Source organism: Phoca vitulina, unplaced genomic scaffold (genome assembly GCF_004348235.1).
Source record: "Phoca vitulina isolate PV1807 unplaced genomic scaffold, GSC_HSeal_1.0 scaffold1, whole genome shotgun sequence".
NCBI classification, from domain to species: domain Eukaryota; kingdom Metazoa; phylum Chordata; class Mammalia; order Carnivora; family Phocidae; genus Phoca; species Phoca vitulina.
In genome coordinates this window covers 18,184,455-18,310,420 of record NW_022589704.1, presented here as the reverse complement: position 1 = coordinate 18,310,420, position 125,966 = coordinate 18,184,455, and the positions used below count along the sequence as shown (strand labels likewise).

The 125,966-nt window shown below is 55.8% G+C and overlaps 5 protein-coding genes across 20 annotated transcripts; 4 read left to right on the top strand and 1 right to left on the bottom strand.

Moving 5' to 3' along the window:
• Positions 1-8,161: 8,161 nt before the first annotated feature.
• Positions 8,162-18,163, bottom strand: DNPEP (aspartyl aminopeptidase). Of its 4 annotated transcripts, none has more exons than XM_032401561.1 (15): positions 18,090-18,163; positions 17,355-17,448; positions 17,181-17,269; positions 16,963-17,076; positions 16,585-16,710; positions 16,236-16,366; positions 15,878-15,953; positions 15,651-15,758; positions 14,824-14,901; positions 13,842-13,925; positions 12,970-13,130; positions 12,521-12,560; positions 12,295-12,396; positions 8,664-8,831; positions 8,162-8,300 (listed from the first exon to the last, which is right to left on the bottom strand). In XM_032401561.1, the coding sequence occupies exons 1-15, from the start codon at positions 18,093-18,095 to the stop codon at positions 8,250-8,252; spliced, it is 1,428 nt and encodes a 475-aa protein (XP_032257452.1). In that variant the 5' UTR covers positions 18,096-18,163; the 3' UTR covers positions 8,162-8,249. The 4 variants fall into 4 exon arrangements, with proteins under 4 accessions (XP_032257452.1, XP_032257459.1, XP_032257468.1 ...); XM_032401568.1 differs by having other exon boundaries at positions 8,163-8,300; positions 18,003-18,128; XM_032401577.1 differs by lacking the exon at positions 18,090-18,163 and adding an exon at positions 17,589-17,803 and having other exon boundaries at positions 8,163-8,300.
• Positions 18,164-41,702: 23,539 nt separating this feature from the next.
• Positions 41,703-48,846, top strand: DES (desmin). Its single transcript, XM_032401553.1, has 9 exons — positions 41,703-42,280; positions 43,313-43,373; positions 43,491-43,586; positions 43,739-43,900; positions 44,075-44,200; positions 44,617-44,837; positions 46,134-46,177; positions 47,880-47,962; positions 48,185-48,846. Exons 1-9 carry the CDS (start codon positions 41,703-41,705, stop codon positions 48,224-48,226), a joined length of 1,413 nt encoding a protein of 470 aa, XP_032257444.1. The 3' UTR covers positions 48,227-48,846.
• A 13,123-nt stretch (positions 48,847-61,969) lies between these two features.
• SPEG (striated muscle enriched protein kinase) lies at positions 61,970-110,974 on the top strand. 6 transcript variants are annotated; one of them, XM_032401500.1, is made up of 43 exons: positions 61,970-62,052; positions 63,099-63,141; positions 64,062-64,091; positions 64,670-64,759; positions 64,843-65,179; positions 67,960-69,263; positions 71,089-71,232; positions 71,548-71,730; positions 81,056-81,231; positions 81,473-81,561; positions 82,407-82,582; positions 85,090-85,350; positions 86,406-86,564; positions 86,665-86,854; positions 86,932-87,155; positions 89,570-89,689; positions 89,926-90,030; positions 90,633-90,839; positions 91,229-91,352; positions 91,469-91,644; positions 94,039-94,151; positions 94,596-94,764; positions 95,013-95,109; positions 95,228-95,428; positions 96,723-96,780; positions 97,278-97,355; positions 97,462-97,640; positions 98,174-98,200; positions 98,893-99,045; positions 99,207-99,249; positions 100,280-100,348; positions 100,615-102,604; positions 102,912-103,043; positions 105,610-105,726; positions 105,872-106,039; positions 106,138-106,260; positions 106,417-106,584; positions 106,691-107,312; positions 107,758-107,997; positions 108,101-108,324; positions 109,142-109,217; positions 109,399-109,548; positions 109,888-110,974. In XM_032401500.1, the coding sequence occupies exons 1-43, from the start codon at positions 62,020-62,022 to the stop codon at positions 110,078-110,080; spliced, it is 9,561 nt and encodes a 3,186-aa protein (XP_032257391.1). In that variant the 5' UTR covers positions 61,970-62,019; the 3' UTR covers positions 110,081-110,974. The 6 variants fall into 6 exon arrangements, with proteins under 6 accessions (XP_032257391.1, XP_032257409.1, XP_032257434.1 ...); XM_032401518.1 differs by having other exon boundaries at positions 64,843-65,002; positions 109,888-110,964; XM_032401536.1 differs by having other exon boundaries at positions 62,028-62,052; positions 64,057-64,091.
• A 2,435-nt stretch (positions 110,975-113,409) lies between these two features.
• On the top strand, positions 113,410-115,328 carry SPEGNB (SPEG neighbor). The gene is made up of 4 exons (XM_032411206.1): positions 113,410-113,537; positions 113,859-114,166; positions 114,782-114,923; positions 115,092-115,328. Exons 1-4 carry the CDS (start codon positions 113,410-113,412, stop codon positions 115,228-115,230), a joined length of 717 nt encoding a protein of 238 aa, XP_032267097.1. The 3' UTR covers positions 115,231-115,328.
• Positions 115,329-115,946: 618 nt separating this feature from the next.
• On the top strand, positions 115,947-123,116 carry GMPPA (GDP-mannose pyrophosphorylase A). Of its 8 annotated transcripts, none has more exons than XM_032401435.1 (14): positions 115,947-116,028; positions 116,916-116,976; positions 117,081-117,178; positions 118,099-118,202; positions 118,469-118,655; positions 119,007-119,066; positions 120,192-120,322; positions 121,006-121,020; positions 121,394-121,528; positions 121,633-121,730; positions 121,906-121,952; positions 122,148-122,240; positions 122,337-122,505; positions 122,813-123,116. In XM_032401435.1, the coding sequence occupies exons 2-14, from the start codon at positions 116,937-116,939 to the stop codon at positions 122,911-122,913; spliced, it is 1,278 nt and encodes a 425-aa protein (XP_032257326.1). In that variant the 5' UTR covers positions 115,947-116,028; positions 116,916-116,936; the 3' UTR covers positions 122,914-123,116. The 8 variants fall into 8 exon arrangements, with proteins under 8 accessions (XP_032257326.1, XP_032257360.1, XP_032257378.1 ...); XM_032401452.1 differs by having other exon boundaries at positions 115,961-116,034; XM_032401461.1 differs by lacking the exon at positions 115,947-116,028 and adding an exon at positions 116,035-116,337.
• Positions 123,117-125,966: the final 2,850 nt, after the last annotated feature.

Sequence of the window (125,966 nt, the reverse complement as noted above, 5' to 3'; positions counted from 1 at the left end):
TGGCTGCGATCAAACCCAAGCACCTGCAGGCAGCACTTTAACTTCTCTGGGCACCAGTTCACCTCTAAGATGAGGATGATAATAGTATCTAGCTCACAGTGTTCCTAGGAGGATTAATTAGTTGAATACCCTGTGAAACATTTAGAAGTAGACCGGACTGGCACATAGTAAGTGCTCAGTTAACATTGGCCATGACTGTCCCGCCTTTCTATCATTGCCCCACCCCCGCCCCCCAGGCCTTGATAAGCTTTATCTTTTCCAGACCCCATACCACCGCCCTGGTTCAAACCACCATCATCTCTTACCTGCTTCTGAGATTGCCTCTTGTCTGGTTGCCTGGAGTAACTGATAGATCGAGGTGTGTCCCAGGAGCCTAGAATTCGTGTTGTTCCACTCGCCTCCCAACAATCTCTTTTATAAGCACCAGGAGGAGCTTTCTAAAATAGAAATTGAAGCATGTTTCTCCACTGCTTACTCCTCTTCCACGGCTTTCCTTTACACTTCAGACTAATCGCTGACACCGTCCCCCCCATGCCTGTAAGGTGCAGCATGACCCAGCCTCCCCTCCCTCTCCGGTCTTTGCCTTCTCTCTCTCTCTCCGTGCTCCAGCCACACTGGCTTCCTCTGCATTCGTGAACCCCTGAGCTCTTGCAGACTCTTTCCTCCTCTCCCCGCCCTCACTGTTGTCCCTTTGTTTCAGCATCAATACCACCCTCTCAGAGGTGTGTTTCTTCTCCCTTCGCATCATTACCGCCTCACCTCTACCCCTCTTCTCCTCCACAACACACACCGCTAGTCATAATGACTTGTTCATTTCTGCCTCTTCACTGGAGTGTAGTTGCGAGAGCGAGGGGGACAGGTCAGTGTCTAGCTCCAGACCGATCTCAGAGTAGATGCTCAGTACATAGTTGTTGAACAAATAAAAGGCGCTCTGGGTCCAGAGACAGGTAGGAAACTTCTCTGCCTCAGTGTTCTCATCCGTTAGATGGGCACCCCGTGAGGGAGCCATGAGAATGGAATGGCAATGTTGGATGTGAGAACAACACATGCTATACAGACCTGGTGGGAGTGGAATTCTGCTCCACCTCAGCTTCAGCCTCCCTGGGATTCTCCGACCACAGTCCAAGCCCCACGTGGGTGGGAGACCTTGAAACCCAGAAGGGCAGGCCTGGTCTGCAGAGTATCAGGAGCAGAACTCAGGAGTCCTGCTTCACAGCTCATCGGGAGGATGGGAGAGACCCCAGCTAGTCCCAGAGCACAGAGGCTGCTCACCCTGATGGGGAGAGGGGGAGCCCTGAGGCAGCCTCACCGAAGCCGGACTCAGCCTTGGAGGCTCCGCAGGAGCTTCTTGTCTGCGGGTTATTTGGGAGGGGTGGGGAGGGGGCGCAATGAGCAAGGCATGGGCCTCCATTAACGTGCTTCCTTGTGGATATCCAAGGAAGGAGATAATATCATTGTGTTGAGGTCTGTAAGACCCTTTGTGAGGGAACAGGGTCTCCCCTCGAGGATGTGATCATCCCTGGTGGAAATCTGGAAAAGAGGCTGTGTACAAGGGAGCAAAGGAAGCGTGGTCTCCAGTCCCCAGCAGCTGAGTTCAGTGGAGAGCGGCACCCCCTGGGGAAGCAAGGGTAGCCTGGCCAAGGGAAGGGGATTTTTCCAGGAGACCCCCACTGACCCTCTCATCTACTCTCTCCCCAGGGCCTATCCTGAGCTTCGCGGGTGTACTGGGCAAGAAGGGGGCATTTCTTTACATCTAATAACCCAATCATCTTAGAGGAACTCCTCTCCTCTTTCAATTTAGAATGTGTCTAATGCCAACTTTTGTGTTTGAAGGATTTTATGGTCCCCCCCGCCCCCGTTATAAGTAGGCTCCATGCGCAGCGTAGGGCCCAACACAGGGCTTGAACTTATAATCCTGAGATCAAGACTTGAGCTGAGATCAAGAGTCAGACACTTAACTGACCTAGCCACCCAGGTGCCCCATTCCCCCCCCCTTTTATGAGTATTTTTACCTGATGGTTGTGAAAAGTGATACAAATAAACTAAAGTGGATAAGACATAAGGGTGCAGCTCAACAGATTATTAGAGTGTGAACAGCCATGTCGTGCTCTCCAGGAGACCGAATGCTGCCAATACGCGCAGAAACACCTCCTTGTTCTTGCCAGGTTACATCTCCCCTTCTTCCCCCCAAAGTTAATCACTCTCTTGACTTTGGGGGCATAACTCCCTTCCTTATCTTTGTCCTTGTGCAACAATGGATGTGCGTTGTGTTACTTAAGCACACATTTCTGAAGAGTGGTGTTTAGAAATGTAATTACATGGTGGGCTAGCTTCCTAGGGCTCCTGCAACAAATTCCAAGCTTGGTGACTTCAAACAAATGTCATGAGTGCACTAGGAAGGTGCACACATGCGTTGTGTCTCTCCACAATGTCAGCTTTATTCAGTCATAAAGCAAAGTTAAATTGCAATTATAAAGCGGGTTCAGGATTCCAAACTTGGTGACATCTCACCATGTGATTAAACTCGGCTTCTTACACAATGCACAGAGCAGGGTAGAAGACAAACCACACAACAAACAAGATAACAGAGGGGGTGCAGGAAGTGAACGAACCAAACGCGAAGTCAGTCTGTGGGGCGCACAGTTGAGATAAGGCGTTGGTCCTGTCTGGTCCGGGTCCGTTCTCGGCACTGACTGCTTCTGATGTGCAAGCAGGGAAGGATCTCGGTTCTGTTCGGAGATCGATTGGGCAGAGGCTTCAGTGGCCATTGCATTTTTTAAGCGGTCAGACATAGAGGGGTCAGGTCTGAAGAGTCTGCTGCCAGTTTGCTGCCAAAATGCTCCCCTTTTTAAAGGGATTTCATTGGTTTGGGGTCTCTGCAGACCTGTTCTGGTTCCGCTCATTATCAGTTCTGGGGTGTCGGCTGATGCCGGTCCCAGAGATAGCTCCTGGTATCAGCACCTTATCTGCCGTGTCATTGTTTGACACGGGCACCTGCTTGACGTGAGGGACTCCATTTTGCCCTCTACAACAAAAATGTATTCTCTCACACTTCTGGGGCCAGAAGTCCAAAATCAAGGTGTTGGCAGAGGAATGCTCCCTCCAAAGGCTCAACGGAGTATCCTTGTTTGCCTCTGCCAGCTTCTGGGGACTCCTGGCACTCCTTGGCCTGTGACAGCATCTCTGCTATGTCTCTGTGTGTCCACATCTCCCTCTCCTTTCTCTTTTAAAGACACTAATCAATGGATTTAGAGCCCACCTAACCCAGGTGGGTTTCTTCTCGAGAACTTTAACCAATTACATCTGCAAGACCCAATTTCCAAATTGGGACACATTCCAATTTGGTTCCAGGGAGACAGCAGTTTTGGGGAGACACTATTCAACTCACTAAATTACAATATGTATTATTTTGTGCTGACTGCTTTTGTTCAACATACTGTATTTTTTAAAAGATTTTATTTATTTATTTGAGAGGGAGTGAGCATGAGCAGGGGAAGGGGCAGAGGGAAAGGAACAAGCAGACTCCCTGCTGAGCAGGGACCCCCCTCCCCCCAACATGGGGCTTGATCCCAGGACCCTGGGATCATGACCTGAGCCAAAGGCAGATGCTTAACCGACTGAGCCACCCAGGCGCCATATATTTGATTTTTTTAAAGTAATCTCTAAGCCCACTGTGGGGCTCAAACTCATGACTCCGAGATCAAGAGTCACATACTCTACTGGCTGAGCCAGCCAGGCATCCCAAAATTATATTTTGTTTATTTTATTTTATTTGAGAGAAAGCACTCATGTGCATGAGTGGGGGGAAGGGCAGAGGAAGACGGAGAAGCAGACTCCCCACTGAACGGGGACCCCAACACGGGGCTCAATCCCAGGACCCCGGGATCATGACCTGAGCCAAAGTCAAATGTTTAACCAACTGAACCATTCAGGCATCCCCCCCCAACATTATACTTTAAAGACTTACCCGTATCATTGAATGAAACAGTACCGTATTCATTTTCATTGCTTTACAGTCTTCCATTGTGTGATAACTTTACACTATGATTCAGAGGCTGAGGAACCTCCAGTTTTGGGGGTCCTCATCTTCACAGATCCCTTCCAAGGCTCTGGGAGGAGCCCTAGCAATGTGTTCACATGATCAAATATTTTTATATGATTTGCAAAAGTAATTTGTTATACTATATTTTTCATTCTAGCTACACCTTTTTCTTGCCTGATTGCCCTGGATAGAAGCTCCAGTCTAATGTTGACTAAAATTGGTGAGAACAGACATCGTTGTCTTGTTTCTGATCCTTAGGGCAATAGCCTTCATTCTTTCATCACTGAGTATGATGTTTATCTGTGGGTTTTTCATGGATACCCTTTATCAGATTAAGGAAGTTCCCTTCTATTTCTGGGTGTTAAATGTTTGTTGTTTTTTTATCATGAAAGGATGGTGGATTTGTCAAATGCTTTCTCTGCATCTATTGAGATGATCATGTGGCTTTTGCATATAATTCTTCCTTAAATGTCCTCATTCTTATATTTGCTTTCATACTAAATTTTTATTTGTAATTTTGTATTATTTTACCTAAAGAGGGTCCCCAAATTGTATGTTTCAGCCCCCACAAAACTGGGATCTCTCCCAGTATCTACTGTATTGTGTATGGACCCTTGGGTTGTTTCCAGTTTGGGACTCTTAGGAACAGTTGCTATGAATATTCTTGGTGCACATGCAAATGCTTTTGATGTCAGCAGGCGGGGGCCAGGGACCCAGGAAGGGTCCCACAGGACCAGCCAAGAGGGTTTCTGGCTGCATGCAAGATAGAAATCAAATGCAAGCCAGCAGGAGATGAAAGCAGAGTTTGTTGAAGGTAGAGAGAGAGTGTAGGTACAGAGGCAGTGTCTGAGTGACTCAGAAAGGAAAGGAAGAGAGATTCTCATCTTTGCTTGGTATCTGGGGTATTTACTGAGGATTGTGGCCCTGTGTACGTGTCCTCTCAAGCATCCAGGAACCAGTTAGAAAAAAGACAAGGACCCAGGTATTATTCCTTGGAGCCAAGCGGGCTTGGCGTTGAGATGTCTAGCATGGGTTGTCTGGAATATGCATAGGAAGGCTTCGTCCGGTCATTCTCATCTGGTCCTTCCTTAGATGTTAGCTATTCTAAAGAGATCATTAACTCTTTGTCCCTCACAGGGAGGACATATGTTGTTTGCGTTATGTGGCATGTGCAAAGTGGGTGTATAGTCTTAGCAAGAAGAGAAGCAGGAAAAGGAGCAAAAAGCAGTTTATGGAGTCCTTCCATTTCCTTACCTCACTTTTACTGAGGTCGTCTAAGGGAGTAGAGTAGCTGTGTCAATGAGGCTAATGCCAAACTGATGTCTTAAACTGTTGTCACTTCACATTCTCACGGACATTGTATGAGAGTTACTGTTGTTCCACATCCTTACCAACACTTCGTATTGTCAGATTTTAAAAATTTCATGTATCATAATGGGTGTACAGTGGTGACATATCATGGTTTTAATTTATATTAGATTAAACCCTATGAAATTGCCATTTTGTAGGTCAAAATGGTCAAACATAAACAATTTCACAGTTCAACCCAATATTTCTAAGATGACTAATGAAGTAGAGCAAGAAGTTTTCATATATTTAATGGCTTTTTATTATGGAGTGCCCATTTAAGTATTTTGCCCATTCTTTTAGATATCTGACTTTTCTTACTGATCGTAGGTCTTATGTACTCTGAATATGAGCCCTATGTCAATTGCATGTGTTGCAAATAAGCCTTCTAATCCTCTTAATGATGTCTTAATTTCAATGAGGTCAAATATGTCAATTTTTTCCTCTATGCGTAGTGTTCTTTGTATCCTATTTAAATCTTCCCCTAACCAAGATCATAAAGATACTCTCCTTTAATATTTTCTAAAAGCTTTATTATTTTGCCATCTATATTTAGATCTAAAATCCATTTGCAACTGATTTTGCATATTGTGGGAGGGAGGGTTCCAACTTAATTTTTCCATATGGATATTCAATTTTCATAGCACAATTTATTGAAAAGATCATCTGAGTTGCCACTCTCATCATAAATCAAGTATCAGATATTCACTTGTCACTGGTCAGTCAACCCTTGAACCAATTCATATACTGTCTTAATCAGTTTTGTAATAAGCTTTGATAACTGGTAAGGTGATTGTCTTCTTCAAATTGTTTTAGCTATTTCCATATATATTATAGAATCCACGTGTCAACTTCCACTATTTATAAGCAGAGAGGAGCAAACCCATTACATTATTAGGATGGCAATGAATCTATATATCAATTTGGAGGATAACCAGTATTTTTACAATATTGATTTTCACATCCACAAATAACACCTATCTTCCAAATTATTTGGATCTCCTTTCATATAATTTTTCCTATAGAAATCTTTTAATGCTTATTCGTAGGTACTTAATTATTATGCTCTGTGGAAGTTGTCCTTTTAAAAATTTCATTTTCTAGCTATTATTCATTGCTGGTCTAAAGAAATACAATTAATTTTGGTATATTGATTTTTCAGCCAGCTATCTTGATATTAATTCAAGTAATATAGCCTTCGGATTTTCTATGTAACAAATCACATCAAAAGGAAGTTTACTCCTCCCCTTTCAGTGTTCCTTTTATCCTCTGTCTCACCTTATCCCCAAGCTGGGGACCAACAGGACGATGTTGACTGCAAATAGAAAACCAGGCATCCTTGTCTTATTCCCACTCTCAAAGGAACACTAGTTTAGTTTAGGCTCCCCCAGCAGCAGACCTGAGACAAGGATCCAAGTGCAAGGAGTTTGTTTGGGAGGTGGAGGGAAACGCCGGTAGGGGCGTGGGGATGCGAGACAAAGAAGGGAGGGCGGGCAGTACAGGGGCCTGTTACCGGGCTTAATTCTGCTGGGGTCAGGGGGCCAGTGTCAACTACCCATGTCAGAGTGATCTCCCAGATGTGAGGGAGCTGGAGTCTTCTTAGAGTCTTGACAGTCTCTGGTTGGAGTCTCTGGGGTGGGGAGCATGTTTCCTAGCACTTCCAAATGCCTCCAGTGGGAAACTAGTCACGCAGCAAACCATGTCCCCCGGGGAAAGAAGTGCTACTATTGGCAGGTGGAAGTTGGGCCAAGTCCACCCAAGTGATCAAAGTGAGGGACGGGGGTGGGTTACTAGCCACGTCTTCTACCAACACCGTCCACATTTTACTATTACAAACAGCACCAGCAGTCCCCATGGGATGGCAGTGGCTGCCTGAGTCCAGATATCACCATACGTCCTCCAAAAATCACCCAGTTCAACCAAAGGACAAGGAAGGAAATAAAAATACTCCTATCTCATGCTTACGGCATACTGAGAAAACCCTCCAGACTTAGGTGATCAGGTGCGGCCACCTGGTCTCTGCTCTGCGGGAATCCTAGGACATCAACACTAGGGGGCACTCGGTTCCAAAGCAGCGTGCCTTTGAAGGCCAGCCTCAGCCAGCCAGAGCCTTGTCACCCTCTGGTGTCCCATGGCAGCGTCTGTCAGCAGCACACTTAGCACTAACAGGTAAGACTGCTGGTGCTCTCGGGGGAAGCCACAAATTGGGCAAACTGTAAGGCAAAGAAGGGGGATGAACAAACACAAGAAGAAGAGCAGGAAGAGGAGGGAATGGAGGAGGAGGGAGAGGAAGAAAGGAAGGAAGAAAAAAGAAAGGAGAAGGGAGAAATGATGGGGTGGAAATTATTAACCAGAGGAAAAAAACACTGAATAATAAGAGACTGCTTATAAAAGTTAACGAGACTGAGTGGGGCAGGGAGGGGAACGCGCGGGCTGCCCAGGGCAACTCTGGGGGCCTCGTGCTGGGTGTGGAGACCTCACAGCACTGAGAAGGGCTCCTGGACTCTTCTGGTAATGCAAGTGCATTGAGGCCCCTTCCCAGAAAACAGGACTAGGGATGGGAGAAGGGACCTTCCAACTGTGGACCCACCTACCTGTCACCGACTTCAGGCATGGCCTTGAGGAAAAGAGATTCGAGATCAGGCCTCCATCAGCTCCCAGGAGCTGTGGTCTCCTCTACCTGCCCCCTCCCTACCCCCTCTGTTCTGGTTTCAGAGTCAAAGCCAGGTTCAACTCCCACCCCCTTGCGGTTCCCAAACAAGTACAACAGAATGAGTCTGAGTGAGAAATCCACTTTAATAATCCAGCTTCAGCTCAACTGACCACTTCTCAAGTGCAAGAGAAGTCTTTCCAAGAGGCCTCAATCCACTAAGAGGTTACGGCTCAGAGAAGGGAACAGCTCAAAGAAGCCCTAAAATGGAAAGCAACATGGGATCTGGAATCAGTGGAGGCCAGCTGGGGGTGCCCTGCGGCACACCTCCCGCCAACACAGGGCCCAGCCAGAGAGGCACGGTGCTCACCCACACTTGACAACTTTCCCAGTCTTGTCATCTCCCACCCCCTCTCCATCCTCTCATTATCCTCTGGGGGCTGATCAGGGCCCCTGGGCCTGGAGAAGAATGGGGACCTTTCCTCTCCTACATGGTAGCCCCAAGACAGCCAGCTCCCATCACCCAAGCCGGCCACCTAGCAATGATGTTGCCCCAGCAACCCATCCGGGCACTGGAGGAGGAACGAGCCCGGCTGCCGCGAGGATGGGTCAGGTAGGAGTCACCTTGAAGAGGGTGAGGGTCTGGAGTACTCCTGAGGTGCAGGCGGTCTCCCGGATGGAGTGCATGGCCAGTTGGGGGCTGCCTAAATCTAGAACACGCAGCCCCAGCCGAGAAGCCAAGATAGGTCCAATGGTGGTTCCACAGGGAGAGTCATTCCGGACCATGAGATCCTAGGGAAGGGTGGAGAGGCTTGGAACGGCATGCAGTGTCTGCTCATTAAGCCCAAAGAGGAAGGCGCCTAAGAACTGCAGGGCTGACAGGGGCCCGCTTCTGCCCCCTCAGGGAGTGGATGTGACCAGAATGAAAACAGGAAGCCCACATTAAATGGCAGGCCCAGAGGACAGTATATTCTGCATTGGTCCCATTTTCTCCGTCTGAACTACCACCACCCTCATTCCGGCTACCACCATCTTGCCTTCCATTAAGAATCCATAGCAGGCAAGGGAATTAAAAAAAAAAAATGTGCCGTTTATATCAACCTCTTGCTTAACATACACTCTCTCCCCGCCCCCATACACACACACAAAGAACAATCATTCAGCAGTTTTAGTGTTTTTAGAAATATTGCTATTGGCATTCCGAAACCACTTCCTCTATATTCTGGTAAAAAAATAAATAAGAAAGTCATAATATGATGTACAATGTTGAGATTTTCAGTGTGAGGGAAAACAGAATTATAAAATCAGATTAAGTAATAACTATTATTTTTTTTGAATAAGAATTGTAGTATTAACTCATGGTTTTCAAAACATAGATATTTTTTTCTAGCTATGTCAACAGAAGTGACCCCAAAGCACTGTCCCCCATGATAACAACAGACACTCAGGGTGTCAGACCACAGTCTCCAAAATCACCATCCTTCCAAAGCTGCCATGTCTGGGGAGAGAAATGAATGAGATGAGCCTGCAATTGCTTGTTGTACAGAAAGCAAGAAAACTTTTGAAGAGTCCTGTCAAAGGACACGTGTCCAAAGGCAAGACTCCCACTGGTCAGTTATGACTATCTGACGATGAAATAAACTGACCACAGGGGCGCCTGGGTGGCTCAGTCGGTTAAGCATCTGACTCTTGATTTCGGCTTGGGTCATGATCTCAGGGTCGTGGGATCGAGCCCCGTGTCAGGCTCTGTGCTCAGTGGGGAGTTTCCTTGAGATTCTCTTTCCCTCCCCCTCTGCCCCTCCCCCTGCGCTCTCTCTCTCTAATAAATAAAATCTTTAAAAAATAAAATAAAATTACTACAGTGCATTGGATCTACACTGAACCAATGAAAATCTGATTTAATGTCAGAAAAGGGAAAGGAAAAAAACCCCTATGTGTCACCTCTTGAAGTGGCTATTAACATACGTCACCTTGAAAACTGGTTATTAAAGGGAAAGAATGGGCATTTATCTGGTCTTTCCAGTAGAAACCGTATTTCATGATAACCAAATAGCCCTAGTTGATGGGGAGAAAGTTCCGCTTCTCAGAAGAATAGCAGCTAATATCTGCAGAAGGGATGACTCGTAGAGGGATGAATTGGAGGGATGGAATTACTGATTTCGGCAAGGACTGTCAATGGGTGTCAAAACCATTAGGTGTCTGGTTGATAGAGAACTCATCACTGACACAGTTACTGTCCAGCCAGAGGAGGAAAGCCCCCATATGGTGGAGGGTTTGAGGGCACCCCAATCAGGTGCTCAATCTTATCATCACTAAGGGCGGATCACCCAGATAATACATGTATGATGCAACATGAAAGACACACCAGTCATGATGTCTTCTGGCCAAAAATGTCTAACTTGAATCTATCAAGCCTTCGGGCATGAATTCCAATTTACAGGAAATACAGGGCCTAGAGGCACCAGCTAAGCACCACCACAAAGAAGCAACCAGACAAATCGAGAAAGTGAGACATCATGTGGGATGATGAGCCTCATTTCTTCAACAAGTCAATGTTATTTTATTTTACTTTTTTTGAAGATTTATCTATTTATTTAGAGAGAGAGAGAGCGAGCGAGCACACGAGCGGGAGGGGCAGAGGAAGAGGGAGAGAGAATCCCAAGCAGACTCTGCGCTGAGGGCAGAGCCCGACTCGGGGCTCGATCTCACAACCCTGAGATCATGACCTGAGCCAAAACCAAGAGTCTGATGCTTAACCGACTGCGCCACCCAGGCGCCCCAAATCAACGTTATTTTAAAAGGGGGTGGTGAGGGCTGCACTACACTATGAGATATTTAAGGAACATATGAACCAGATGTAACATGTGGTCCTGAACTATCTTAGATACTCAGGTGGGACAAGAGTCTGTAAAGAATATTTTGGGGATAACTAGGGAAAACTGAAAATGATCTGGGGGCACCTGGCTGGCTCAGTCGGTAGAACATGTGACTCTTGATCTCGGGGTTGTGAGTTCAAGCCCCATGCTGGGCATAGAGCTCACTTTAAAAAAAAAAAAAAAATCTGTGCATTAGGATTAGGTACAAATTTACCGAAACAGAAGTGTACTGAAATGAAAATGTAGAGAATACAGAGTGAAGAGGAAGCAAACAATATATTCAAAATGATTCCACTTTTTATAAAATATGTGTTAAGTATATGCATAGGAAGAAATCTGAAAGCATATACACAAATTTCTGTGGGTTCATGTTTTCTTATTTCTATTTGTGTTTCCTGGTTTTTTTTTAAAGTACACATGTCCTGCTTCTGCTGTGAGTTTAATTAAAGAAAATTCCCCCAATGTCTTCTCATTGCCTTAGAAGAACATGCAGACCCCCTTCCATGGCCTAGGAGGCCCTGCACGACTGGCCTGGGCAGGCTTCTCTTCCCGCTTCTCACCCCGCCTCTACCACTCTGGCTTTGTCCCCTCCTGACAGGCCGAGTGCACTCCTGTGCCCCTTGGGGTCTTTGCACTCATTCCCTCTGTGGGGATGCCCTCCCTGCAGACTCACCCACAGCTGCCTCTTTCTAAAGTCTCAGCTCCAAGGGTCACTTCCTCAGAGAGGCCTCCCCGAGAAGGGAACATTCAGGTCTACGTGGGGTGAGGCGGGGCTCCATTTGGCAGAGAGCGCCCTGAACCGGGAGGCAGGATGCCAGCCCCTGGTCCTGACCCACCAGGACCTGCTTGCTGTGTGTCACTGGATCCCCTGGGCCCCAGTCCCTTATAGCTCTACCTCCACCTATTTCTGACGACAGGGGCCATTGCCACAGCAAGAACGAAAACGAGCAGGCGGCAGTTCCAGTATCCCCAGCCCTGAACTTCACCTATGGAGGAGCCCAGGGTGTGGAGAGAAACACAGGGAGCTGGATGGGACAAAAGCAGGACTAAACCCACGTGTCACGAGCACACTGTATCTTCAGGTCTCACAGAAATCCAGCAGGGGAGGCCTCATCATCAGCCCCATTTAACAGGTGTGGAAACTGACCCAGGGAAACGGAGCACCTCGTCCACCGTCACGGGCCTACACAGCACACCCAGCACTGACTCCAGCTCTGCCCAGATCCAAAACCCATTCTTCTCGCTCTACTGGAAGCCCAGCCACCAAAGGTTGGCTCCCAGGTGTGCACCTCCCCACTTCACTGGGGACGCATCATCTGTTTATGCCCCCCCAGTCCCACTCCCTCTATCCTGTCTTCCCAGGCAGGGCCCAGCCTCACCTGCAGGGGCACCCCGACCTTATTGGCCACCTCTCGGATCAGGGCCTCTGAAACCGCATTCGAGGCATAGCGTTGCTTGCTGTTCACCTTAATCACAGGGCCCTGGGGAGAGGGAAACCAGGAAGCGAGGGTGAGGCACTCGTGGGTGATGGGCCCACAGGGAAGGAGACGGGGCCCAGAACCAGCCAGGCCTTCAAGTCCCTAAGGAGAAACAGGTGCATCTCACCTTGTGGAACAAGGGCCGGTGGTTCTCCTCATGCTTGTCCCTGTAAGAGACGGAGTCAAGGCTGTGGATGGCAAACAGGAGGTGGGTCTCCCAACACCCACCTCTAGCTATGCCCTGGAAACATCACTAATGCACCACAGCATTCTTTCCCACCCAGCGCGGGAGGACCTGAGGGGCATGCCGAACAGTGTCCCAGGCATCCTCTAGCAGTGGATGGAAAGAAGGCTGTAGAGAGAGTCTATTCGACATACCCGGCTTGGGCATTACATGACTTTGACCCATTTGCGTCTGGCGCAGTCAGAAGGAAGCCACCACTGACCTTCCGGACAGAGTGAGGAGGAAGGGGAAGGGGGGAGAGGCTGGGGCCCTGGGGCTGGGGCTGAGCCTGAAGGCAGGTTCCACTCGGGTCCCCAGCTGTGAGGACTGCACGCCTGGCCCGGCAGACTCACAGGTAGTTGGGGTGCACGGCGTGCGCCATGTCTGCGCTGATCATGTAGGACTTGGGGATGGCTTCCTCGAAGGCCGTCAGGTGCTGGTGTGAGGCTGAGAGTCGGCGCAGCACCAGCTCTGTCAGCAATGACTGTGCCCCCTGGGCGCTCTCGGAGCCCACCTGGTGACAGCAGACACTGCTCTGGGGTCTGGGCTCAGGGGCCAGAGCCGGAAGCCAGGGAGAGGGGCCCCACACCCAGGACCACCACTGGGGCCCAGGACTCTGCTGACTCAGTGGATGAGGAATGTGGGGTGTTGTCAGCAACTTCCCCAACGCTGTGCCCCTGAAAACCTGAGGGTGGGCTGGGGCCGAACTAGTCCTATGTCATCTCTGGGGCAGAAAGAGCACTCTCTGTGGGCTTCCTGCACCTTCCTCCCCTCCTCCTCCCCCAACCCTCACATCTGGGGCTTCGCACAGGTGCCCCACCACACTGGCCAATCGTCCTCAACCGCTCACTCTGACCCGTACAGTTCCAGGAGAGAAAAGGACCCATCTGCTCAGGCTCTGTGATGGTGTCTAAGAGCGCACCTCACGGGAGCGCGCAGAGCGACGCCCCACCATGCGCTGAGCCCTGGGGCTTACAGGATGAAGGGCAGAGTCCCTGTCCTCGAGGAGCTCACCATGTGGCACACGGGAGGTATGGTCACACCTCTAGAAGCTGACACATGCTCAGCCAGGGCGACCAAGTGCTAAGGGAGCATAGCCTTCCATCTCTGTGGTTTCCAGAACAGCCCTGGCTTACGGTGGGTGCCTGGCACAAGCTGGCTGCAGGAAGCTTCACAGACGGGACCCCATCCACAGAAGAGACCCTCCACAGGGCCCTCCACGTACCTCTTCGTTGTCATAGAGAGCGATCATGCGCACGTGGGGCTCCGCGGCCAAAGAGGCAGGGGCCGCACAGGAGTCGATCAAAGCCTGTTTGGGGGGGATCAAGAGCATCCTCCTCACTGCTCCTTCTTCCATAACCCTGCCCTCCAATACCTGGCAGGTTCACACTCCCAGCTGCCTGTTGTCATCACGGCCGGGATGAAGCGGGCTGGGCCTGTGACCGGCCTTTGTCCCTTAGGGCATTGGCTGGCTTGCGGGAGACCTTTCAGCTGGGCTGGGAGAACCACCCTTTGGGTGTGCTCCCCTACCTGCCTACGTGAAAGGCAGGAGGATGAATAAAATGGAGGAGAAGAGTGGAGAATCCTGGGAAGTCAAAAACAGCACACAGAGCACATAAACTAACAGGCCCCAGTGAAAAGATCGAGGTCCACAGAGGTGACTGGGACTCCATCAAGGGGACACAGGTCCCAGGTTCGGCCCTGGTCTCCATTAAGGCCCAAAGCCTGTCTCCGAGAATAGGATGGGGTGGGAGAGAGAGGGATGAAAAGAGAGAGAGCAAGAGGAAAGAAAGAAACAGAACTGACTAGGGTAGAAAGGTCACTCCAAGGTGACTGGAAGGAAGGGAGCCGGCCCCACGGACACCCCAAGGGCACAGACAGAAGGCTGGGTAGGCGTAAGCTTGGAGGGCAGGGGGGCAGAGGGAGGAGGGTGATGCTGCCTCATGAGACACGAGGGCCCCTCCCGGGAAGCAGAGGCTAATATAAAAGAGACGCAGTGGAGCCAGGTGAGGAGACCCCGTGGTGCCCGAGCTGGCCTCTCCGCCTTCCCCTATCTCAGCCCCGGCCCCCCCCCACAGTCCCCCGAGCGCCAGCAGACGGAGGAGGTGGCCAGTGGCCCTCCTAGGACCTGCTGGGCCTTGAGGCAGTGCCCCGACCACAGCTTCTCCCGGCGGTGTGCCCCGCCTGGGGGCACCCCCGCTGCTCACCTGCAGGGCACAGAAGCAGCTGTGCAGATTGTCCAGCCGAGGGGCAAAGATGAACTCCTCGTAGGCACCACCCAGGACCTAGAAAGACAGGACAGTCGGCCCAACCTTCAACCCTCCGCCCCAACTCACCTGCTTCTCCCTGCTCCCAAAGGCCCGGGTTTGAGCAAGCCTCCTTGGCTCTGTGTGCAACCCCGCCCTGTCCCCTGGCTTCGGGCGCTGGGATCCTGCTGGGTCGGGCTGAGTGGACAACGGGGCATGGAGCTGGGCAGGAGCTGAGGGATGGGAGGATGATGTGTACGGTTCCTACCAGTTCCTGTGGGACATGGAAAAGGGGGGAGCTGAACGGACACAAGAAAAGCTAAGGAAATAAACAGAAGAGGACATCAGCCCAGAAAGTGCACATTCAAAGAGGACCAAACATCCGAAGATTTCATAATCTCCTGCTGTGGGCAACCGGGAGGGACTTGAGGGCAGGCTCCAGAAAAAGGGGGGCCGTATCCGGGACTTCTGCCCTCAGGGGTGCAGGGCCAGGGTGGGTTCAAAGTACACAGCGACCACCTGCAGCAGAAACTCCTAGGAGGGGAGAAATCTGTGGAGGGGCCGATTCCCAGGGCCCACGCAGGCATCCAAGGAGGCAGGTCTGGAGCACGAAAGTGCCCTTTTGAGAACCACTGGCCTGGAGGCAGAGGGACATGGTGTCTACTGGGAAGAAGAGGGATGAGAGGAACTGGGGGACTGGCCGAGGTGGTGAGTGCTTCAGGGGATACGCTGGGGCAGGCCAGGATCCCCGCGATCCCCACCCATGAGTCCCTGCAACCATTCCCTACCGCAGGCTGCGTGTCAGCAAGACAAAGCTCCATCTCCAAGATATCCTCGGGGCTCAGTCCCAGATGGGCGCAGAGAAGGGACATGAGGACCGAGTGGTGCCGGTCATCCTGCAGGGCAGAAGCATGCTGGGAGGAAGAAGGTCTGCTCTTCCCCTCCTCCCCCTTCTCAGGGAATCAGTCCTTTCCCCCTCTCCTTCCCCCTTCCTGTGAGCACGGGACTCTCTTACTGTAGCATTGACAGGCCCAGGCTCAGGGGTCCCCTTCTCCAGCTCCTCCTGAACTGCTGTGGCAAGAATGGGGACTCTGTGGGGGGACACGTGAGAGAAGCGTGGGGCGAGCTGGAGGACATGGCACCCCTGAGCTCGGGCATCTCCCAATGGGAACTGCCCTTGCCCTTCGATTCCCAGTTTGCTTCCCAAATGGCAGAGCTATGAGGGCCCTCGGACATCATCAACTGGGTCCCGAGAGTAGAACCTGGCTGTGGCGACCGTGAGGTAGCGGGGTCCCAGGTCCCCCGCGGCCCCTTCCATCACTTGGTGCCACAGCCATCCCTCCCAGTCACCACGGCCCTTGCCCCAGGCTCACAAGTGCATCTCCATGTTGGGCCCAAAGTTCTCGTTGACATTGCGCTGCAGATGGATGGCCAGGTGTGGGATGCGGAGAATGGGCCGGTCCACGTGCACCAGCCGCTGTTCCAGCCGGCCTGAGGTAGGGCACTGTGGCCCAGCGGGCCAGGTCAAACCAGGGCGCCTCCCAACCACAGCAGGTTAAAACCCCCACTTCACCCAGACTAACCAACATGATGCTCGAACCCAGACTGCCCCACTCCCCCTTCCCTGGGGGGGGGCTCTCCACAGGTACCCTGAAGGAAGGTCACAGTCAATCTTCAGGCTGCTGAAGGTGAGAACCTCCCAGGTCCAACCCCAGTTCCCACCTTGACAATGACGCGTCCAGCCAAGGTCAGGTCCCGGTCAAACCAGGTGCTCCAGATCCCACCACCATAGGTCTCCACGCCAACCTGCTGGAAACCCACCTGGCTGCGGCGGGACCGCCGTTTCACCTAAGTGTGAAGATGGGGAATGAGAAGTCAGAGAAGGCCCAATGGTGTGATTTGGAGGTGAGACAGACGGGTGGAGGCCTAAGGAACACAGAAAGAATATCGCTGACAGAGAAGGGCCCAAGGTGTGGAGGAAGGGGGCGACAAGTCTCCCCCCGCTGCAGGAATAGAGCCCCCAGTTTGTACCTCTCCACTCCCTTCTGCCCTGTATTCCCCTGATGCCTCCCCTACCCCAGCGCAGCCCCAGTTCCTCACCCGGAGGCAGGGGCTGTCCGTGTGGGCCCCAATGAGGCTGAAACCATTGCCAGGAACATACTGGCCTCCCACAGCAAAAGCGATGATCGTGGAGGAGTTCCTGGTCAGGAAGTACTGGGGCGGGGGGAGATTGATTGGATTATCTAGCCGGCTGGCACAAAGGACTTTGAGTCCTGGCCTCGGGACCTGCTTCTCTGTCCCCACCCCACCCAACGTACCTTGCTTTCCGGCTTGATATCCCAGGTCTCCGTCTCTTTGAGTTCATGGAAGCCAGCCTGGAGAAGGCGGCTGCGGCACTCGGCCACGGCTGTAGCAAAAGCCCTCGCTTAGCGATGGAAGCCGGGTAGGAGGCACACCGGCCACCACCCTCCTCCCCTGTCCTGGTCACTTACCGTGGAAAGGAGAGGGGCTCCGGTTCACGAACTTGAGGAGTTCCCGGGCCGCGGCCTGCACCGCCTCTTTGCGGGCCCTACCGGTCATGGCCACCTAGTGGAGGCGGGGTAGGGGGGCTGCTCAGACTCCTACGAGATTTGGGACCCTTGACCTATATTATCCAGGCCCCGGAAACCACCTCCCCCATTCCCATAAGCCCCATTCCCGCGAAGTGATCGCTCCAAGGCTCAGACCTCTGCTTCCGCCCCTTTTCCCACCGACAGACGCAGATGCCGGGCCAAACCTCTTTCCGCTGAAAGCTCCAGCCCTCTAGCCAAAGTATCAGAACCCCAGCAGCGCTCCCCGCCCAGCTCGTCCAAGTCGGCCCGCCCCCTAATTCGAGCTTCAGCCCGGCCCCCTAAATCCCACCCCCACGTGCCCGCCCAGCCCAGAAATCCCGGTGGGTTCCGAGCTCCAAGCTCCCAAGAGGGCTCCTAACTCAGAGCCTGCCGGCCTGCACCAAGGAGCCAAAATCCTATTGGCCGGGGAATACCCCACCCGCCCTCCACGCCCCCAGTCTTTCGCAGGCCACCCTTTTCCAACCCCAGGAAGATCAGGTCACGGAGGCCGGACTTTCGGTTTCGCTTTGGGTCAGGCAAAGCCCTCACCTCAGCGCGCTGTTGAGCTTAGGCCTGAGCCGGCTCCGAGCCGGGTCTGGGATCGGAGTTAGAGCTGGGCGGGCCGTGGACACCTACCTGCATGGCCCCACGCGTGGGCCCGCGTCCGCTAGCCCTGCCCCCGTGCTCGGCCCGCCCCCTAAGCCCGCCCCGCCCCGCCCTACCCCGCCCCACCCCGCCCCCCGCCGCACCGTCTGCTCCGCCCCTCGCTAGGCCGCACAGCCCGTCCCGCCCCCGCCGCGCCGTCTGCTCCGCCCCTCGCTAGGCCGCACCGCCCGCCCCGCCCTCGCTGTCCGCGGCGGTAGCGGGGGCCCTCTGCTGCCCGGGAGGTGCTAGGACAGCCGCGAGCCGCGCGCCCCCACGCCTGCCAGGGTCGGAGAGTACGAGCTAAAACTCGCCCCTGCCAGCTCACCTGGTCCGACGAGTACTGTACAGAGTGCTCTCTCTCTCCACAGGCACCCTTGTGATAATAAAAGCAACAGGGCTAGTGTTCATGGAGCGCTCACGGTGAGCTTTAGCTTTATGATAAGGCTTCACGTGTTATCTGTTTAATCTTCCCAGCTGCTCTATCAACTTCGTACTTTCATGGTCCCCATTTTATTTATTTTTTTGTTTTGTTTTTTAAAGATTTTATTTATTTGACATACACAGAGAGAGAGCACAAGCAGGGGAAACGGCAGGCAGAGGGAGAGGGAGAAACAGGCTCCCGCAGAGCGGGGAGCCCGATGTGGGGCTGGATCCCAGGACCCTGGGATCTTGACCTGAGCGGAAGGCAGACGCTAAACCGACTGAGCCACCCAGGCGCCCCTTCACGGTCCCCGTTTTATACATGAACAAAACCAAGTACAGACACGAATCACTTGTCCAGGGCAGTAAATGGCAGAAGTGGGGTTTGGACTCAATTAATTTGACTCCAGGCACCTGGAACAAGCCATTCTCAGATCTTTTCTGGCCCTTTACATGCACCTTGGAAAGTGTTATGTTCCCGGGGAAGTCCCTGAGGGACAGAGAAGTAATGACTTGCCCAAGATCACACAGCCATTTGGATGCATCTAGAATTTGACTCCTGTCTGCACTCTATCCACTTCTTAAAGGACAAAATAAAACAAACTCCACAGGTTCTTGGAGACAATCCCAATATTCGTATGTCAAGAGTGGTGAGTAGCAATTTAAAAAACCAAGGTACCCACCTAGTCATAGATTCTGATCAGGACTCTTGGTGGCCCCTGGATCCAAAACAGGGCCCAGCAACCAGGGGTGTTAGCACTCCAAGGATTACAGGTCAATAGCACAATCTGTCCTTTATATACCGGGGTAGGAATGTTGGGAGGGGAGGGGGGTGGGGAGCCGTGGGAAAGGCCCAGCGGCCCTCAGTTCACAGGAGTAGGTGTTGCTGGTGTTCAAGAAGATGCAGGTGGTGGGGTAAATTCATGGCATTCCCTAACCATTCATTGAAATGTCACTAGGTATAAAGTTTCAGTGCTGAATGGGTCATGGAGAGAATATTCTTTTCCTCTCAGAGCCAGAGGCTGGCTAGTGGAGAAGGGACACATTCACGGACAGTGACAAGAGCTGAAACAGGGGTACGATGTATAAGGGAAGGAGACTTAACTTAAAAAAATTTTAATGCTCTTCAGAGTACAAAAAAAGAGTACATGCTAATGTGAGAGATTCAAATATCACCAAAATGGGTTACTTAGAAAGTGAAAGTAAACATTGGATAAATTGACCATCCATTCTTGATAAAAAACGAAACGAAATCCTCTTACGAAGCCAGAAAGAGAAAGGATAACGACGTAACTGCAGAAATGAGTGGGGAAACACAAAAGTGCTCCTTTCAAGTCAGAAGTAAGACACTGGTGAACTTTACTGCTCGTTGTCAATGTGGCAGTCAGAGCTGGTGTCACAAAGCAAAACAATTATATACATGGAAAAGTGAAATTTCTCATTACTTATAGATTATTTGATTACCTAGAACCTCTAAGAATATAAACCGACAAGCTATTTGAACTGGTTAGGAGGAGTGGCCTGATTTTAAAAGTCATCAGCTTTCCCATGCAATAATCAACTAGAAAATATACTAGTAAAAGGGTCCTATTTACAAGAACAAGAAATACTATTATATTCCTAGGAATGAGGGGCACCTGGGTGGCTCAGATGGCTAAGTGTCTGCCTTCGGCTCAAGTCATGATCCCAGGGTCCTGGGATCCAGCCCCACATCGGGTTCCCTGCTCAGCGGGGAGTCTGCTTGTCCCTCTCCTCCCCACTCATGCACTCTCAAATAGATAAAATCTTTAAAAATAAATAAATAAATTCCAAGGAATGAGTATAAGAGAGATTTGGTCTCACTGTAATCAGGGAAATGCAAGTTAAAAATGAGATGCCATTTTTGATTTGTCAGATTAGCAAAAATAAGAAAGATTGGTAATATGAAGTGTGGGAGAAGGCCTGGGGAAATGCATGCCTTTATACTGATTTCTGTGCTGTAAATACTCCCTGGGGCTGGTTCCAAGCTGCCAACATGAACAGAGTGTGGAGTTGGGAGGAGACACACAAAAGCATGCCATTGTATAGATTTGTATCCTACAGACATTATAGACATAAATAACCTAAAGAACATAGATTCATAGTAAAATAGCTAGGAAAGTGATGATTTTTGAGTATTTGTTATCTGTTTGCAATATAATTTATTGTAAGTTTACATAATTGAATTTTTTAATGATGGCTACGTTTAGCACCAGGATCACAAAATTCCTGGAAATTTGACAGTCATTTCTCATGGGCTGGTCTAAATGAGCTCTAACACACAACTTCACTCATACTCTACATCTTTGTTCCTCACAGTGTGATTTCTTGACCAGCAGCATCTACAACACCTGGCAACTTTCTAGAAATGCAGAAAGAAACCGAGGGCTTACCCCAAACCTATCAGATCATAATCTGCATGTTAGCAAGATCCCTAGATGATCTGAATGCAAGTTCAAGTTTGAGACACAGCGTTTCAGAGTGCCATGTGGCAGTAAAAAAACAATGAGGTTGATTTTTATGTATTATCGTAGGAAAAAAGTGCTGAAAAGATTGAGTGGGGAAAAAAAAAAAAGCAATTTCCAGAATAGTACTTACAGGGCAAGAGCATTGGTAAAACTCACATAATGAGCTAAATGTCTGGATTTTATGTATGTATATATGGAAATGCATGGAAACATGTTTGGAAAGAGAGTGGAATGGTATTGGTTATGAAATAGGAGGGCCAAGGGGGGACCTTAGCTATCCAAAAAATGTTTCTGAGAATTGTTCTTGTCCTCAGCCTGCTGAGAAAATCTTCCCCACCAGTCCTTAGCTGATGTTTACAAGCCTACCATCATTCATTTCTGTTTGGCTGAACAACTATTAAAGTGCAAATACCTGTAAGTTACCATAGCAATTGGTGACACATACTTCAGTGTGTGTTCATTTGATATATATGTCCCTTCTGATCCCTCGGTATGTGAGAGAAGCTTCCTAAGTAGTAATTTGTCACGTAATTGTTAAGAGTGATTTGAGGGGCGCCTGGGTAGCTCAGTCGTTAAGCGTCTGCCTTTGGCTCAGGTCATGATCCCGGGGCCCTGGGATTGAGCCCTGCATCAGGCTCCCTGCTCCGTGAGAAGCCTGCTTCTCCCTCTCCCACTCCCCTGCTTGTGTTCCCTCTCTCGCTGTGTCTCTCTCTGTCAAGTAAGTAAATCTTTAAAAAAAAAAACAGTGATTTGAGATACCAAAGACCAAAGCAATGGTGTAAGGAAGAGGAGGTGTGTGTGTGTGTGTGCGTGTGGGGGGTGTGTGTACTGGCCCTTTTGCTAAAATGACCTTGATTTCCTGATGGCAAGACAGCCCTGGGTATCTCATTGCTGGTAGATATCTTGGTTGTTTAAATGTATAAATAATTTGCCTCTGGGCATCATGATAGCAGCGTGCATGGATACAGTACAGGTCCTTCTACAGTGTTGTTGGAAGGGCACTTTTGTTTCTAACACATCTTCTGCTCAAGTTCTGTTTTCCATGCAAGACTCAACTGATTAAGAACTACAAATCCCAGGATGCATTGAGGTGAGCAGTTTCGGCAAGATTGTAATTTTCAATGTTATGTTCTAGGAGGGGAGGCTTTAGGGGCACCTGGGTGGCTCAGTCCCTTGAGCACCGGACTCCTGGTTAAGGCTCAAGTCATGATCTCGGGGTCCTGAAATAGAGCCCCGTGGGGGGCTCTGCACTCAGCGCAGAATCCGCTTGTCCCTCTCACTTTGCTCCTTCCCCTGGCTCGCTCTCTCTCATTCTCTCATAAATAAATAAAATCTTAAAAAAAAAAAATGTACTTTGTATGGGTAAAAAGAATGTGGCACTTTTATAGGTACTGATAGGGAACAATTTCCAAGATATACTAAATGAAAAAACAAGGTACAGAATAGCAGTTATGGTATGCTCCATTTGTATATAAACACACAGACACACATATATATTCTTATATGCTTAAAAGCGGTCACAAGGAAATAGTAACTGACTCTAGGAAGGAGAAATTTTGACTAAGGGTCTATGGTAAGACAAAAGCTTCTCTTTCCCTATAAATCCTTTTGCACTTTTTGAATTTTTTCCTATATCCATCCACATATTACCTACTTTTAAAACTAAATAGCAAATTTAAAAAGTAACAGGTGGAAAGATGATCTTTAGGTACTTTCTGTGACCAAAATTTTGTTTTCTTGTGTACCCTGATTGAGTTAGTAAGCAATTTGTTGGTTAACTTTTATCCCTAAAACTTTCAGTTTAAAAATGCCCGCATAAAGGGCGCCTGGGTGGCTCAGTCGGTTAAGTATCTGCCTTCGGCTCAGGTCATGATCTCAGGATTCTAGGACTGAGCCCCACTTCCGGCTCCTTGCTCAGCGGCGTGTCTGCTTCTCCCTCTGCCTGAAGCTCACCCTGCTTGTGCTCTCTCTCCCTTTCTCAAATAAATAAATAGATTAAAACTTAAAAAAAAATGCCCACGTAAAACTGTATTACTTCTGATTTGGAAATTGTGTCTAAGTGTGGAAGGGAAAGTAGATGGAATGTTTCTTTTGATGTTGATATTTAAACAAAAAATAAACTGAGGGTGAGATAGGAAACCCTTCTGAAAAAGGCACCCAACTCTATTAATTCTTCACCTGCACAGAACTATGAACTATTGATCCTGTCTCCCCCGCCCCCCCACCAGGCTCTGCTTCCTTCCCACCCAGCGTGTCATCCACTCAGTTGTCTTAATCATGCCCATGCCTTGCCACTCTGCATTTCCTTACTTGCCTGGCAAAAACCCAACCCTGATTGCAACCAGCTCCTCACCTGCTCCCTGTTTGCACCTGGCACATAGTAGCGATACAATAAATATTTATCCAATGAATGAGATTTAAAAAAAAAAATTCTTTGTGAAAATTTGCCCTCAGGAGAATACTCCCCAGCAATAAAAAGGACCACAGTATTGAAAAGTGCAACAACTTGGATGGATCTCATGGACATTACGCTAAGTGGGAAAAATGACAAAATTACAGAAATGGAGAGCAAATTCGTGGTTGCCACGGGCTAGGGAGGGTGGGGGGGATAGATGTGACTGTGAAGGAGTAGCATAAGGAACATGTTTGTGGTGGCAGAATAGTTCTCTATCTTGATTAGGGTAGTGGTTGCATGACTCCACCCATGTAATAAAATGAGGGTTGCCAGCCAACATGCAGGACACCTGATTAAATTTGCATTTCAGATAAAGAATAATTTCTTAGTATAAGTATGTCCCAAATATTGCATGGGATATACTTTCACTAAAACAAAACAAAAGTCAAAAAGACAAAATTTAACTGAGCATCCTGTATTCTTATTTGCTAAATCTGGCAATCCTAGATGACAAGGCATAGAAATACCCACACACCTTTTACCAATGTCCCTTGCCGGCTAGTGATATTGTACCGTAGTTATTTAAGATGGGACCATGGAGGGAAAGTGGGTGAAAGGTACACAGGACCTCTCCTTACTATTTTTGCAACCTCCTGTGAATGATAATTATTTCAAAATCAGAAGTTTTTTAAATGGCTCTCAAAAGAAAACCAACTGCCCTGTTGGTGATAAAAACAGAAGTAGAGGAAGCACAGGATATTAACCAGCCAAGAGGTTTTATGGACCATTGTAAACTTTTGGCACTTTACCGCGGTCTTAAGATGTATGTCTTAAGATGTACCTCTTTCCGATGTCAATGATCTCATGTAGGTTACTGATGGTGTAACAAAGTGGTTAGGCGCGGAGTTTGGGATCACACACACCTGGGTTCAAGTGCTGGCTTGAACTTGCTTAGCTGTGAGCCGTGCTTAGCTGTGAGCCGTGCTTAGCTGTGAGCCTTGTTTGCAATGGGGATGCTGGAGCCTGCCCACACCCCTGCGTCTTTCCAACTCCACATTCAGGGACAGCGGGCTGGTAGCTTGAAACCCGCCTGGGAGGATTTACACTCCCAAGATCAGCAAACACTACAAATCAGGGCTTTTTTTTTTTTTCTTCTTTCAGAGAGCTGATTGTTACACCACAGACTTTGAGCCTCAGTCGACATGTCTGTCAAATGGGGAAAGACTAGTAGTAACTGCATTGACGTTAGGAAGAGTCAATGAGATCCATAATGTTATGAGGATTAAAAAGTGCCTGGAGGGTGCTTGTCGTTAAGTTCCTCAAATCATAAGGGTGCTTGTCGTTAAGTTCCTCAAATCGTAAGAGAGCGATAAATGTTACCATTTATTATTGTTTCTTTCATAGTAAATGGTGTGCAACGTGAGGGCACCAGTTATGCTTTACTTATCAGGATATCTTTAGTGACTGGCTCAGGGCCTAAAACACAGCAAGTGCTAAATAAATGGTCGCTAAATTCAGAAATAAATGGCAGATAATAGTGACTTGAGGTTCTACACCTCCAGGAAATGTGCATTTTATCAGAGTCTTTTTAGGGCGCACCTCTTGATCTTTAAACCTGATTTTCAGACCCTGACCTGATTTTCAGGCTGGCAGGGAGGGCGAGGGAGCACCCATACCCCCCAGGATACTGTCTGCTCTTGCAGGCCTGGCCCTGAACCCCAGGGCAGCGATCCTGGCACATGCCCCCAGGTGATGGAGACAGGCCTCCCCTCTCCTTCCTCCCGGAGCCAGGATGGGGCATTTCTGGCTCTGAGCCTGTCTGACTAGAGGTCATTTAATCCTCGCTGGATTTGTCCTGTTTATTTTAGAGAACAGGGCTGTTTACTTTCAGTTTGTATTTCTAGGGGTGCTTGCTTATTTTGCTTCCTTTTTATTTACTTTTTGCAAGCACTTGGGTTTGAGTAAATATGTCTATAAAGTTCCAGGGACTGGGTTATTCTGTGTCTGGTATTTTAATGGCCTTTAAACAGTGTCTGCTCAGGTAGGCATTTTATAGATGGATCGAAAAGATAGAGAATTCTGTTCTTAGTGGCCTCTGATTCCTTCCAAACTGACAGCCAGGAGCCTATGAATCATGGCTTTTCATCAGTAATAAAAATATCAAAGCCAACACCCATCTCAGACCGAGAAACTGACCCACCCTGGTCAGCCGGACTTGGGAACCGTAGGAGGTATTTAAACACCAGGGCAAAAAACAAACAAACTAACAAACAAACAAACCCTCAAACCAAAAACCAAAAACTGAAAAACACCAGGGCAGTGCTTAGGGTAAGAGTTACCTAGAGTGTTTTTTTTAAAGGCAGATTCATGAGCCCCATACTTGACAATTCTGCTTTGGAAGGTTTGGGCTGAGGCTCAGGAATGTGCATTTTTAACCCATGCTGCAAATTCTGTCCTTAGATCACCCTGAGAAACACAGTCTAGAGTCTCAAAAACACTAGTGCCAATGGCTGAGCCGCCCTTGAGGACAGTGCCTTGTTGTGGGGCAACACAGAGAGAAGCTGGGGGACCAGACAGGGTTGTTTGGAATGAGTCCACCAACAATTAGCACACTGTTCCTCCAAAGTTAGCCGAGAAAGGACGAGGAGTATTGATCTGGTAAGCCTCTCGCGTAGGGTCTGATTAGTCAGCAACTTGAGGGCAGGGGCCAGATCTCCCTCATCTTATCATCCCCCCCAGTGCCTAGGACAAGGCTTGGCTTACAGGTTGGTGCCCTGCTCTGGCTGGGGCACTCCCACCCAAGACAGACCTAGAAGACAGGCCTGGTTACCTCAGGGTAGCCTGGGAGCCAGTTGTTGGGAATGGACGTGGCGGAGAGGCTGAGCGCCATGGTCACCTGCTCACCTCCTCCCGAGCCGGACCAGGTCTGCCAGAGGCTGAATAGACGCCTGGGGGGGCCCTACTGCCTTTTCTGCCCACTCCCCCCACCCCCCGCCTCTACCTCTCTGCTCCAAGGCCCAGGGTCTTCAGTCCCTGTCCCCATAGGGCCCATTGTGACATCATCAATACAGTTGGAAACAGCAATGCCCTCACAGCGCTGAGCCTCAGGCTGGCCTCTAGGGGTCAATGTCTACACGGTGACCCTGACCTGGGGGTGGGAGGGTCCTGTATCCCAGGAAGCCACAGACAGACTTTCTTCTTCACTTGAAGAATTCCACCCTTGTTCTCTATCTGGGCCCCTTTGTTTCCCTTCCTGGGTCAGGGTGCTCATCGGTTCATTGGCAACGGTTTACTTATTTATCCTGTTTCCTGCCCCCCACCCGCCCCCGAAGGTAAGCTCCGGGAGGGCCTGGCCCACATCTGCTTTTCACTGCTGAATCCCTAGTACCCAGCACAGGGCCTGATACATAGCCAATGCTCCACAAACATTTTTCGGGTGCATGAATATATGAACGAGAGGCTTCACTGGCTCTGGCCAGCCAGTCCTTTAGTCACTCGACAAGCGTGCTTTGTACATCTGCTGTGGGTCTGGCTCTTGTCGACCTGAATAACTCCTTTTCTGCCCCCGGGAGCTCCCGGCCCAGTGGTGGTGGGATGCTGGAGTCACATCCTTTGTGTCACCCACCCCGACCAGGGCTCTATCCCAGGTCTACGGAGATGGGGCTGCAGGCAGGATCGTGCTGTGCCCACGACAGGCTCTTAAGCCGGAGAAATGGGCTGTGGTCTGGCAGGATCTCCCCCGCCTGATTCAGGGAATCCTATCTGCCCCGAGGCCTCTGTCTCTGCCTCTGCTGACCAGTGTGGCTGCTTGTTTCTGCTAATATTGCAGCGGGGTGCATCTCCAGAAACAATCCATAAAACACCATTTACAGCCAGAGCTAAACCACAAAATCAATCCCCAACGCTCACTCCCATCAACAAACATGCTTGGAGGGCCTCCTGAGGGGGGCACACCGCTGTAAGGTGCCACGGGAGAGGCCGGGATGAATGAAATGGGGACTCAGGCCCGGGGAGGGGCTTCTAATCTCCTTTGGGAGCCAAGACGCGTGGGGATGAGACGATTAACCACACATAATAAAAGCGTGTAAGCCAAGTAGTAAACGAAGGCTCTAGAACTGCACTGCTCAGTATGGTAGCCATGGGCCGATGTGGCTACCGAGCACTCGGAGTGTGGCTAAGTCTGAATTGAGAGGTGCCACATGTATAAAATAATATACACATCATCTTGTGAAAAAATATACATCTCAATTTTAAAAAATATTGATTACACGTTGGAAATGATAAAATTTTGGATACTTTGGCTTAAAATACTCTATTTTTTAAATTAATCTCACCTCGGGGTGGCTGGGTGGTGCAGTTGGTTAAGCATCCGACTCTTGGTTTCGGCTCAGGTCCTGATCCGAGGGTCATGAGATCGAGCCCCACCACTCAGCCCAGAGTCTGCTTGTCCCTCTCCCTCTGCTCCTCCCCTCACTTGCATGTGCGCTCTCTCAAATAAATAATAAAATATTAAAAAATAAAAATTAACCTCACCTGTTTCTTTTACCTTTTAAAAATGTGGCTGCTTGGGGCACCTGGGTGGCTCAGATGGTTAAGCATCTGCCTTTAGCTTGGGTCATGATCTCCAGGTCCTGGGATCAAGCCCCGCATCGGGCTCTCTGCTCAGTGGGGAGCCTGCTTCTCTCTCTCCCTCTGCCTCTCCCCCTGCTTGTGCTCTCTCTCTATCTCTCTCAAATAAATAAATAAAACCTTTAAAAGTAAATAAAAACATAAAAATGTGGCTGCTAGAACATTTAAAGTGACATATATGTGGCTCTCATTACACTTCTGTTAGACGGGTCTAGGAGTGGAGGGGACCAACGATGCACCAGTAGCCTGTGCTAAGGCAGCTGGGAAGAATTCGAAGGAAATGGAACTATTAGGAACAAGCAACGGGGTGGGAAGGGATGGGAAGACACTTGAAAAGTTTGATCATGAAGGGAAGGGAGGAGGATGACAGCTCAGGGAGGCAACAGAGTCCCAGGAACAATGCACACACCACCCACCAGTTCTTCCTCCCCCTCCTGTCATCTTCCCAAAAGATGAACCTTGGGTGCCTCCAGTCGCCCCCTCCCCGCATGCAATGACTCTAGAGTCTAAAGGCTCCTTCCTCTCGATCCTGGACAATGGGGAGTTGGCCAGACGTGGCCAGCGATCTGGGTTTGGATGCTAAGTCTCAGGTAAGTAAAATCCCTATCCAGCCCTCCCTGACCCCCAGCACTAGGCCCTGGGCAAAGGGCAATGGTGGGGGAAGGGAGGGGAGATCAGGGACCCCGAGGCAGGTGGAGCTGGGGGGTTGGTCAATGTTTGAGATGGGGAGGATTTCTCAGAGGAGCAGTGTGGCCCAGGAGGGGGAAGTCAGCCCCCAAACCTGCCCAGACAAAGCTTCCACTCTGGACATATTTCATCAAGGGAAATCAGGCAGCCTGGATCTGATATTCCTGCCTCTGCCCTCCCACTCAGCCACACAGAGAAGCTGTAAACACTCAAATGCAAGGATTAACTCTGCATGTGGTGTCTGGGACATTGTGAACAACTCTTGGCAGCTGTGTGTGTGTCTGTATTGGATTGATCTTTTTAACCCCAGCACCTAGGACGTGAAGCTTGGTACACAGCCAGTGTTCAGTAAATACTGATGGAAAAGGAAGGAAGGAAGGAAGAAAGGAAGGAAGGAAGGAAGGAAGGAAGGAAGGAAGGAAGGAAGGAAGGAAGGAAGGAAGGGAGGGAGGGAGGGAAGGAGGGAGGGAGGGACAGAGGGAGGGAGGAGTGAGGAAAGGTAAATAAATGACAAATCTGTCAAAGCATAGAAGGAGATACTTGGAATGGGCTATACTTGGTCTGTGCTAGATTTCTGGATGTGGGCAGCAAGAAGGGTATCTCACAGGCCAGGTACCAGTGTCCAAGTCCCAGGAGAACTGATGCCCAGCGCACAGCAGTCCACCATCCTACCTCCCTGCCAGAGAGCTCTGGGCCCACAAGTTTTGAGAAATAGTGTATGTACAAGCTATAGACCTTCCTGGGCTAAAGCTCTGCCCCTGGTCTCTTATCCTATTAAACCCCTTAAGGCCTCTGTAAAAGGAAAGATAATGTGAGGAATTCCAGAAGGGTTGGATAAGCCCGGCTGGGCGGTGGTGGGTGGGGCTGAGTTCCTTCCTGGACAGGCAAAGGATGGGCCCCCGGGCTCCTCAGGAAGCCTGCAGTTTTCCCTTATGGCCACTGGAGGGCACTTCGACCCTGAAATACTAGCTCTCGCCCACCTCTCACGTCTCCGGAGAGAAACGTTTTTAAATCATCACAGTGATGGTTCTCCTGTGAGGAATATCCAATACAGTGCTAATGCCTTGAAATATATATCATTTCATTTAACATTCACTACACTTGTGAGTTATCTTGGCTGTTTAGGAAAAACAGTTTGCTCAGCTAAATACCATTTGGGAGTAAGAACTTGAATCCAAGCCCTGGTGTACCAACCATAATCAAGGAATGCAAGGGGCGCCTGGCTGGCTCAGTGGGTAGAGCATGCAACTCTTGATCTCAGGGTCTTGAGTTCAAGGCCCACTTTGGGCATAGAGGTTACTTGAAAAAAACAAAAACAAAAAACCAACAATGAATGCCCATGGAACTGAAAAGGGGGCTGGCTGAAATAGATGCCACAGATATCATTACTGAGCAATTCACACAGATATGAAGCTGGAAGACGGCTTACAATTTGTACATTTCACATGGTAACCTTTTTTTCCCCCTGAAATGATGTTATTAAATAAATGAAGTGTTTCATAGTTCATGGGTGTCTTAACTTGGAGGGAATGGTCATTGTAATATAAGGCAGGAAAAGATAATTTTCATTTAATACTTAAATAGCACTTGCAATCTACCCAGAACTGTTCTAAGCACTTTACTTACATAAAGTAATTCAATTAATCCTCACAGCCGCCCTCTGAGGCATGCACTGTTATGATCCCCATTTACAGATGAGGAAAGAAGAGTTTCAGAGAGGTCGCATGGCTAGTAAGAAACAGAGACAGGTTTAGGGACCCAGGCAGTCTGGTCCCAGAGTCTATAGTCTGGAATTTGGGAAATCGGGCTGGAGCTGGCCTTGAGAGGGGAGGGGTAAGAGTTCCTCGGGAAGAAATGCACTTTGGGGGAGAGGGTGTTCCAGGCACATGGCAGAGCATTAACGAAGGCCCAGAGGTGGGAAAGCGAGGTGAGGAGTCAGGCTAGCGTCCCCATGTGGCTACAGGGAGGCCAGATGGCAGAGGCCCACGCAGGAGGAGCTCCCTGGGGCCTCCTAGGGGTGTGAAGAAGAGAGGCACCACAGGGGTGCCGGGATAGGGTGGGGGTGCTCCAGGGCAGGGAATAGCTGAGGCCACCCTGCCCCAGCCCCTCTCCGGGGACTGGCGTTTGGGAAGTGCAGTGTGTGCTCAGGAAACGGTCAGATTGGATTACAGGGAAGATTAAAGGAGCTAAATTGGGCCTGGGGCTGGGGGAGGTTTCAGAGAAGGGGACTGCAAAGGGCCAGCAGCTGGCCAGCCCGGAGAGGCTGCCAGGAGCTAAGGGTGGGGGCAGGGATCCCACACCAGGCAGGAAGCCCTTCTGACCCCAGCAAGGCCGAAATGTGGGGTCAGCAAGCAAGGGCGTCCCTGCTCAGAGGGAGCTGGGGGAGGGGGAGGGGCGGAGACCATGGGGGAGGTGGAGACAGATTTGAAGGGAGAGGTGTGTGTGGTGGGGAGGGGGTTAGGAGGAATGGCCTGGAGAGGAAGGGAAGGGGGCAGAGACCAGAGAAGGGGAAGAAGTTGGGGATAGAGACAGTCTGAGCCCATCCTGAGAGGGTATTTGGCACCCCAAGCCTTATCCTGGCTGGGAAGTTGGGGGGGGGACATTGTTGCTTGTAGGGTGTTGGTGGAGAGCTCTTTGCACAAAACTGAGGAGCACAAAACTCCCACAGCCCCAGTGGCCCTTTCCTCTCCTCCCAACCCCCTCCCCCTGCCTGATTGGCAGCACCAGCTGGGGCCCTTCCCAGCTCCCAAGGCAGGTGGTCAGTGGGCTATTCTGGTGCCCAGGGTGGCTGGGGAGCCTGGGGAAGGGCAGAAGGAGATCCTGGCCTGTCTCTTTGAGGCTGGTTGGGGAGGGGGCATCAGGGAGGCTCTTTGGGACAGTTGGGGGATAGGGTTCTAACTGTTGTGGGTGGGGAGAAAAACTCCAGTGCTCTGTTTACGACAAATTGTTATCTCTCAGGATCTTTAAATTTGGGAAGGGGGGGGCATATCTGGAACATCTCTGGGTGGCTCTGGGGCCTGAGAGTTGGAGCAGCAGGAATCCCCAGCAGCTGACCCTGGACCCCAGGATCCAGCCCAGCCCCTAGTCCCAGTCCTCGAAGCAGCCTCTCTAGGACTGCATTGCGCATGGTGCTGTCTGAGGCCCGTGCCCAGGCCAGCTGGGGGCAGTCTGGGGCCAGGGTGCACTCAGGGGATCCTCTCTGGCTGGCAGGGAAGCCCCGGTGCCTGGCTGGCCTGCTGGTGGCACAAGGCAGAGTGGCCCCCACTGGCCTCTTTATTCCCTAGATGGGAAAACTTCAGCGCCCCCAGGTCCTGTGGGATGGATGCCAGACTCCCTAAAACCTGCCCCCCCTCCAAGCCCAATCAGATTTCTGAGGAGAGTGGGGTTGGGGAGAGGAGCAGGGTGGAAGGTTGGGCAGGACTTGCCCACTAGACGGGGGACTTTTCCGCAGAGATCCCTGGATAAGGCTGAGTTAAAAAAAGGAAGGACCTAGAACCGAGCCTGCCAAGTCAATCTGTGTCAAGGCTTTAGAGACACAGAGAAATGAGCTGGGTTTCTAGGAGCCATCAACTAGGGTTCAAATCCAGACTTTGTTTTTACTTTCTATACAACCTTAGAGAACTTCCCTAACCTCTCTGAGCCTAGTATCCATAACTGTAAAATGAGGATAGGGGTTATTTCCTAATATTGTGAGGATTAGAGAGACACAGCGATTGCATATGGCAGGTGTCCAGAATAGCACGCCCCACATGACTACCAGTTATGGAGCACCTACTGTATACTAGGCATGGTGTTCTGGACACCTGCCGTATACAATCACTGTGTCTCTCTAATCCTCACAACATGGGGAAGCCATTTTACAGATGAGTAAACTGAGGCTCAGAAAGGTGAAGTAACTCACCCACGAGTGATAGATCCAATTTGAATCCAGGCAGTGGTCCAGCAGCTGCTTCCCAAATCCCCACCCCCACCCCTTACCCATCCCTCTGCCGGGTCAAATGGAATTTTGGCCATTGGCTGGCTATCTGGACAGATGTGAGAAGATAGAAGGATGAAGGACTGGGGCTATAAAAACACTGAGGGTCCGAGAAGGGGTATCTTCTGGAACCCGAGACTCACTTTCATTGTGTACTTGGATGGTTTGAAGTATAAAGCATCCCACTCAGCAGCTAGAACGGCTCCCAGTGCTGTGGTGGGCTGTGGTCTAGACTGGCAGAGAGGGCCCTGGGGTCTGAGTGGACCCCAAGATGACTGTGACTCAGCTGGTTGGAGGAAGAGGAGGATGATCCTATAAGGCTATAGATAGCAACTGTGCATAGTGGCCATGTGAGGTCATTGCCGGCCTGCTCAGTCCCTGTTTAAAGCACTCCACAGCCTCAGAGTGATGTAGGAAACCTGGAAAGAGCCCAGGACATCAGAGATATGGCCAAACTGGAGGGGCTGAAACCAAAAAAGCCTATGAGGAAAGATGAAAGGAATGGGGATGAATCAGGGAAAGAGGCTGAGTGATGGCACCAGGAACCTGACAGACTTTCAGGGAAGAGGGGAAGCTACCTTTCTCTCTCTGGGTCAAGTTCTAAGAAAGAAAGAAGGGGCTTGCATTTCAGCAAAGGGATTAGAGTTAGGCCTTCAGAGGCTATCTAGGGTGTGAATCCATGGGCAGGTGAAGGAGCCTGTGACATCTCCCTGCATGGAGGTGGGAGCAGGGCTGAGTGCGCCCTCTGACCCCATCTCAGGGGCTCCCGGCTTGCCCTGACACCCTCCACCCCGGTTCTCAGACCCCTTCCCCTCTTCCACCCAGATACACCCCAGTCTGGTCAAAGAGCGTTTCTCCTGTTCTGCGAGGGGGTTTCGGCTGGGAGTGGGGGTGCACGTCTGTGTGGGGAAAGGGGGCTCCTCTGCCTTGGGTCTCCGTCTCTTCAGGACATGGGGAAGGGCAGAAGGAGAAGTTCAGAGGTAGCCCCTACAAACTGCTGGGAATTGTGCGGGGTGGCCGGTGTGCTGAGGAGAGGAATGTGCAGGGACAGCTGAGCCCCTGAGAGCTGATGCAGGGCAGGGGGACATCATTTGTTTTGTTGGGCAGGACACGGGGATGAGGGGAGGGGAGCCCAGGGAGATGGAAGACAGGAGCCCCTAGCAGTTGGGAGGAGCGGGTGGGTAGGGAGAACATATGTCTAAGGAGGAAGCCGATCCCATTTCTGCTGGCTAGTGTAGTCATGTCTCATCAAGGGATAGGGGCCATCCTGGGGCTGGGCCAGAGATCTGGGTCTCCCTTGATGGTGAGTCTGTGGTGAGCAGAGAGGCTCCCAGCGAGGCTGCCCAGGGAGGCACTGAAGCTTCGATTCAGAAGAAGAAGGCCTCTCTCTCTCCTCTCCTTGCGTCAGAGCAGGGAAGAATGTCCAGGATATTTCACTTTAAGTAAGGAGAAACTGAGCCCCAGAGAAGGGACATGCGCAGTCCCGTCCCACAGCTTATCCAGAGCTGGCCCCGGCCTCTGGCCTCCCAACTCCCAGCCGGATGCTGCTCTATCAGGATGCCTTCCCGGGGACTTCTCCTAATGCTACTGAAGCCCCTTCTCCTTCCCTCTTGACTTCAGTTCCCATCCCTCTGCTCCTCCATCTCCTACTGATGCGAGTAACACCTGAAGCATCCAGGAGGCTGAGAGCCCCCAAGGCACCTTCACCTCCGCCATCTCAGTAGCCCCTCCCCTTGAAGCTCAGCCCTACCCCCACACCCCCCCACACACACTCCCCCGCACCCCGTCCAGCCTTCAAGGCGTCCTATTTGGTAGAAGTTGGGGGCTGGGAGGAGGTGAGATTGGCCTCAGACTTCTCCTACTTTGGCAGAAAACCCGCAGCGTTCCATGTCTGTAAAAGGAGTGTGGGGCAAGCCGGGGTTGGAGCCAGGCTGTGGGCCTTCCCGGGGAAGAAGCTGGGTCAGGGGTGTGGGGACGATGAGGTGGAGGTGGAGGAGGGGTATATGAGAATGGAGTGGGGGCGCCGGTCAGGCTAGGGGCCCAGAAAGAGGTCTGGGGTCACATGGAGAGAGATGGTGGCCTGAAGGTCTTAAACCCATGAGAGGCAGAGGGTGACAGATGAGGGGTGGATGGCCCGCCCAGCCTGGGGAAGGGGGCGAGCAGTGCAGCAGGAGAGAGATGAGTTTCAGGGAGAATGCTGACGCCACTGTCCTGCTGGGCCCCCCAACCCAACCTCCCCCTGGTGATATCAGGAAGAAACAATTGCCTCTGGACATTCCTTCCCTTTTACAGTCACTCTGGGCTGCTCAGCAGCCTGTGGAGGTTATGCAGCCACTAGAGCCGAGAGGAATGGGGGGGCAGTGGGGAAGGGGGCTGTTGGGAGGAGGGCTCTGGGAGCACTGAGGCGCAGAGGCACCCAAGAGCAAAGGGCTCAGCTGAGGACCACTCACTGTTCCCACTCCCTTGGCCCAGAGACTCAGGATGTCAGAAGCTGAGGGGACCTCAGAGGCCACCTGGCCTGATCCCCTTTCACAGGGGATGACAGGGCCCCACAGATGATTTGTGGGTGAACCCCCAGGATGAGCATCCATATCTTAGCCTCACCCCTCACCCACAACCCCCTGCTTGAGCCTCCTACCTCCCTACCAAGTGCTAAAGCTGAGGCAAGAACCAGGGTTTGGGGTTCACACTTGCCACACTGTCCCCATTGCTCTCAGGCAACGGCTGCCTCCTGGCCCAACCCAGATCGGGATAGAAGCACAAGGTGCCTGGCTGGGAAACAGAAAGAGGAGGAGGATGGGCCCTGGAGAACAGGGCAGAGGCCACCCTCGAGGTGGGGGTCAGCGGGTGGAGAGAGGGTGCCCTGTGGGGAGGCATCAGGACTGCCTCACACCGGGGGGATCCTGGGGTTGGCCTGGGGTAGGTGAGGCGCTCCCAGACATGGCAAGGTGGGAGAGTTGCTCCTGGTCCTCTCCTTTGTGACCTCTTTCAGTTTTTCCTCAATCCAAATGCCCCATGCTGGCCAGGTCAGTGTCCCCACCCCAGCCATCCACCAATGCCAGTCACCTGCCCCCCTCCTTCCGAGCCATCTATGGGATCTGGGACGTCCTATGGGTAGCCAGGGCCCTTGTGTTCTAGAGAGCCCTCTGTGAGGTTCAGAGATCTGCCTAGGCATCCATAAGCCCCCCAGACACTGAGCGTAGGGGAAGCCAGGGGACAGCAAATGCAAAAGCCTGGAGGCTGGAAAGAGTTTGGCAGGGTCGTGCAATAGAAAAGAGGGCAGTGTGGCTGAAGTGGGGTGAGCCCAAAGGGGAAGTGAGTGAGCTGAGATTGATCAGGTGGGCAGGGCCGGTCCTATGGAGCCTTGGAGGTCATGATGACTTTGGGTTTTGCTGGTTCATTAGTTCAGGGAAGGGAGAGAGTGAAAATGGGGAAACAGGCAAAGTGTCCAAGAGGAACGAGTACTGCTCCCAAATATTTGGTCTGTGAAGGTGGGGTTCTCTTTGCTCTGCTTGGCTCCCAAGTTAGAATAAGTGGCTTAGCAGAGACACATCATCTGGGTTCAAATATAAGGAAATGTTTTCTTTTATATATATATATATATTTTTTTTTTAATTTTATTTTTTGAAGTAGGCTCCATGCCCAATATTGGGCTTGAACTCAAGACCCTGAGATCAAGAGCTTCATGCTCTACGGACTGAGCTACCCAGGCACCCTTAAGGAAATGTTTTCTAATACCAGAGCTGTCCACTGTCCCATGACAGAGATGTGCTAGGTACTCAATGACTCTTAGTGGAATGGAATGGGCTGCCTAGAGACACTGAGTTCCCACTGGACCCATGCTTGCTACAGTCACCAGAGAGATTTCAACCTTAACTGAGAAGTAAGGACATCGGACAGGCCGGCCTTGTGATCTTTGAAGTCACCTCTAACCACAAGTTCCCAAGGCTCTCCAAGGTCAGGGTAATCCAGGAAGATTTCAAGCAAAAGTAGGACTGACTTCCTTTTTTTTTTTTTTTTAGGATTTTATTTATTTATTTGAGAGAGAGAGGTAGTGAGAGAGAGCACAAGCAGGGAGGAGAGGGAGAAGCAGATTCTGCGCTGAGCAGGGAGACCAACCTGGGGCTTGATCCCAGGACCCTGAGATCATGACCTGAGCTGAAGGCAGACACTTAACCAATTGAGTCACCCAGGCACCCCCTGCACTGACTTTCTTCTTTAATTGATTTGACAGAATGTGTTGATAACATCCAGTGTACTGGACACCGTAATGCATACACAAGTTTATAAACTGTCCCCTTTCTTCTGAAAATGCTGAATGAAATGGTCTGTCTTAGTGGAACTTCCCATTTCCCATATCAGTTAGCTCAAGAAAGAGCGTGACCTTAAAATAATGTGACTATTTTTAAAAAATAGCTTGTCAAAATTTATAAATTCAAAACTGTGTCCCCAGGATGTTCATAGCAGCACTGTTTATCATAGCAAAAGAATGGAAACAGTATAAATGTCCATCAATTAACAATTGGCTAAATAAATTATGGCAAATCCATACAGTGAAATACAAATGAGGATATTAAGAAGAATGACTCAAAATCTCCCAACAAAGAGAAAAGCAGGACCAGATAGCTTCACTGGTGAGATCTACCAAACATTTCAGAATTAACACCAGTCCTTCTCAAACTCTTCCAAAAATTTGAAGAGGAGGGCATACTTCCTAACTCATTCTATGAGGCCAGCATTCCCCTGATACCAAAGCCAGACAAAACCCACAAGAAAATAAATCTACAGACCTATGTCCCTTATGAATATTGATGTAAAAATATTCTCAACAAAACATTAGCAAACCAAATTCAGCAGCATATTAAAAGGATTATACACCATGACCCAGTGGGATTTATTTCTGGAATGCAAGGATGTTCAACATATGAAAATCAATCAGTTTATGATACCATATTTACAGAATGAAGGGAAAACCCCACATGATCAATTTCATTTACAATAGCATCAAAACAAGAAAATACTTGGGAATAAACCTAACCAACGAGGCATAAGACTGGTTCATCGAAAACTATAAAACATTGCTGAGATAAATTTAAGAAGACACAAATAAATGGGAAGACATCCCATATTCATTGATTGTAAGACTTACTGTTGTTAAACTGTCAATACCGCCCAAAGTGACCTACAGAGTCAAAGCAATCTCTATCAAAATCCCACAATGATTTTTTGAAGAAATGGGAAAATCCATCCTAAAATTCACATGGAATCTCAAGGGACCCCGAATAGCCAAACCATACTGAAAAAGAAGAAAGTTGAAAGCTTCATGCTTCCTGATTTCAAAACTTATTACAAAGCTACAGTCATTAAAACAGCGTGGTACTGTCATAAGGACAGATATACAGGCCAATGGAATAGCCCAGAGAGCCCAGAAATAAATCCTCACACATTCGACTAAATGGTTCTCAGCAAGGGTGCTGAGACCATTCCCCAGGGAAAGGACAGTCTTCTATAAATGGTGCTGAGAAAACTGGATATTCACATGTAAAAAATGAAGTTGGACCCTTACCTTACACCACATACAAACATGAACTCAAAATGGATCAAGGACATGAAACTTTACTTTTACTCTTAGAAGAAAACATAGTGGGTAGAATTCATGACACTGAGTTTGGCTGTGATTTCTTGGATATGACACCAAAGTACAGGCAATAAAAGAAAAATATAGGTAAGTTGGACTCATCAAGATGAAAATGTGTTGTGCACCAAAGCATATGATCACCAGAGTGAAAAGCATACGATCCCACAGAATGGCGTCCCTTTGAAATATGTGCCAAGTCCATTATCCATCCAGATAAATTATTAATATTTTTTGTGTGTCCATTTCTAAGTAGTCCCCTGGGGAGGTGAAACCCTGACTCCAGAGATGCTGCCCAGTTCAGAACATGTTTTGGAGCACTCCTCTCTCACCTGCTGTGCGAGCCTTGGAGCGTTGTTTTGCTGCCCTCCATGGTAGCAGATTCTCAGGGTTGGAACTGAAGTTTGGAAATGGCCCCAAGTGGTTCAGAGCCAAGTCTGGTAGATGTTGATTTTGACTAGAGAATAAGTGACATAATTTATTTGTTTTCTGCTTCATCTCACCACGAACTGCGGCCTTGGGCTGGTCCGAAGGGCAATTTCCTTATGTGGTCTGGAGACGGTTCACAGAGAGGACTCCCGAAAGTGTTCTGTCCTCCCTAGTAGTGTGGAAATGGGTGCACCGTCTCCTACAAGAGATTGGTCAGGAATGTTTTGGCTACGAGTGACAGGAGCCAGCACCAAGTGGCTTAAGTGGAAAAAAAAAAAAAAAAGGAAAAGTTTATTGGCCCCAAAGTCAGGAAGGACACGGCGGGGTGGGGGTGAGGGGGTGCGGGGCTCACAAAGTCAAGGGTAGAGCTGCAGACCAGGGCTCCTGGGGAGCTGGAATTGAGGATTTCCTGCCTGGCATTCTCCTCTCCAGGTGTGTCTGCTTCTCATTGTGTGCTGACCTCCCATTCCTCCTAGTGCCGGAATGCCCCACGGGGCAGGAAACGTGGCTGCCACAGGCTTCCGCTGAGTAATCCCTGTTCCATCTATAAATTCCAGGGAAGGTCTCTGATTGGCTCTTCTCAGGTCCAGGTCACCCCTTGAGCCAATCACTGCAGTCCAAGGGATAGAGTTGATAAGACTGGCTGGGAACTGGGTCCTCTGTCCACCCATTGAGTGTTCTCTGTGTGTGAAGCCTTTGTTACCAAAATAAGGGAATGGGAAAGAAAGCTTGCAGGCTACTTGGAACTACAACAAGGACGGTTGTTGCCTGGGATATGCTAAGGATCCACATGGTCTCTAAAATTCTCCAGGAGCCTACACTCTAGATGGGGAGACGAGACACAAAAATAACCAGAACACAACAGCTTGCACTGACTGGAAGCCTGGATAAGAATATCTGGAACTCCCCACCCACCTCATATGCCTGTCTCTTGGATAAAAATTAGATACTTAGTGTGGAAAGGCTTTGAGAAGACAGCAGTAACAAAGTCCTTTACAGTTCACCTGGCATATTCACATCCGTTCTGGGGGGGGGGGGGGGGGGAGGGGGGAGCACAGCTCTGGAGTCAGACTGCCTCAGCTTCCTGAGCTATAAACTGGGAACGATATTAGTTCCTACTTCATAGCTTTGTTGGAGGATTGGGGGTGCTCAGCAGAGTGGCACATGGTGGGTGCTCAGCGTATGTAAGGTATTATTTGCATATTGTTATTATTTTTTTTAGAGTGGAGGGCAGGGAGGCAGAGGGAGAGAGAGAGAATCTTAAGCAAGCTCCATGCCCAGTATGGAGCCTGATGCGGGGCTCGATCTCACAACCCTGGGATCATAACCTGAGCCCAAGTCAAGAGTCAGATGCTTAATGGACTGAGCCACCCAGGTGCCCCTGCATATTGTTATTCGAGCCTCTTCAAAGCCTGTAGGGTAGATATGGCAAGGCTGACCACTTCCCCTTGATAGTGGAGGACACAGAAAGGTGAAGGACTTGCCTGCTAGTAACTAGGCCTGCTGCTGATGGCAGAGCTGGGGTAGGACCAGCACTCTACTTCAGAGGTTGGCATTCCGAAAGGGTCAGGTCTAAGAGAGGCCTGCAAAGCGCCAGGTGGAGGTGTAGGGAGGCAGCCAGTGCTCATGGAAAAGTGGGGATGTCCTCAGGGGTCAGCCAGGACCTTGTACCGGGGAGGAGGAAGGCTATGAAGGACTGGACAAGCCCTCTGTGGGACTCCATTCTGGCTGGGGGCTTGGGGCATTATGGGGGTGGGAAGTGATTGGGGCTTATCAGCCCAAACGTGCCTGGGCCATCCGACCCCCAGGCCTCCTCAGGTACCCGCCCCCACCCCCCAGAGCGCCTCTCCTGTGGGCCCGCTTCCCAGATTGATGCATTCTCCTCTATAAATACCAGCTCTGGTATGCCGGCTTGGCAGTTGTTGCTGCCAGAGAGATGGCTGGGTTGACACACGGCTCCTGACAAAATACAAACCCCTGGTGTGTGTGGGTGTGGGTGGTGTGAGTAGGGGGATGAATCAGAGAAGGGGCGGGGGTGGGTACAAGGGGGCAGAAGCCAGGAGAAGTTGGTGTGTGGGGGTGAGAGTACATAGTAACTGGAAACTGAGAGGGTGCCGGGCCCTTTCTGGAAATCACCCTGTTGTTTATAAACTCGAGGCTCTGCCCTACCCCGAAGAGGGGGAGGAAAAGGGCCTGCACTAGCCCAGAGGGAAACTGAGGCTCAGGGCTTGAGCCCTGGTACCAGGGAGCATATCTGAGCAGGCGGGCTCTGGCCAGGACTGCTCTCTGCCCCCCAGGGTACTCTCCCAGCCTCCCTGCCTGCCTAGAGACCCTTTTCCTCTCGCCTGGCTGGTGGATGCCTGTCTTTCCTGAGTCCTCCCAAACCTTGGCCAGTTCTAGAGAATCTTTGGGGGGGAGTGATTTTGAGTCTTTCTTGGGACTAGGCATTGTTCCTCCAGGAAATGACCCAAAGTCTCTCCTCAGAGCAAAACGGACACCCTCGAACGAAGTGGAAACCTCTCCCCCACTCTCTCCCCTGACTACCCCCCAGGACGAGGCCGGCACCCTAGGGCTGAAAGAGGCCTGCCTAGGGATTCCAGACATGCTCTGTGCCCCGGGTGAAGGGGTTGGCAGGCCTGCCCATCTTCTGCCCTCCTAGGTCCTCCAGCCTGTCCCACACCTCTTACGGGCCCCTTCCCACCGGCGGAGGGGCGCGGGCCTCTTGCGGGGGAACTGGCCTCCCCGCCCCCACGCCAGCGGCCGCCCTTCCTGGCAGGACAGCGGGATCCTGCAGCTGTCAGGGGAGGGGCGGCGGGGGCTGATGTCAGGAGGGATACAAATAGTGCAGACGGCTAAGGGGCCCTGTCTCCCCTCGACGCATCCACTCTCCAGCCGGCCGCCGCCCGCCGCCCCCTCCGTGCCGCCCAGCCTCGCTCGCGCCGCCACCATGAGCCAGGCCTACTCGTCCAGCCAGCGCGTGTCCTCCTACCGCCGCACCTTCGGCGGGGCCGGGGGCTTCCCACACGTCTCCCCGCTGAGCTCGCCCGTGTTCCCGCGCGCGGGCTTCGGCACCAAGGGCTCCTCGAGCTCGGTGACGTCCCGCGTGTACCAGATGTCGCGCACGTCGGGCGGGGCCGGGGGCCTGGGGGCGCTGCGGGCCAGCCGGCTGGGGTCGGCCCGCGCGCCCTCCTCCTACGGCGCGGGCGAGCTGCTGGACTTCTCGCTGGCCGACGCCGTGAACCAGGAGTTCCTGACCACGCGCACCAACGAGAAGGTGGAGCTGCAGGAGCTCAACGACCGCTTCGCCAACTACATCGAGAAGGTGCGCTTCCTGGAGCAGCAGAACGCGGCGCTCGCCGCCGAGGTGAACCGGCTCAAGGGCCGCGAACCGACGCGGGTCGCCGAGATCTACGAGGAGGAGCTGCGCGAGCTGCGGCGCCAGGTGGAGGTGCTCACCAACCAGCGCGCCCGCGTGGACGTCGAGCGTGACAACCTGCTGGACGACCTGCAGCGGCTCAAGGCCAAGTGAGGACCCAGCGCTCCCAGAACCCCCTTTCTGTGGGCTGGGCGCGGGAGGCGAGGCCACGGGGCTGGGGCGCAGCTGTCAGGGCCTGCCTTCCCCCAGGGCGCCAGCGACACTCTCTTACCCGCCGCGGGGAGAGAGTCATCTACCGGTGTCCCCTGAGGGGAGATGGACTCCGGGTCTCTCCCTCATGCTCTCACTCTGCAAGGGAGGAGTTTTCTTGGGGACATCACGGGGTGGAAATGGGAGACCTGGGCCCTGTGGAGAGCCCCCTTAAAAGCATCTTAAGATGCCAGGGTGGTGTCGATGGGGGACAGGCAGATGAGCGGAGGGAGGAGGCCCCGGTACAGTGGCGGGGTGGGAGGGAAGGGGGTTGATAGGAGACAAGGAAAATCTGGGGCAAGCTGTGAAGGGCAGGGGGTGGGGAGTCTAAGTGGTAGCTCTCGGCTCCTCTGTGGTCTGCCCTGGGGGAGGTGGGTAGAGAGCAGATCTTGGTCTCTAGGCCAGGCTGAGGCTGTGCCATTACACAAAGGGAATGGATAAGCTAGAGGAAAGAGGAGGGAGCTAGCCGCAGCCCCCAGAAAGCTTGGAGGGCCTGATGGTGGGCTTCACCAGGCTTCCAGTAGGAAAAGGCAACAAGAATAGAGCAAGTACTCGTGGGTCCTGCTTCTGACAGCCCAAGTGAGCAGAATCACTGTCCTACCACCCGGGTCGCAAACAATAATTGAGCACCTACGTGGGCCAGACTAGGGCTGCGAACCAGGAACATAGAGGTGGATAGAATAGACACAGTTCCTAATCCCAGGGAGGTCACAATCTGGTGGGGACATAGACTTCCGGGGTGTGGCTCTGGGGAAGAAATTGGGCCATTTCCTGTCCCCTCCCTGGGTGGGCAGGGCCTCTTGTCTCTACCCTGTAGGCAGGCCTCCTCCTGGTGTCCTGAGCCCTACTCCCTGGGCAGCCCCCACCTGGCCATCCCCACGGCCAGTTTTATCCCCACCAACTGTCTCTTTCCGTCTGTCCGTTCTGGCCAGGCTGCAAGAGGAGATTCAGTTGAAAGAAGAAGCAGAGAACAATTTGGCTGCCTTCCGAGCGGTGAGCCCTCTTTGGTCCCCCAGCACATTTACCCCTCTGACCCTGGGTGGCCCCTGGTCTCCCCCTGCCCTGCCTGGGTTATCAGTGACCCTCTCCCTCTTGCTTGACCACTCTTAGGACGTGGATGCGGCTACTCTAGCTCGAATTGACCTGGAGCGCAGGATTGAATCTCTCAACGAGGAAATTGCATTCCTTAAGAAAGTGCATGAAGAGGTATGCCTTCAGCCTTCCTCCTCAGGGTCCTTAGACCCTGGTGAGAACAGCTGGAAAGGGGGAGGAGCCATGCAAGGCTCTGGGAACCGGGGTGTGAGGGTGCCGTGTGGGTGGGGCCTGGTGGAGTACTGAGGCCCGGCTGTGCCCTGCAGGAGATCCGAGAGCTACAGGCCCAACTTCAGGAGCAGCAGGTCCAGGTGGAGATGGACATGTCCAAGCCGGACCTCACCGCAGCCCTCAGGGACATCCGGGCTCAGTATGAGACCATTGCGGCTAAGAACATCTCAGAAGCTGAGGAATGGTACAAGTCCAAGGTGGGCAACCTGGCCCAGGGGCCTGGCCCCCCTGTCCCCCTCCATCCCTGTTTGGAGGTGCTTCCTGTGGCTCTCTCCGTGGGGAGGAGGGTGAGCCAGGGTCTGCAGGCTCCCTTGCCATCCCTTACCTGCGTCCTGCAGCCTCCTCATCTCAGTACCCCTCCCTGCCCTCAGGTGTCCGACCTGACCCAGGCAGCCAACAAGAACAACGACGCATTGCGCCAGGCCAAGCAGGAGATGATGGAGTACCGACACCAGATCCAGTCCTACACCTGTGAGATCGACGCCCTCAAGGGCACTGTGAGTGCCTGCCCACTTCGCCCGGCCCACTCCTTCTGGCCCACAGCTCACACTCTCACTCCGTGACCTTGGTTCCCATCACACACCCTCTCTGGGCCTCTGGCTCTTCACATCTCTCACAGGGGTGAAAACAGACAGGTGGATTCTCAGTTGAACTCTCAGGAATCAGGGGTCTCCTAGATGGGGGTGGTGGAGAGAAAAGACATGGATGCTTCCTTTTATCGCTTCTATTCTCTGGGTTTCCAGAGAAGACTTCACTTGAGTTCAGGGTTCCCTAGCTCAGAAGAGCGTGCCCACTCCCGGAACTTACCATCTGGGGTTGCGCCCCAGCCCCAAGGCTGTGTCTCTCCCCACCCTGGGCCCCTCATGCCCACCCCTCCATGCCTCTCCTTGACCTGGGTGTCGCTGTCCTGCAGAACGATTCGCTGATGAGGCAGATGCGCGAGATGGAAGACCGCTTTGCTAGTGAGGCCAGCGGTTATCAGGACAACATTGCACGTCTGGAGGAAGAGATCCGGCACCTCAAGGATGAGATGGCCCGCCACCTGCGCGAGTACCAGGACCTGCTCAATGTCAAGATGGCCCTGGATGTGGAGATTGCCACCTACCGGAAGCTGCTGGAGGGCGAGGAAAGCCGGTGAGGGGCTGGTGGTGGGATTCTGGGGAGTGCCCAGGGGCCCATTCCTGCCCCCAGGGGCGGGAGGGGAGAGGGGTTCAGGATCACGTTAGCAAGATCTGGAAATAATTTTATACAAGAGGCCACCACACCATTAATTGCAGAGAATTAACCAAGGCCACCTGGGTAAAAAGTGATTTAATTAATAGCTTCTATAAAAAGAGAAAAAGAAGTATTCCCTCATCCACCTTCAGAATTAAGAGCAGCGGTATAAAACCATGTTCAGCAACCAGCCATAAAATATTCCTGCCAGTCAAGGGATAGATGAAAGCAGAGTGGGGAATGATGAGGAAGGAAAGGGAGGGGGCAGATAGGGACAAAGAGAGAGCCTTGGACACAGGCTAAGAAGGAGGGGGCAGAGACTCGTGCCCAAGGATGCACACACACCCACACACACACACAAGCTCACAGGAAAAGATAGCATGACATGCTCAGAACGACTCACTTCTAGATACTGAAAATGACATATGACTAAAAGACAATGCAAGGGAACTTTTCCGGGGTGTTGGAAATGTTCTGTATCTTGATTTAGACTGGTAGTTACGTTGTTGCAGACACTGATCAAAACTCACTGAATTGCATCCTGAAGATCTGTGCATTTCACTGTAGGTAAACCTAACCTCAGTTTAAAACAGGTCAATTACTCAAAAAAAAAAAAAAAAGATGCTTATTGATACTCATAAAAACAGTAATATCGAAAGTTTAAAATGATCAGCAGGCATGTTTAAATACAGACCTGCACATAAAGAGAGGTCAGATTTCATAGAATTACATGTACATATAATGACCTTTTAAGGCAGCTCGAGATGTGTTGTATTTTCCCTGCACTAGGCATAAATGGGGATGGCGTTTGCCCTGGAACTAGCCCTCCCATGGGTGGGCCAGAGGTTCCCAGCCTGGCTGGAGGGTGGGCATACGTGATGGATGTGGCCTACAGCTGTTATTGATATACCCTGCGGTGCCTGAAGAAGGAGATCCTGGTGAACTAGAGAGGGCAAGGGGGGTTGGGAGTACTGATGTCAGGCCAGCAGGTCAGAGATGGAAGGGGACAGTTCCCAGAAGGGACAGTTCCTGGGATAGCTGGAGTTGCCCTTTGACTCCGTGCCCTTAGCAGTGTGAAAGTGGGGGTGTTAGGGTCAGTGGGACAGGGACAGCTGACAGTGGCATTTAGTGAGGACCAGGGCAGGCTTTGATGGGTGGTCACAGGGAGAGATAGAGGGCCCTAACCTTTCGGGGGCTTGATCTCTCCCCTTTCAGGATCAACCTCCCCATCCAGACCTTCTCTGCTCTCAACTTCCGAGGTGAGTGTGTGTTGGCAGGTGGATGCTGGGGTGACAGGGGGCAGGAGTCCAGCATGGGCACTGCCCGAGGCCAGCCAGGGAGGGGGGATGGAACCGTGGGGACGGGGCTGGGAACTGGGAAAGAGGAGGTAGGTGGGGAAGTTTAGGTAGGGGCACCTTCTAACAGAGAGAGCTTTTTATTTTATTTCATGGTATTATATTCTATTGACCATGTCCCCTGCACCTTCTGGGATTATTGAACATCGGCAAACAGCTTTTATTCCCAATATACCCAAACTCTGAGGGTACCAGGGGTGTCCTTGGGGGTCTGGCAGCAGAAGCATCTAGAGCCACACATCCTGGGCTACAAGGCACCCACCAGCCATTGTCTGTTTGGCAAATTGCCAAGCACCCCCCACCACCCCCACCCCCCAGCTGCTTGTTGAACAAATCTAGTTTGCTGGAGCAAGATGTTGGATGCACGTTTAAAAAAAAAAAAATGAAGCCAAACCTTAGCAAAGCCAAACAATTAAAAGAACGAGCTCCTAGGGCATTCTGCCATTCTGACATTAATAATATGCAGATCGAGTGGCTTTCCAACCCCAGAGAGCAGAAAAACATGCTATAATGATACATTAGGAAAGCAAGTCGGAGTCCTTGGCAGGGTCGCCTTTCCTAGATCAAACCTTTTTTGTCTTCGATGTTCATTTCCATCGGGAAAAATACACGCTGTGCTCTGCCGAGTTACAACGTTCATCACAGGCTGGTTGCTCGCTGAGGTGATTCATGAACACCAAACTCATAATATTCAGGACCTAAATTTGACCCACCCTATAAAACTCAGAACGTCTTTTTTCAGTAGTTTATGCAGACACCCAAGTGTGAGCCTTGCAATTGAAACCGCTTAATGCTTTTTCAAATCAATGGCTCTGTGGCCCTGGTAGTCCGTTGTTGTTAGGGTTTCACGGTGAAGAAACTGAGGCATAGAGAGGCAAGGGACTGGCCACCAGCACAGTGAATCAGTAACTGACTCCTGTCTGTCTCTCATTAAGACATGGTTTACTCATCTGGACTCTTTTTTTTTTTTTTTTTTTAAGATTTATTTATTTATTTTAGAGAGAGAGAAAGGGCAGGGGGCAGGGGCGGAGGGAGAGAGTCTTAAGCAGGCTCTGCGTTGAGCATGGAGGCTGATGTGGGGCTCAAGCTCATGACCCTGAGATCACGACCTGAGCCGAAACCAAGAGTTGGATGCTTCACCGACTGTGCCACCCAGGCGCCCCTCATCTGGACTCTTAAAGGGGGCTGGGTACCATGAGGTCCTCCAAAACTGTATCTTGGGACTGGGTTTGGGGTTCTGTCAGGGTACAAATTCATGCAAGGCTGTGTTGGACCCCGGGGGTGGAGAGGGAGTGAAGAAGTGTGTGAGGAATGGGAACGTTGGGTGGCCTGGGGCCTCAGGGGTCCCCCACTCTCCTGAATCAGCTCATAGCTGGAGCACGTCTACTGGCTCCTGAGCCCATCTCAGCCATGGGACTGGCCCCAGTGTCTGTAGAGCCACCTGCTGGGTGCTGGGCTTAAGGGCAGGCTATAAAGTCTTGCTGAAAAAGTAATAGGCCCATCTTGAGGGAGTAGGAGTCTTCTGGGAGATCACCCCATGGGACCAGGGATGGACTCCCAGTCCCTGGAGTGGCCCAGGCTGAGTGTGTGGATGGATCTCTTACAGAAACAAGCCCGGAGCAAAGGGGTTCTGAGGTCCATACCAAGAAGACGGTGATGATCAAGACCATTGAGACCCGGGATGGGGAGGTGAGTCATCTGCCTGGTTCCCTTAGCCTGCTGGGGGCCCTGCAGTATGTCTGTGAGGCTGTCAGCCAGGTGCCTTCCGCCAGCTGTGCTGGTTCAAGGCCCTGCCTGGAGGGAGAGGGGGTCCTGCTACACCGGAGTGGGCGGGGCGGGGGGGACAACCCAGGGCTGGGGCTCCATTCTTCTGCCAGCACTGTTTTGGACTGGGCTTCTCTTCCTTCCCAGGTTGTTAGTGAGGCCACACAGCAGCAACACGAGGTGCTCTAAAGCCAGAGACCCCTCTGCCACCAGAGACCATCCTTGCCCCTGTCCTCACTGCCTCCTGAAGCCAGCCTCCTTCCATCCCAGGGCACCACACCCAGCCACAGTGCTCCCCTCACAGCCTCTGACCCCTGCTCACCGACCACCACGCGTGGCCCCCAGAGGGGCCATGGCCCACCCCTGCCCAGGCACAGGCAGCCCCTCCCATGTGAGTCCTGGATGTTGGAAATGAGTGAGCCTGGCTCCTAGCTGCAGAGCGAGCATGGAACCAGGAGAGAGCAGTCCCCTCCCACCTCGGTGACCTCAGGCCCTAGCCTCTGCCTTTGGAGAGGGCCCCAGAGCAGGGTGTTGGGACCCCACAGGATCAGGATGGAACCTATAGACCTCCCCACTCCCTACTCCCTAGCCTGGGTCAGAGAGACAGGGCAGCCTCCCCAGCAAGCAGGGCAGGTGACTGGAAGACTAGCCCCCGTGGGAATGGGGGCTTGAAATGGACCCCATGGCCCCTACCTTCCCCAGGGTGGGCTTAGAAAGCAGGGGCTGCAAGAGGGAACCCCAGAAGGTGCCAGATGTGGGAGCAGGAGATTCAGAAGGAGAGAGGGTGGGCGAGATGCTGGAGAGGAGAGGAGAGGAGAGAGGCAGAGAGTGGTCTCAGGCAGGGGGAGGGGTGCCCCCCTCCGTGCCTGCCCCTCCCCTGCAGCAGGGGCTCTGGACAGAAACAATAAAAAGAGAAGTACTAGCCTAGCACGTCCCTGGATGTGTTGATTGCCTGGTCGCCTCTGGGGGCCCCTTGTGATGGACTATGTGCTGGCTTCCTTCCCACTCAGACCATCCCCCGGGGCCTGTCACCCCTCCTGTTCCCAGAACCTCCCAGCCTCGCTGTGTGTATGTGGCCTATGGTGGGGATGGGTGGGCAGGGGGCTTTTGTTAGGGAGCTTTGAATATCTCCTGTTAGGCCCCAATTCCTGGAATGCCCCCCTGGGGCCCCCTACCCCAGCTTCAGACCATCAGGCCGCAGGGACAGCACCTGCTGTTCTTTCTGACAGACACAGACGGGCTCTGAAGTAGGGCTCTCCTATTCCCTTCCCCAAAGCAGCTCACAGCCCCCTCCCATTAAATCTGCCTGAGCACCTTCTATGGACAAGGGCCGATTCAGGAAAAATAACAATGTTAAGAAAAATAGAAAGTTCTATCTTGTTTTTGGAGAAGAAGACTCAAACACTCTAAAGATATCATTTCATCCTACATTAACCTAGAGTTTCAATGTGATGCAATCTCAAGGAAAATACCAAAGGGAAATTTGGGGAGAATTTGGTAAGTATAGGTGAATGTAGGACATATGAAAAAAAATGAGGAAATCCTGGAACAAAGTATTAACACAGGTATGTTAAAGGTTTCTGTGGGGAACGTTTAATGTATAAGTATAGGCTTGGGGGCCATTGGGTAGCCATGGGGGGGGGCAGGAGTGAAGCCTGTCTCTTTTCAGTCCTTCCAAAAAATAAATTCCAGTTGGGTCCAAGATATAAGAAGCTTGATGGATCCATATAGGCTTCGGCCTTCAAGTTAGTCCTCACAGATTTAAGAGATTACTCTTTAAAGGAGAGAAAAAGAAGGTAGGGATCACAAACATGGTAAATTCAGACAGTCTGTGGGGGAAAAAAAAAAGAATCCAAAACCTAATAGGGCTTTAGTCTTAAGTTCCCTAATCTGACATTCCTAACTGGCTTTTTCCAGAAACTTCCAAAGCCTTTCTGGTGTCTCTTTATCCCTCTCCTTGGATGCTACCCTTGCTCACAAATTGCCCCTTCCCTCTGGGTTAAGCAGCTCCTCCCTATAAGAAAGCCCCCTTCTCTGTGGTATTCTTCAGCTTTCCCTGGGGAGCATCATGGGCACACCCGGGGTCCCCATCGTCTGCCACTGGTGACCCGTGGTCGTTTCTTTCCCCCTAGCGCCCTAGTGGGATGAACGCTGCAAACCTCAGAACTACCCCCAATCAACCCGTAGTGGAATTCCAAGTGAAATTAGAAGTAGCATTTGCAGTGTCTTCACCCTGGGATATAGGAGGAGGGATGGGTGAGGGGCTTACTCCTGAGCCTGGTGGGGGCCCTGGAACCTGAGCTAGTCTCTCTGTGAGAGAAATGCTTGGGTGAGGCTGGGCTCGGGTGGATAAGAGGTGGTGTACATATCTGTGAGTAATTTCAGGAGCCTCTCAGCAATTTCTTCTTTCCCTTAAATGAGTACGCTCGCTCATCTATCCCATAAAGGATAAAGGGACGCATAGGTCAGGGAAGGTCTTAGAGACATCCCTACCCTCCAAAAAAGCTTAGGTGTAGACTAGTCACTAAAGTGGAAAGAATCTAGAAATCTTAGACTCTCAGAGTCAGATGGCAAGTCCCCCAGGGAGTGACGCCCACAACCCAGAAGTCGCCTCCCCAGGCTCGCCCTAACATTTTGATGAGCAGTCATCAAGCTCTGCTTGAATGTCTCTGGTGTCAGAGAATGCACTACCTCCTGACTCCTTGGAGCTGGGGACAGCTCTGTCAGTCAGAAAGCCCTCCTCCTCAGCACACTTCGGTCTCTTGTGACTACTACCCACTGGTTCGGAGAAGAGAGGAGGCTCAGACCCACCCTGTGTCCCCAGTGGGGAAGCATTCTCTGAGCAGAGCCTTCCTGGGACTAGAAATCCTCTGGTTCTCGGGGTGCCTGGCTGGCTCGGTTGGTAGAGCGTGTCTGCCTCTTGATCTTGGGGTTGTGAGTTCAAGCCTCACGTTGGGTATAGAGATTACTTAAAAATAAAATCTTTCAAAAAACAAAACCGGGGCACCTGGGTGGCTCAGTTGTTAAGCGTCTGCCTTCGGCTCAGGTCGTGATCCCAGGGTCCTGGGATCGAGCCCTGCATAGGGCTCCCTGCTCCGCGGGAAGCCTGTTTCTCCCTCTCCCACTCCCCCTGCTTGTGTTCCCTCTCTCGCTGTCTCTCTCTGTCAAATAAATAAATAAAATCTTTTAAAAAAATAAATAAAAAACAAAACAAAAAAAATCCCTAAGTAGAAGTCCTCTGGTTCTAAGTCCTCTGCTTTGCCTATCTCCTTGGGAGCTGGACAGTGAGGCAGGCACTCTAGGGCAGGGGACATGGTTATGGTGCTCCCAAAGAATGGACAAAATAAGCCAAAAAAGATCTGGGTTCCATGTGGTCGTACACATGCACCCCATCACCTCCCTGGCAAAATCTCTCCCTGTTCCTTGGGACACTCTGGTGTCTTCTCCTCTAAGACTCCGAACATCATGAAGAAAGAAGAGAGCTCACGGAGGGCTGACTCGCTTCTCACTGGACCCAGGGGACCCATTTCTAGACCAACTCAGACCCCACCTGAGGAGTGAGGTAGGAAGGATTGTGGAGGCACATGTGTCCCTAAGCCAGGAAATCAGTCCTGCCCTCTCTGTCCACTCTGACTTCCCTCCTCCCCCTACCCCTGAGACCTTACCACACATCCACTCACCCCTCCCTCTTCCTCCTCTCACCTGCTTGCCCAGGACACTTACGCAAATACGTCAATGACCTCTGGTTCAGGACCCGAATGCCAGCCAACAAAGGGGAAGGTTTTCCTCGTTTTACTCACACTGGTTCCCTGGTGCCCGGGAGAGTGCTTGCTCTGTAGAAGGTGCTCATTAAATATTTAACTACTTGTTGAATGAATACCCACTGAGCACTTTTATTTACTTTTCTCTAAATTAAATATTTACTGGGAAGGCTGATAGCCCCCACTTCATTCACTGATCCAACCAACATTTACTGACCTCTGACCATGTGCCAGGTGCATGGTGCATCATTATGACCCGCAGGAAACTCCCCACAGCCCAGAGAGGTGGGCTGAACTGCCAAGGTCACACAGCATTATCTGTGGTAGAAGAAGACCAGGCCCCAGGCTCCGTGGCCTCTGGAGTCCAGATCTCTTTCCATGACACCACAGGCTTGTGATCGCGAGGCAGGGCAGACTGGCAGCACAAAGCCAGCCCGGCGCCAGGCCGCAGGGCACTATGGGGCCCATTCTGAGGGACAGATGAACGCCTTGCAGCCAGCCAGCTGCTCTGGGTGGCGGGCCTGGCCAGAGCCGGATGGCTTCTGAGGGTCACAGCTAGTGCGGGCTCCTCCAGGAGAGGGCGCCAGCGACTCGCACGGCCAGCGCCCTCCCTACCCAGGCCCACACACCGCTGAGCACACACATCAATGGATGTCCCCATTCCGGACACTCGGCCAGGAGATACACAAGCCATGTTCCAGGCCCTGTGCCAGGCCTTTTAAATAGTTAATATTCATTTTAATATTTAATATAATAATTTAAAGCCATCACAACAACCTAAGTCAGATCATGTAATTCCTCTGCTCAAAATCCTCCAAGATGACTTCCCGTTTTCACTAGGAATAAAAGTGCCATGGCCTACACGATGCTAGGCTATCTGGCCTGTGCGACCCATCTGACCTCATGTCTCTACCCTCCCCACCACTCCCGCCAGCCCCACTGGCCCCCTGGTTCTTCTCAGAGCCTACCGGGCACATTCCCCCCTCTGCCTGAAGCAGTCCTATCCAGACATCTGTACCATTTGCTTCCTCAGTCCTTTAAGATTGGCTCAGTCATTCCCAGTGAGGCTCCAAACCACCCTATTAGAAAGTACAAGCCCCACCACGCTCCCATTTCCCTTGCCCTGCTCCATTTTTCCCACAGGGAGGAATCCTTGTCTATTTTGTTCACTGATACATCCCTACTGCCTAGAACAGTGGCGGGCACAGAGGAGGAACTCAAAAATGTTTGTTGAATGAATGAAGAAACCCTGAGTTGAGCTACCCCATTTTATAGATGAAGAGACTGAAGCTTAATGATGTTAAGTGACTTGCTCAAGACCACACAGTTCATGTATTCAACCAACCAACCAACCAACCAACCAACCAACCAAGCTTTATAGACCACCTACTGCATGCATTCTGAGCAAATTGTTGAGGTCCAGTGCTGGATGGCTTTGGGTTATTGTTTTTCAAAATAGTCTCAGGGCACCTGGGTGGCTTAGCCGGTTGGGTGTCGGATTCTTGGTTTGGGCTCAGGTCATGATCTCAGGGTCCTGAGATCGAGCTCTGCCTCAGGTTCCATGCTCAGCAGGGAGTGTGCTTGAAGATTCTCACTTTTTGCCCTCCCCAACTCACGTATGCACATGCTCTCTCTTTTAAATAAATAAATAAATCTTAAAAAAATTAAAAAACAAAATAGTCTCTTCCTCTGTTCTTGATGTTCCATCTGCTTGCGAAGCCTTCCCCCATATTTTTACCTTTTAGAATTACATTCACGTGTAAAACTTCAATTTATCATCAGTGGTTGCCAGGGGTTGGTGGAGGGGGTGTGGTTGACCACAAAGGGGATGTTCAGGCAAATATTTGGGGTGATGTTCTGTATGGTCCTGAGGTAGAAGATACACGATTCTCTGCATTTGTCAAAACCCGAAGAACTGAACAGCACAAAGAGTAAGTTTGAATGCATGCAAACAACAAAGAAATTTCATTCCTCAAGGCTTTTAATCCCCGTGGACATAATTCAGTGCTTCAGGGGTCTTTTCTGTAGCCTCTGCATTCACACACACAAGCACACTTTGACTCTGGTCTCTGCGAGTGAGGGTGGGGGATGAGGTGACATTGAGAGTATCTTTCTCCATCTCGGGATGACTCAGGGCTCCTCCTTTGGCTCCTCTCTGCCTTCCCAGGCTTCACCCCTCGGGGCTCAAGGTCAGGCTTAGGTCTCTCACCTGAACTTTTGTTTAGCTTTTTATTTTGAGATAAATGTAGATTCACACGGGGTTATAAGAAACAATACAGCTTTCCCCAATGGTTCCATCTTGCATCACTACAGTACAATATCACAACCAGCAAATTGCCATTAGTCCATCCACCTTCTTGAGATTTTACCAGTTTTACACACACTCATTAGTGTGTGTGCGTGTGTGTGTAATTCTATCTGTGCAATTTTATCACATATGTAGATTTGTGTGACCACCACCAGTCAGCGTATGGAAATGCTCCCTCACAAGTCTCACTTGAACTTTTATTTTTATTTTTTTTAAGCAGGCTCCACGCCCAGTGTGGAGCCCAAAGTGGGGCTTTAACTCATGACCCCGGGATCAGAACTTGAGCTGAGATCAAACGTCGGACGCTTAACCGACTGAACCACCTAGGCGCCCCTCACTTGAACTTTTAAAAGCGGTAACGTCTTATCTTGATGTTTGTCAAAGTGCAACCCTTAGAAGCATCAGAGTCACCCGGGGCCACTTACTAAATGTGCAGATTCCTGGACCCTTCCAGCCCTCCCTACACACCTGGGTCTATGGGGGGTGGGGCCTGAGTGTCTGCACTTTGACCAGGCACCATCATTTGAGAACCACACTGTAACTGGCCTCCAAACTCCAGTTCACCCTCCGCACAGTGGCTGCCAAGAGGGATCCTTCTAAAACACAGCTCTGACCATGTTTGCCTGCTGCTTAACACCCTCCAGCGGTGCCCACTGCCATCAGACCTTAGCGAGCAAAACTACCACCTCCACTCACCCCGACCCCCTGCAGTTCAATCCATCCAAACTCCTCTGACTCTAGAACATGTCATCTACTTTCATCATGCTCTGATTTAGGTCATGCTGTTCCCTCTGCCTGGAATGTCCTTCCCACCTTTCTCTGCCTGTTGCAACCCTTGTTCCACTACCCATTTTTACAGATGAGAACCAGGAGGTTGAGAGAGGTTCGATATCACCCACCAAGTAAGGGCAGGGCTAGCTGGGAGCCCGAATCCACCCAACTCCCTGCTCCTAGGCTCCCAGTTCACCAGGCTGGCCTGGAGGCTGGGGGAGGTCACTGGTCTTTCTTCCTGGCTATCTGCTCGCCTCCACTTGGGCTTGCTTCTCCATCTGCCTCTCAGACATGTCCTCCAGGACCTCCTCTCCCTCTCCCCCAGCTGGGAATCAGAAGCCTGAGGAGAGGGTGGAAGGACAATGGGATTGAGCCCAGGGGTAACCCAACTCCAGACTCCTGAGTGGGCTGGGGGCCGGGGCACCCTAGGGGATGGGATCTGGAATAAGTCTTCAGGGACCCGTTGGAGCAGGGGGTTGGAGATAGGGGCTCCTGGAGAGTGGGAAGGAGCAGACTGGAGTCCAAGTCCCCTCCTCTGCTGCCCCCTCCCTCCACCGCTCACTCGCAACCCGAGCCGGGGGGCCTAAAAATAGCCCCCGAGGCGCAACCGCCGGCCGCCCTGGTGACCTTCTGGGTAACACAGGCCGAAGGCGGGCGGGCAGCAGGAAGGCAGGGCGCCGGGCCCCCCAGGACTCATCTCCCAGGGCATCCCCCCCACCCCCCGGGTGCCCCCGTGGCCGTCCGGTTCCAGAGACCCACCCCCTCCAGCCCAGTTCGCCGAGGCCATGCAGAAAGCCCGGGGCACGCGAGGCGGGGACGCGGGCACGAGGGCACCCCCCAGCCCGGGGGTGCCCCCCAAGCGAGCCAAGGTGGGGGCCGGCGGAGGGGCGCCCGCCTTCCTGCGGCCCCTGAAGGACACGGCGGTGTTGGCGGGCGGCGACGTGCAGCTGCGGGTGGTGGTGAGCGGGACGCCCCAACCCAGCCTCAGCTGGTTCCGGGACGGGCAGCCCCTGCCCCCGCCGGCCCCCGAGCCCAGCTGCCTGTGGCTGCGGAGCTGCGGGGCGCGGGACGCCGGCGTCTACAGCTGCAGGGCCCAGAACGAGCGGGGCCAGGCTTCCTGCGAGGCTGTTCTCACAGTGCTGGAGGTCGGAGGTAATGGGGAGGCGGGGGCGCGCCTGGTGGGGTGGGGTACTCAGAGCCGCAGTAGGGCTGCTGGGGGCGGGGGGCACATGGGGAGGTCCGGGTTCATGCAGCCCTCTTCCCAGGTGCTCTGGCTTCTCAGCCGCGCTGACCCAGAGGTGCCAATCAAGAGGGAAGTGTGTGTTTGGGGAGGGGGGGAGGGGTGTCAAAGGAGGGAGGCTCCCCACAGGCAGGTCAGAGGTCAAGGGTCAGCATTTGGTAAGCAAAACCTGAGCCCCACTCAGGCCTCTCTGGGAATTCCACAGTGAAAGGCCTCCTCGTTTCCCTGGAGAGAGAGAAAATCGTCTGGGGAAAATCGCCTTTATCAGCTCCAATAACTTAGACTTGAGACACCTCACAGGGTTGCACACGTCTGAAAGAGGGGCGAGCTCGCCTGGTCCCACTGCAATATTGAGGGGTGGGTCGGAGCTCCTTGCAGGCCATTGCTGGGCACGTTGGTGTGACCAGCACCAGGCTGGTTGGAGGAAGCCAGTGGGTAGACAAGTATGAATAGGGTACAGAGCATCAGGAGGTGGAGCTAGGGCTGGGGGCTCCCCAGTGTGTATGAGAATCCATATGCAAGCCTGTGTGTGTGTGTGTGTGTGTGTGTGTACCTTCGCGGGCTGGGGAGGGGCCTGATGGTACAAACAGTTGAGGGATGGGGGTTTGTGGAGTTGGTCTGGAAAGCCAATGGGCCATGTCTGCCTGAGATTCAGAAGGCATGGAAGGGGGATGCTCAGGCTGGTGCTTGGGCCCCTGCCCATGTCAGGGCACAGTGCCGGGCTCATGTGTGAAGAGACAAATGATGATCTGAGGTAGATGAGAGGGGACCAAGATTGGGCCTGGTACTCAGGGTCCTGCTGGGCCTGGTATGGGGAGTCGGGCCCAGGCAGACTCTCCTTGGGTCAGTGTATGGGTTTCCTTTTTAATTTTCTCAGCCCCTAAGCCAGCCAGTTGTTCTCTAGGCCTCAGACAGAGCCTTGGGCTCACTGAGTCTTGAGAACCAAAATTCTGGGGAAGTAGGCTGCAGTTGGGGAGGTGGCAAAGAGCTTGGGGATCACTGAGTGTGTCCCAGGCATTTTCAAGAGGGAATTCTCACTCCAGCTGGGTGGTGCTGTATCGGAGTACACCCTTGTGGGCTGAGGAGAAGGCACAAGGATGGAGGACCTCAGCAGCTGGAGGAGAAAGGGGGCGTGGAGGTGCAGCAGAGATGGGGCACGGGCTCAGCCTCCGTCTGTCAGCACCTCCCCTCTCTCCCTTGTCCCACCCTGCTCACCGTCCTACAGTCTTCAGCACTGGTTCCTTGGACTCCCTGTGGCCAAGCCTGGGGCAGAGTCAAGGCTGGCTTCTCTTGATTGGCTTTGTACTTGGCCAGGTACAGGCCATTGCAGCCTGGAGTCAGGGGAAGGGACCCATCCTGGCAGAGCTCTGAGCCGGGGAAGGATCAGACTCCTTGCAGACCTTAGCTCTGGTCCTCTCAGGGCAAAGGTAACTGAAAACAGAACATAAATCAAATCAAAGGGTATGATGGATTGGTAAGAATACAGTCTGGGGGAGAGAGATTTTATTTTATTTAAAAACAAATTTTATTCTTTTGAAGATTTTATTTATTTATTTGAGAGAGTACGAGCAGTGAGGGGAGGGGCAGAGGGACAAGCAAGGCTCCTCGCTGATCAGGAAGCCCAATGTGGGACTTGATCCCAGGACCCTGGAAATCACGACCTGAGCTGAAGGCAGACACTTAACCACTTCACCAACTGAGCCCTGAGCCGACTGAGCCACCCAGGGGCCCCAGGGAGAGAGATTTTAGGGAAGGATAAGGAAGCCCCGAGGAGTGCCATGTTTGTTTTGAGTTGACATGACCACAGAGAACCGCAGCTCCAAACGCATCCTTTTGCAGGCGAGGACACTGTGGTCCAGGACGGAGGAAGATCTGCCAGAAAACATGTTGCTAGTTATGGCCACCCCAGAATTAAGAACCCACCCCTCCTGGTTTCCACCCTACTCAAGGAATTCTGGAGGGAGGAGAGAGAAAAAGAAAGGGAGGGGAGCTGTCCATTGTATGGAGAGTAGCCCAGGCCTTCTTTCTGGGAGGAGCCCCCTAACCTGCTAGGTTCCCCCAAAGTGGGGAGAGTGACAGGAGACTAGGCCCCCTCCCCCCCAGCAGGGCTGTGTTTCCCCAGTCCCTCTATAAGCTGGTAGCACAGTCAGCAGGGCTGAATGCTGGCTGGGCATAGCTAGACAGAGGCCAGGAGGGCCGTCTCCAGGCTGCTCTGCTGGAACAGCATATTTGAGAGGTGTGGGCTAAGGAAAGGACCCTGGGTGTGGTGAGGACTGGATCTGGGGTCTTTTGACAGTCATGTTAACACAAGAAGAGGATTGCGCTGTGGCAAGTCACATTTGAGAACTTCCTACTGGTGAAATCTTTACCCCAAGACCAGTCTTGTAATTATTATTAATTGGTGACAATTCTTAGTAGTAATTTAAAATGTTATGAATGGCAGGTGATACACCATCACATCTTTTGATATATCATTTAAGTCCCATAGCAACCCTGGGGAAGCTGGTACAAAGGATTAAACGACATTTCTTGTTGTACAGATAGAAGGTGGCTGAGCAGGGATGGAAGGAGGTCTGTCCTGCTGCAGAGAACTATGTGCTTAACTACTACGCCCCTTCCACACGATTTGGGGGAGGGCAGGGCTTTGCTTTGGTGATGGTGGGGGACTGACTGCGTGAGCCTTGTTTCATCCTCCTCTTATTGCCCCTCCCCCCCAGTACTTGCCCAGTTCCGGGTCTTGGTCAGGGGCAGCTGGGCAAGCAGCTTAGCATTGCTCAGACTCACTCATGGAAAACTTTTTCAGTTGGGATCCACAGCAGGAGGGCTTCAGGGTTCTCGAGGAAGCCCAGCCGGGACCTGGCTGCAGAAGGAGGCAGCTTCCTGGCTGGGACTGCTGTCTGGCTCGGCAAGACAGGGTGATGCTAAGGTTCCTGGCACTCTCGAAGCCTCAGATGTTTGCTCAAGGATGGAGGGATATCGGCCTGGCTTGGGGAGGCCGGGGCCTTGAGAAGACAGGTGGGCAGCAGACTGGAGAGTCTGGAGGATGGGACATAGGAGGGTGGGATTTGGGGTACAGAAATGAAGAAAGCATAGGAATACTGAAGACAGCAGACATGCAGGCTCCTTGTAGAATCCTTAACATGGGTATAGCAGCCCATTTCATTATTTAATCTTCTAAGCCCAGATTACTGTAGTGATGGTTACACATAGGAGAAAACTGGTTCCAAGAGGGAATTTACCTGAGGTCACATGGCTAATGAGGTGACAGAGCCAGATCTGTAGGGGTTCAGGTCCACGTTGCCTGTCCTTAGAAAGAGAAGCACAAAAAGACTAAGGCCAGGATTTGTCATCATTAACCATCTTTCTCCCGACCACATCCCCAAAGCCATCTTCTGGCCCAGTCTCCTAAGATAGGCGGGCATTCCTCTCTTTCAAAACATCAGGCTCCCACCTGTGTGGGCTGAGGAGCTATGTGCAATTCAAGTGACCAGAACAAGTGCCATCCTCAACGCTTGGGACATGTGTGGCTGAGGGGGGGGTGGGGGCCTAAAGGGCAGGGAGTAAGGAGGAGAGGGCACAGCTGAGAGAAGGGGCAAGCTGATAGTGCTCGCCATGTTAGTTGGACGTTTCATAGCCAGAGTCCGGAAGACTCTGGTTTCAATCCGAAGGGCCAAAGGTCAACAGATAGGCGTGAACCATGCTAGGGACTTCAGGGCATGGAGAGGAGAGGTTAGAGACAGGGAGAGAGGGCTTCTTCAGGCAAGGAAAAGGTGGGGAATGCACCAGAGCCTGTGTTGAGGGATACTCTGCAGTTATTTTTTTCACCAGGAACTTGGAATATCTGGATGAAAAGCCAGGCGGAAACTAGTATGGAGTTGGGGATGGGTAGGGAAAGTGTTGCCGTCCATTCATGCCCAGTTCTCATCAGGGACTGCATGAGAGGGGGATCCCTCAAGTTCCTGTCCTCCTAGAGATCACATCCTAGTGAGGGGAGATAGACAACATGCAATAAACACAATAAGTAAGTAAAAATGTCACCATGTGTCAGAAATGCAGAGCAGGATAAGCAAAAGGGGGGGAAGGGAGAAATTGGACTTTCCAGGCAGGAAAGAGAGAAGGCAAAGAGGAGGGGAGTGGGTCCATCTGGCTCAGAGGAGGGTCTGTGTGAGAGATCAGGCATGGCATGATGAGATGGGTTTTCTCTGGAAGGGGGGGAAATAGCAGAGGGGCACAGCTGCCAGCCATGGAGGGGGAAAGAGGGCAATCTAGGGCCAGCTGGGGGTGGCCCACCCTGCTAGCATGCCCCAGGCCAGCCCTGTGGGGGTGAGCAGTGCAGACCCAGAGCAGGAACACAGAATCCCACAGGCCTGTCCTTGGCCCAGCTGTCCCGTCACTCACGCCCGCTGCCCATTGGTTATTTTTGCTATGGAATGTGCCAGCCCCTCGGATTCTCCTGGGGAACAGGTGCTCAAGTTACCCCCTCTCCTCACTCAGCTCCCCCATCTGTGAGTGGGTGTATTTGGGGGTGGGCAGGGAAAGGCCTGTGGGTGTCCAGGGTCCTCTGGCCAGGACCGATCTGGACACACACGTGTATGCTCTCAGTGCTCATCCCCATTCATGTGTCCGAATGTGCAACATTTGCCTTTGGGGGTCTGGGAAACAGGACCTCCTCCATGCACCCAGAATGTACAAGACACGACTTTAAACTTAAAAAAAAAAAAGGGTCCATAAACTCACATAACTTCAGAAGCCAGGTAAAAACTGATAGCAGTGAGTGGCACTACTTGTGTATGCTGGGATGGGGATTTGGATCTAGAGGACAGTAGAGACACAGAACCTGTGTGGCTTTGGCTAAGTGATAGGACTTCTCTGAGCCTCAGTCACTTGTCAGTTAAATGGAGCCAGTTCAGTGTTCATAAGAGGTTGTTGTGAATGAGGGAACATTTGTAAAGTGCCTGGCACTTAGTAAATGCTCAAGAAACTTAGTTATAATGATTGTTGGAGGGGAGGGAGGGGAGAATTGAGTTTCCCCGTGGCAATGCGTGCACGGTGCAGAATGGGAGGAGGACAAAGAGAGTTTGGTGAGTATGCTCACCTGTGAGTGAGAAGGTGAGTCGTATTTGTGACTAATAGGAGTACCTCTGGGCACCTTAGCTGGTGTGTGTGTGTGTGTGTGTGTGTGTGTGTGTGCCAGGGGGCAGGGACAGAGGACCCACCATCAAGAAACTCTAGGGCCCTCTCTGGCTCTCCGGAGGAGCCTGGGGGTTTTCATAGTCTCGGTTCCTTTCAGCACGGAGCCCCCACCCACCAGGGCCCTTGCCCAGTGTGTGACCTAGGCGCCCCCACCCGGCGCTGTGGCCCTGCGGCGCGTTCGGGGCCGCGACGAGTTTGGTACTGCCTGGCACAGTGTAGTGTGCGCATGTTTGTGGAGTGAGCAAGTCGAGATGCGGCTGACCTTCCAGAGCGGCCCCGCGGGAGCCGAGTGGGGGTGGCGTGGAGGCCGCGTCCGGCTGCCAATGAGACGCTGGCCCCAACTCCCGTAGGGGCCGCTGCACCCCCTTCTGTGCCTCAGTTTCCCCATGTGCCCAGGGCCCAGGAGGCAGGTGCGGGGTGGGGGTACCCGGAGGCAGGAGAGCGCCGCCCCGGGGGTCGCAGGGGAGCAGGCCAGGGAAGGGGCGCCAGGTGGGGTGCAGGCCGGAGGGGGAGGGGCGGGCTCTGGGCGCCGCCGCCGCCGCCGCCGCCGCTTTCCCCCCGCCCGGGCTCCCGCCGCCCCGCAGCTCCTTCCGCCACCGGCGCCGGCTCCCGCCCGCTCCCCCGCTCGCCCCCGGCCCCGCCTCCGACTCCGCCCCGCCCCCGCCCGTCCCCTCCTCGCCCGGCCGCCGGCGCGGCCCCCTCCCCCGCCATGAAGAAGCTGTGGGTGAAGAAGCGTTTCCAGGTGAGGGCTCCGGGGGCGGGCGGCGCCGGGAGGGGGCGGGAAGGGCTGGGCGCCCCAAGGGAGGGCGGGTCACCGCGGCCGGGCCCCGGGGGAGGGGGCGCCGGGGACGCGCCCGCCCCACCCCGCCGCGGGGGGCAGCGGCCGGGCGCGCTCCGGGGGGCTCCCCGGCCTGTGTGCAGAGCGCGTCGGCCCCTCCCCGCGCCGAGGGGCAGACCGCCCCCCCCCGCCCCCGTCCCAGGCCCAGTCGTCCGCAATCCCCCGCGACCCCCCGGGGAGGCCCCCGCCACAGCTTCGGCGCGTGGAGTGCCCACTGGGTTCTTTGCCTCCTGGTCTCCCCTCGTCTCCGTCCAACTCCGGCCTCCCGCCCCGGCTTTCCCCAGCCCCCCAGTCTGGAGCCTTCCATCTTCCCGAGCTCCTGGAAGCCACGCACAGGGATCCGCGCCGAGCTCAATAAATTCCCCAAGCCCTCCCCTGTCCTCGGCGTACCCAGGCCTCCTTCCTGCATTCGTGAGGCTCTGGCCCTTGGGGGACCTTGCCCTCTGCTCCCCCATCATCCTCCCTGCCCGCTTGACACCTATTTAAGGTATCTGTCCTCCCAACCCCCCCCACCCCCAGCAGGAATCTGTGTCCTCGTCCCTCCAGTCATCCAAGCATCCCCCACCCCCATCTCTTCTTTTACGTCAGTCAGCCTCCTATCTTGTCTCCTAGCTTCTATCTCTGGGGAGTCGCTCAGGTCCCCAGTCCTGAGAGCCTCTGTCCCCGGACTCCCAGCATTTGACCCGCAGCTTTGCTGTCCTCTCTCTTCCTCCTCTGCTCCTCCCCAGAGCCTAGCTGGGTAGCCTGGAGCTCCTGCTAGGAGGGCTGAAAGGCAGGGAAGAGTGGAGACATTCCCTCCGGGGGAAGCTGGCAGCTCTTTCCGTGACCCTCCTACCCCTCCCCAAGCCCCTGGAATGAGTTTCTGTTTAATATAGAGGTTTAGATGGGAGGTAAGGGACAGCAGGAGTGAGCTTTCCTCTCAACAACTCATTCTGGCTTTTCTCTTTCAGAAAACCGGCCACTCCCGCCGGGCCTTTGGCCGACTCACCCATGGTGCGTGGACCACAGGCTCCCTGCTCTGGCCCATGCCCACTCCTTCTCTTGGTCCATGTTGCTTCATGCCTCATGCCCAGGCCCTGAAGACAGCCCATGAGATGTGGGATCCCCCAAAACACATCCATACCCACTCAAGGAGGTGCCCTGTACCCTGCAGCTGTGGGGTGAAGGGGTGGGGGGAGAATCTCACTAGCACATCCCACCATGGGCCTCGGCTCAGGGCGCTCCATCTGTGGGGCCAAGTGGGGATGAGCTCACTGTCATGCTTCGGCATCCGGCATATGGCTCCTGCTTGTCATGGCACTCATAGAGAAACTGAGGCACAGAACCAGTTAGAATCTTGGACAGTTAAAAATATGCCCAGGAAACTTGGCTTGTAGCCTAATCACTGGGCACTTTTGAGAACCATTCAGCAGTAGAAGAACAGGATCAGGAAGAGCATACCTGTCACATCCATGATGCAGAACAGGTCGGGTGGGGGGGATTGGTTTGCAAGGAAGGGTCAAAGCACAATGCAAATCTTTTTTAAGAGAGGGTGGGCTTGACCCCTAATGGGGGGCCTGGGTCTGTGAGTGGGCGGAGTACAAGCAGGTGTGTGTGTGTGCGTGTGTGCGCGTGGCCGGTGGCAGCACCAGTAAGAGTGCCGAAGGTAGAGAATCACTGGGGTAGTTGGAATAACCAGTCAAAGCCTGTGCGCCCCCCCAGCTGGGCACAGTGGGAGCCTGCAGGCTGTCAGGATGAGAGATGCTCTGCCCATTCCAGGTGTCTCCCTTCCCCTGCCCATCGCCACAGGGCATTTCTGGGCACTGGGCACCCTCATGCCCCCTCTGTCCTGCCTACCCACCATGCCCTGCCCCACAAAAGCTCTGATAACAGTCTGTCCATGTCTCTCTCCTGCTGCTCCTATGGAAGCGAAGTTTTCCGCTCCTGCAGAAAGCAAAGTTACGGTAGGAAACTGGCTCCTGCCCTAGCCCTCCACTCCCCCTTCCTCCCTGCCCGACCCTGGCCTCTCCTCACCCTGCCTCAGCTGCACCCTGATGTGTTCCGGCTGGTTTGGGGTGGAGGACAGGCTGGCCCTGCGGTTGGTCGAGTGCCCTGACAGTACAACTCTGAGGTGACTCCCCTTTGTTCCTGGGGTATCGGAACCCAAAATTTAGAGCCTTGGAACCTAGGATCTTGTTATTTGGGGGCTGCACAGGAGATATGCTGTCACTGACAGGTGACGATGGGGAGGGCTGAGACCCTGGTAATCCAGCAAGGGGCTGGGAGGGGCGGTGGCAGGTGGCCTCAAGGGCCAAGGAGGCAGGCGTGAGTCGCCAGGGGCTCGGAGGTGAAGCCACAGGACTGGCCTGAGCAGCCCAGCATGGGCGTGGGGACGAGCGGGGTAAGAGAGGGGAGAAGATAGGTGTGGCAGCCCCGCCATGGGTAAGATGGAGCCTGCTGCGGGGGAGGCGGGAGGAGACACAGGGAAGAGTTGGAGTCAGAGGGAGGAGGGCCCTGCCCACACAGACCCCTTCTTCTCTAGACTCCGAGACGGGCGAGGATGACATCAGCGATGTGCAGGGGACCCAGCGCCTGGAGCTTCGGGATGACGGGGACTTCAGCACCCCCACGGGTGAGCTATCTGGGCTGCTCCAAGAGCAGGCAGGCGGGCTTCCCCCAGGAGGTGCCCGGGCTTCACCGTGCTCCTTTCTCTAGGGGGCTCCGACACCCTGGTGGGCACCTCCCTGGACACACCCCCGACCTCCGTGACAGGCACGTCAGAGGAGCAAGTGAGCTGGTGGGGCAGCGGGCAGACGGTCTTGGAGCAGGAAGCGGGCAGCAGGGGTGGCTCCCGCCGCCTCCCGGGCAGCCCAAGGCAAGCACAGGCAACCGGGGCCGGGCCACGGCACCTGGGGGTGGAGCCGCTGGTGCGGGCATCTCGAGCTAATCTGGTGGGCGCAAGCTGGGGGTCAGAGGATAGCCTTTCGGTGGCGAGTGACCTGTATGGCAGCGCATTCAGTCTGTACAGAGGACGGGCGCTCTCCATCCACGTGTAAGTAATGGCCTCACCCGGGCCCGCGCTCTTCCGCCTCACCATGCCGTCCCGCACTGCCCCTCACCGCTCCGTCAGCCTCTCTCCCCTGCACCATCCGTCCCTCTGTGCACCTCACCGCCCCTGCTGCCACCCTGGCCCCGGCTACCTACTCTGTCCTCCCACACCGCATCCTCCCTCCTTCTGTGCCGTCACCACCCACAGCCTCCTGCTCCCACCTGTGCCATCGCCATGGTCTCGTGGACCCCTCTGTCCCTTCCTCATCCCCTCCAAGATCTCCACTTTCCCAGGGGCCCTCTCCCACCTTGCCCATTCAGGCTGCAGTTGTCCCCAGGATTCCCCGCCCCCCCCCAGGGCCCCCTCCGTGCCTGCTGTCTCAGCAGCTGCTGCCTTTTCTTCTCTCTGCACATTCCTGTTCCCATGTGGGCCTTTTTCTGGGAGGAACGGAACCTTTCTGCAAGGCAGCTCCCGGGAGAGCAGGAGAGCAAGGGAGCATGAGCGTGGCCGGGAGAGAGAAGAGAGTGAGGTGGTCAGGGAGTAGATGGGGCCAGGGGCCTGGGAAAGCAGGAGGATGTGGGCTGTGTGGGAGGCAGGGGCGGGCAGGGAGGGCTGGAGTCAGGGGGCTGGGGTGGAGGCAGAGGGCTGGGACTGGTGCAGGCTCGGAGCACGTGAGGACCTGGTGGGACATGCCTGTGCAGGGGTGGGGCGGGGCGGTGGTGAAGGTTGTCCTGGCAGGGGGTGGCGAGGAGCCTGAGCGGAGCGGAGGTGTTGGAGTGAGGCTTCGGAGCCGTTTTTTGGAGATTTGGGGGCTGGCAGATACAGGAGGGAGTGCTATAGTAGAAGAGGGGAGTGGCTGATGATGGAGGTATTGGGGGGACATTTGGGGAGCTGAGAGGGACCTAACTTGTGATGGGTATGGGTGTGTGTGGGGGGGACCGTCATGGAGGAGAGAGAAGGAGCCTGGTGGGGGAGGCTGTTTTGAAGGTGGTTGGGGTGGCTAGTGGTAGGCAGGGGAGAGGTCTGGGGCAGGGGAGGCTCCCTGGCTTTATGTGGTTGGTATGAACCAGGCGCTCCTGAGCCCTGGACTTGCCTTTTCCTTCCCTGCCTTCCTTTGCCAGGCCTCAGCCTGAGCCTGGAGTTGCTATGGCAACTTCTGAGGAACCCATTTCCTTAGTGATGTCTGTGGTACAGAGGCGGGCCTAGCGCTCAGAACTGCCGGCAAGAGGCCTCCTCTGCTGTCCCCGATTTCTCTCAGATTTCTCTAGGAGCCTTAACCCAGTTCCCAGAAGCCATTCCTCGGGGACTCTGCTGTCCTTCCCACAGGGTAGACTCTGCCTCCCCGCAGGTGGCTGGCTGAGGTTCTGTTCCCTCAGGGCACGGTGGATTGCCATTCCGCACCTCACCCCTCTCCCCCCCCCCCCCCCCGGGGCAGGGGGGGGGCCTGGGGGGGGGGGGGCTGGCTGCCCCAGGTAGTCCAAAACAGCCTTCCACTCAGGCACCCCTAGAACTTCTGCTGTGGCCAGTACCCTATTTCTCGTCCCTTCCGTGCCGTCAGAATCCTAGACATTTGGAGGGAATAAGGGCTCAGGAGTCAGACTGCCTGGGTTTCAGTCCTGGCACCAGCCATTTCCTAGCCGTGTCACCTTGGTGAGGCACTTTACCTCTTAAGCCTCAGTTTCTTCATCTGTAAATGGAGACAGCTGCTAGCTCAGAGGACTGTTGTGAGGATGACAGGAGTGAATGCATTTTAAGCCTTTAGTACGGGCCTGGCCCCCAGTAAGGATTCAGTGAGCCATTTCCTGAGTTTTTATTAAGCTCTCTCTAATGTGTCAGGTATGATGTTAATATCTCAGATTCCTTTCCTTGCTTGATGTGTCCCCCAAGAGTCCAGAGGGAGGATACTGAGGCCCAGCTCTTGGGCAGCAAAGCTCTGTGGTGAGAGGGGTACTCTGAGCTGACCAGCTCCTTCCCTCTTCCTCTTCTCCCACACCCCTTCTTCAGGCCCACGCAGTAGTTATTTCTGAGCTGAGTTATTCCTGAGCATACCCCTTTGGGGAGCTTCTGTGCTGGGGGGGTGGGGGTGGGGCAGAGGTGGCAGGGTGGTTTCAAAGGACTCAAGGTAATTTTCCCAGAGGCAGGACAAAGTCAAAGGCCTGTGGTAGGGGCACTTGATCAAAGGGAAGGGGAACCTGACTCTTCTAGTCTCCCACCCCAGGGACCTCAGCTGCCACCTGCTGTGTTCGCTGGTGAGGCACCTCAGGGGCTAGGTGGTCCCTGAGATAGGGCATCGCTCCCAGAAGGCTAGTGCCTATTCTTCTAGGGGCACTCCTGCTGAGGATGGGCAGGGCTGTGGGGGCCAGCTGGGGGCAGGAATGAGTGGGAGGCTGCATTCCTGAGAGGGCCCCGCCCCATCCAACCCTCCTGCCTTTCCTCACCACTTCATCCTTTGGGTCCTAAGCTCATTCTTTTCTCTCTCACCGCTCCGTTCTGTTTCTGCTGTTTCCCAGCTTCCGGGGCTGGGGGGAGGGGGCTGGCCAGAGCCCCAGGGGCTGAGTCTGTACTTGGGCCCAGCCACCAGCCCAGTTTTCTGGTGCCAGGGCTGCCAGCCTCTCCCCAGCACCTGCTCTGGCTGTTCCTTCCTTGGGGGGGGGGGAGAGGGTCTGACCCATGTCACCCCCAAGCCTTCCCAGCATGCCCCACCGTCCAATTCCTATCACGAGCTGAAGGTCTAGGAGGGGAGACCCCTAAATCTTCTACCCCTCTTCGTCTTGGTTCTGCAGCAGTGTCCCTCAGAGCGGCTTGCACAGGGAGGAGCCTGATCTTCAGCCTCAGCCGGCCAGTGAAGCCCCTCGTCGCCCCGCGCTACCGCCTCCCTCCAAATCCGCACTGCTGCCCCCACCGTCCCCTCGGGTGGGTAAGCGGACCCCGCCGGGACTCAGCGCCCAGCCCCCGGTCACCCCCACATCGCCCCACCGGCGCACTCAGGAGCCCGTGCTGCCCGAGGACGCCACCGCCGAAGAGAAGCGAGGGAAAAAGTCCAAGTCGTCGGGGCCCTCGCTGGCGGGCACGGCGGAGTCCCGGCCCCAGACGCCACTGAGCGAGGCCTCGGGCCGCCTGTCGGCACTGGGCCGCTCGCCCAGGCTGGTGCGCGCGGGCTCCCGCATCCTGGACAAGCTGCAGTTTTTCGAGGAGCGACGGCGCAGCCTGGAGCGCAGCGACTCACCGCCGGCGCCCCTGCGGCCATGGGTGCCCCTGCGCAAGGCGCGCTCGCTGGAGCAGCCCAAGTCCGAGGGCGGAGCGCCCTGGGGCACACTCGGGGCCTCGCAGGAGGAGCTGCGGGCCCAGGGCAGCGTGGCCGAGCGGCGCCGCCTCTTCCAGCAGAAGGCGGCCTCGCTGGACGAGCGCACGCGGCAGCGCAGCGCGGCCTCCGACCTCGAGCTGCGCTTCGCTCAGGAGCTGGGCCGCATCCGTCGCTCCACGTCGCGGGAGGAGCTGGTGCGCTCGCACGAGTCTCTGCGCACCACGCTGCAGCGCGCCCCGTCCCCTCGAGAGCCTGGCGAGCCCCCGCTCTTCTCCCGGCCCTCCACCCCCAAGACCCCTCCGGCCGAGAGCCCCGCCACCGCCGCCACGCCGCCCCCTCCGAGCGTCGCGGGGAAGCCCGGGGACGAGCAGGGGAGGCCCAGGAGCCGCGGGCCGGCGGGCAGGACAGAGCTGGGGGAAGGCCCGCAGCAGGAGGTTAGGCGCCGGGACCAGTTCCCGCTGACCCGGGGCAGAGCCATCCAGGAGTGCCGGAGCCCCGTGCCGCCCCCTGCCGCCACCGATCCCCCTGAGGCCAGGACGAGAGCACCCCCGGGTCGGAAGCGGGAGCCCCCAGCGCAGGCCGTGCGCTTCCTGCCCTGGGCCATGCCAGGCCAGGAGAGCGCTGCTGTGCCTCAGACCTTGGAGAAGAACAGGGCGGGGCCTGAGGCTGAGAAGAGGCTGCGCAGAGGGCCGGAGGAGGATGGTCCTTGGGGGGCCTGGGACCGCCGAGGTGCCCGCAGCCAGGGCAGAGGTCGTCGGGCCCGGCCCACCTCGCCTGAGCTGGGTAAGGCCTCGGGGAGGGCCGAGAAGTTGCTGAGAGCTGGGTGGGAGGGTGTTTGGGGAGAGCTGTGGGGCAGTTGCGAGGGTGTGGTTTCACAGGGAAGCTACAGACCCAGGTTCCAGTTGAGTGGAGGATTGTGAAGGTCCTTGTGTTAGAACCTGTCTGCTGGTGAGGCAGCGAGCGAGTGTGTTTTGGTGGAGGCTGAGTGGAGCCGTGAGCAAAGAAAGGTGCCCAGATGCCTGTGTAGGTGCCCTGGGTCCACTGGGCTGCTGGGTCGAGGATCTAACCGTGGTGGAAGGCAGTGGTGGAAACCTAAGGAGCCCCTCCAAACTCCACTGCTCTGTGTGGGAAGAGACGGAAACCCATCTCAGTAAATAATGTCAGGTCCCGGGTAGAGGCGAGCTTTGGTCCAGCTCGGCTTCCATCCTGGGACTATCCCCTGACCCATCCGTAGCCACGAAGATCGGACCCAGTCTTTCAAGCTAGCCTCTCTCCCATCCTTGAGTCCTTGTATGGCTGAGCTGACTGTGGGCACATGCCAGCCTGAGTGTCATCTCCTAGTCCTCCTGTGGATGGTGGCCACCATCCAGAATGCCCGTGCTCCTAGTTCTGCTCACCCTGAACACCAGCCTGGGGTCCACTCCTGGATGGAGGCAGAGGAAGCCATCCTCGGTTTGCTCCCACCCCTTGCTGCTTCCCAGGCCAGATGCCTCTGCTCACTGCACCCGGGACACCTGGTCAGGGTCTCTTTCATTGCGCTTACCACCTTGGATTTTTCATCATCAGAATTACTTTATTTTTCACTTAAGGATTACCATCTTAAAGTTTTTAAAGATAATTAGGTACCTGCCCATCATCCTTTTAGCTCCATACAGGCACTGTGTGTCCCGGGCGCTTAGGGGCGTTATTTTATTTAAATTTGTATGCCAGCTCTGCAAGAGGTTGGGTGTTATTTATCAGCTTCATCTTACAGATAACAAAACAGAGGCACAGAGAGGTTATCTAATTTGTCCAAGGTTATGGAGCTAGAAAACAGCGTAATTGGGATCCTCACTGCTCCTTTGGCTACCTACCAGACTGTACCTTGTCTAGCTTGTAGAAGGTCAGAGTTTGAAAGTACCCAGAGGGATCCACTACTGTGGAGCTTCAGGATATCTTTGTATGCACGAGCTTCCTGTGAGCACTTCTTAGGTCTTGCCATCTCCCTGGTACTCATACAGAGCTTAGCGTGCGGTAGGTGCAGTGCTACTGTTTGGTGGATGGACGGGATCAAAGCTGATTCATGAGGCTCTCAGACGGCTACCGGGACCCACCCGCTGCTCCCTCTTTTGAATCCGGGGGCATCACTAATTTGACAGTTTACCCCATGTTGCCCTGTGACGGCGGTATTATTTCTTAGGGCTTGGGTTGCTGTTTGCTTGTACTGTCTGTTTGGAAGCTGGTAATATCGGTGCTACCGCTAAGAGCACTTGCATGAAACAGGGCCTGATCTACCCTCCGCGGTGACTGATTTGTATAGACACGCACAACACAGTCCGGGCCTTCCTCCAGAAACCACAGTGACTGTGGCTGAAGTTGAGAAGCCAAACTAATGTAGAGTCTTGGCTGCCCTGTCCTGTTTGAGAACGCCCCACCCCCACCCTGTCTTTTCTTCCCTGTCTCAGGACATTCAGGAGAGAGACCCCTTGATCCCCCAACCCCGACCTTCTAGAAGCCCTTCTCCCTGGGTTTGGCTTTCTAAGATCCGAGGATGCCATTATCCACTCTCCCCCTGAGTCATCCCCACAGGGACCGTGTCCCCTTACCCTGTCACCCATGTCTCCGGCAGAGTCTTCGGATGACTCGTATGTGTCCGCTGGAGAAGAGCCCCTCGAGGCCCCTGTGTTCGAGATCCCCCTGCAGAATGTGGTGGCGGCCCCAGGGGCAGATGTGCTGCTCAAGTGTATCATCACTGCCAATCCCCCACCCCAAGGTGAGCTCCAGGGCTGGGCCCAGGCTATGGTTGAGACACAGAGAGGGGGAGGTAGGGGAGGAGGGACATCTGCTCCATGGGGCTGGCCCGACCCCTGTGTGTGTGTTACGGGAGATTTCTCAGAATCCCCCGGGAGAGGGGAGGGCAGACCTGGGCTTCTGTGAATGGGGCGGGCTGGGGCGGGGGCAGGGGAGTCCTCAGGATTCCCTAGGGTGGGGAGCAGAGTGGTTTGGGCTCTGTGTGGCGTGAGGGGAGATTTGCCCCAGTGGACCGCTGTGGGCCATGGCAACCAGTCACACGGCTCCTTCCCCACAGTGTCCTGGCAGAAGGATGGGTCTCCTCTGCGCAGTGATGGCCGCCTTCTCATCCGGGCTGAGGGCGAGCGGCATACCCTGCTGCTCCGGGAGGCCCGGGCGGCTGATGCCGGGAGTTACACAGCCACCGCCACCAACGAGCTGGGTCAGGCCAGCTGTGCCGCTGCGCTGGCCGTGAAACCTGGTAGGGAGCCTGTGGGCCCCGGGTCCCGGGTGGGATGAGCAGTGACCCGTCCCACTCCCGAGCCTAGAGCTCAGGCTCTCGGCCCGCGTGCACCGTCCGTTCTCATGTGTCGGCTGCTCTGCTGGAAGCATTCCAAGTGGCCCGGCCTCGGAGTGGGGGCCAGATTCCCAAAGGCACACCCCAGGCTGGCCAATTCATGAAGTCACTGAAATTTGTCTTCACGCATCCTCTAAATGCCATCCTCCCTTGGCATTTCCCTGAAAATGGTCCTGTGGGGAAGGCAAATTCTCCTTGAGTCTCCGAGAAAAAGAATCTCCCAACTCAAAGAGCTTAAAAGCCATCAGGAGCCTTCTGAGGTCATTTCCTCTAGAAGGGTACCCCTCCCCACACCCAGTAAAAAGGATGCTTTTAAGTTCCACAACCCTTCCCCACTCCCTTGGTCCTTCTGTTGAACCCAAAGCCCTAAAGAGAAGGTAGCTGAGAGCACCTCTCTGGAGATGGCTGTGATTGAGGCTGCCTTGCTTTCTATTTTTACGAGAGCCCTCACTTGGTGTTGGACTACTTCCTTTGGGTGTAAGCCCAGTTTCTTTCAGGTTCAGGGTAGGGCTGGACTGGTGTCAGTGTGCATGGCTAGTTCTGCCCATTCAGGTTGCTGGGCCTGACGGTGTGCTGATCCTGGGCAGTGGGGGTGGGGGAGGTGAGGCTGGGTAGGGGGGTTCTAGAAGGAAAAGACACAGACTCAGCCCGCAAGGATATTAGCTCTGGGTCATCAAGATAGATCAGAGAACCTAAGTTGGAGGACAGTGCAGGGCAGAGGAGCATCAAGCAGTGGGTCAGTGTTATGGGGTGCTGGATTGAGAGGCGCGGGGGCCCTGAAGGACATTGGGATGTAGAGAGGCAGCAGAAGGGGCTGGGTGTGCCTGGACCGGGAGCAGCCCATGCTGTTCCATCCCTTTCTCTCACTGGACAGGATAGGAGGTTACAGAGCCTGTCTTGCTGTGGGCCCAGGACTTCTGTACCTTCACGATAAGGGTGATTTTGGTGGTATCTCCCCTGAGCCCCAGTCCTGCCTTTGATCCTTTTGTTTGTACCCATCTGGCTTTGCAGAACAGCAGGCCTTCATCTTCCGTAGCTTACATACCCCTCCCAGGAGCCTGTGTTTTAGTCTTTCTCCTTTTCCTCGCCCCTCCCACCACGCTGAATCATGCCGTCCCTCCAGACATGCTTCCGTCCTTCCATCACCTCTGGGATCTGGCTTGTGACTCAGCTCCCAGCTTTCCTCAGGGGGCCTGGGGCTGGCTCCAGGACTCTGGTCAATACCTGGCTTGGGCTGAGATTTGGCAAGGAGGATGGGGGGGGTGCCCCGATACTGGCTTGTGGCCATTTGGGAGCCTTTTAAGGTTGGGAAGGAGGCTTGGGGCAAGGCAGTTGTCCGCACTTGACTGGGAGCTCTGTTTGTCGTACCAAACCTCCCTGCCTTTCAGTTTCTTCATTTGTATAATTTATTCTACCATCCTCACGAACAAAAGCAAACGTGTGAATGGGCTTTATGTCAAGCTGTAGACAAATGTTAGCTGTTAGCCTTATTAAGGGGTGCTGTTGTGCCCAGGTTTCCATGAGGCTCCAGAAAGCTGCCTTTTCCTTTTCTGCCCATTCTTCAGACTGTGTCTTAGGGACTCCTCCCCTGCACTTGCCAGGCCTGCGGCCCCAGCTCCTCCATATTTCCCAGCCTCTGGGCCCTCAGCCCATCATGGCATGTCTGTGCCTTCCCCCCCAGCCCACCCTGGGGAGCCAGAAAGGCTTCATCGCATTAGTCAGTGGCACTGGGCTTTGCCCCCAGAGAACAGCCCCCATAAGTCATGCTGACTCGGCCCCAGGACTCTCTTGGCGGAAGCAGACTTTCTTCCCCTACAAGGCACTGTTTGGTCCGGAGCGGCTGGACAAGGGCCAGTGGACCTGGAGAGCAGTGGAGTGGGCGGAACCAGGGGGTGGCACAGACATTTGGCAAGGGCGGGGGTCTCGGGCCTGGACTGTGTGCAGAGTTGGGGGGGGCTAAGAAGGGGTGTCAGGCAGTGTGGCTGCAGGCAGGGGGCAGGCAGGAAGGGGGGGCAGCCAGCTGAGGGAGAGAGTGTCTGATAGGAAGAAGCCTCCTGGAACCACCTCCCTTTCTTGTTCCTTTTTTTTTTTTTTAAAGATTTTATTTATTTACTTGACAGAGAGAGACACAGCGAGAGAGGGAACACAAGCAGGGGGGAGTGGGAGAGGGAGAAGTAGGCTTCTTGCTGAGCAGGGAGCCCGATGCAGGGCTTGATCCCAGGACCCTGGGATCATGACCTGAGCCGAAGGCAGACGCTTAACGACTGAGCCACCCAGGTATCCCCCCTTTCTTGTTCCTTAATCCCCCACCCTAGAGCCCTGAAAACCAGGGCTGACTGCACAGTGCCCTCTTGGGGTGCCCACCCCCAAAGGGCCTGCTTTGGAGAGCCCACAGATCTCAGTTCCTGGTTGGGAACCATACCCATTACACCATTACTCAGGCGCTGTGGTTTGAGGGCAGGGTCTGGTTCTCATCACCCCCCAGCCCCAGGCCCCTTCCAGCCTGCTCCAGCCAGCCCACTGAGTACTTCCGCTGAGGCCACAGTCGTTCTCCCAAAGGGTGTGTGTGTACTGGGGCAGGTGGTTGGGGAGTATGAGAGGTATGTTTACCTGAAGCTGAGCATTCTTAGCTGCCCGCATCTGTCACACAAGCATTTACTGATACAGCCTGGCTGCCAAGTTCTACATCTCTCTGGAGAGTGTCCTTTCACACCTCTCCTCTTATTTGAGCTACATCACCCCATATCTATCCCTTGGAGAAGGACATGATAGGTGGTAATATTCCCATTTTACAGATAGGAAGACAGAAACATGGAGAATGAAGTGACATGGAACTAGCCCAAGGCCAGCAACCTTTACTGAGCACTTATAATCTGCCTAGGGACGTTGTAAGCAACAGGTGATTTCGGGTGCTGGAAATACTCACTTGTGAAGCAAATAAGCTTAGGTGGATGACGGATGAAAAGAACATGAGTAGTTAGCATCTAGTGAGTACTTCCTACATACCAGGCCCTGTGTTGATTGGGTTACCATATTTACTCTTGCCCTGGGTGGTAGGTTCTGTTATTATGCCCACATTACGCATGAGGGAGCTGAGACTTGGAAAGCTTCAGCGAATTGCTCTAGAGAAATGCTGATCAGTAGAACTTTCTGCCATGAGGGAAATGTTCCATATGTGCCCAGTCCAGTATGGTAGCCACTAGCTACGTGTGGCTGTTGAGCTCCTGAAATGTGGCTAGTGTGACCAAGGAACTGGATTTTTTTTTATTTCCATTTTAATGAATACGCGTGTAAGTAGTCTCAGGTGGCTAGTGCCTACCCTGTTGGGGTGCTCAGCTCTAGGAGCAGAGGGCCAGTTGGGGGCCGATCATGATGTGAAGCCCTGTCCCTGGGTCTCCCAAACCTCCACTCCTTACTATCCCCTTCCCTGCTACTTGGAAGAGTTTCAGGGTTAAGGAAGAATTGTGCTCATGAGCTCACTCTGGGTGGCCGGGGGTGGGGGGGTAGAGGGGGAGGGAGGCAGAGACTGCCGATGCCCTCTGTGGGTGGGTCCTTCCTCTCTGGACTCGCCATCTCCACTGTGGCTGTGATCCTGCTTTGTCTCCCTGCATGCCTGGTGGGAGCACATTTGGCTCACCTCCACCTTGGGCCCTGACAGGAGGCCCTTTGGGTGCTGGTCAGGAGGAAGGGGGATATCGGGGCTCCATCCTGCTGCCTTCAGTCCTCCCTCAAGCACAGATCTTGTATATTTGAACCCAAGGTTCTAGCATTTTTCAGCTGAGACCTTGGCCTCTTCACATTTCCTTAGCTGGCCACAGTTTTCTCCTCTGTGAGGTGAGGGTCCGTATACCCCTTGGGCAACTTACTTGGTAAGATTTATGAGGCTCTGTGGGAATGAGGATGTAGCTGAGGACCTTTGGGCCAGAGGATGTGGCTTTTCAAACTCATTCTGGTCCCACCATATGACTGACACTGAACAGAGTTTGGTTATGGGGGGCCAGAGAATAAAAGGAAAGGCGCCAGCGTCTGCCCCTGCCCTTTCTCCTGGCCATGGCTGCTGCGGAATTACAGCTTCTCCCCTGTGAAGGCAGGAGCTGCTGATGGATGGGGGGGGGTGGATCTTGGAATGCCACATGACCCCATTGCCCATCCTTGAAGGGGGTTTGGACAGCATCTGAAAAAAACAGCGTGGTCCCTTGACCAGACTCAGCCCTTCCTCCCGACTCCTGTCTTCCAGAAGCAGGTTGGCCCCACGGGGTGTCTCCCAAGGCTGCTCCCTCAGAGTGGGGGTCATCACGCTCAGCCTGTCGAAAGAACAGGCACCTAATCTCCTGTGGGTGCTAGCGCTTTATCTAACGCGGAGCAACCCCACGTAATCGCGCGTGGGGAATTAACTGTCTCTATGGCTAGCTCAGGCCGGCTGGCAAGTTCTCTCTGCTTCCTTGTCCATTTGAAACCAAAACAGAAACCTCTTCTTCTCTGGAGGGGGCGGTGCCCACGGCAGCACCCGTGGGTTCCCAGCTGCAGGCTGGCCTGCGTCTCCCTTTTCCCTCGGCCTTGCTGTCTTCCATGGTGGCGCGACCGCAGCAGACGTTTAGAGGAATCGCCTCTGGAGACAGCGCCCGTGGAGCGCGGGTTGGGAATGGCCGGGCCCCGCATGCGAGCTGGTTAACGCCCGCGTGTCACCCCTTCCCTCCCTCCGAAGCCTCGAGGAGCTTCCCTTCGCCTTCAGAGTGAAGGCCCCACTCCTGAAGCTGACCTCCACTGTCCGGACCTGGGGACGACCCGAGGGCGTCTGGAGGCCTCTGAGGCAGTGGGAGGCACCCACTCTAACTCTCAGCTTTACCCAGTTCGGTGGCCAGCATGTTGAGCTACAATGGTCTGCATGTTCTTGCTGTCTCTGAATATTTGCTCCTGCAGCTTCCTCCTCCGGAAAGACTTTTTCCCTTCTTTTTCCCTGCTTCAACCAAACTCTTAATTCCTATACCACCCTTTCCCTCAGTTACCCTGTCTTCCCTGAGCCCAAAGGAACCTGCTCTCTGCACTCTGTGGCCCTCATCTGCCCTTCTCTTGCCTCTTTATTATTCCTGCTCACTGTTCGAGCTGTGTATGCATTGGGGTTGTCATCCCTACCAGCCAGAAGGCTCCCGAAATCATGACTGTGCTTTGGCCACTTCTTAGCCCCCGTAGCCATACCTGGAGGCCTTCCTGGATGGTCCGGGGCTATGTGGACTGCAGGATTGTGTGTGAGGTAGTGGTGTGTGTGTGTGGGGGTAGAGATCTGTGTGACTTTCCCAGCCCCTGGAACAACCTGGGTGTCATGCAGAGGCTGGGCCAGACACGCATCTGCAAGGGGTACTAGTGAAGATCTGCCCAAGAGTGGAGGAGGTTGGGTTAGCCGAGAAGTTCCCGGAGCAGCGGTCTTCCAAGTGCGGTCCCCAGACCAGCAACATCTGCATCACTGTGGGAATATGTTAGAGATGTGCAGTAACATACCCAGAGCATCAGAAACTCTGGGGGTGGGGCACAGCAGTCTGGGGTTTAAGCTCCATCCCGATGCACCGTGAACTTTGAAAATCCCTGCTGTCAAGTCAGGGACCTTGCTCAAGATGGGAGGCCAGGTGGTGCCGTGGGAAGCATGTGGGCTGTGGAGCCAGACCTCTGAGGTTCAGAACCCTGCCCTGAAGTTAGTTTAGTGGCCAGATAAAATGGAACTCACCTCTTAGGGTCGTCCTCTTCCCATGAGGATCATAGGGCTCCCTAAACTTTCATGCACATAAGAATCATCTGGAGTGCTTTTTTTTTTTTTAAAGATTTGTTTGAGAGAGAGAGAGAGCAGGAGCAAAGGTGCAGAGGGAGAGGGAGAAGCAGGCTTCCCACTGAGCAGGGAGCCTGATGCGGGGCTCGATCCCAGGACCCCGGGATCATGACCTGAGCCAAAGGCAGATGTTTAACCGACTGAGCCACCCAGGTGCCCCACCTGGAGTGCCTTCTAAAAATGTAGTTTCCTGACCTCCGTTTTAGGAAATCTAATTCTTCAGGTCAGAGTAAGTAAAGCCCAGGAATTTATGGTTTAAATAGGCTCCCAGGTGGTCCTGATGTGGGGAAGCCCTGGTGTAGAAGGCCTTTCATGTAGGTGGCTGCGACTCTGTTTACCCTTAAATGTCTCAAGGGATGTTGGGACCGGTATTGAGCTGAATGTGCTGGTCTGGGGAGGGAGAGCGCCCCCCCCCCCAACACACACACACCTTGAGGGCTCCCTCACACCTGTATTTTCATCAAGTGAGGCCGACCTGGAAGCAGTGTTGAAAGGCCACACACGTGCACAGAGTCAGCATGTTCTGGGGGTGGTGGGGTGTATAGGGGCAGCATTCACATGGTGGGCATATGTACATGTTAGGTTTGGGGGGCACCTGCTCCTCCCCACTTCCTGGCTGGTGTAAGGATGTTTTCCACAGTGAGAGCCCGGCTTGTGGGTGGAGCAGGGCTGAGATACAGGGACTGGCTACAAAGATGGTTTTGGTGGCGGGGCTAGTAAAAAGTGGGGTAGCACCAGAGCCTGGTATGGAACCCCAGCGGTTTTGGGAGCTGGAGACAGATCCTCCATCTCTGAGCCGGCCTGAGGACCCTGATTCTGGTGATTGCCCCCAGCGTGCAGTTCCCCCAACGACCACCAGGGGTCTCTGAGGCTCCCTGCAAACCTTGCCAATCTGCTTTAATCTCTGCTCTCCCTCCCTGGGGGTGTGAGTGCCTGCAGCGCCATCCAACCTCGAGGTGACCCTGGAGGTCACCAGGCTCCATAGCAGGGAGGGGCTCCTGCCTCCAGGGGCCATGCCTGTGGTCTCAGCATCAGCTGGTGGCCAAGCCCCGGACAGATGTTCACCAAATGCCATTTGGGCTTGCCTCCCCACCTCCCCCTTAAGACAGCCAACCTGAATGGTGGCCCCCCCTCCTCAGCCAGTCCCCCCTCCTCCTCCACTGGCAGTGCTGGGAAACACAGGTCATAGCTTGGGAATGTGGCCTTGGGTTGCGGGGGGGTGATAAGAGGAGAGAGAGGGGGGACGCCTGGGTAGTTCAGTCGGGCATTCAGCTCTTGATTTCAGCTCGAGTCATGCTCTTGGGGTCACAGTGTCGAGCCCCACGTCGGGCTCCGTGCTTGGTGGGGAATCTGCTTGGGATTCTCTCTCTCTCCCATCTGCCCCTCCCTGTCACGCGTGCACATGCGCGCTGTGTCTCTCAAATAATAGATGAATAGATTTTTTTTAAAAAAGGGGGGAGAGAAGGCCATGTGACCTCTCTTCAACAGCTCCCCTGTTCTGCTGCTGATCTCCAAGCCCCCTCCCCAGCCCAGGTGCAGATGGCTGCTAGTTGTGGGGCGTTACTAGAAGCAGCCCCTGCCTCATGACCCTTGGCCCTGGTGAGGCTGACAGGGTGAGGCGCCATGCCAACAGGTGTCCCGGTAGGAGGAGAGGTGGGTGCAGGCCCAGTGCCCCTGGGTGGTGCTGGGCCAAACCTGCCATGGCAATAGGGGGGAGGCAGAGGTGGGATTTGGGGCCCCCTCAGGTTGAGGGGGGTATTTCTGGGAAGGAGGCTGAAGGTCCTGACAGTTCTCTGATTCTCAGCACCAGAGAAAAGAGAGTATGGCCTGGCTCCAGTATTTGAGGCTTGTCAGCACATTCCCACGTGGGGATCTTGGTGGTTTGGTCAGAACAGGGGGCATCCTAAGGGCCATCTGCCATCAGTGCCTCATGCGGTGGGTATGTGGGAGTGAACGGCTCAGGGCAGGCATCCTGGGTGCTGCGGTGTATGGCCACCCCCGTCTTCCCCCAGGGACTGAGGCCCCGGCACTTTGAGTTGAGGCGCCAGTGAGGGGGCTTTGCTCTTGTCAGGGTCCAGAAACTGTAAAGAGAGAAAAGGCAGATCCTGCTGCTTGGGAATGAGCAGGGTGGCTAAATACAGCGAGGCCGCGCGCTTGCTCTGCCCCTCCCCGCTCCTCCCCCTCCGCTCCAGGGCCCTGGCTGCTTGTGGTCTCAGCAGGCACCACCTTCCCAGCCAGCTGCCTGCCTGCCACCCAGCCTGTCCCTGCCTGGCCAGCCCCCACCTCCTCCTTCCCCTCCTCAGGCTGCTTCCCCTCCCCCAGGCCCTCGGTGGAGAGCCTCAGCAGGGTCAGCGCAGTGAGTGGGGCTGGGCAGGCTGGGCTTCTGCTCCCTGGGGAGCTGGGTGGGGTGGGCAGTGGGCAGGCAGCAGGAGGGCCTGGTGCCAGGGCAGAGCCCTCAGGACAGGCGCAGTCTGGGGTCTGTGTGCAGAGTCTCGGGTGAGTTGGGGTGCAGCCCTGTGGGGGGCCGGGCCACAGGGGCTTGGGGTGGGGGAACCAGGAGGAGGGGCCAGGGGGCTGTGGCGGATTCATGTCTGTATTTGGTAGTCGGATAGGAGCCAGCTCAGTGAGGCTGGGCCCCTGGCCAGTTGCAGGGGAGGGCGTCAGGGCCCTGGGGACACCCCTCCCCGAAAGCGAACATTGGTGCCCCCCTCCCCGTCCCCAGTCTGAGTCGCCCTTCTCTGTGGATGACTCAAACCGCTTTTCCCTCCCCCGAGAATTTGGGGGTCCATGTTCTAGGGCTGGGGCCCACAGGTGCCTCTGGGGTATCTGGGGCAGGAAGCTGAGAAGGGAGGGGGGAAGGGCAGGCTGGACAGTGCCGCCTCACTGGCCCTGGCACTGCCCAGATGGGGCTTGTCTGAGGTGTGTGTTCCTCTGCACCAGGCCCAGCTCACCCAAGAAACGGGTGTCTGGGCTGTACCACTCTGGGGACCATCCGCATTAGGAGCCTGCAGGTCCACACCAGGAATGTGGGTTCCCTGCTCCAGTGGAATTTCAGGTGTCACATTCAGGCCCCTCTGCGGCCTGAATCCCTTGTCCCAGGCTATTTGCTGTGGCTCCCCTACTCGGGAAGTTCAACAGTATCAGTGCCAGGAGGGTCTGGGGCAGAGCAGGATTCAGGGGCTCGGGGACAGGAGACATCTGAGCAAGGTCACACAGCAAGCAAGTAGGAGCCCCATGAAGTAAAGTCAGGGCAGGGCTGGCCTGCTTCCTGGGCTGTGTGGATCATTCCAGACCTTATCAGGGTCCTTGATCTGGAGCTGATCTATCCAGCTCTCTCATTCTCTCTGTCCCCCCCCTTCCTCCTCTGGCGTCTCTCTTGGTGCCACTGTCTGTTCTCTGTCCCTTTTCCAGGCGGGTCCACATCACCTTTCAGCAGCCCCATCACCTCTGACGAGGAATACCTGAGCCCCCCAGAGGAGTTTCCGGAGCCTGGAGAGACCTGGCCCCGCACCCCCACCATGAAGCTCAGTCCCAGCCAGAACCGCCGCTCCTCCGACACGGGCTCCAAGGCACCCCCCACTTTCAAGGTCAGACCCCTGAGGCCAGCATGCAGCCCCCGGACACCCCCATTCCTTCATGTGTGCCCTTGTTCTTGGGGCCACACCAGGTTCGCGCAAGACCTAGAGCTTGGCCCCATTAACCCTTCTTATCTGGAGCCAGCCTCAAGCAGCCCGGTGTGGAAGAGGCCTCTGTCCTAGAATCCTCTGGCCCCCAGGAGCCACAGCTGGGCCCTGATTGTCTCCCCTGACATTTTGGGGTCCCCTTCAGGTCTCACTTATGGACCAGTCAGTAAGAGAAGGCCAAGATGTCACCATGAGCATCCGTGTGCAGGGGGAGCCCAAGCCAGTGGTTTCCTGGTGAGTAGCAGCACCCCTGTCAGCTTGCCCTGCTCCAGCCTTGGCCCTGTGAGGCCTGGCTCTGGGGAGAGGGGAGTGGACCTTTGTGGACTTCCCTGGGATCTGCCCAGGGGTCTTATCCCAGGTCCAGTGGTGCCGCTTCCTGAACATGCCCCTGCTCCTTTGTTCAGGCTCATTCGGGGCTTCTCCTTCTGGGGGGAGTGGTTTGGGTAACAGAAGGTCTCCTGTCTGTTCAGCTGGTGATGAATGGGCAGGAGTCATCTCTTAGAGAAGGCTACCCTCGCCCACCCCCGTCAGGTGACAGCAGGGTGATTTTTGAGGCCTGCTCTGCGCCCAGCCCTGTGCTAGGCCCGGGCATAACAATTTGTTTCTGAGCGGCCAAAGTCAGGGGTTACAGGGGGGCCTTGGCTACAGTGCTTTATCCCGGGTGCCTGGAACCCTGATTACTGTTTGCTTGGGTTTTTATTAGTTTGGGTCCTAGTTTTCATTTGTAATTAATTGTCTAGTCCCCTATGTGATTTTTTTTTAACATTGTAAGTTATTTCTTACTCATTTTGGGAAGTGGCAAAGCTATCTGTTCATTATAAATAATAGAAATAAGACACAAAGACGTTTCAGAACTATTGAGAGCTGAATAGTTGTAGTTAGGTTCCAAGAAGGGTAAGATCCAAGTAGGCAGAGGTGTTCGGGAAGTTGCTGGGGGAGGGGTGGGATGGCAGAGTCAGGGTGAACACTTGGCCCTATAACCCAGCGGACAGATCTGGGAAGTGGGTGGATGATGTGAGGAGCCTGCAAGGACAGGTCAGGACCTGGGCCCCCAGACTGAGTTCTCGTCCCTCTGACAGGCTGAGAAACCGGCAGCCTGTGCGCCCAGACCAGCGGCGCTTTGCTGAGGAGGCAGAGGGCGGGCTGTGCCGGCTACGGATCCTGGCCGCCGAGCGGGCCGATGCTGGCTTCTACACTTGCAAAGCGGTTAACGAGTATGGCGCCCGGCAGTGTGAGGCCCGCCTGGAGGTCAGAGGTGAGTGCCTCACACTCTCCGTGAACCACCCCCCACCCCAGCCCCACAGCCCTACCCCCGGCCTCATCCCTGCTCGGATGCCAACTTTCGGCCTTAGAGATCCCGTAGTTGGTTGCTTATATTGTAGTTGAGTAAACTGAGGCCTAGAGAGGGGAAGTGACTTGTTCAAGGTCACACGGCGAATTGTTCAGTGCTCAGCCTGCTACACAGTACGGCCTTCCCCATGCTCAATCACACCTGTCCCTGATGCTAGCTAGAGAGAGACCCTGCTTCCTGCCACCAGCTGTCCTCTCCCCACACTCTTCCAAGCTTTTGTCACCTTGCCCTTACCAGGCTCCTCCCTCACACCCACCCCGCCTCTCTCCTCTTGCCCCTTTGCCCTCCTACCCATCCCATTGCTGTGTAGAAGCTGTTGTGGTTGGAGGTGGCAGTGGGGAGAGTCTGATAGCTGGACCCGTTCGGAGGGGCCCTTGGGGTGACTTGGGCTTGAAGCATTGCAGGGACCCCAGGGGTGCCAGGGTGAGCAGGACCGTGGAATGTGGAGAGGGCTGGGCCCCCGCGGAGTTGGGGCAGAAGATCAGGGGACCTTTCAGGCAACGGGGATAGCAGGCAGGCCTTAGCCAGGCTGCTCTTGGGGGGCTGGTGGTCTTCCTCCCTAGGGCTGGCCATTAACCTTGCTTTCTACTTCGCCCTTTCCTGTGAGCAGCTCAGGGCTGGGAACCCCTCCTTAGCTCCTGCACTCAGCCATCATCCCTCCCTTCCTGGTAGAGGCCAGCTCGGAAAGCTTCACAGGATACCCCCAGCCCCTGCTGGAGCTCAGACCCTCATAGTCATGGTCACCTCCACCGGGCCCTGCCTGCCTCAGTTACCTGCCCTGTGCCTCCTGTTCTTGGGGCTGCCACCTCCTTGGTCTCTGAGTCCTTCAGCTCTCCCTGCACCCGAATCCGGCCCCCATTACCTGGCCTGTTCCTTCCCTTCCGGGGTCTGGCTCTGCCCTGCTTCTCTGTGTTAACCCACGTCTCGGTGCTTCTCTCTCTTTGGGATTCCTCCTGACATCCCCTAGGCTTTGGGTGCCCCCAATGCCCGTGAATGCCCTTTCCCTGGTTGCCCACGGCCTCCGCCTGTCCGGGAACCCCAGAGACCCGCCCGGCCTCTGGCTGGCTGCTGGTGCCTCCATCTGCACCTGATCTTGGGGGAGCTGAGTGGCAGGGCGCCCTGGCGGTTTCAGAGGCAGCTGTCCATGCAGAGGGCCCTAGCCAGGTCTGCGTGGCGTGCGTGCGTGTGTGTGCGTGTGCGTGCGTGTGTGCTGCACTAACCTGCCGCTTGCTGACTGAGGTTTTTGTCTGTACACAGGCGAGTGAGCTCAGGGGGCCGCCTGCGCTCCCCCCCGCTACCCTCCGAGCCGCGCCCCTGTCTCAGGCACCTCTCGGACCTCGCTGTGTTTCACTGCCTCCTGCCCACAGACCCTGCCGGCCCGCCGGCCCGGACCCCTCTCCCAGCCTCCCATTCCATCCCCTCCCCACCTCATGCAGCATCCTGGGATAGCCCATGGGCCCCTATGGACCCTTCCCCCCCAAGCGGACATACGGCTGGGCAGGCTGGGAGCCCCCACATGGACCGAGTGCCAGGAAGGGGCAGCCATGAGGGTATCAAGACACCTGCCCCCACCCCCGGTCTCTCCCTGCAGGGGAGCACCCAGCGAGCGCATGTGTCACCGCTGCTACAGGCCCTGTCTATCTGTTTGTCTGTCTGTGTGTCTGTGACAGTCAGGGAAGGACGCCTCTGAGCAGGTGTGGGGTGAGGCAGAGCGGGAGAGGACGGCATGGCACCCACAGGCTGGAGGGGCCTAGGGAGGCAGGAGGCTGCTGACAAGGGGCTCATGAAACGGGACGGGGCACTCACCATTCCAGAAACGGGTTTCAAATGGCACAACACTTTCTATTTCACAAGAGACCAAAAGCCAGAGGCCCTCAGGCCCTACGCTGATGAGGAGGCCTGACCGAGTCCAGCTCTGGGCAGGTTTAGGGCTCATCTGGGGCTCCCCTATTCACTGTCAGGGCCCGGGATGCTCTGTCTGGGAATGAGGGTGTTAGCCAGGCTTGGCCAAAGAATAAGGGCCTGCTGTCATGGGTGTGGAGATATTTGAACAAAGCTGTTTCTTAGCTCAAATAAAGTCCAGTTTGTACCCAGCTGGTGTGCTGTGTTTTTTTTTTTTTTCCGCCGCCGTCTCTGCCCCTCCGTGGCCCTCTCAGATCCCCTGCCCTCGATTCCCTCCCACTTCCCCTGAGTTCACCCTCCCTGGCCCAGCTTGGGTGGCCCTCCTGAAGCCAGGCCCTGGAGCTCCTTGCTGTCCCGGCCAGGCGGGCGGGCTTTCCCTGTCTCCAAAGGAACAAAATGCATCTCTCTCTCTGTATCTGTCTGTCTCTTTGTGTGTGCGTGTGTGTGTCTCCCTCGCCTCGTTGTGTCTCTATTCCACGCGTGCCCCCCTGTGGCCGCTTTCCCCCCAGCACATCCTGAAAGCCGGTCGTTGGCCGTGCTGGCCCCCCTGCAGGACGTGGACGTGGGGGCCGGGGAGATGGCGCTGTTTGAGTGCCTGGTGGCGGGTCCTGCCGACGTGGAGGTAGACTGGCTCTGTCGAGGCCGCCTGCTGCAGCCTGCACTGCTCAAATGCAAGATGCATTTCGATGGCCGGAAATGCAAGCTGCTGCTCACGTCTGTGCATGAGGACGACAGCGGTGTCTACACCTGCAAGCTCAGCACGGCCAAAGGTAACTGCCCGCTCAGGCCCTGGGGCTGCCGTGGGGGCCCAGGAGCCGGAGGGAGGGGGCTGGAAGTGTAGAGCCAGGTGCAAAAATAAGATCAGGCAGCCCACCTGCCTGGATAAAATCTGCATGTGGAGTGGCACCTGGCACAACGTGCCTTCTGTGTCCATGTGAGCTGGTGTTCCCGTAGGGAGCCAGTCCGCCGCGGTCTAGCCAACCCACCCGGACTTGGGTTCCAATTCCCGCCCTGCCACGGACAGCCACGTGGCTTTGGACAAGTCACTTCATCTCTCTGAGCTTTAGACTATCCATCTGGAAAAAGGGATCATGAGGCAAGCTACCTTGTAGGGGGACCGGTAGGATTAATGAGCTAATGTATGTAATGAGCAAAGTACAGCACAAGCCTGGCAAAGGGTGACACCTAATAAATGTCAGTCATTATTATTATGAATGACATCTCTGACCTGGTCCCCGTCCTCCTTTGAAGGGCAGAGATAGTGCCTCACCAGCTCGTGGTGATGGGCGCCTAAGGTGACACTGGAAGTCTTTGTAAGCAGGAGAGGATCGGGTCGCCAGAAGGGGTTCTTATTTCCCCCAGAAGACGTTTTGTGGGGTGGTGTCTTAGGGCCAAGGAGCATTGCTCTGGGTTTGGGACGGGTGGGAGGGAGGGTGGGCACCACCCAGGCACAGAGGAAAGTTTCCCCAGGGGCAGGGGAAAGGTGTGGAGGAGGAACCAGGTTTGGCCTGCAGGCCCCTCTCCTAGAGCTGAGCTGAGCATCCTGAGTGGGCAAGGGGCAATGAGGAGGGGCTCCCATTGTGGTCCCGGCCGCCATGGCCTCCCTGCCACCCACTCTTGCCAACCTCCACCCTCCTGAGAAGGCCAGATCTTAGGGTCTTGCCCACTGCCTCGCTCCAGTGTCTGGGGACCTCGTTGGATTCTGCTCAATCTACTGCCCTGGGCCCAGTCCCCCTTTCCTGCCCGGTGTGCGGTGGGCCCTTCGGGATGGGGTGCCTGGGACTCCGAGGCCTTCCCTGCCGCAGTGATGACCCCTTCCCACTAGATGAGCTGACCTGCAGCGCCCGGCTGACCGTGCGGCCCTCACTGGCGCCCCTGTTCACTTGGCTGCTGGAGGACGTGGAGGTGCTGGAGGGCCGTGCAGCCCACTTCGACTGCAAGATCAGCGGCACCCCATCCCCTTCGGTCACCTGGACTCATTTTGGTATGGCCTTCCGCCCTGCAGATGTTGGGGGACCCCTAAGGCCCAGAGGGCAGGGCCGCTCGCTGAGCGTGCTCTGCATTCCTGCCGCTTCCTCCCCCAGGCCGCCCGGTGGAGGAGAGCGAGAACTTGCGGCTCCGGCAGGAAGGGGGTCTGCATTCTCTGCACATCGCCCACGTGGGCAGTGAGGACGAGGGGCTGTATGCGGTCAGCGCGACCAACACCCATGGCCAGGCCCAGTGCTCGGCCCAGCTCTATGTGGAGGAGCCCCGGACGGCCGCCACCGGCCCCAGGTACGGCAGGGCTCCTGGGGCGGCCGGCGGTGGGGGGCGCTGCTCTGGGCCTCTGGGCAGCCATGTCGCTCTTGCAGCTCGAAGCTAGAGAAGATGCCGTCTATCCCGGAAGAGCCGGAGCAGGGTGAGCTGGAGCGGCTGTCCATGCCCGACTTCCTGAGGCCACTGCAGGACCTGGACGTGGGCCTGGCCAAGGAGGCCATGCTGGAGTGCCAGGTGACCGGCCTGCCCTACCCCACCATCAGCTGGTTCCACAATGGCCACCGCATCCAGAGCAGCGACGACCGGCGCATGACACAGTGTATGTGTCCGGGGAGGGACCCTGGGGAGTGTCCCCTCCAGCACCCTCTTCGCTTGCAGCGCCTTCACCCTCTCCCTGCCCTTGAGCCTTCCTTTTCTAGCCTGCTCAGGGATGGGGCCCCTGCGGGAGGGGGCGCAGAGGGGCTCTGAGGTCAGGGCCTCCTTCCTGGAGCTGTGCAGCCCCACCCACGGAGTCGCCACTCCGGGCCTGGGTGGCCCCCTTAGCACGTACTAGACAGGCAGGACAACCTGCTGCTGACCAGCGGCAGGACGGTGGGCAAGGTTACGGAACCCCTCGGGGCCTCAGTTTCCCCCTCTGCAATAGGCTCATGATAAGAATTAAATTAGTTAATACGTACGAAGCACTTTGAGGGGGGCCTGGCAAATAGCAAGTGGTCCGTAAATGATCATCTTATTATTACTGCTGTTGTTGTTGCCTGTTCATAAAGCAGGGCTGCTCATGCCTTCCTGGAGAAATTTCAGTGAAAAGGCCGGCGTGGGCAGTGTCTGGCCCCAAAAGGCTGCTTGGCCAGGGTCAATAACAACAGCAAAAGTAAAGGAGCCAGGGGAGCAATACAGAGGAACGGATTCGGGACCCTGTGCTTTCCGCCAGGACTGTTTCTCTCGGGAGCGTCTCATTTCCGTCCTCGAAGGGATCTGAGTCTCGTGATGTTCCTCTTACAGCTGCAACGTGACAGAACTCACCTTTCTTAAGCACTTTGTGAGTGCCGGGCCCTGAGCTCAGCCTCCTCATCAAGGGCCTGTAGGGCGGGTACCGGTATCCCTGTTTGCAAATGGGGCAACGGAGACAGACAGAGGGACAGGGACTTAAATGGAGCCTTGACAGAGGGACAGGGACTTGCCCGAAGGCAGGAACAGACCCTCTGACTCTGGGGCCTACCTCCTAAGCAGGCTGCCCTCCGACCCCCGTGCCCCACGCTCCCACCCCATTCTCCAGAGCCACCTCTGTGGCTCTGACCCTTCCCCTGACTCTCATTCTGCTTGAGGCCCTGGGCGGGTGTCTGTCGCAGGAGCTGAGCAGGCGTCCCTGTTCCTCTCTGTATCTGGGGTCGGTGGCAGCCTTTGTTCTCTCTTCCTTTATAAATAGTGTCAGCGGAGATAAATGAATGGGTGACTGTTCCGTGTGGAGATAACCACTCGGAGACGGGAGGGGTGTTTGGGGTTGGCCGTGACGTGCAGGAGGACAGGCTGGCCTCTTCCCCTTCACGACCCCCCTGAGATGGCCTCCTTATCATCATCATTCAGGGATCAGAGCATCAAGAAGGAGGTTCAGAATCAGAGGGAAGCAAGTTCAAGGCATGGCTCCATCACTGATTAGCTGTGTCACCTTGGACAAGTCCATTAATGTCTCTGATCTCATTGGTAAAATGAGGATAATTTTGCAGGGTTGTTGAAAGGAGTATGGAAAAAAAACGCATGTCAAGTAGCTGGCGTCGACTGGGCACAGAACAGACGACTCTTATTATCATTTATAATATAACATCCCTGGCAGTGACTACGTGTAAGGCATCGGGGTCCAGGCCTGACAGGACATGTCGGCTCTGTCTTTAAGCAGCCATGGCACGTGCAAGTAGAGAGGAAGGGCCACCCCCCACACAGTGCGGGCCTGGCACTGGAGGTCCTGGGGAGGCAGTCAGGGATGGGGGTGCAGAGGAGGCTTCCCAGGCTGGCACTCGCTTGAACTGTGTCTTGAAGGAAGAGGTCTTGGGTAAGAGAGGAAGGTTCCGGAAGGGAGGAATTTTGTGAGCAAAAACCTGGAGATGGAACTCCTGTGGCTTGTGCAGGGACCCGAAGGCTTGTCAGGGTTGGAGGAATAGCAGGAAGAAGGGCAGGAGATGTGGCTGGATGGGCCCTTGGGCTGAGGGTTCTGGATGCTAGCCCACATGCAAGAGGTGCCTTTAAGGTTTCCAGGTCAAGAGGTAACACGCGGGGCCATTGGTGGAGCATGGACGGCGCCGGTGGAGGGCGGTCATGGGTGCCGTGCTGCCGGTGGGACCAGCAATGGCCGTGCGGACGGAGGGGGAGCTGGGGGAGGGGCCTGCGGAACAAAACCTGGTTAGCACTTTGATGCCGAGGTGTGACCCCCAGAGGTGCGAAGATGAGGGGCGGTCAACGGGATAGGAGCTCAGAGGGGGAATCAGTGTGGGGGGAAGATGAGAAGTCGCCGGAGGGACGGGCAAGAGGGGCCGGGCTGCAGGTGCAGGCTTGGCAGCCTGGATTTCGGCTTTGCTGCGGGGTGGACATGCTTGTTGCCGTCTGCCCTGCTCTTGCCCCCTTGTCTGCTCCTTGCAGCCAGTAGGGGTAAAGGGCCAGGCCCCTGGTGGCATGGGCCCACCCCTCAAAGTATCCTCCTGGCTCAGGCCCAGTGTCGTTGTCTCCCCCCCACCCCCCCAGACAGGGATGTCCATCGCCTGGTGTTCCCTGCTGTGGGACCTCAGCATGCCGGCGTCTACAAGAGTGTCATCGCCAACAAGCTGGGCAAAGCTGCGTGCTATGCCCACCTCTATGTCACAGGTGAGGCAGGTGCCCTCCGGTCTGCTGCATCCACAGCCTAGCCTCTGGCCCTCCACGGGGGCCTGGGTGAGGGAGGGGCCTCCACATTAGCTCCCTTCTCCTTGGACCCTGGGAGCCATCTGGCCTTGCCCCCGGGCCTGTGGCTGTGCCCCCAGCCCACCGTCCTGAGGCTTGGTGATCCTGTGGAGCCATTGGGCCCTGAGGGACACGGCAGACCTCCAACCTGTGGCTTTCAGATGTGGTTCCAGGCCCCCCAGATGGCGCCCCACAGGTGGTTGCTGTGACTGGCAGGATGATCACGCTCACATGGAACCCTCCCAGGAGTCTGGACATGGCCATTGGTGGGTCAGGCCCCACAGGGCTGTGGGGTGGGGATGGAACGTGGGCAGGCTCAGGCAGGGGCACCAAGGGAGCCAGGCTGCGGGGCAAGGCCCAGAGAAGCGTACCGGTGGATGGTAAGAGTGGGTGGAGTGCTGGGAACATGGCCAGGAGCCACTTGGCTGGTCTCCTTTCCAAGGTGGATAAAGCCGTGGCTGCGCGTCAGGAAAGGCCACAAAGGGGCCACCACATTCCCTTTCTCAGAGGGACTGGTGCTTGGATCATGATCCTGGGAATGCCCTCCCCTTCCCTGTGCATGACTTCTCCCTGCTCTGTGCCTCGGTTTCCCCACCTCAGGGGGTAGCAAGGACTTGGGATATGAGTTAAGCTCCCTCCCTCCGTGTCTGTAGCTGGACCCCATGCCTGGCATCTTGCTGGCTCTGAGCGTGGCTGGCTGGGCCAGTGTTTGGAAAGAGCAGATGGGGGCAGGCAGAAGCAACAGGAGAAATTGAGGCTGGTCCTCAGAGCAGACTAATGAGGAGTTTCTAGGTCCTGAGCCAGCTGAATGGGGGGCAAGGGGGGATGTCCCAGCAATGCCCACCTCCAGCAGCTGCTTCCCCACCAGACCCAGACGCCCTGACCTACACTGTGCAGCACCAGGTTCTGGGCTCGGACCAGTGGACAGCGCTGGCCACGGGCTTGCGGGAGCCTGGATGGGCAGCCACTGGGCTGCGTAAGGGGGTCCAGCACACCTTCCGGGTCCTCAGCACCACCATCAAGAGCAGCAGCAAGCCCTCGCCCCCCTCAGAGCCTGCACAGCTCCTGGAGCGTGGTGAGTCTGGGTACTCCTCTGGGGTGGGGTGGAGGCTGCAGGGCCAAGGAACTGGGTCTTCCTGGTGGAGGCTCAAGGGCTGGTCTGGACCTGCTAGCTCTGGTGGGAACAGCATGGCTGGGGGCCACCTCAGCCAGTCTGAGCGCTTCTTCCTCCTGACGGCAGCATGCACGGTGGGCGAGGCTGAGGCTCTGGGATCAGACAAGCCGGGGGGCGCAGTCCCAGCCTTCCTGGCTGCATACCCTAGACAAATTGCTGAACCTCTCTGAACCTCAGCTTCCTCATCTGCAAAAATGGAGCTTCGGTGGTGGTTGGGAGGGTTAAAGGCGTAGAGGGTGCTAAGGACCTGGTATCGAGCCCAACATCAGCCTGTGCTCTCCTCCGGCCAGGCCCACCCCTGGAGGAGGCTCCCACTGTGTTGGACAAGCCGGACATCGTGTATGTGGTGGAGGGACAGCCCACCAGCGTCACGGTCACCTTCAACCATGTGGAGGCCCAGGTCATCTGGAGGAGGTGGGGCCCCGCCTGGCATGCCTCACTCCCCAGCTGTGGCCATCCAGCTCTGGCCGTCCTGGTCTGACCCCCCTGTGGCTGGATCGTGGGTGACCTCCCTGTCGTGTGTCTCCTAGCTGTCGAGGGGCCCTCCTGGAGGCGCGGGCAGGGGTGTATGAGCTGAGCCAGCCCGATGATGACCAGTACTGTCTTCGGATCTGCCGGGTGAGCCGCCGAGATGTGGGGCCCCTCACCTGCACGGCCCGCAACCGCCATGGCACACAGGCCTGCTCGGTCACACTGGAGCTGGCAGGTGGGTGCCCGTGGGCCTTCTTCCCTCTCCGCCCTCTGTGGCCCGCGGCCCTCTCCTCACGCCCCCAGGGCCACACACCCCTGTCTGGCCTGTCCATCGAACAGCTGTAAGAATACCAGTGCTAGTGGAAGTAACAGAGATAGTACTCATAAGATACTTACTGAGCACACCTAGTACGTGCCAGGCTCAGCGCGAAGGCCCTTCCATGTATCACCTCATGAAATATTTACAGTAACCCAGCGAGATGTGGTTGGTTATTATCCTCATTTTACAGATGGGGAAACTGAGGCGCAGAGAGTACGCTAAGTCACAGGCCCAGGGTCCCACAACCTCATAAGTACAGGAGCTGGGATTCAAGCCTAGATGCATGCCCAACTCCAGAGCCAGAGGGTGCTCTTTGCATCCTGTGTTAAATACAACAGGATGTAGGACCTCAAATATAACAAGCATGGGGAGACCACCGTCAATGAGCACAGCTGATCAGCAGACCCCCAGCTCTGGGGACCTTGCACGCCCTTTTGCACAAGCCCTTTTGATAGAGCCTCCCAACCTTTGCGGTGAGGACACTTTGTATAATTTTTCCTTTAAAGATGTAGTCTCTCAACCAGTGGCATGCATTAAGTAGTAATTGTCTTGTTTTCCGGTTTGTTAATTAACTCTAGACATATATAACTGCCACTCAGAACTTCACATCAGCACGAGCTAAACAGTGTTACCTGCTGAGTAGATACAATTCCAACCAAATGCAAAGAAAGTGACATTTTAGTGAGCGCAGGCAATCATATGGTGGATAAATGTACATTTGCTGGTGTTTTTAAAAAATTGTTCAAGTTCACTTGAAACCTAGTTCTGTCACCTTCACGGAGCAGCCCCCCACCACCTCTAGACTGGAAACTAGATCCCTGGGCGGGGGGGGGGGGGGGGGGTGGGAAGGGATCTTTAAAGCAGAAGAGAAGTGGCAGTAGGGTGTGTGAGGGAGAGGTGGGGCAGCCCTGCTGGCCCTGATGGAGATGGGGGGAGGGGGGCGGCACTGATCATCCGGGTCCCCGTCTCCTCCTTGACCCACCTTCCCCCCCCCCCCCCCCCCCCCTCCCCCCCCCCCCACCCCTTGGCACCTCCTTGAGCCTGCCACTTTGCTCCTTGAGCCTGCCACTTTGCTCCTTGAGCATACCATCTGCAGGACTCCTTTCTCTTCCCAGATATAGGAAGAGCCCTAGGGTTCAGGGAGGCCCCGGCCCCTGAGAGCCCTGTAGCCCAGCCTGGCTGGGTCAGTGACCAAGAGAGAGACGGTGTCCCAGCCGGCCAGGACTAGAACAGGCCTGGGGCTTGGATCTACATGCTCCACTCACTGTGCCCAACAACCCCTCCTCCCAGCCCCCAGGCAGGGCGAGTGGAATGGCCTCTTTCTCCCATATCTGCCCCACAGTAGTGTCTTCTTCTCTCCGTTTTATCTGTGTAAAATCAGGTTGGATGCCAGTGATGGGTGGGGGTCCCTGCCCAGCACCCCTGCTCATCCCTCCGGGCCTGCTCTCTCCCACTCCTCTTAAAGCTGAGATCCTCAAACATGCCCAGGAGGGTGGGCACTGGGCAGTCACAGGTTCCTCCACAAAGCACGCTGGAATACGTATTTAATTCCATCCTGAGAATTAGAAGCCACTTCGCCAGGAAATAACATGACCGAATGATATGCTTAGAGAATGAAATCACAGTCACGTGTGGGAGAGCTAAGCTGAGAATCAGTGTCTGTTTGTTCGTCTTGCCATCTCCCGGCTGGTAAAAGCCCCCTTAAACATTTAAATAAGATGCAGAGAGAAAACATCAAGATAGAGGCAATGCCATCGGTGAATTTAATTCAGGGTCACAGCCTGAGCTGCCTGCAGGGCGCAGGACGGTAAAGCCGGAGGTCGGGCTGTGCGGAAGGGCGGTCACCCACAGAGGGCAGCATCGAGCCACTCGGCGCCAGCCCATTAATGAGTGAGGGAAGAGGCTCTCAGGGTGGCCAATCCTGATTTTTCCAGAGAGGCAGGAAATCTAGATTTCTTTTGTGTGTGAAGATCTCCTGGTTTCAAAGCTGGCAAATGAACACTGATGGTCCAACAAAGCAAGGCTGCACCCCGTGGCTTAGGTTTTCTGAGATTTGGAGAACATCACGTGCGGATATACGGGGAGAGAACTTGGTCCAGGCTAGGAACTCTGGTGTTCCCAGGGGCCGAGTTTGAGAGCCTCAAGGGGTGGGGTGCTGGGGCTCTGGGAGGTGTCAGGGAGTGGAGGGGGGTCTGGTGTTCTGCCTGAGTCAGTTGCTGAGGGAGGGCTTGGAGAGGGACTTGAGAAGGCAGGACCTCGTGACCCCAGTGTGGTCACCCTCTCTTCCCCACCCTCACCCCTGTGTTTCAGAGGCCCCTCGGTTTGAGTCCATCATGGAGGACGTGGAGGTGGGGGCTGGGGAAACCGCTCGCTTCGCTGTGGTGGTTGAGGGGAAACCACTGCCAGACATCATGTGGTACAAGGTCAGGGGGTGACAAAGGCCTGGCGGGGGTTCCAGCGTGGGGCTGGCTGGGAGCCTGGAGGTCAGGGAGGAGGGATTTCTGCACAGGAGGAGGCTTGGCCACCTTAGGAGGAGGGGGGCCTGGACAGAGAAGAACAAAGGTGTTTTCAGAGGTGTGGCTAGGAGCAGAGAGTGGGACCCAGGGTTCTGTGTGATGCTGGTGGCTGTTTCAGGACCAGGGGACTAATGGGGGGGGTGCAGGGCTATTAGTGGGGGATAAAAGTGGAGCTGATTTGGGGTGCTGAAGGGAACAAGGCCCTTGGGACAGAGATAATATTGGGCCCTGGGGTAGAAGGGTTCCTGGCCTGAGTTAGGGATGAAACTGGGTCTCCGGCATGGAGATAAAGGTGGGTCCCAGGTAGCGGTAAAGCCAGGCGTGGGCTGGAGGTGACGGCCACCTCCGCAGGATGAGGTGCTGCTGCCCGAGAGTAGCCACGTGAGCTTCGTGTATGAAGAGAACGAGTGCTCCCTGGTGGTGCTCAGCACGGGGCCCCAGGATGGGGGTGTCTATACCTGCACCGCTCGGAACCCGGCTGGGGAAGTCTCCTGCAAAGCCGAGCTGGCTGTGCGTTCAGGTGCGCTCGCGTGCAAGGGGAGGGGGCAAAGCACTTATTCTTGGGGAAGGTGACGTGAGCCCCGGGCCAGGAGCCACTCACCAGGCCCTTGGCTCCTACACCACCCCTATCTTCCAGCCCTGGCACCCCACCTCGGGCCCCCACCATTCTTGCCCTTGTTTTGTCTCCTCCATCTGCCCTGCCTGGCCCTGTCTGTGCCCTCATTCCTCTGTTGCCCTCCCCACCTAACACCAGGCATGTCTCTCCAGCTCAGACAGCCATGGAGGTAGAGGGGGCTGGGGAAGCCGAGGAACAGCGAGGAAGGAGACTCAGCGACTTCTACGACATCCATCAAGAGATTGGCAGGTGTGGGGCTAGGAGGGGTGCGGTGCCTGGGGGCCAAAGGGGGCCTGGGTCTGAGGCTCGGAGGCCGGGGAGTGCCGGGGCTACCACGAGCCCCTCACCTCCCTGTGTCATCACCCAGGGGTGCCTTCTCCTACCTGCGGCGCGTGGTGGAGCGAAGCTCCGGCCTGGAGTTTGCGGCCAAGTTCATCCCCAGCCAGACCAAGCCAAAGGCATCAGCATGGCGAGAGGCCCGGCTGCTGGCCCGGCTCCAGCATGACTGTGTCCTCTACTTCCATGAGGCCTTTGAGAGGCGTCGGGGACTGGTCATTGTCACCGAGCTGTATCCTGGGATAGGCTGGGTGGGTAGGGGACATGTGGCCAATCAGCAACATGTTTTACACTTTACAAAGTGGTCCCATTGATAGGCGGCGCCGAACGACTTTTGTGAAATGTTCCCATGGACAGTTGGGAGTTCTGAAGGCATCTTGTGGGGACTTTACAGAGTAGAGTCTGGAGACTTCTGCAAAAACCAACAGTTTTTAGCACCCCTCCCTCCATCACCTTTTCTTAGCTTAAACTTACATAGCATTCGGTGTGTGCCTGGCAGCCTCTATGAGTTTGACAACTATTAACCTACTTTATCCTTGTGTATGCCTATCTCATGGAATCTTTTTATGCCCATTTTTTTCAGATTTTTAAATTTATTTTAGAGAGACGGGGGAGGGACAGACGGAGAGGGAGACACTCCCAAGCAGACTCTGTGCTGAGCACAGAGCCTGATGTGGGGCTTGATCCCACAACCCTGAAATCATGACCTGAGCCGAAACCAGGAGTCGGGTGCTCAACCGACTGAGCCACCCAGGTGCCCCTTTTATTATCCCCATTTTACAAATGATAAAACTGAGGTAGAGAGAGGTTAAGTAGCTCATCCAAGGTCACACCGCTAACAAAAGGTGTGTGCACGAAATGCAGTACAGTGTATCCGAACATTCAAAGTGACCCCTTTTCAGATGAGCCTCAGCACTATTGTATTTGGGAGGCTGTTTTCCCAAAGAATGGATTTTATCCTTTTATGATGGCTCTGGTTAAACAGAGGCACACTGTGCTAAGGATGCTGGGTGGTCAGCTTATCCCTCCCGTTAGCAGGGTGACCATATCCTTCATACCCGCCTCCCAGTCTGCACTGGGAGAACCCAGACCTCAGCAAAATGCCCTGCTGTTACCTGTCATGGGCTTCTGGGTCGTTCTCAAATAGAGGCAGGAAGGTCCATCCATGGTCAACAAAATTCTGCTCTAACTTGATCTTTTCAAATACCTAACAGGGTGGTTGAGAGGAGATGTCATCCCCATTTTACGCCTGAGGGAACCTAGGCTCAGAGAGGTTGAGTGATTTGCCTCAGATCCTGCAGCAAATGAGAGGTCAAGCAGGGGGGTCCTATCTATGCACCCAGATGATGGCAGGGCTGTGGGGGGAAGGGTGGAGACACAACTGGGAACTGGTATTAGATGTGTTTGAAGGGGAAGGAGAACTCTGCAGAGCTGGGATCTGACTTGAGCTCTAGGGGTGGAGGGCACTGCCCAGGGAGGGCCCAGAAGTTGGCACTGGTCACTCTTCTCCTTGATCCGGGACACAGATGCACAGAGGAGCTGCTGGAGCGAATGGCCAGGAAACCCACCGTGTGTGAGTCTGAGGTGAGGGCAGTGGGTGGTAGGGGTCGGGTTGGGCACTGGTGTTTACCCACCTGAGCTCTGAGAACTGAGGGGGGTGGGTCCTGGGCCTGCCATCTGTGCCAGGAGTAGGCCAGGGGAAGTGGTGGCCCCTACTTCTGTTGTTTCCCGGTCTCCTCACATAGACATTCCCCAGACATTTCTCTCAGAAGGAGCCCCACCTAGACTCTATTCAGTCTCACTGCTGTCCTGCCATGTAGGGCTGTATAAATTGTGCACTGCACAGTTCGATTTATTATAATGTAAATGGTTCCCTCCTATAATTGTGCTGTGTGCAACCTGTGCAGCTGTACTTGGAGGCCCTAGATCTCAGAAACCTCAAATCTGTGTTTCACCTGTCTCCACCAGCCATATGAAGGCCACTTCTCAGGCATGGCCTGACCTCTTGCCACTGCTCTGGCAGTGATCAAACATAATACCCTACCCTTTCCCCACGGACCTTGGGCCTCCCGTTTCCACAGATCCGGGCCTACATGCAGCAAGTGCTAGAGGGAATATGCTACCTGCACCAGAACCATGTGCTGCACTTGGATGTCAAGGTGAGGTGCAAGTGGGGATGGGGAGCAGGCGGCCCCTGTGGGAGGCAGGCAGGGGGCCATCCTCCCCCCTTCACTCAGCTCCCCTGCGTTCCCTTGCGTTCTGCAGCCTGAGAACCTGTTGGTATGGGATGGTGCAGAGGGTGAAGAGCAGGTGAGGATCTGTGACTTTGGGAATGCCCAGGAGCTGACTCCGGGAGAACCCCAGTACTGCCAATACGGCACACCTGAGTTCGTGGCCCCCGAGATCGTCAATCAGACCCCTGTGTCTGGAGTCACCGACATCTGGTAATAATGCTGGCACACCGGGCTGCCAGGGTGGACCGGGCCAGCTTCTCTCAGTGCCATGCTGGGTGGGGACTTGCTCACTGGCAGAGAGGACCTTCACCAAGTCCAGCTTCCTTCTCTGGCAGTAGGTCCGTGGCATAGCTCACGGGGATCTGTTGCCCATGTTACTACCTGCCCCTCATCAGAATTGACCCAGTCACTCAAGGCCTTAGCCCTGTCCAGCCTTGGCTCCTGATCTCCCCTAGGTGTGGGGCCTTCTCCTCTGTAGCCACCTTGCCTCCCCGCAGTGAGGCACGCACGGCCCCTTGGTTCCCAGACTCCTGTGGGCTTCCTGGGCTGGCCCTGCCATGACCCTTGACTCCTCCAGGGACCTCAGGACCTCTTGGTTGAGAGTCCTCCCGGAGGAGGCAGCCTTGTGCCCATCTGTCCCCGTGAGGCCACTCCTCACTAGATTAATGGTAGTAGAAAACTGTTCCCTTCTGGTGCGTGGTGGGCTGTCCACTTACCCATCTATTACTCTCCTTTCCTCACAGGCCTGTGGGCGTTGTTGCCTTCCTCTGGTAAGGACCCCTCTGCACTCAGGACCCCAGTTTCCAATGATCTCCTAGCAGGCCGACCCCTAACATTTGCAGAGCCTGGGACGGGAGAGCAGCTTGGGGATTGCAGCCCACCCCTTCTCTTCCACACCCCTGCTCCTTCCTGCACTGCAAGGGGCCTCATGCATGAATGGGGGGGAATGCCCTAGCCTGCGAGGCTAAGCTCTCTCTACCACCATGCTCGTCCGTAAGGGGCAGGCATGCTGGCAGCCTGCTTGGGAGGCTGGACAGAGAGAGGCCAGCACCGGCTTAGTGCCATCTAGGCAGGGCACTAGGAGGCCCTGAGTGGTCAGAACAGGCACTAGAAGGGGGAGGCTCAGGCTCAGGGTGGCATATCCCCTAGGCACAGACTCCTCACCTCAGGAACAGGCCATGACTAGAGGGAAAAAACAGGTCCTCTAAAGCATGGGCCCAGGGCAGGGAGCTGTGTGTCCAGTTCTCAAGACAGTACTGCCTCCTCACCTATTGGGGAGTGGGGGCGGGCAGGACAGGTAAGAGTCTGAAAGACTACCCTCTCCTCAGACTCACTCAACCTCTGCCTTCCCCATAGCCCCGGGGGCCTCCACCTGTCCCCAGCCCCTGGCATCCCTCAGGAGCCTCTGCCTCAGCCCTGGGGTCCTGCCCACCTCTCATGCCAGCACCCTCTTCCTCTGCAGTCTGACGGGAATCTCCCCGTTTGTTGGGGAAAACGATCGGACAACATTGATGAACATTCGAAACTATAACGTGGCCTTCGAGGAGACCACATTTCTGAGCCTGAGCAGGGAGGCCCGGGGCTTCCTTATCAAAGTGCTGGTGCAGGACCGGCTGTGAGTACCGGGCCCTGAGGAGCCCCCTGAGGGCAGAGTCCCCTCATGCCAGCCCCCACCCCTGCCCCAGCCTCTGCCCTTAGACATTCAGTCTCCCAACTCCTTGCTGGCCCTGTGTTCCCATTTATAGGCTGGCACACTGAATCCTCATTCCTTTACAGGAGGCCGACTGCACAGGAGACCCTAGAACATCCTTGGTTCAAAGTGAGTCTAGTCTTGCAAGGTAGTGGTACAAGAGGTGGGAGGAGAGGGAACATTGTTAACGGCTCCATTTATTGAGTGCCTACTGTGTGCAGTAGTCACGATAGGCAGTTTATATACACGCGGTCAGTTAGCCTCACAAGAGCTCCGTGAAGGAAGACATTATTACTCCTATTTTGCTAATAAGGAAACTGAGGCTCAAGCTGGGGTATCATGGACTCCAAGGCACAGGTCTGGGCGCCCCCCATCCTGGGGGGGATCCTCATCAGGCTTTTACCTGCCTCTCGAGACCAGCCCCGGTCCTCCTCACTCCTGTGCATCCACCTCTGTCTTGCACTGTGGTTGGTGGGTGGCCTGGCTGGCTTGGCCTCTTGGTTTTGAGCTCTGTGAGGCCAGAACTCTCACTCATTCATCTTCAAACTCCAGCAGTGCAGGGGACAATGCCAGGCAGAGGAGTGAGGTCCAGCAGATGACCCAGAAAGAGTGACTGAATAAACCATCCATTGAGTGTTGTGCTGGGTCAACTGAAGGTTGAGGTCATCTGTCTTTTGGAGTATGAGCCTGGGCTCTCGGATCATAAATGAGCTCTGAAAAGGACAGCCTGGGTGGGTGGCTGAGGGAAGCATCCGTGTCGGTCTGGCCCACCAAAGCTCCAGATGTCGGGACGCTGGCTCGCCATGGGGACAGATGGTGAGCTGGGGAGCAGAGCCCAGGCCAGGGGCCTAAGCACATGCTCCCGAGGGCAGCCAATGTACCCAGATGGGGCCTTGAGCCCTGGTGTAAGCCCCAAAGCCCACCCCAAGAGCCACTGATGTTCTGCCTCTCCGCATAGGCTCAGGGATTTTGTCCATACACAGGCACCTTGGCTGTGGGAGTTGTGACAGATCTGAAGGGGAGGGAACCCCCAGGAGCCCAGACTCCATGCTGCTCAGTCCACTGTCCCCTCCTGTGGACTTTGTCTCTCCACTGCCAAACTTTGAGGGTCTAGGTTGACAGAGGACTTTTCCTCAGGCCCTCTTTCCTGGGTTTGCAGACACAGGCAAAGGGCGCAGAGGTGAGCACGGATCACCTCAAGCTGTTCCTTTCCCGGCGGAGGTGGCAGGTGAGTCCGCCCAGGCCCTCCCTCCGCGCTTCCCACCTTCTCACTCTGCAGCTTTTCTCTCTAACCCTGCTGTGTTTCTATCGTGTACCCTTGCTTTCTGCTCATCTATCTTCATCCACTTTCTATTCTCTCAGCCCCCAGCTTCACTCCGTTCCCTGACCCTCTGCCTACCCTGGGTCTTCTCCACGGGGCCTGAGGTGGGCTTGCGTGGCTCAGTCTGGCGCCAGGGGTCCCTGTCAGGTCTGACCCCAGTACCCTGTCCCCAGCGCTCCCAGATCAGCTACAAGTGCCACCTGGTGCTGCGCCCCATCCCTGAGCTGCTGCGGGCACCCCCAGAGCGGGTGTGGGTAGCCGTACCCAGAAGACCACTCCCCAGCGGGGGGCTCTCATCCTCCTCCGACTCTGAAGAGGAAGAGCTAGAGGAGCTGCCCTCAGTGCCCCGACCACTGCAGCCCGAGTTCTCGGGCTCCCGGGTGTCCCTCACCGACATTCCCACTGAAGATGAGGCCCTGGGGACCCCAGAGGCTGGGGCTGCCACCCCCATGGACTGGCAGGAGCAGGGAAGGGCCCCCTCTCAGGACCAGGAGGCCCCCAGCCCTCAGGCCCTCCCCTCCCCAGGCCGGGAGCCCCAAGCTGGGTCCAGCCCCCAGCGGAGAGAGCTCCGGAGGGGCAGCTCTGCTGAGAGCGCCCTGCCCCGGGCCGGGCCGAGGGAGCCGGGCCGGGGCCTGCACAAGGCAGCCTCCGTGGAGCTGCCGCAGCGCCGAAGCCCCAGCCCGGGGGCCACCCGCCTGACCCGGGGAGGCCTGGGGGAGGGCGAGTATGCCCAGAGGCTGCAGGCCCTGCGCCAACGGCTGTTGCGGGGAGGCCCTGAGGATGGTAAGGTCAGTGGCCTCAGGGGCCCCCTGTTAGAGAGCTTGGGGGGCCGTGCCCGGGATCCCCGGCTGGCCCGGGCTGCGTCCAGCGAGGCAGCACCTCGCCACCAGCCCCCACCCGAGACACGGGGCCTGCAGAAGAGTAGCAGCTTCTCGCAGGGTGAGGCGGAGCCCCGGGGCCGGCACCGCCGTGCTGGGGCGCCCCTCGAGATCCCTGTGGCCAGGCTTGGGGCCCGCAGGCTACAGGAGTCTCCCTCCTTGTCTGCCCTCAGCGAGGCCCAGCCACCCAGCCCTGCGAGGCCCAGTGCCTCCAAACCCAGTGTCCCCAAATCCAGTGTCCCCAAGTCTTTGGAACCTCCTGCTGCCACACCCAGTGATGCCCCACAGCCCTTGGCACCCCAGCCTGCCCAAGACAAGGCCCCAAAGTCCACGCTAGAGCCAGTCCCAGCCCCCAAGCCTACACAGCCCGCCCTGGCTCCGCAAACCCCAGCGCCCCCCACCACACCCTATGCCCATATCATGCAGTCGCTCCAGCTGTCAGGCCACACGCAAGGCCCCCTGCACGGCCCCGGGGCACCTCCCTCGGAGCCCAGACCCCACCCGGCGGTGTTCGCCCGGGTGGCCTCCCCACCTCCAGGAGCCTCAGAGAAGCGCGCGCCTACAGCTGGGGCGCACCCCGTGCTAGCCGAGAAAGCTCGGGTCCCCACAGTGCCCCGCCGGCCAGGTAGCAGTCTCAGCAGCAGCATCGAGAACCTGGAGTCAGAGGCCGTGTTCGAGGCCAAGTTCAAGCGCAGCCGTGAGTCGCCCCTGTCGCGGGGGCTGCGACTGCTGAGCCGCTCGCGCTCGGAGGAGCGCGGCCCCTTCCGCGGGGCCCAGGAGGAGGACGGCATGTACCGGCCCAGCCCAGCGGGGACGCCCCTGGAGCTGGTCCGACGGCCCGAGCGCTCCCGCTCCGTGCAGGACCTCAGGGCGGTCGGGGAGCCGGGCCTCGTCCGCCGCCTCTCGCTGTCGCTGTCCCAGCGTCTGCGGCGGACCCCGCCGGCGCAGCGCCACCCGGCCTGGGAGGCCCGCGCGGGGGACGGGGAGAGCTCGGAGGGCGGCAGCTCGGCGCGGGGCTCCCCGGTGCTGGCGGTGCGCCGGCGGCTGAGCTCCACTCTGGAGCGGCTGTCCAGCCGGCTGCAGCGCAGCGGCAGCAGCGAGGAGTCGGGGGGCGCGTCGGGCCGCAGCACGCCGCTGTTCGGACGGCTGCGCAGGGCCACGTCGGAGGGCGAGAGTCTGCGGCGCCTCGGCCTCCCGCACAACCAGCTGGCGGCCCAGGCCGGCGCCAGCACTCCCTCCGCAGAGTCCCTGGGCTCCGAGGCCAGCGCCACGTCCGGCTCCTCAGGTGAGGGAGCGGGGCGGTCCGAGGGGCGTGGCAGGTGAATGTGTGAACACGAGTGGCCGGGGTGAGGGTGCGGAGCCGGGATGACCGGTGCAGAGCGCCGAGGAGCGTGGGCGCGCTGGAGAGGGGCTCTGGGAGAAGGAGCTGGAGGCCCTGAGGATGGACTTGGCGGGCCTTGGGCGCGGGGAGGCTGAGGGGCAGAGGCCAGTGGGGTGGGGGGTGCGGGGGGGGGGGCTACAAGTTCTTGGCTTCTCTGGGCCGCCGGCCGCAGGGAGGGTGGGCAAGTGCTTATGGGTCTGGGTCTTCACAGCTCCTGGGGAAAGCCGAAGCCGGCGGCGCTGGGGCCTCTCTCGGCTGCGAAAGGACAAGGGGTTATCACAGCCAAACCTCTCTGCCGGTGCCCAGGAGGATTTGGGTCACCAGTATGTGCGCAGCGAGTCAGGTAATAGAGGCCAGCTGGGTGAGTAGCCCCCTCCCCGCCCCAGGGGCAGTCGCAGCTGGGAGTAGTCAAAGGGACCTGGAATCAGGAAAACAACAATAATAATCGCATTAACTAATTCCACTAACTGGTGATGCTGAGTGTCCTCGTAAGCGTGTTACAAGCGCCGCCTCATCGAACCCTCACACGTTGTTTGGGAACTATTCTTACCACTGTCCCTATGTCACCGGTGAGGAAGTAGGCTTAGCCATGCTAAGGAGCTCATCCAAGTCACAGAGCTGGTATAGTACATGGAGGGGCCAGAGAGCTGGGCTGTGTGGGTCTCTGCAGCCAGACCCTAAGAGGTGGCTTTGGGACACCTGCCTTTCTTTGGCTAGCGTCCTCCCTCCTGAGAGACCCTGAAAGGTCTCTGTAACTGTGCGTAGTTCCCCTGCCCCCACAGCTCCCCTCCACATGTGTGTATGCTGGAATGGGCACCCAAAGACGTTCTTTGTCTCCCAGCCCAGAGGCCCACAATCTGGACCATGCCCCCAATCCTGCATTCCTCCGTAGCCCTGAATACCCTTGCTATCCTTCCCCCTCCTCCCTGCTGCTACAGAAGGTGCTGTGTGGGGGAGAAGTGGGTAGGGGGGACAGGGACTTGGGGTATGCCCTGCTCTGTTTCTCTGCCCCAGTGTGCAGGGAGAGAGGTATTCTCCACCTGGGGCCACCCAGTCCCCCACCTGAAAAGGGATCATTACTCAGGGAGCACAGGCAAAGGCTTCAGGGGGCCAGGTGTCTCAGACCAGCATGCGAGAGGAGCAGGCCGTCCAAGCCAGGCTGTGTGCAGAATCTTTATCAGCCACCAGTTCCGTTCTTCCCCAGTTTCCTAATAAAACTCCCCAGCACTGTTCCCGCTGTGCCTCAGCTGGGTTTGGGGTGATCGTGTCCAGCAGGGCCTGTAGCGAGGGAAGAGGAGGGGAGGAGGCCAGCCCGTGGGGGCAGGGGTGGAACAGGCGAGGAAAGACAGAGAGAGAAGCCAGCACTGAGGCCTGGGGACAGCTGATTCCTTCCCACTGGGGCTTCTCTCCCAGCTCCATTTTGCTTGTGCAGCTGATTTCCTGCCGAGGCAGTGTCCCCTTACCTCATCCTCTCCCCCCTCCCTGCAGGAAGAAGGCTGTCCCTGTCCACTTTACCAACTAGGGCTGGCCTCTGGGGGAATGGGGGAGGGACTGGTAGGGCTGAACTGGGGTCACCTTTCACCTCTCCTCCTGGCCCCCCTCTCTCTTCCCCCTACCCAGTACCCTCACTTGGTCTGGAGGCGGCCACGGATGAAACTATATTTACTTTGCGTCGTTGGAGCCTCGGTGTGGGACCCCTCCTTGGGGAACACTGGAGTATAGCGTGAAACTGGGGGCGTCACGCTGGCTCTCCTGATACTCACTCTAACTGAGCGTTCCTCCCCTGCCCAGCTTATCCCCACCTCCACTCCCTCCCAGTTCCTCAGACAGGCAGTAGCTGGGGCTCCCAGGCGTATGGACCCCTCAGCTCTCTCTGCCCCTCTTACCCCACCCCCCAGTGGCTTGGTCCAGATCGGGATTTTTCTAAAGGGACTTCCCAGGGAGCAGGAAGGCAAATCCTCATAACACCAAGGAGCCACAGGGGGGCGCTGCAGTGGAGGGAAGACCTTGGCCCGTCCACAGCCCAGCCATGGGCGCACTCACCAGCTGGCTGGGAATCCAGCTTTGCTGAAAGAGCCTCTTTCTCTGGGGGGTCTGTCCCTAGCTCCTCACCTGGGCACATCAACGATAAAAGCTAACACTTATGAGCACTTGTCGTATGGTAGACACATGCTCAGCCCTTCACATGCCTCTCAATCCTCACAGCAAGCCTAGGAGCTTCGTGTTACCGTTTTCCTCAATTCACAGACAAAACATGGTCCAGGGTCACTCAGGTACTGTCTCTTGTCCCTGCAGAAGCTCTCACTACTTAGCTGACCTGAAGGAGTATGTATGAGGTCTAAGACCGTGTCCCCAGACCCCAGGTGGGACGAGGGGTCGGGGAGGCTGACACACTTCGGAGCTGTGCCCTGAATTTGCCTTGACTTTAGATCTTTGGAGACTACACATTTTGATTGAACGTGATGTTCAATCCCAGGAGACTCAGCTCAGGTCACTGGCTCCTGTCACTTGCCCTGTGGTGCCTCAGAGGGAGTAGGTATCGCAGAATTTTAATCAGCATAGTGCTTCCGTATCTGTTTTTATTTTACTTAACCAGTGCTTATAGAACACTTCCTTAGCACCAGGCCCCGCTCCGAGTGGTTCACAAACATACGGCGGAGCTCCCAAGCATCTTCCATAGTCAACGAAAGGAAAAGATAGTTCTACACCCCGGGAAAGTGATACTCACCCCAAAGAATATTCTCGAAGGCCTGGTGTGGGGTTCTCCTTCCTACATCTGACTGGGAAGAGACCACCTTTCCCTCTGCTCCCTGCTGGCAGCACGAGCTCTCCCACACAGCCCCCCGTCCCTCCACGGCCCATGAGCCGGGGTTCCCGTTGACCCATGGCTACCTCTGTCCTCCCTCCAGATTTCCCCCCAGTCTTCCACATCAAACTCAAGGACCAGGTGCTGCTGGAGGGAGAGGCAGCCACCCTGCTCTGCCTGCCGGCGGCCTGCCCTACACCCCACATCTCCTGGATGAAAGGTAAGAACACTTCTCTCTCAGAGCGGGGGTAGGCAAGTGGCCCCAAGGCCAGGGGATGCTCAGGGGAGGGGGCAACGTGGGGGGGCCTGGAGGATCACGTATGCTGTCTCACTCAGCAGCCCCCTGTGCTCCTCCCGGCCCCTAGACAAGCAGTCTCTGCGATCAGAGCCGTCGGTGATCATCGTGTCCTGCAAAGATGGACGGCAGCTGCTGAGCATCCCCCGGGCGGGCAAGCGACATGCTGGGCTCTATGAGTGCTCAGCCACCAATGTCCTAGGCAGCATCACCAGCTCCTGTACCGTGGCTGTGGCCCGTGAGCCTGGGGCAGGGACTCAGGGGGGCAGTGATGGCCCATGGTGGGGTAGGGCTTGAAGGGTCCTAAGCTCACTGGGGCTCCCCTCCTCTTGCCAGGCATCCCAGGAAAGTTAGCTCCTCCTGAGGTGCCCCAGACCTACCAGGACACGGCGTTGGTGCTCTGGAAGCCAGGAGACAGCCGGGCACCTTGCACGTACATGCTGGAGCGGCGGGTGGATGGTGAGGGACAGGGCAGGCTGGGGGGTGGGAGGGAGCAGAAGGCGGAAGGCGCACAAGCCCAGGAGACGATCGGCCTCCCTGGGCTCCTCACAGATAGCCCTGGGAGCTTGGGCCACCCCTTGTGTGGCCTCAGCCCCTCCCCCATGCTGCCCACAGGGGAGTCTATCTGGCACCCTGTGAGCTCAGGCATCCCCGACTGTTACTACAACGTGGCCAACCTGCCAGTCGGCGTGCCCGTGAGATTCCGTGTGGCCTGCGCCAACCGTGCTGGGCAAGGGCCTTTCAGCAACCCTTCTGAGAAGGTCATCGTCAGGGGCATGCAAGGTCAGTGGGACGAGGTAGGGGGGTGGCCAGAGAACAGAGGGACCCCTGAGCACCCTGGTTTTGCCCCCGGGGCATCAGAGTGATGATTTTCTCTGTCTTCACTTAGATTCCTCAGTTCTGCAATCTGCTGCTCACCAGGACGCCCCTGTTACCTCAGGGCCAGCCAGGGCCCCGCCTCCTCACTCTCCTACCTCACTGGCCCCATCACTGACCCCCACCCCAGCTCCCGCTCCCGCTCCCCCAGCCCCTCAGCCAGTCGCTCTCAGCCCTTCATCTCCCCCAGCGCCCCCCAGCCAGGCCTTGTCCTCACTCAAGGCTGTGGGTCCACCGCCCCAAACCCCCCCACGAAAGCACAGGGGCCTGCAGCCTGCCCAGCAAGCAGAGCCCACCCCACCCAGTGCCCAGGCCACCCCCAGTGAGCCCAAGTCTTCCGTCCCTGACACTGGGACCCCAACCCCAGCCTCCACCCCTCAAGGGGTGAACCCAGCGTCTTCCTCTACCCCCCTGTATATGGTGACCTCCTTTGTGTCTGCACCCCCGGCCCCCGAACCCCCAGCCCCCGAGCCTCCTCCTGAGCCCACCAAGGTGACTGTACGAAGCCTCAGCCCGCCCAAGGAGTTGCTCAGCTCCCCTGTGGGTGGTCCCCCCAGCTCTCCTGGGCCGAAGGGCACCACTCTTCGGCAGGGGCCCCCACAGAAACCCTACACCTTCCTGGAGGAGAAGGCCAGGTAAGTGGGTCCAGGAGGGGAAGGCGGACGGAGTGGGGGAGTGAGTGGGATGCAGGGAACACAGGGATGCGGAGAGAAGACCAGACTCCCCTGGACAGGGTTGGGGAGGGGCTGAGATCTGGTGCCTGGCACTACTGAGTTCAAATCTCTTCTGCCAGCACTGTGCTAAGCTCTTTAACCATATGATGTCATTTACTCTTCACAATTCAGAGAGAGAGAGAGAGGTGGCACTATTATCATCACCCGTTTCACGGACGGGAAAACCGAGGTTGGAAAGGTTATGGGATTTGCCTGAGGTACAGAGCCAGTGAGGGGCAGAGCTGAGACTCCAACCCAGGTTCCTAGGATTGGACTTCAGAGGCCACACTAAGAATCACTGCATACTTGCTCCCTGGGGTCCCCGTTTCCCCAGCTCCTTTCCTCTGAGCACGTGGTGTCCACATAGGGGCCGCTTCGGGGTGGTGCGAGCATGCCGGGAGAATGCCACCGGGCGGACGTTCGTGGCTAAGATCGTGCCCTACGCGGCCGAGGGCAAGCGGCGCGTCCTGCAGGAGTATGAGGTGCTGCGGACGTTGCACCACGAGCGGCTCATGGCGCTGCACGAGGCCTACATCACCCCGCGCTATCTCGTGCTCATCGCCGAGAGCTGCGGGAACCGCGAGCTCCTCTGTGGGCTCAGCGACCGGTAAGCGGGGGATCTGGGCGTTCCGGGGGGGAGCTGGGAGTGAGGGTGGGGGGAGCTGAGCTGGGATGTCACCTGCTTCGCCTGGGCCCGCCCCCTCCCCCAGGTTCCGGTACTCGGAGGACGACGTGGCCACCTACGTGGTGCAGCTGCTGCAAGGCCTGGACTACCTCCACGGCCGCCACGTGCTGCACCTGGACATCAAGCCCGACAACCTGCTGCTGGCTCCCGACAACGCCCTGAAGATTGTGGACTTCGGCAGCGCCCAGCCCTACAACCCCCAGGCCTTGCAACCCCTTGGCCACCGCACGGGCACGCTGGAGTTCATGGGTGAGGGCGCCGTGGCGGCCTGGGTCGGGCCTTGGGCTACTCGCGGAGGGGGCAGCAGTTCACTCCCCTCCGCTCACTTACGTGCCGTTTAGTGAGCGCTTGCTGTATGCAAGCAGTGAACTCAGTCCTTTCTGTGCTTTTTTTTACCCCAATTTATCTTCACAGTAGCCCTGGAGATTGGCATAACATTATCCCCATTTTACAGACAAAATAGAGGTGCAGTGAGGCTAAGTATTTGTCCAATATCAGTTATGAATGCTAGAGCCAGGATTTGATAAAACTGGACAGAGAATCCATTACTAGTATATATACTTAAGGTAAACCGGCTACCATTTAGCTACCTACTAAATACTTGATGTTCATTAGCTCTATGCCTCGGAGTTATTCTACAAGCCACACTTTACAGATGAGGAAATGGGAGAGCCAGAAGGGCTTAGTACTTGCCAGCATGCCATAGCTAGAAGGGACAGGCCTGGGATTGGAGCCAGCCAGACTGATTTCCACGGCTCCTAACCCCGGCATTGGCCATGTTCTCTGTGAATGGGCACTCTACCTCAGAGCTGATTCGGGGGAGCTAGTGACCCTGGTTCCCAGTTCCTCTGCAGTCCTGGGAACCCCACCATTCAGTACCTGGGCTGATTCCTCAGGTGGCCCACGTCTCCCCTGGGGGCCACCCCCACTCCCCTCCTGCCTGCTGGATCCATGGTCTTGTGACCTGGGCCTTGTCCTGCTCCTCAAGCCCCCAGGGGCCTCCCTTGTCTCTCCTGCTCCCCTGCCATCAGGAAGCTGGTTCAGCTTGGCCTCTATTTCCTGTCAGCTCCCGAGATGGTGAAGGGAGAACCCATCGGCTCTGCCACGGACATCTGGGGAGCGGGCGTGCTCACTTACATCATGTGAGTGCCCCTGGGATGCACCTTCCGCCTATACCCTCTCCCCCTCACAGACTCCCCAACACACATGTGCATGTGCCCAGCCCAGAGCACTGAGCCCCTCTGAACCCCCACACTAATGTCCCCCTGGGGCTGTGAGTGGACCTTCTGTCCACATGTGTCAACTGAATTGTCTCCACAACAGGCTCAGTGGACACTCCCCGTTCTATGAGCCAGACCCCCAGGAAACAGAGGCTCGGATTGTGGGGGGCCGCTTTGATGCCTTCCAGCTATACCCCAACACCTCCCAAAGCGCCACACTCTTCTTGCGAAAGGTCCTCTCAGTACATCCCTGGTGAGTAGCCGCACACTTGCCAAGCCCCCAGCATTACCCACCCCCCGCCTCAGACTGCCCTGGCCAAGCCCGGAGCCTGAAGATCCCCCCAATTTCTCCCCGGCCACCGCTAATACACCGCTACCACTACTACTACCCCTAAGTGGTTGTTCTACGCACCACTGATGCTTCTAAGCCCCGTGAGGTAGGCAGAATCACCTTCCCCATTCCAGAGATGGGGAAACTGAGCCCCAGAGTTGGCCAAGATCCCTCACCTAGGGCCGGGAATCCAGGACGGGGACTTGGGTCTGTGGGAGGCCCGAGCCTTGCAGGCTCATGGTCCCTGGCTGGGCCTGGCAGGAGCCGGCCCTCCCTGCAGGACTGCTTGGCCCACCCGTGGCTGCAGGACGCCTACCTGATGAAGCTGCGCCGCCAGACGCTCACCTTCACCACCAACCGGCTCAAGGAGTTTCTGGGTGAGCAGCGGCGCCGCCGGGCCGAGGCTGCCACCCGCCACAAGGTGCTGCTCCGCTCCTACCCAGGCAGCCCCTAGCGGCTCGGACCGCAGCCCGGCCTCGGGCTTCAACTCGGGGTTCCGCTGAGGCTGCGGGACATTCCAGGGCCCATCCTGAGCCGGGTGGGCCCGGGGCTTCGGACACCACCAGCAGCAACATCCAGCCGGGCTATTACCTCATGGACCTGCAGGGACAGAGCCACCCGCCCCCCGCCCCCTGGGCTCTGCTGATGCCACCCCGGCCAGAGCCAGACGGGGAGACCCATGGGCCAGGCTGGGTGGGGGTGGGGGCGCGGGAGCAGAGAAGCAGGAAAAGGGGCAAGAAGGGAATAGGTAAGAGATCAGGAAAAGAAGCCAAGGGATAGGGTGAGGAGACTCGAGGAAGGTTCTGGGGGAGAACCAACTAAGAAAGGTGTGAATAGCTGGAGAGGAGGAAGAGGAAGGAGCCCAGGGTATCAGGGTCGTGGGCTGGGAGTGAGTGTTGGTGAAGCAGGGACAGGACATGGAGACAGTGCTAGGGAGCCAGAACCAGCATGTGAAGGAGGGCAGCGAGGTAGGGGAGGGAGAGGAGAGGACTCGGGTGGGATGGAGTGGGGTGGGGTAGCTGCCAACATCCCCAGAAGGAGAACCTAGAGGGCTGGGGGCTGGGGGCAGTTATTACTGGAACCAGCGCTCTCCTGTCCTCCTCCTGTCCCAGTGGAGGCAGCTCTGAGCACTCTGTGCTGTCCCCAGGATGTCCCCACCACCCCTCTGTGGCCTTCGTCCTTCTTCCCATTCATATTTATTTATTTATTGACTTTTATGAAATTTCCCTTCCATCCAATTCCTATTGCCCGTGTTGTCCTGACCATCCCCCCCACCCCAGCCATCCAGCTGTCTGTGCAGCTGTCTGTCTGTCTGTCACAAGGAAAATAAAAATGGCAAGCAGCAGGACCTACGTGTGGTCGATGGGGAGGGATGGCTGGGGGTACAGGGTGCTGGGGGTGGTGGGACAGGGGCATTTCACCCTTCTCTTGGCCAATGAGAGCTGAGCTGTAAGAGCTAGCACCTTCAGACCATGGCTCCTGACCCTGACCCTCCTGGGCCCCACCTCTCCCTTATTCTTAGAGGGAGGAGGGACTTCTGCCTCTCCTGAAGTTTCTGGAGTCCTGGCAGGACTCCACCACTACCATCTAACCAGACTCTGGTGGCCCCCACCTCTTTTCACATATTCTGTCATTGCAACTTGGAGGATGCTGGGCTCTGGAATGCACCAGCCCACACCCCAAGGCTGGCTCAGTCTCCTTCACTCTGCCCTGGAGACAGTCCAGCTCTGGTCCTGGCCCCCGGAGCAGAAGGAGTTTCATCATGATGATTGGCGAGATTGTGATGATGGTGTGAAGTGCCACAGAGGACAGCCTCTCAACTCCATGCTTTTGTGTTAGGGCCGTGGGCCACCAGCTGCACGACGCTCTGGTTGGTGTGTCTGCTGAGATGGGGCCACAGTCGAGAGCCAAGGGACACATCAACCTGAACATTCTTGTCCCCGTGGCATGCTGGGGAGTCTGATGGGTGCTAAGACTCCTTGACTCTAGCTGCTTCCCTGCAGAACCACAGAATGGTCACTGGGTCTACAACTGAGTTGTCCTGCCCAGAGGTGGAGGGGAGGGGGGAGCCAGTTCTTGTGTCCAGGGGAGGCTGTTTCCCACCTCTCCCCACCTCTCCCCACCTTGGAAACTCTGTCCTTGGCAAAGCAAAAGGAATAAAGTCTCCTCCGAACCATGAGCCGAGAGGGTTAGCACTGGTGTGTTGTGATTGAGGTTGAGGGCCCCTTGGCTGTGGCCCAAACAACATTTTACCCAACCCAGCCCAGCCCAGCCTCTCTGGCTTCTCAGGACCCCAGGGAAGAGGCAAGCCCCATCATCATAAAATAACAGAGTGTTCAAGCCAGCTGGAAGGGACTAGAGAGACGTCTTGCCCACCTGTCATTTTAGCGATGAAGATACACAGTTTGCCTGTGAGAATCTTTAATCCCCTACTCACCACAAGTGTTTTCATATAAAAATGAGGTGCCTGAACTCATATCTTGATAAATGGTAAAATTTCTCTCCCATCCCCATTCTGATGTTGAGCTCCCTTCCCATCTCCATTGAAAATGGAATGTGAACTGCTTGTTCCAAACCCGGAGGAGCAAAGGTAATTTATGTCAGCAGAGCTGTGTCAAAATTGCTCTGATCAAAAGGTGACAGTGCTCCACACCTGGGCGGGCAGTTACAAGGCATGGAGGCAAGTGCCCTGGGTTGGCTAGCCTGGACTCCAGGCAAGTCCCAGAGGGGTGAACTGAACCCCTTCTCCCAGGCAGTCTGATGCCCCTATCCACAATTGTTGGGTTTACGACCCAAAAGGGGCTTGGGCAGAGAACTGGGGAGTCAGTGTTAATGCCAATCTCCAGGCACAGTCAGACCCAGCCCAGTCAGACTGTATCATGTCACATGGAGGGAAGTGAGTGGGACTGGGGTGGTAGGAGGGGATGCTGTTCTGAAAAATCTTTACCGTCCCCTCTAGGTTGATCTCAGATTACCGCCAGGGGGCACAGTGCAGAAATGACAAGCCTAGACTAGACTCCTGGGACTAGGGGAGTAAGTGCTTCCGGATTGGTCCTGACAGCCACACTGCCCTCTCATAATTGGCTGGATGGACAGTGAAGTCCCTCCCCCGCCCCCACTACTCTGGCTTCATTCAGGGGCACCCCCACAAACACTTGCACCCTTTAATGGACAGTGTCCTGGGAATGGCATGTTGTCCAACTGTCTGGGGACTGACCAGAGTGTAAAGCTGCCCCAGTGGGGAGCTGAATCTCTTGCCAGCCTGGGCCCTTGTCTGGTACTACCAGGAGTGGGATGGTTACCCCCTGCTCTGGGAGGGGATGGGGCCGCATCCAGCTGCCCAGCTGTCCGGGTGCTGACATGAAGTGCACCCCAGAGCTGCTCAGGTTTCCCCCTCGGGTCTGCCTCAGCGGCTGAGCCAGCATCCCAAACATCCTCAGGCTAAATAAGGAGCCCGCTTAGGTCATGGGGCGGGGCTGGGGTCCCCGGGGGGGCTTGGGGCAACCAAGCCAAACAAGGCAAGGAGGGGAGCGATGTATAAAACCAGGGCCCTGGGCTGAGCACCTGCCCGTGCCCCTACTGTGCCTTCCAGAAGTGCTCTGTCCCACCTGCAACCCAGCTAGTGGACCCAAGTCCCGAAGTCGACCCGCCCACGGTGAGTCCCTATTCTCAGACCAGCCCCAGACACTCCCATCCCCAGGATGTTCTGAATTGACAGGTGAAAAGCTGAAAGTCAAAGTCTCTGTGTCAGCCTAGACTCCATGTTTGTTTTGCACTCCCCAGATGTCCAAGGCAGCTCCCGCCAAAAAACCAGCCGCTAAGGCCCCGCCTCCGGGATGTACTCTGGATATCAACGACCCCCAGGTCCAGAGAGCGGCCATTCGCATCCAGGCCTCTTACCGGGGCCACAGGTGAGGGGGAGCCCGGAGCCTTCAGGAGGAGGGGAGCGGGAACTGCAGAAAGCGCACTGCTGCGTGGGGGTGGCTGGGAGCTGAGCAGTGTTACGGACCGCTGGGGTCACTGGACTTAGGGGAGAGCGGTTGGCGAGGTGTGGAAAGGTGGCCGACAAAAGCACATCATTTCATCAGGGTAACAATTCAAGAGCAGGCCCCCTCCCAACCCACCCCCACATTTAAAGTTCTAGCGGGCCGAGGGGGCGGGCAGGGGATTTGGTGCGGGCGGTCCAGATCCGCGTGGTGGGAGCTCTGGGCCCTGACCCGGCTCTCGGATAGGTCCCGGAAGGAGCTTCGCGAGAAGGGGCCGCCACGAGTGCTGGAGCCGCTCAAGGACGTGGTGCTGATCGAGGGCAGCGCGGCCAAGCTGACTTGCCGCATTGCCGCTTTCCCGGACCCATTCATCCGCTGGAGCAAAGATGGCAAGGAGCTGCGCGACGGGCCCAAGTATCGCTATGTCTTCGAGGACCCTGACGTAGTCGCCCTGGTGGTGCGCGACGGCGAGCTGGCCGACCTGGGCCAGTACAGCATCAATGTAACCAACCCCTTCGGCCAGTGCTCTGACTCGGCGCGCATCCTCGTGGAAGGTACGCGCGCCCCGGGGGCGGCGCCACCACGGAGAGCAGCACCGCCTCCCGGCGCCGCAGCTGGGTCCAGCCAGCGCGCGCTCACCGCTGGGCCTAGCCGAGTGTCCATGGGGTTGCGGGCACCGGCTGGGGCGCGGCGACGCGCGGGCTGGCTAGCCCTTCCTGCCTCAGGATCCCATCCGGTCCCCCTCCCCGCCAAGACGGAGAAGTCCGCTATGGGCTCCAATCACTCCACTCCAGGGCCCCAAGGTCACAGCGAGCCAGAGGCAGAGCCAGGGTTAGGGCCTGGGCCTCCTGGCTCCGCCCCAGGGCGATGTTCATTCCTCGGAACTGTCTCCATCCAGGGCACCGAGATGTGTAAACGTTCCCGGGCTTTCACTCATAGTATCTCTTTTGATCCTCCACCTCACGGTGGGAAGGAGCAGGGGCAGCTACTAGTCCGGTTTAACAGCTGAGGAAATGAAGCCCCAGAGAGGCTAGACTTGCCCAACGTCACACTACGAGCTTAAATCCATCTCATATTGAGGGCGGGGTATTATCTGGGGAAGTGATGCCCCTGCCCCGCCTCACCCCTAAAGACCCTCACTGGGTCGCACGCCCTTTCCCTTCTTCTAGTCCCTGCGAAGATTCAAAAGGGACCGGATAACACTAAGGCACGCAAAGGCACCACGGTGACGCTGACCGCGGAGATCATGGGCGAGCCTGCGCCCGACGTCGGCTGGACCAAGGACGGGGAGGACATCGAGGAGGATGACAGGCGAGGGCGGGGACCTGCCGCTGGGGCGGAACGGGGCCCAGAGCCCTGGCGAGAGTGGGCCGGGGGCGGGGAACGCGAGCTGAGGACCAGAGCTGGCTAACCAGCCTGGCCCCGGGCGCCCGTAACCTGACCTCGGCCCGCCCTCCCCGCTCCCCCTCTCCCTGCCAGGGTGTTCTTCGAGATCGGCAGTACCACCACGACGCTGACCATTCGCCGGGCCACGCCCGAGGACAGCGGCAAGTACGAGGTGTACGTGGAGAACAGCCTGGGCATGGACCAGAGCTTTGCTCGCGTGGACGTGGCCTGAAAGGAACGCTCGGACCGTTCGCCCTGGCTCCAAGCCCCGGGGTGGGTGGGACCGACGACCCTCCTCCATCTTGCTTAATAAAGCTGCTCTCTCTGACCCTCCGCGTGTTCTGGTCTTTGGGGACGCCGTTTCCTCTCCCCCGCACTCGCACCCACGCTTACTCCAGACCCACACACCAAGGTCACAGAATGTTGGGGTCGGAATGTTTGGAGAGTGCCTGGCTCAGTGCTTTATGTTACGGACTGTAAATCTGAGATAAGTTTTCTCTCACCGTCCGGGGCTCCTTCGCTTCCCAGTGGGACGGCGCAAGGAGCTTATGACTCCGCCTTCTCTTTTTCTGACCTCAGGCCCCAGCCACTCGCCGGGGTTGGCGTCCTCGCCACGCCCATCTCACAGATGGCCACACCCCCTCTCGTCTCTAGGCCCGCCTCTCCCTGTGACCCTGTTCCCACTTCAGCCGCTACCCCTGGGCCCATTCCCAGACGGTTCAAGGTCCTAATCTTAGCTTCCAGCCTCTGCCTCTTAGGCCCCACCCTTCTTCTCTTTAGCCCCGCCTCCTAGATACCTTGGCCACGCCCCTTGTTCTCCCATAAGTCCCATCTCCCTCCTCTCTTGTATTCAGAAGCGCGTGGAGGGGTGTGGGGGGGGGACGGGGGAGGGCTACGGGAAACGACAGGCTCTTAAGAACTGCTATTCCCGGCATACTCCGCGAAGGAGTTCTCGCGAGTCGCGAGAAGACACGTGCGCGGAAGGAGCAAGCAGTAGCGGGCGACAGAGCTGGGATAAAAAGAGCTAGTGGTAAAGGTTGCTGACGGAGGGGTGGCAAAAGGGGTAGAGGGCAGGGGATGGCCCCTACACCGAGGGCTGCTCGGAGGTCCCGGCTGGCCCTTCGGAGGTCCGTTCTTGTTAGTCCCACAGCCCCTGGCTACGCGAGCCTAGGGTTTATTAGACGGAGTCAGTTGTGGCGTTCAGAGGGTCAGCAATCAATCCTGCGAATCCAGAGTTTCAGACTTGTCGCCAGTACTGGGACCCGGGGGGGGGGGGGTAGATTCCGTGTTTGAGATGCCGAGGGAATCTGCCTTTTGATTCAGGGTTCATCACTTAGAGGTTAGTTTTAGGATTCAAATTCAGCATATAGAGGGTTTTGCTTGGACTTGGGATTCATCAGATGCGGACCAGTGTTACTTTATTGGGATTCATTCTTAGGATCGCAGTTAAGTATCTGGGGCTCACTCAGGATTTGAGATTCAGTATTCAGGGTTCACTGTTGGCATTCAGGGCTTAACACCTATAGCATAAGAATGTAACAATTGGGAATCAGTGGGTTTGGGGTTTCGGGTTTTTGAGGTTTGGGGTCTAAGAGATCTGTCGCTGAGTTTCTGAGTTTGCTGAATGTGTCTATAGCCAGAGGGAAGTCTGTTGGATCAAATTGTGGGGTGCGAATTTCAGAATTTAGGAGAAATCGCTGTGGGGTTTTAAGGCCACTTTGGAATCTGGGTTGGGGTTTCAGATGTATGGGATTTGTGAGGTGTTGTGTCAAAGGAGGGACTATATTGAATTTTGGATTTACATCCTGTGAGAGGGCTAAGTGTTGCTCTTTGGAGTTTGGGGTTTGCTTGGGATGTGAGTGGGGTTCTTGGGCTGGGGTGTGAGATCTGAGCCTGATTTCTCTGTTGGGACTTGAGGTTTAGGTAGCAGTTGCCACCATGCTCAAAGCTGTGATCCTGATTGGAGGCCCTCAAAAGGGTGAGGAGCCTAGGGAAAGGGGTAGGGAGGTTGGGCTGGAATGACTGGGGGGTGGAGGCAGAGGGAGGCAGGAAGCTGAAATGTGCTTCTCTCTCCTCTCTCAGGGACCCGCTTCAGGCCTTTGTCTTTTGAGGTGCCCAAGCCCCTGTTTCCAGTGGCGGGGGTCCCTATGATCCAGCACCACATTGAGGCCTGTGCCCAGGTAACCCCAGAGGCTCCCCCTCCCACCTCACTTCCTGCTCATCTCCTTCATGCTGTTATTTCCCCCCCTCTCCAACCATGTCCTGTTCACACCAGGTGTAACTCCAGGGACTGCCATTTATAAATGACAGTGTGAATGGTGTACCTCGGAGTTGTGCAGTACAGCTGCCCTGCTGTCTTCGCTAATCTGGTCTCTCATCTGGCCTCTTCTTGTTCAGATTTCACTCCTATTTTTAAAGCATGGAATGCGAGATCAGGCCGGAATCTTAGAGACCATTTAAAGCAACAGCCTGAGGAACCTGAATGATAGCAAAGCACGGAACTCAAACCCTTGCTCACTGTGGAGCTAATTTCTTTATTGCTTTAGGCATTGGGATGGGCAGGGTTTGATCTGGATCCAGTCTCTGCCTGGAGAGTAAATTTACTTGGGTAAATTCCTCGCCCTTTCTGAGCCTTAGTTTTCTTACTGGTCAAATGGGGTGATTAACCCTACTTTGTGGGGCGGCAGGGCTTAGAGATGATGTTGGTAAAGTGCCTAGTGCAATGTAGGCACTTGATAAGTGGTACCCTTATCTCATGCTGATCTCAAGCTCATATTGACAGATAATAAATATGGGGGAAAATGAATGGATTATCTTTTCATGCAGTTTGGTAGGCAGGATCTTTCCTAGGGTGATCCTCAGATGAGGGGATGGGGTCGGGGGAACAACAGAATCATAAAAGATTGAAAGATCAGGGACAGACTTCCTCTAGCTTCCTCTTTGTCTGGAGGAGAACACAGGCCAGGGTGGTAAAGTGAGAACCCACAGCTGAGACCAAAACTATGGTCTCTGGACTCCTGGGCCAGTACCAGGGGTTCCCCCAACATTCCTTCCTATCAGATACGTTCTTTTTCCTCCCAACCTCTTCCCTTGCTCTCAGGTCCCTGGGATGCAGGAGATTCTGCTCATTGGCTTCTACCAACCTGACGAGCCCCTTACCCGATTTCTAGAGGCTGCCCAGCAGGAGTTTAACCTCCCCATCAGGTGTTTGTGTACATGTGCCGTATGGGGGGGATGGGGTGTGGGGTCAGTGCCCGAGGCCTCAGAGTCCTGGTGAGTGGGTTGAGTCAGCATCTGGCAGACTTCACCCTTATATACCAGGAGGGGTCTTATTTGGGCATCTCTGAATCCCTGAGTATATTGGCCTCAGGCAGGTGTATTTCTGGGAGCAGGAGGGGTCAGATGCCCAGGCTCATGCTATCTGCCTCCTCTCATCTCACTGAGCTGGCCCTGGGGTCCCCCGGTGACAGGTACCTGCAAGAATTTGTGCCCCTGGGCACAGGAGGTGGTCTCTACCATTTCCGGGACCAGATCCTGGCCGGGGGCCCTGAGGCCTTCTTTGTGCTCAACGCTGATGTCTGCTCCGACTTCCCCTTGAGTGCTATGTTGGATGCCTACAGACACCAGCCTCACCCTTTCTTGCTCCTTGGCACCACGGTGAGGGGGCCAGGAGGGCTGGAGGGGGTAAAGGGGGTGATCCAGAGACGTTCGGGGAGGCAGGGGCAGCCGAGAGAGAGTTGGAGTGGGAACGGGCATCAACAAGGGAATGTGCCAGAAGTCCTAGCAAGTAGCGGAGGAGGAGGAGGAGGCGGCGGCGGTAGAGACCCTGATCCCTTTGGCTGCTCAGAAGGAAGGAGGGGGAGGGCAGCTGTCAGTTCTCCCCCTGCTGAAGGCCTGTCAGTGCCAGAAATACGTGCCAGGTGCTTTAGGGGAGGGAAAGAAAGAAAGAAAACAGACCTTGCTGCCCTAGAGCAGGCAGGTCATTGTTTTGGTGTGTCTGTCTTTCAGGCTAACAGGACACAGTCCCTCAACTACGGCTGCATTGTAGAGAACCCACAGACACACGAGGTAAGAGCAGAGACGGGGCTGGCTGGGTTCTTACTCTGTATCCTCATGCCCCCGCCCCTCTGCCTCTAGAGAATGCTAGAAGGCAATTGGGTGGGCTCCAGTGCTGTCAACCAGGTGGGGCGTACCCTTGGCTGTTCATCTTCCATCTTTTCTAGAGATTGGCAAAGAGCAAAGGCTAACAGTTAATTTCCATGGGTGCAGTGCCCTGATAGATGTATGCGCTGTGTGCTATGGGAACACGAAAGGAGGCCTACCCCAGCCTTGCCTGGCTGGGGGCAGGAAGAGCTCCCTGGAGGAGGCAAAGTCTGAGTTGAGTTAAATTTGTGGAGATGAAGAAGGAGACAGGAAGGCGTTGCAGGTAGAGGGAACAGGATGTGCAAGGGCACAGAGGCAGGAAACAGTATTATTGTGCCTCTAGAATTCCAGAGGTGGGAGCGGGATCCGTAAGGCAGAGGGTCTCAGTCCTTGTTTGTGAAACTCCCTGCCCCTGAGCCTAACTGACTTTCGCACAGCCCTTTTCTTTGTTCAAGCATTAGTATTAAAAATACACTTAAACGGGCACACACATATAAATATGTGTGTTTTTTTTTTTTTTAAGTTTTATACTAGGCACTAGCTAGATGTGAAAGAAACAGAGCGAAAGAAATAGAATCCCTCCCTCCCAGGAAACCCCCAGTCAGTGGGAAAGACAGTCAAAAGTCAACCATGGCAAATGACACAGGGGCCCACAGTGAGGTGTGGCCAGACGCCAGGGGAGCCCAGACCTGAGAGGCTCAGTGTAGGGTGGGACAAGCGCAGGCTCCCAGAGGAAGTGGCAAGGTTGACTGGGTTTTGAAAGCTGAGTTTTCCAGATGAATCACTGAGAAAGGGCATTCCAGGCACAGGCGTGCAATGGCAGTGAATGGTGTGCTGGGGGTGCTGGGAGGTGGGGAGGATTGGGAGGGAAAAGGTATGTAGTTGGGACTTACCTTGAAGGTGAAGGGCAGTGACTGTGCGTTTTAGGAAGACCACCCTGGCAGCAGGGAGTAGCTGGCAGTCAGAAGGTCTTAGGGGATGGTGGGGGGTGGGGGACCTGGGGGGCAGGGGGCCCCCTCCTCTACTGGACCCAGCCTGCCCTGTCCTCAGGTCCTGCACTATGTGGAGAAACCCAGCACCTTTGTTAGTGATGTCATCAACTGTGGCATCTACCTCTTTTCCCCGGAAGCCCTGAAGCCCCTTCGGGATGTCTTCCAGCGAAACCAGCAGGATGGGCAACTGTGAGGCGGGCCCCATGGCCCTGTAACCCCAAGTTCCCCCCAGTCACAGAGCACCCCCGCCCCCAGGCTCTGCAGGCTCCGTTTCCACCTGCTCACCTTCCTCCTCCTTTTTCCTTTCCACTTGTCATCCCCAGCCAAGCCTTCCCGGTCCCCTCCCCTTCTAACCTCATTCTGTCCCTCTTCCTTAGCCATCCCAGTTCCTACTCTGTCACTGCCTGCCCACTCCCCTTCTGGTCCATTTCTCTCAAGCCCTGATGAGTGTCCTGGAGATGTCTTTCAGAACAGACGGCAACATGCACACTTGGGCGCACACACGCTTGGGTGCAGAGACATGCAAAGAGAGAGAGAGACACACACCCACACCCACACACACCCACACCCCACACTGTCAGGCTGAGGCTCCCCTCAGAGCATAGCCCGCAGAGCCCTGCTGGCCACAGGCCCCTCCCCAGGTCATCCTTGTAGGCCCCGGACCTGTTCCCCGCCCCCCTCCCCACTGTGGGTCCTGGCCTTCACTCCCTCCTCCCCGCCTGGCTCCCTGTCTCATGCCCCACTCACTCCCATCCATCTCTGCTTCTCTCTCCATCTCTCCGGGCCTCTGTCTGTTTCTGCTGAGCTGGCATCTCTACCATCTCTCTCTCTCTCTCTCCCTCTCTTTCTGTGACTGTCTCTGCCCTCACCAGCTGTCTTCCTCTGGGGTGAGTGTCTGTGTTTCATTCCATCCCGTGAGAGGGAGGGTGACCCGAGGTGGGGTTTGGAGGAGTGGATGGGGAGGAGAAGGGGAAAATGGGGGGAAGCTATGTCCGGGCGAACTCCCTGGACCTGGGGCAGAGATGAGGTGTGGGTCCATGCCCGGGGGTCCCCTGGGATTGCACCCCAGCTAGGGGTGGGAGGGTGACGTGGGTAAGGGCACTGGCAGAGTTTCCTGGGACATGAGCATCCCTTTGGAGAAGATCTGGCCAGGCCTGGAGAGGGGGTGGGATTCCCTCAGATCCCTATCCCTGAGATACCATGTTGGCCTTCCGGGCGGGCTCAGCTGGGGAGTTGATGTCCGCATCTCCTCTCTGCCAGGGAGGACTCTTCAGGCCTGTGGCCAGGGGCAGGTACCATCCGCCTGGAGCAGGACGTGTTCTCCGCCCTGGCTGGGCAGGGCCAGATCTATGTCCACCTCACTGATGGTATCTGGAGCCAGATCAAGTCTGCGGGGTATGGCTACGTGGGTGGCTGGGGCACCTGGGAGTTGAGATTTTCAGGGGGGTAGGCACCTGCTGGCCCCTGAATCCCCCATTCTGCTCTGTGGCTCCCGCCAGTTCAGCTCTCTATGCCTCCCGCCTCTACCTGGGCCAGTACCAGCTCACTCACCCAGAACGCCTGGCCAAGCACGCTCCCGGGGGTCCACGAATCCGAGGTACAGCCCCCTGCCCCCCTTCCTCATCTTTGCCCCCCACCCCAGCCCCCTGTGCCCTCTGAGCCAGGACTCCTGACCTCAGATTCAGAGGTGAAGCTCCAGTCCCTGCGCCCCCCAACCCCGAACCAGGTATGGTGTGGGGTAGTTGCCCCCAGATCTTCTCTTCTGCTTCTAGGAAATGTTTACATCCACCCCACAGCTAAGGTGGCCCCGTCGGCGGTGGTAAGTGGGGGGCTAGGCCGCCAGGACGGGTGGGATGGCGCCGAGCTCCTGAGCTCAGAGCTCGGGGCTCTGCTTTGTCATCATCCATCGTACAGGCTCAAGCAGGTCCCTTCCCCCCTACCTGTTCTATGAAGGGGGTGGATTCGGGTTTCTCCAAGGCCCTCCAGGGCTTATGGTATCTGTTCCTCTCCACAGCTAGGTCCCAACGTCTCCATTGGGGAGGGGGTGACCGTGGGCGAGGGGGTGCGGCTCCGCGAGAGCATTGTCCTCCATGGGGCCTTGCTGCAGGTAGGCACCCCGCGGCTGGCTGGGGGGGGGGTGGGCCCCGTGGGCTCTGCATCTGGCCCCTTCTCCTCCCTCACTTGACACTGTTGTGTTTGGCAGGAGCACACCTGTGTTCTGCACACCATTGTGGGCTGGGGGAGCACTGTGGGGCGCTGGGCCCGTGTGGAGGGTACCCCCAATGACCCCAATCCCAACGACCCCCGAGCGCACATGGACAGTGAGAGCCTCTTCAAGGATGGGAAGCTGCTGCCTGCCATCACCATCCTAGGTACGGCTTCCCAGGGGACTAGGGCTGTGGAAAACCTCCACAGGTGACAGCCTTGCCCTGTGGGGATTGGACGCACGCGTGTGCGCGTGTGCATGCGTGCGTGCTTGCTTGCTTGTGTTTATTCCTTCAGCAAACATTTACAAAGTGCTTGCTCTGTGCCAGGCCCTGTTGTGAGTCACTGGGAGCGTGAGGCCAGGGCACAGATGGGCAGGGAGGGATTCCTCCCCGATGGCAGTGGCCCCAGCTCCTTGCCTCTGGCCTCCCCTCCCCACGGCTTCCTCCTGGTGCCCTCATGTCCCCGTTGCAGGCTGCCGTGTCCGGATCCCTGCTGAGGTGCTCATCCTGAACTCGATTGTTCTGCCACACAAGGAGTTGAGCCGCAGCTTCACCAACCAGATCATCCTCTGAGGGGGACTGCCAGAAGGCACACCCCCCCAACTCCCACCTCCTACCCGCTCCCCTCGAAGCTCCTGCCTGCATGGCCAGCCTCTGTCCAAAAGGACCAGAGGAAGCCAGGCGGGATTTTCACGTGCCAGGAGCAACGTGGGTGGCCGGGGGACTCCTGGCCTCCCTCTTCACTCCTTAATAAACCCCAGTGAACCTTGGAGCCAGCACAGACTCCTGCTTGTGCCTGGGCTGGGGGTGAGGGTGGAAGGGGGGCAGCTGAGTCAGGCCCCCCCACATTAGCATTTAAATTGGAGTCGTTGCTGCGGGCTCATGAATAATGAATCTGGAGCCCTGGTAAATCTCCCCCTCCCACTGCCTTTAGCCTCTTGCGCTGCTCTGCTTGGGAGGAAGGCCCCCAAGGCTCCCAGCCTGTCTGGCCCCTGCCTTCACCCCTACCCCAGCACTGCCGGCTTGCCCGCCTTCCTGTTTCTCTTCAATGGGCCTGGCTCGGGCTCTGAGTGTAAGGATTCTGAAAGGAAGGGTGCAGGATTCTGGTTGGGCTGTGGGGTGCTGGCGGTGGCTCAGGGACTGAGAGCCACAGGCCTGATACTGGATCACCCGGTGGTTGCTTTTCTCAGTTCCTGCCCAGCCCAGCCCCAGCCTGTTTTCCGCTTTGCCAGCTCCATCTGCTCCTAGCCTGGCTTTTGGCGGGGTGGGGGGCTCTCCCCGCCCGAGGCCTGGTTGGTGTCTCTTACTCCCCTGGCAGGCGGGGCAGACCTAAGCTGGTGCCTAGCCCTCCCCAAGCACAGTGGGGGCCCCTTGTGCTGGGAGGGGAGGGTCCCTGGCCACCTCCCACCACCCTGACTCGGCCCTTTGGGAGGTCTCTGTCCTCTCCACATTCCTGAAGCCCCAGAGAAACCCAATCATCTATCATGTTTGCCCATGACCCCCACGTGCCCCCTTTTGGTGCCCCCCTTTCCCCAGCTGTGGGTGCGGAGCTTAGTTGCCAGATGAGCTGGTAATGATCGTAATCTGCTAATTGAGAGGAATCTAATTACCCAAAGAGAATGGGGGGCAGGGCGTGGGTGGGAGGGAGGAGGGGGTCCTGGCAGGAGGCGGGGGTGGCAGGCGGCAGGGTGCCGGGACCTTGTTATCAGCACCGGGGTCTGGGACAGAGCCCAGGATTTCATAGCTTCATAGCTGGGCAGTTAGGAAGATGTGCTTCCTCAGGAGCTGGGCTGAGGGTAACGGGGGATTGGGCTGGATGTGCCCTCCCAGCCCCCTCAGGCCCTGCAGGCTGTGTGAGAGCATGTGTGAAAGGAGCTGGGTTTTAGCAGTCCTGACCTACAACCTGCCTTGACTCAGCCTCTTTCCCATTCCCTGTCCCTGCCTCCAGCCCAGACCTCCCATAATCTGCATGGGGTTGGCAGGGGGCAGCCGATGCCTTCTCTGGGCCTGGGGTCAACTCCCTGAGGAAGGAGCCGGGAGAGGGATGGGCTGTGGGGCCAGGGACTGGGTCCCTTCCCTGCCCTCCCCCCAGTCCTGACCCTTCTGTTCCAAGTGGTTGGCAGAGGCCATGGCAGCTCCTCATAAATATGATAATTTAATTATTTTCTCAGCAAAACACTGTGAAATCCAATAAGTCTGTGTCAGGCCCTGGCCCCCGGGAGCCCCCTCCTAGGCCCAGTGGCGGTGGGGAGAGGCACTGGAAAGCGAAAGGGTCAGTGTTTGAAGTGGGGGGGTGGCTAGTGTAGCTGAGATCTTTGTAACCTGCCCCCTCCCACCAGGCTGGTAGAGTCCCTGTTGTGTGGTCCTGTGGAGGTGGGGGAAGTCCTGAGGAGTCATAATGCCCTCCACTCCTCTCCAGCCCTTGTCTGCCCAGGGAAGGACCTAGCGCCCCATCCATCTCTGAGGGCACAGTTTGGGGCCCAGGATGTGGGAGCCCACTTCTCCGCCACGTCTAGGTCCTCATTGGCCCTGAAGGGGTGGGAGGGTGCTGGCCCCCAAAGGGTTTGAGGAGGGAGAACCAAGGGAACTGGGGTGGGAAGTGGGGGATGAGCGGGGGAAGGGATGCGGGGGAGGGGTGCGCTCCTGCCATTAGTGCTTTTTTAGGTTTCCATAAAAAGATTATTCTGTAAAATCAGCGAGGGGGAGCAAGCTGGGGGCTGGGGAGGGGGGCAGGTCCCTGGCACCGAGCTGGATGGGGCGATGGGAGGAGGGCTGGGGACGGGGACTGAGCTTGGAGAGAAATTTGGATGGGCTTCAGGAGCCAGCGAGGGGGAGAGGCCGAGCCAAGAACACAGATTGGGGGGAGGTTGGCCGGGGTGGGGTGGAGTGGGGGCAGGGCCCTCACTGCCTCCTGTCCCTTTGGCGGGGCTGACCTGGGCCCCAGCCCCACCCCCATCTCCATGCCCTCCCCCTGGCGCTCAGCGGCCATTACCGGGGGAGCAGATTGCGGCCCCCTCCCCCTCTCCGGGAAGCAGGCACAGCTGGGGCCCCGCCACATCTGCCGCATCAGCACGGAGCACAGCTGGGTGTGCCCAGAGCCGCGCTCCCCAAAACACAGAGGGGAGGGCGGGGGCCAAGGAGAGCCTAGACCCCTGAGACAGACACACTGACACCTCTGCCAACAGACACCTACTCCTCGAGGCGAAGCTACACCCACCACCATCACACTCGCTCCTCCTGTGCAGACAGGAGAACTGACAAACACGCAATTACTCTGCCCCGCCTGCCACCCCCGCGCCCCTCCCCCCGCCCCTTCTTCCTCCTCCCCTTCCTTCCCTCCGGGCTCCCCTCTGCTGCCGTTACCACCTCGGCTCTTCACGAGGGAGCAGGGGCCTCCCCCTTCCCGAGCACACCTTTCTGGGAGGCTTGGAGAACAGGAGGGCAGGAGGTGGTAAGGGGCTGCGGGTCTGAGCCGTGAGCCTGGCCAAGCCACTGCCCTCCCTCCATGCCCATACTGCTCCCCACAAAGAAATCCCCTGTGAAACATTGGTTCCTGCCACCCTGGGTGTGATGGGGTCTCCATCCCAGCGCCGGCTGGTGGAGCACCCTTGACTGTGGCTCCCTGT

Bases quoted from the DNA above. Each gene is read 5' to 3' on its own strand.
- GMPPA (XM_032401428.1), top strand. From the start codon at position 118,224: ATGGGGGGGATGGGGTGTGGGGTCAGTGCCCGAGGCCTCAGAGTCCTG. The intron at 119,067-120,191 runs GTAAGAGCAGAG...CCCTGTCCTCAG, and splicing joins AGAACCCACAGACACACGAG to GTCCTGCACTATGTGGAGAA. The intron at 121,953-122,147 runs GTAAGTGGGGGG...TCCTCTCCACAG, and splicing joins AGGTGGCCCCGTCGGCGGTG to CTAGGTCCCAACGTCTCCAT.
- SPEGNB (XM_032411206.1), top strand. From the start codon at position 113,410: ATGTCCAAGGCAGCTCCCGCCAAAAAACCAGCCGCTAAGGCCCCGCCT. The intron at 113,538-113,858 runs GTGAGGGGGAGC...GCTCTCGGATAG, and splicing joins GCCTCTTACCGGGGCCACAG to GTCCCGGAAGGAGCTTCGCG. The intron at 114,167-114,781 runs GTACGCGCGCCC...CCCTTCTTCTAG, and splicing joins GGCGCGCATCCTCGTGGAAG to TCCCTGCGAAGATTCAAAAG.
- DES (XM_032401553.1), top strand. From the start codon at position 41,703: ATGAGCCAGGCCTACTCGTCCAGCCAGCGCGTGTCCTCCTACCGCCGC. The intron at 44,838-46,133 runs GTGAGGGGCTGG...CTCCCCTTTCAG, and splicing joins CTGGAGGGCGAGGAAAGCCG to GATCAACCTCCCCATCCAGA. The intron at 47,963-48,184 runs GTGAGTCATCTG...CTTCCTTCCCAG, and splicing joins TTGAGACCCGGGATGGGGAG to GTTGTTAGTGAGGCCACACA.
- SPEG (XM_032401500.1), top strand. From the start codon at position 62,020: ATGAAGAAGCTGTGGGTGAAGAAGCGTTTCCAG. The intron at 94,152-94,595 runs GTCAGGGGGTGA...CCACCTCCGCAG, and splicing joins CAGACATCATGTGGTACAAG to GATGAGGTGCTGCTGCCCGA. The intron at 107,313-107,757 runs GTAAGTGGGTCC...GTGTCCACATAG, and splicing joins TTCCTGGAGGAGAAGGCCAG to GGGCCGCTTCGGGGTGGTGC.
- DNPEP (XM_032401561.1), bottom strand. The intron at 15,759-15,877 runs GTAAGAGAGTCC...TCTGCCCTGCAG, and splicing joins CTGGGCCTGTCAATGCTACA to GATGACCGGCACCACTCGGT. The intron at 13,131-13,841 runs GTACGTGGAGGG...TGCTGTCACCAG, and splicing joins CTCTCTATGACAACGAAGAG to GTGGGCTCCGAGAGCGCCCA.